General features: G+C 40.2%; 1 protein-coding gene across 1 annotated transcript; it reads right to left on the bottom strand.

The window, feature by feature from the left end:
- Positions 1-56157: 56157 nt before the first annotated feature.
- On the bottom strand, positions 56158-121532 carry UBE2U (ubiquitin conjugating enzyme E2 U). Its single transcript, XM_028096029.2, has 10 exons — positions 121439-121532; positions 119708-119789; positions 118605-118697; positions 113724-113821; positions 107821-107941; positions 86606-86654; positions 77236-77324; positions 70751-70832; positions 61312-61406; positions 56158-56333 (listed from the first exon to the last, which is right to left on the bottom strand). The coding sequence occupies exons 1-10, from the start codon at positions 121502-121504 to the stop codon at positions 56158-56160; spliced, it is 951 nt and encodes a 316-aa protein (XP_027951830.2). The 5' UTR covers positions 121505-121532.
- Between the last annotated feature and the right edge of the window lie 364 nt (positions 121533-121896).

The following is a 121896-nucleotide window of genomic DNA, read 5'->3' on the forward strand; positions in this document are numbered from 1 at the left end:
GTCAAACAGGGGAGCACCTGATCAGATTTCCATTTTGAAGAGGTCACTGTGGCTGCAGTATGGAGAGTGGACTGGTGGGAGACAGGAGTGAGAGCAAGGAGGATATAGCAGCCCTCCAGTCAAGATATGGCACTGACTTAGGCTGGGATGATGGTAATGGGGATGGAGAAAAGTGGAATGGTAAGAAATGCATTTTGCAGGTAAAGAAAATCTCCTTAGCTTTTAAAAAGCTACTTCTTGCTAATTGATTGAGCCACATAAAATGGCCATCTTATGAGTAAAGATGACCAAATATTGGCAATTTCATATGATTCAGGATCATACATTCTCTAAAGTTCTATAACAGTTAGGTTGCTGCAAAGGAAGGGCCACTAAGATAGTTACTGTGACTTTCCTTAATGGCCAGAATTGGGAGCCAGAATGGGTTTGCCACTGACATAAATGCCTGCAAAGAAATACTCAACCCAAAAGGCCCTCAGTAGCAAGTAAGAAGAAATCTAACTCAAGTTAACATTAAATCATACCTATAGGCACATGAAACTGAAATACCGGTGGTATGGAGACTAGGTTTGTTCAGGAATTTAGTTTCATTCTTCAACTCTGGTCTCCTCTGTGAGGCAGCTTCATCCTCAAGCTGACTTCCCTCGTGGTATGAAAATGGCTGCCATCATCTTAAAAATGAAGGGCCTCAGGGCATCTGGCTGGCTCCGTCTGATAAGCGGGCGACTCTTGATCTTGCGATCATGAGTTCAAGCCCCCATGTTGGGTGTAGAGATTAGTAAAAATAAATAAATAAATAAACTTTTTAAAAAAATGAAGGGCCTCACTGAAGTCTAAAAGTTTCTTAGAGTCATCACATAGTCTAAAGGATTTCTTAGGGCCGACATTAGCCTGGCACTACTGATCATGAGGCACATGCTCTTGGGTCCTGAGACTCTGTCACCCTCAACACTGAGGTGGCAGCAGGGAAGATTCAGCTTGAACTCGTTTCCTGAAATTTGTTCTGGCAAAGAATAAAGAAAAAGAGAGTCATCTTTTCAACTTGGGGTAATAATCCGTCTCATATAATTACATTAAGATGGTTCCTCAATGGCTGTCTTCCCACCATCTCTTTGAAACGCAGTCAGATACGGGCTTAGAGAAAAGCTGAGTATTGTTTGCAAAGAGCTTGTTAAAAGTTTCCGTTCTTATAAATGCAGAGAGGAAATATGCTAGACATTAGCTCTGTGTCACAGTCCAGCTCTTCTAGGAGTGGTGTCCTTGAGAAGAACTCTCATTCATCGCTGACAATTTCACACTTCTGGATCCTCCGAGAATTTACTACTGAACTCAGTAATCCTATCTTAGGTTGATGACTCTCCCTGAAAATGTGGCGGCCCAGGATGCATTCTTGATATTACTAAAGTGACCATAGATCCAAGTTTCCCCAGGGCCAATTGTCCCTGTATTCTGGTTTAGCATTTATCAGGGATAGCAACATCCTGATCTGGGTGACAGACCGTATGGTCGTCTTAGCTGTTAACCACTTGGCTTATGTTGTGAAGCATACTGGGTGATGGAGAAAAGATGGAAACAGAAGGGGCCAACCTTAATCTAGCCCTGCAATTTCTAGTATGTACTATTGTCAGACCCTGCATTAAGTGCTTCATGGGCATTATCTCAATCCTCACAAAGATCCTTCAAGTGCAACAACATCACTATATTTATTTTACAGGTGAGAAAACAGAAATAAAACTAAGCATATTGCCCAAGCAAATTTTCCCAGCTCTTAAGTGGAAGAGAATGGACTCAGTAAGCATAGATACAGTCTAGGGGTCAAATAACAATGCACAACAATGTTGGTATCAGTATCTGTATCGTTGAAGATGCTTTTATCTTTGGGCTGCAGAAAATCCAACTCAAAAGCAACATTAGCTGACACATGAGGAGCCCTGAGGCAGGGAGGCCGGCAGGTTGGATAGCCAAGATGTTCAGTGGCAAGGATCCAGGGTGTGCTCTGAGGTCCCCAGTGTTAGCTTCATGCCAAAGCTGCTTTCCTCCAGCCCCGTGGAATAGTTGGCATTAGCAATCAAGGGTACATGCTTCCTTCTTCTAACCCAGCAGAGAGAGGCTGGCTTCCTGTGATTTTTTTCTCTTCAGACCAAAAAGACTTTTCCCCAAAAACTCCCAGTAAATTTGTCCTCCTGTCTCATTTGCTCAAAATGGCTTAGGCCTTCCCCATCCCTGAACCAGTCACTTGCAAGGGGGATTATTCTTTCACATTTGGGATGGAGTGGAACAGCCTCTGGGCACTCAACCAGTGTTCACATGCTCAACCAAGACAGAAATGGGAATCCAGCGATAACAGCTCCTGGGCAGTATTAACATTTGGAGTCTTGGCTTTGGAGTTAGAGTCACATGTGCTTAACATTCCATTTCGTCACTTACTAGCAAGGGACTTGGAGCAAGTTTCTTAACCTAAGTCTTGATTTCCTCTACTATAAAGAGGGGATTAATAATAGTATCTGCTATACTGGATTGCTTTGAAGATTCCTTTAAACTGTTTAAAATATGTGAGAGCAGACAGCTCAATGCCTGACCCATCATAGACTCCTAAGAAACATAGATCCCATCCCCCTTGATGTCAGACAAGTACAGAAGGAAAAATTTCAAACCCATCCCAATCCAAATTCAATATTGTGTATTTATAGTACAGCTTTTGTGTAATGCTTTTGTATAATGCTGATATTCTGCCTTTTATTTGGACATGGCCTCTTTGTTGAGGCTCTAGAATAAGACCAGCCTCTGTGGGTATATGAGAGGCATAGCCTGTATAATTTTTGGGTACAGACAGAGCATGAGACAGGAAATCAGAACTTAAGAGGTAGGGTTTTAGACAGTCAGGAAGATAACAAATGAGAATAGTTGATTCTCTTTGGTTCTTACTCTCCAGGGTCCAGATGTTGAAGAATTTAGAAGTAGTGAGGGAGAGATGGTTTCTGCTCCGAGGGGCAGGCTGAAAGTCAGGGAGAGATGGCCATAGGGTTTCTCAACTGTAATGAGAGGGTCATGTGTTATAAGCCAGGTTATAAAGCTATGTGCCATTCTCTGTTTTGATTTCTGTCTTATTCTTAACCAGTCTTAAGGAAAAATGTGTTTAAATGTGGCAGGCTTTGCTAGTGAGACCTATGGGATAACTCTTGCTTGGGCCCACATTTGAGCTGAACCATCAAGGAGGCAGCAATACTGACCCAAATACTGTCTGATCTCTCTTCTATGCAGAATTGAAACAAACAAACTCATAGAAAGAGAGATCAGATTTATGGTTATAAGAGGCAGGGGGTAGGGGTGGTACGAGGGAGAGTTGGAGGAAGGTGGTCAAAAGTACGAAATTCCAGGTATAACATAAATGAGCACTAGGGATGTAATGTACAACATGATGACTATGGTTACCACTGCCATATGATATACAGATCTCCCCCGCTATTTTGAAAGCAGGGTGTTCCTATGAAACCTTTCATAAGCCAAAGTGGCTCAGAGTGAAAATATCCTCTGCTTTCTGAAAGTTCATTTTATGCCACTTCACCTTTTGAAAAGACCTATACTAGTACCATATTGGTATTTTTTCACATAAGCAAAAATCCTCTTCAGCTCTCTTTTGATTAGTGAAAACAGGTACTCATGTAGGTCTTTCGTAAAAATGAAGTGGCTTAATGAGAACCTTTGGAAAGTGGGGGACACCCGTACAGGAAAGTTGTTAAAAAAGTAAATCCCAAGAGTTCTCATCACAAAGAGACAAAAAACTTTTTTTTTCCTTTTCACTGTATCTCTATGAGATGAGTGTTAGCTGAAACTATTGTGGTGATCATTTCACAATTTATGTAAATCGAACCATCACGCTGTATGCCTTAAATTTATACAGGATTGAAGTCAGTTATTTCTCAATAAAACTGGAAAAAAAATTACCTAGTAAGAGGAAACAGAGTTTATCTTTGGAATACTCTGTTTAAGAAATTTTCAGTGAGAATTCCAGAGGAGCCATGATGTTAAGCAGATATTTTATGTTCCAGACTCAAAGTAAGAAGACACAACAATCATTGTACATATATAACAGAATACCTTCTCTTGATATTTAGCATTTTCCCAATAAAAAGATAGAGATTTAAAAAATAGTGAGGAGACAGGGAAACACATGAAATAGAAGGACAAGGGCAAAGAGTTTCAGGGCACTGCCTCTTCCCTTGTCAGGGAGAATCGTCCATCAGGGGAAATCATGGTGTTGAAGGGGATACAGAAAGGAATTTCTGACTTCAGAGACTCTCGATTTGTCACTGTTGGTTCAACTCCAGGTGTGGGGAGAGTGGAGTGGACTGAGTTGAGATCCTAGCTCCATCTCGACTATGAATTGACCTTAAGCAAATTACTTAATCTATCCAACCCTTAGTTTTATCTTTTCTAAGATGGGGTTCCTATTATGGTTATTATGAGGGTTATGTAACAAATGAACATGAATAAGTATTCTGTAAGTAGTTTCCTTTCTTTTTCCTTTTATATTCTGTCCCCTAGAATATTCCTCCCTGCCACAATCTCCACCTCAAATACTGGCTATAAGGCCGCATCTAGCTCTATAATTTCAGGGTTTCAAATTCAAGGCTGGCCAACTGGAAGGGACCTTTCTGGTTGCCCTCAGGGGTGTTCAACTATATACATGGGAAGGAGGGGGAGGTGTGATGAAAATCTGAGTCTGCAAAAAACCAGCAGAAGTGGCAGAAAATCAAGCTTAGAACTACTTTGAACTGAAGAAGGAATCATGATGGGGCTGGGGAAGGTCTACCAAAAAGAATTGGTGGATGGACTGAATGAAGGATAGGAAGAACAGGCATCCATTGGATCTCCACCAAATGCTGCCTGCACTCTTGCCCTCCATACTCTCTCTCCAGGTTTCTGCATCCTGAATCATGACCTTTCCCTACAGATCAGCTTCTAGAGATCCTGGCTACAAACAGTTCTTAAATTTCACAGCTTGTGGCTTCTTCCCACAATCAGAAAAAGACTGAACCACCCTCTCTCATTGGTGTCAAGAATAAAAATGGGGGACTTGGCTTGAGGGAATTGCTTACCCTTGGTCCAATCAACTGTGACTTGGAAGGGGGTTTACAAGAACATGGTGACACCTACTCAAAATAAATGAATAGAGTTGAAATAGGACGATTTCCCACACATCAAAAAGGGAATTCTGTTCCTAGGATGAAAAGGAGGGGTGCCAGATAGGTAAAGCAATAGATGTCTTCTACAGAAAGTATAAATCCCACAACATTATGCTAGATTGGTCCCATTCAAGCTGGAATTTCTCAAACCAGGAAATGGCTACACTTTATATGTGAGATGTCCTATCTGAATATTCACGGACTGTCCTATAGATAAATCCAACTTCTGGGAGGGCAAGATTCTAGGGGTGTATGTTATTTCTATGGAGACTGTTAGTCTAATCTAAGTGACGACTTACCAGATTTATCTGAGGCAGCCTGCCCTGTGAGCCACGTTGCCTTTTCTCACCATGGCTGAATGGACCAGGGCCGTCGAGTCTTGTCAGTGGTCTGTGAATTCATTCATGCAGGGCTCCCTCAATTCAACAAATACTCAACAAGGGATAGGCACTGTTCTAGGCACCAGGCATATAGCGTTCCTGCCTTTATGAACCTCACATTCAAAAGGGAAGACAGATAAGAAATAGATGTTAAGTATCATGCAGAGTATAAAACAAGGCACGAGACTAGAGAGTGCCCCGTTCGCCTGACGCAGGTAATAGTTGTACCTCTCTGTCACAGAGAGAGAGCTCAAGCAGGGAGAGCCACAGAGGGAGAAGGAGAAGCAGGCTCCCCACTGAGCAGGGAGCCAACCTGGGGCTCAACCCCAGGACCCTGGGATCATGACCCGAGCCGAAGGCAGATGCTTAATGACTGAGCCACATGGGCACCCCTCATTTAATCCTATAACAGCCCTTGTGAGGTACAACTATTACCCTCATTTTATAGATGAGAAACTGAGGCACAGAAAGGTCAAATGAGTTCCTGAAGGCCATACAACTAGCAAATGGCAGGACAGACATGAATAAATAGAGTGAATGGTACCTTGCAGGCAATCAGTGGGGGTGCCACGGGGAGCTCACTACTCGACTATGTGGCTTCCCTCCCCAGGTGGACACACACAGCACAGTATAAGGCTGATGAGGGACAAGTAAACTGGCCAGACCTCAAGGTAAAACAGTGAAGGAGGGGCATCACAGGACAGTATGTGGTTCCAGGTCTGTGTGTATGCAGGATTCCAGCTGGGTTTCAGCCTGGCTGTCGGCACCCTCACTGATGAGCTGCACCTTGGGCTGTGGGGTTTCGAAGGGGTCTGGATCCCCCTGCACCCCCGGAGCCCAGCCATGCAGAACAGGCCCTTGCCAGTCATTGTGGAGCTGTTTTTATTTGGATACAGCTGCAACTGCCAGAGGCATTTCCTGAGGCTGGCCCAAGGCTTGGCAAGGGTTTGAATGTGGCCAGACTTGAAAGCTGAGCAAACCTCAAAAACCTGGTCGTGGGTCGCCCCCCGGAACCGGCAGCTGCCAAGGACCTGGCAGCCAGAGAGCCATTAGCCTGGGTCCGGTGCAGGGCTCCAGCCCAGCCCGAGTCAGGAACGGAAGCTCTCACTTTTATAACGCAGTGAGCTCTCTCTCAGCAACCTGAGCTGCCACAGTCCTGACAAGTGGCCTCAGAGCTGTCTTGTTTTCCTAGCTCAGTGAGAAGGCAGTCTGAGCCCAGCCAGGCCTCTGTCGGTCCCCAGAGGTGGGTGGACAGAATGGGATTGTTCTGAGCCAATGCAAGGGCTGGGGCATCCCTCAGACCTGGGTTCAAATCTTGCTAGCTGTTGGGTTCCGGAGCCAGAACTTAACCTTCCAGGCCTCAGTTCCCTCCCCTGCAAAATGGGAAGAGTCCCTCCTGGCTCACAGAGTGATGGTAAAAATGCATGAATAAGACTCGAGTCACAGCCACACAGGTGTGATTATCAGAACAGATCAAGTTCCATCGCAGATGAAGGCACAGATACAAATTTAGGAAATCATAGGCTCCTGGAAAGTTAGTGTGTGGTGACATCTAAGAAATGGTCAGCCCAATGTTCTCATTTTACAGGGAAGGAAACTGAGGCCCAGAAAGATTACACTGCTTATTATTAGGTCAGGACTACAGCTGGAATCCAGCATCCCTGGGCTTTTTAGCTCATCCCAGCATCATTCTCCATTGGTGGTAAGGCCATCACCAGGGCCGAACATTTGCCGGCTTCTGAGAAGGTGCCGGTTCTGTAGTGGGAAGGAAGTCTAGTGACCAGGACTTCTCCAAAGATGAAGCTCCACATTCCTGGGGTAGAGCAGGGGCTCACTAAATGTTGGCTAAATTGAATCAGTGACTTTGGATGTCCTTAAGAAGATGCCAGGGTTTCAGCTCTAAACACGGCAATACTTTCAACTCAGCCTACTCTCTTTTTCTGGGCATGCCTCATATCCCAGGAATATTTGCTCACATGGCCCCTGAGGATGCAGAAGCCCTCCAGCCGAGTCAGCATGGAGAAGTAGAAATGGCACTGGACTGGCCCCAGAGGACCTAAGTCTAAATAGCAGCTCTGCCGTGGTCTTGCTGCTTGAAATGAACCAAGCCATTTGCTTTCGCTGAAGATCAGTTTTCTAATCAGCAAAATGAACCACAATCCCTGCCCTGCCTACTTAACAGGGAAGGTGTGAAGAGTAAATGAAATTCCTTCATTCTCTCTTACATAACCGGCACGATTGGCAGTCTGTGTGGGAGAGACGGACTCTGGAGCCAGACTGTGGGGGTTCACGTGGAGCTCAAATGCTTACCTACTAGCTGTGTGACCTTGGGCATGACTTAGTCTCTCTGGCCTCACTTTCCTCATCTGTAAAATGGGGATGATATTATTACCTCATGAGATTACGACTGAAGACTTAAACAATTGATCCATGTGGTATGTTTAGAACAGTGCCTAACACTACATACTCAATTAAATGCCAGTTCTTATGATTATTAGCTTAGAGGGTAAGTTTTTTCCAACTTAAATTCTCACATGGCTTCATTTGCAGGAGTCTGTTTTCTCCCTCATGGGCCCTTCCTTTTTTTTTTTTTTTTAAGATTTTATTTATTTGAGAGAGAGAGAGAGAGAGAAAGCATGAGCAGGGGAAAGGGGCAGAGAGAGAAGTGGACTCCCTGCTCAGCAGGGAGATCATGACCTGAACCGAAAGCAGACACTCAACTGACTGAACCACCCAGGCACCCCCCTCACTGGCCCTTCCTAACGCAAGCTCTCCCACCTGACTCTCGGTCAAGTTGCCCAACGAGCTCAGAATTTCCTCAGGCCAGCCCGCTTCCAGATGCCCAACACCCAGAACGAACAGAAGAATCTGACTAGGCTTCCCACTCTCACCGGATGTTGCCTGGTCCTGCCCTGACACTCAGATGCTTGTCCACTCCAGTGACTCCCTTGCCAGTGTTCCAGCAGGGCCCCTTGGCTGGGCTCCAAAGCTGCCCTCTCTTAGCTCACACTCACAAAGCTGCTCAAATCAGAACCCCATGCTGGAAGGCAGGGTCCACAGTCTCCCGCCTCAAGTCCAGGTGTGCAGGGGCCGGCCCAGCCCCAAGAGAACCCGAGCCCTTGTGTTGAACGCAGACACCCCCTGCCCCCCTGGTGGGAGCGCTTGCTATGCTCTCTGCCTGCTGGCCTTGGTCAGAGCTCTAACTTTGACTCTCCAGGATACAGGTTTGGGTTCTCAGCTGTCTTCTTCCCCTCAACCCAGCTGACAAAGTCTGTGAGAGCTGGGTGGAAGGGCAGAAGACAGCTGAGAACCCAAACCTGTATCCTGGAGAGATGGCCAGGAGCATCTGCTCCCCGTGTGCGTATATGTAAGGAGCCCCGGCGGCTCTTGATAGAGCAGGTGCGGTCTACTCTGAAGTTCCGTGGAGTGTGGCCCACCCCACATGTACGTCCACCTGTGATCATATCTGGAAAAAGGGTCTTCGTAGCTGTAATTAATTTGAGGATTTTGAGATAAAATCATCCTGATTACCTGAATGGACCCCAAATCCAATGTCAAGAGAGGAGGACACAGACACACAGGGGAGGTGGCCACGTGGAGACAGAGGTAGAGCTTGAAGTTAGGCCACTGCCAGCTAGAAATACCCAGAGCCACCAGAAGGTGGAAGAGGCAGAGAGGATTCTGTTCCAGAGCCTCAGGAGAGGTGGTGGCCCTGTTGACAGCTTGATTTAGGATGTCTTGTCCCCAGAATTGTGTGAGAAAAATTTCTGTTGTTTTAAGTGGTCCAGTTGGCAGTAATCTGTTACAATAGCCCTAGGAAGCTAATACCTGGTGCACACCACCACAGGGAACAGGCCAGTAGCTTCCTGCATCCTGCTGTGCAGGCATTCACAAAGCACACTCCCCCACTTGCTGGTGCTGGGCTAGGGGATGTCAAGAAAGGATAAAGCGTGTCTTGTTAACCACAAAGTACTCTACATACAAATGCATATCATTAGCTGCTATGATGATGGATTTCTTAAGACTCCGACTCTTAAGGTTGGGCTGTGATTTGAGAAGTTGTCAGAGTTTAACCTTGAAATTTCCAAGTTCAGGCAGTGATAATACCTAGCTTTAAATTAAGCCTGTTGAGTGAGGTACTGGTCTCTCCGCTTTTCTCATGTTAGTTCACGAACCCTCTTAATGACCAGAAGTACCTGTAACTACAATTGCTGTGTCGGGATGAGAAATTTTGAGTGCAGAGAAGTCAGATAACTTGCCCCAAATTCCACAGTGAGTTAAGTGTGGAAACCAGGTACCTAACAGTGGGCCTTGCTTAGTTGCTTGGTCATTTGACCACAATGCCTGGCCCATCACTTTGCAAGAGCTTAGAAGCCAGGAACTGAGCCAGGTGCTGGGGAGGCAGGGATGAATACAACATAGTCTGTGCCCAGAAGACAGGGGCGAGGGAAAAATGTAAACAAAGTATAATAATGTAAGTGTCTCCAGGGCAGCTGGGTGGCTCAGTTGGTTAAGCAGCTGCCTTTGGTTCAGGTCATGATCCCAGGGTCCTGGGATTGAGTCCCGCATCGGGCTCCCTGCTCAGCGGGGAGTCTGTTCTCTCTCTCCCTCTGTCCCTCCCCGCTGCTCCTATTCTCTCTCTCTCTCTGTCTCAAATAAGTAAATAAACTCTTAAAAAAAAAAAAAAGGACCTCTGTAAAAAAAAAAAATAATAGAGTAAGTATCCAAGTTCTACATGGATTAAAGGTAAGACATGATTCTAGAAATTGACTGCAGACTGGTATGGGCAAAAGCACTTAAGCTAAGCTGAGGACTTTATTCTGTAGGCAGGGGCAGGCACAGGAGGCTTTCACAGAGGGCTCTGCAGAAAGAGCTTGCTAGCAGCCCGAGGCCAGGAGTCCACTTTGAGGAGAGGTGGGGAGGGTGTGCAGATACACGCCACTGGACTTGGCTTATCAGCATGGTTGGGGATATATAGTCCCGACTCTCTCCTCCCTTGGTTGGCTCATGATGGACTTCACTCTGGACCCAGGGAACACACGTGCTTTCTCCCAGGCTCCTCCCAGTTTGCCAGTAAACCTGAAACCGGCCCGCTTGTCGCTTGGCTGGTCCCTGAACACAAGTCTTCTCTGTTTGAGCTGGTCTCTCAAATGGCATTCTCTTCTATAACTCCCGCTACAGTTCCTTCCACCTGGACCAAGTTAGCATTCTTTCCAGGCTCCAATTTCCTATTCTCTTCTTCTCCCTGGTAACCAACTCTCAGCTGCTGTGCAGATGCACTCAAGAATTCATGAACTAATTCATCGATTTTTACTGTCCACCCTTGGTGTGCAGGGCTCTGTGCTAGAGACCGTAGAGGATGAACAGATGTGTCTTTTTCCCCCACCTGACAAGGACCTTATCTTCTCCTTGTGTTAGCACAGTGCCTGACTTTTGGAAGATGCTCAATATTTGTCAAACGAATGACTAAACAAATGAAGAAATAGTTTCTGCCTTTAATGAGCCTGTCAGCTAGTTGGGCAGATAGGTACAGCAAAACATCTTTCTCACCTGACATCACTGGGGAGTAAAACCATTCTGGATATTTTTTAGATAAATGAAACATATTCCTTTGAATATCAAATTGTATTTATCTTGACAATTTAGATGAGAAAATTTAACTTCTTCCTTTCCTTTCTTCTTCTAGTAGTTATTACTCTTTATGCTGCCAGTTGGCAGAATTGAAATTGACTTTGATAATAGAATTTTCTGATCTGAAAACCAGAGTTTCTCACTTTTAGCTGTGGCTTGATCCAGGGTTCAGACAATGTGATCAGGATGTAGATTTTGGGGTTTTTTTGTTTTCCTCTCCCCATTTCTGGCCCCTCTCTCTTATATGTTTGCTTCATTCCCAGATTTTCCCTTTGATGTACAAGAGGGTGCCAGCAGATCCCAGGGCCACACCCTTCCTTTCATCAATCAGGAAGAGAAGAGTATTTTTGGTACCTCTCATAGAGGAAGGAGGCTTGTCTTCCTCTGAAGACCCAGGAAATGTCTCTGATTGGGTTTTACATCATCTCTGATCCAAGCTGTAGTCAGGGAATTGGAATTCTGTGATTTCTTTGCAGTGGGTCAATCAGACCCCAGTACCAAGACGGGGCACTGGGAAGAGTGGTTCCCTCACAGGAAGTCAGAACAGTGGCAAATGGAAGGTGAGAAGCAACCAATCAATGTTCACTACCTCCTTTCTTCTTTCCTTTCTTGTTCTTACCTTCTTTTCTTCTCTCCTCTGTGGCAAATCCTGTGCCAGGGCAGAGGCTAAACACACGAGAACACATTTCCTGCCCTTGAGGGCCTTCAGGGCAGGGCAGGGAGTGATAAATGAGAGCCATAATTATAGCAATGGACAATGCTAGTAATACTGAGATGGGAACACAAGAAGAATGTGGACAGTGCTGTTGACCTGGAGGGACACAGAAAGCTTTCCAGAACTGTTAAGGCATGAGCTGATTTAGTAGACTGAATAAGAGGTCACCAAAGAGTCAAAAGGGACACGGTATTCCTATCAAACGGAAGAGAAAATGTGAACGTAAATAAATGTGAAGTGCTGAGGTGAACCTCAACGGGCTGTGTGTGCCTGGAAGAGAGGTGGAGTGGGGCATGGAAGAGAAAGGAGACTAAGACTGTTTAACTGTCATCCACTCAACTGGGCATCGCACATCCATCACCTTAATTAATCCTAACATTAGCCCTGTACGTGCTATGATGGGATGAACTTACAGCCAGACATCCTTTCTCTTTTTCCACTTAGCATCTCTCCACTCCCTCTTCTCCTCATCTCTGAAGACAAAAGATAAAAATGGCAGAGATGAATTTTCAGGAGAAAAGCAATGAGAACAGAAGAAGTAGAATCCCTGAAGGGCTGTTCTCTGTGCAAAGACATGACATGTCAAGAACATGTTGGGGGGGCACCTGGGTGGCTCAGTCGTTAAGCATCTGCCTTCGGCTCAGGTCATGATCCCAGGGTCCTGGGATCGAGCCCCACATCAGGCTCCCTGCTCCATGGGAAGCCTGCTTCTCTCTCTCCCACTCCCCCTGCTTGTGTTCTCTCTCTTGCTGTGTCTCTCTCTGTCAAATAAATAAAATCTTAAAAAAAAAAAAAAAGAACATGTTGTGGGGGTTGGGGGACTGTGGTGAGGAGAAAGGGGATGTGGGTATAACCTGATGGAACAGGGAAGGCTGGTGAGAAGTTTCCATTAAAGTAGAAAGGGAAGAGAGTCCTAGGAGGTTGGAGCGTTGCAAGAGAGGAGAGGGCAAGAGATTCGAGGCATTTCAGTGAATCTTGAATTGTTGAATCTTGAGTTTTCGGGCTCTGTATTAGTGTTCTAAAGTTGTGTAACTCAATAAACTAACTCAAAACTTAGTGGCCTAAAACAACGATAAATATTGATCTCACACAAATTCAGTGGGTCAGAAATTTGGGAGTGGCTTAGTAAGATGGTTCTGGCTCAGGGTCCATCATGAGGTATCAGTCAAGGTGTCAGCTGAAGGTATGACAAGGCCTAGAAGAACCACTTAGGTGATGGCCCGTCCAAAGGCTGTGGGCAGGAGGTTCCTCACCACACAGAGCTCTCCACTGAGTGTCCTCATGACATGGTAACTGGCTTCCCCCAGGGTGAGTGATCCAAGAGGGAAAGAATGGACTTTGCAGTGTGTCCCACACACAGTCATTTCAGCAGTGTCCCATTAGTTTCACAGGTTAGCCCTATGTGGTGTGGGAAGGGCCTAAACAAGGGCAAGAAAACTGGAAAATCACTGGAGGCCATCTTGGAGTCCCAGCTACCACAGACATCATGTTTTATGTTTGAGGAAGACATGAAGAAAAGATGAAAAATTCCACTCTGGGCCACATTCGTTAAATGTTTTGTGGCTCAGGCAGGAAACTGAACAATTTTGAGTCCTGGCTTTATGTGCTAGTTTTGGTACTTTAAAAACCCATTTTACAGATGGAAAACATTACCCTAAGGTCAATAGCCATCTTGGTCCACCCAAATCCAAAATCCATGTTGCTTCCACAGGGTGAAACTAAAGTTAGGAAGATGTGTTGAGGTTCTGCAGTGGGGCATCTGACTCTTGGTTTCAGCTCAGGTCATGATCTCGCAGTTGTGAGACCAAGCCCCACGCCAGGCTCAAGGCTCAGAGCGGAGTCTGCTTCAGATTTTCTCTCCTTGGGATGCCTGGTGGCTCAGGTGGCTAAGCGTCTGCCTTCGGCTCAGGTCATGATTCCAGAGTCAAGGGATTGAGTCCCACATTGGGCTCCTTGCTCAGTGGGGAGTCTGCTTCTCCCTCTGCCAGCGACTCCCCCTGCTTGTGCTCTCTCTCTCTCTCTCTCTCTCTGACAAATACATGGGTAAAATCTTGAAAAAAAAAAAAAGAAAAGATTTTTCTCTCCTTCTGCTTCCCCCAGTACACCCAGGCTAATGCCCACACACATGCACACACAGGCTCTCTCTCTCTCTCTCTCAAATAAATAAATAAATAAATAAATAAATAAATAAATAAATAAAATCTTTAAAAAAAACTTAAAAAGAGGCTCTGCAGTGATTGTCCTTGGTTGAATAGTAAGGGGATTACAGAGCCCAGGTACATCTTGCCTGCAAATTCAAACTCATTCTATTGTTCTATCTAGTCTATTTTAAATTTCTTTTTATTATTTATATTCATTTTTCAATGAGTATGTACAACATATAATAGCATACACTCTTCAAGGGAAAGGATTATTTCTTATTTACATTGTTATTCCAACATCAAAAACAATGTCTTGAATGTAGTGGGTAATCAGTATATATTAGTTTATCTGTCACTTTAATTTTATTATTGAAGTTTCATTCTTGGAAGGTGTATCAGCCAGGGTTCTGTCAGGAAAACAGAAGCCACTCTAGGTATTTCCAGTTAGAATTAAATGTGATAGTGGGAGATAGAGGCCTACACAACCATTAGGAGGGCTGGGGGCAAGGATGGGGAAGGCGGTTGCTCGCTGTCAAGGAATCTGTATGTATAGGAATCCCAGTGAAGCTGCCATGAGGATCCCCGCTGTTGGCAGCATCAGAGGTCCCTGGCAACTCCACAGCTTCTCCAGAAAACAATGTCTCTCCTTCTCCTCTGTCTTCCAGATCTCTCATTGGCAGAGTCTAGCCAAACTCCCGCTGACCAGGTCTCTAAGAAATGTAATTTCTAAGTTTTTAACTTCTGCGGTACAAAGGGGAGTTGGAAAGGGTGGGACATGTGCTGGGCATCAAAAGCCATTATCTGGTATGGGCATCATTGCTTTCAGATGGTCACAGCCCATCTTCAGGGGCAATGGCATTTGCTTAGTATTATGCAGTGTTCTTTGGAGGGCTAACAACTCAAGAGATAGACAGCTGAAGTCTGAAAAAGAATTATTAGTCTTACCTTCTATGGCATTAACTAGCAGCAATTATTTTTCATAACAGCAATAACAGCAGAATCATTATGGGTATGGGTTTCAGAATTCTAAAACCCTGTGTCGGTATCTGGTCTGTGACCTTGAGGACATCAGTGAACCTCCCAACTTCTCAGTTTCTCATCTGTAGGATGGGGATAACAGAATCTCCGTCATAGGCTTGTTGTAAAGGTTAAATGAAGCTAAATATACAAAATATTCAGCATCAGGCTGGGAACCCAGTAGACACTTACGAAGTGGGAGCTGTTTGTATCTAATATAATATACCACTATTTTCAAAATACCTCAACACGTGTGACCTCATATGACAAACCCAGTTAAAAAGGGACATAGGGTGAGGAAGGGAAGGAAGAGTGGGAGACATTAATTCAGGAGAGGGTCCAGAAGGCAATGGGAAAGTCCAGATGCAGGAGACCAGGGTCAGGAGGGAAGGGGGATGTGACTGGATGGCTCTGGTCAGGGGGGAATGCTGGGCTCAGAGTTGGCATACCCCACCATCTTGTCAACATTCTTTTTCCAATGGTTCTGTTATAACCAGAGGATAAGAAATACAAACAAGTGCTAAGAGTCTATAAAGCCTATAAAAGATGACCATGGATCGAGATACTTTTTTCCTGCCAAATATTAAAACAGAAAATGTAAATGCTGAGGCCTTTCTTCTGCCCTAGCTCTAGCCCCTGAGGGTTCTGTGGCTCCATTTATAACAAACAGATGAAAGCAGAGACTGTGGGCTTTGCTGTACCCATTAACTTAGTCTAATTATTTTGGGATTTTATATTTTTACCCAGAAATTAATCACAGATGAACTATTCAACTGATTTTATAATTTTTCCATTACTGATTCTGCAGGAGGCATGCTCAGACCTTCATAGACTTCTCTGTTCCTATCCTCTCTGGGGACAGCACAGCTCAGGCAGGGTTGGAGAGGTGTGGTGCTGCCCTGAGGAGAGCGGGAATTCATGGCCACACTCCTGAGAGGGATGTTCCTTGGTCATCAGCACCACTTCGGGGCCCTTTGTTTTTTATATGGACATCTGATCTTTTCTCAATCTGTAAAAATGAGTCAAAGCATTCGTAGAATTTTTTTTTTTGCTATTTTTATTCATATGTAACACATTCTAACTTAAAGTATTGTTCTGCAAAATTTGACTTAGATCGAGTTTGCAAGCCCCCCTGCACAACCAGGCTGTTAACTCCTCATCCTGGATAGAAATTAACTACAGCTCTGCCTCTTGTTAACCATGCACTTGAGTTATCTTTGTCACTTCTGCCAACTTCAGTTTCCTCTGTAAACGCAGAATAACCACCCTATTCCTGGCATTGTCGTCAATATTAAGTAGGTACCATAAAGCACACAGGGCAGTACTGGGCACAAAATGAAGGCTCAGTAAATAATTATCATCGTCATTAACTAGCATTAGTCCCGAGGTCATGCTATTAATAAAAGGCAGAGTCAAGATTTGACGCCAGATAAACCTCCACTGTCCTCTGCCCTTTCCACTCTAGAACTCTGCTTCCCAGCTGAGTAGAAGCTCCAGACTTGGTGGTTTCCTAATGGGCAGGTCAGGGAAAGGAGTGAAACATAAAAGAAGTATGTGCTAAGTGGCCAAATCAGAAGAAAAGAAAGGACATACTGGAATAGCACAGAGATAAGGGGGGGCTTCCATTAGGCTTAAATTGAGACTTGATAAGCTGATAGGAGAAGGGGGGCTTCTTGTTTGCATTTATCCTCAGGGTTGACTATCAGATCTTTCTCTGGAATTAGGAGTTCAGACTTAGAGTGAAGTCCTGGCTCTGCTCGTAGCAGCTGTGTCAGCCTGAGGACATCCTTTCACCTCAATCTGGAGTTTGGTCTCCAGTTCTATGAAACAAGGGAATTAGACTCCATAAAGCTAGCTCCTCTCGAGAGGATCCACTAGTCCTGGAAGAATGCAGTGCTCTGTTCTCGTGCCCAGGACATTTTGTAGTTATCTTGTTTTACTTTGGATTGTAGATTTGAAGAGAAACCCAATCAACATCCATTCCAGAGAGGAATATAAGGCTCTAGGAATGTTTCATTTGACCCAAGAGTATGAAGGTATTTAGGCCTCATGACAGTAAAGACCAAAGGGGGATTCTCTCTCTCCCCCTCTCTCTCTGACACGTTTGTCTTTTTTCTTGCTACATATCTGCTCCCTTCTCTTATTTCTCTTGGCAAGCAAGTTCTCTGCTTGCATTTCAGCATACAAAACCCCAAAATGTTCAGCCCCCACCCAAATGCCTGCCTTGACTTCCAAGTTTCCCGGGAAGGCACAGCCCCCACAGTCTAGTAACCCAATTTGTGCCTAATTCCAAAATCTTGGGAAGGAAATCTGACTGGTCCAGCTGTGGTCAAGGGATGTTCCTTGGTCTTACCAGCTATGAGTAATGATTCTACAGTGGAGGCCAGTTCCTCTCCTCAGGCAGGGGCATGGTAAGGGCAGATGAGAAAGCCATTCTGGTACTCATCCTTTCCTGGCATTGGATCAAAGGAGTTACATCTCTCCCACACCAGACTGTGAGTTCGTCATCCTTCTTTGCATCCCCTTGACCAACAGAGGGTCTTAAGGATTCACAGTATTTGTGTAACCGAGATGACACATAATAAAACCAACATAGATCTTTACAGCTTACATCACAGTTTTCCCACATGTGATCTCATCTGACCCTCACAACTTTGAGCAGTATTATTATTTGCTCCATCTTACAATTGAAGAAAATGAGGCGAGCCCAAGGTCACATGGCTATTAAGTGGTGGAATCAGGATTCATATTTAATTACTCTGGCTTGAAATATCAGCACCCAACTGGATGGTTGCTAAGGATCTTTCTGGTCCAAATATTAACCAGTCCGAGAATATTAATATCATTGTGTTTTCAAAAACTCCCACATCCCAGTGCTTCTTGCTAATTATTTCCATCTCCTTTCCAATTTTAGCTTTGAATTGTGATATGGCAAATAAGAGGCTGCACTTTTAAAATACCACGACACATAGGATCTCATTTTATCTGTCGAAAATGCATTTCATTTGGAAGCAGGGAGAGTAGAGAGGAAGGAGGAAGTTCACAGTGAAAAGAGGGAGGCTTGTAAAGTGCCTCCTGGCTGTGTCTTTAATGAGAAGCACCCGGCTCTGCTCTGGAGGCCACCTGGGAGAGGGTCTGGGGATCTGGCTGAAGTTTCCCGGAGAACTCCAGTTACTGGCTGCCTCGGGCACCTGCATGAGCAGCCCTCTGTAGTTGAAATGGCAGGAATGCCTTTTATTTCTTTTACTGGCATAGGCCATGCTCTTGGTTGACTTGCTAGTGTTAGTGTTTGTATAAAACCCGACCAAGGCTTTCTGCTTTCATCCCTGGGGGGTCATTCCCTGGAGAAGAGCAATGATAAACACACTATCATTGATTGATTATCCTACAATGGGTGTGGCAGGAAGTAAAAATACATAATACTATTCATTTAATTCTCCCCAAATCCTATGAGATAGGTAATATTTCCTTTTTATAGATAGTACTACTGAGGCTCAGAAAAGTAATGTCCCATAGTTAATAAATGGCAGAACTGGCATATACACTAGATCTGGGTGTCTGCAAAGTGCAAGCTCTTAATCATGGGGCTTGGGGTCTCCTAAGCCTGGGTTGGACACCATGTAGCTGAAGCTGGATATGAACCAGGATTTTGCCTTGTTCCAAAGCCTACACTTCAAAGAGAGCATTCTGCTGTATATATTTGGGTTCTAGGGACCATATTTTTTTTAAGATTTTAATTATTTATTTGAGAGAGAGCATGAGCAGGGGGGAGGGGTAGAGGAAGAGGGAGAAGCAGACTCCCCGCTGAGCAGGGAGCCTGATGCGGAACTCAATCCCAGGACCCTGGGATCATGACCTGAGCCCAAGGCAGGTAGATGCTTAACGGACTGAGCCACCCAGGAGCCCGGGACCATATTATTTTGAAAAAAAATCTCTAATACTAAAGACACAATAAGAATCACAATAACTTTCAAATATGCTGAACTCCATTGTCATTCAGAACTTCCTCCAATTGTCTTTTTCCACCACCCCTCCCCATGTCCCCTTCCTCCTAGGCATTCAGCTAGATCACCTTTCTTAGTCCTCCTTGCACTTCTGTGTGACCACATGACTGAGTTCTGACCAACATGAGGCAGCAGAAGTGAAGGGCATCACATCTAAGCCTGGTCCTTCACTTTTGCCCTGTGGATTCCTGTCTGAACCAGGCCCTGCTTCCAAAAGGGGATTCACATCATAGTATTCCGATGCCTGGTCCATGACTTCAGATACCTGTATGTCAAGACTCGGGACATTTTGCTTGATGTGATCCCAACTCTGTTATCAGAGACATGATTTGTTTTCTATGTACAGCTAACATCTCTCCACTCTTGCTTAGAAAAGACTGTTTTGCCGTGTCCTCCTGCTTTGGGACCACATGCTTTATTCTCCTTTGTGTATGTCTACTTTTCCACCATCAGAGCTCTTGAGTCAGACTGTGGAGAAAAGGACCCCATTTAAAACATTTCTCAGAGAACTTTAAGATTCTCTAGACCAAGTTCCTCATTTTACCAAGGACAAGACCCAGGTACTCAGCCACCTGCCTAGGGACACACCATCAATAGTGGCAAGCGATGATACTAGAACCCAGGGCCAGGACCAATGTGAGGAAGCTGGGGTGCACAACTTAAGGAGACCCTCACTTTCAGAGGCTGACCCTGTGTTTATAACAGAACCCTCTGAGATGTTCTTTTAAGAAATAGCCACATTTTCAGCTGGGTAGCTTTCTCAGCCTGCTTCCTACTCCTAAACACTCAAGAGCAAAGAGACTTCTTTTCATTTTGAATTATCTCAGTCTGTTTTAGCTCATGCTCATCCAACTCCCTTAAAGTCTTTGCATTGTATTATTGTCCATTCCATTAGACAAAAGCTACACCCATCCTTCTTTTCCAGACAGGCCTTTCTTTCCGGACATACTCACAGATTTAGGTTTCTGTGGGACTGCAACCTGCGGATCCAATAAAAGTTCTTTTTGTCTAGCTGGGCGGGTTTACTGGGTTTAAAGAAAACCTCAATCTTTCTCGTGGGTTTCTCCTTTCCTCTCACATGATGACACACTCCAACACTTCTGACCCCAGACTCATGGGGGTTTCCCACAGCAGTTCTGTGACACCATTTGGGTGTCCTACAATTTAAGTCAGTTTCTGACACCATCTACCTGGAGACAACATCAGATCCCACAGGTTAAGGGCTCAGTCCCACAAGACTAAGCCTCCAGCCCCCAACACACGTACTTCAGATGCCAATCACAAGTAGGAGGTCCCCAGGTTACCCACAAGTTCTGACTTGGCTACAAATCGGAGGTTCTCATGACCTCCTCCCCTTGGATTCAAGTACTTGCTCCACCAGCTTACAGAACTCAGGGAAACACCTCCTTATGGTTACCAGTTTATTAAAGTATGTGTTAAAGGACACAGATGAACAGCCAGATGATGCATAGGGCCAGATCTGAGAGGGTCCCGAGTGCAGGAGCTTTTGTCTCCGTGGAATTGGGGTACTTTGACCTCTCAGTACGTGGATGTGCTTACCCCCCTGGAAGCTCTCTGAACCCCATGCTTTGGGAATTTTTATGGAGACTTCATTATGTAGGCATGATGGGACATTAACTTCATCTCTAGCCCCTCTCCCTTCTCTGGGCGATAAGAGGTAGGGCTGACAAATTCTAAGCTTCTAATCCTGGCTTGGTCTTTTTGGTGACCAGCCCACATCCAGGAACCCACCAAGAGTCACCTCGTTAGAACAAAAGACGCTACTGTCACCCAGGAAATTCCAAGGGATTTAGGAACTCTGTGTCAGGAACTGGGGTCAAAGACCAAATATTAGAACAAAAGATGCTTCTAGTGCTCTTATCACTTAGGAAATCTCACAAGGGTTTTAGGAGCTCTGTGCCAGGAATGAGGGGCAGATGCCAATATATGTATGTTTTCTACTATTTCACACCAGTATCACCTTAAACATTTCAAAAGTCTTAACAAAGGGTCTTACAGCCAGATCTTTGATTTGAGCTATTTCTCACTTTTAGATCCTTGGGCCCTCTGAAGAGATCAAAATGTGAAATAGTGTCATTTTCCAATCTAGCAAGCCCCGGGTCCTCTACATTTCTTCTAAATCCTGCCTGCAAACACAACAGTTCTTTCTTCGGCTCATCTCTCTGCAGCAGCTGAGAGCACCCGATGTACTTTTCCAACACATGTTGGGAAATTTTAGCCAGGTCCAGACATTTGCTAGCTGTTTTCCATCTTTCCACTTACTCTAGACAATGCTTGGTCAGTCTTTTTGCTTCTCATAACATGGGCCATCATTCTTCCAGCCTGCCATCTGAGTCTCCACTATGGTTGTCGTTATCATTTACCCAGTCTTTGCTAACAGTTTCCTCACCGCTTTTCCAGCATCTTCTCAGCCAGTCCTATGGCCAATGCCTAACTTCGTTCTTCTAAGTTTTGGTTACAGCTATGCCACTTCTGGTACCAATTTAGGCATCAGTTAACTAATATTGCACAACAAACCACCCAGAAAACTTACTGGCTTAAGAAGAAAAAGCCTTTTTTTTTTTTCTTTTTTTCTTTTTATTCCTTAAGTTGCTGTGGTTTGGCTGAAGGGGTTTTCTGACCAGGCCTAGCTGGACTAGAGCTGGAGCAGCGGGGAGGGCCCAGCCACATATCTGAGGATGAGCTGGAGCAGGACACCTGGGCCCTTTATCTCCAGCAGCCAGCACGCGAGCCCAGGCTTCCTCACATGAAGACTGGGTTCCAAAATCAGTGACAGAGAGCAAGGCCTTTTCTGTTATCCGTTTGCATTTCATTTGTTAATTGCCAAGGGACCAAAGCCCGGTCATGGGGCCAAACCCACACATACTTCAGATGTCATGGGGCCAAACCCAGATTCAACCAGTGGACAAATGAAATTGATGATGGTGATGTGGGAAGCAAAGGCAGAGGGAAATGTAGATAAAATTAAACGTCCTTACAACCTGCAGCCTATTGACAAATACTTGAGGCAGGCCGAGTATAATGTTCTTCCAGGAAGCTCCTGTCTTAATGTTAATGCCTTGAGAGAGGGAAAAGCAACCTTAGTTTGACAATAGCAAGGCCTCCTGTATCCCGTGAGTATTCTTTAGCATATGAAAATACTTTTGGAACCTCCCTTATCTTTATTTCCCCCAACCCCAAAGTATATAATCACTTGTTCCTCATAATCCTGGGGCAGCAGGAGGCTGCAGCAGCTCCTCCTGCCCACGGGTCCTGTCCCCCACACTTTCATAAAACCACCATTTTGCACCTAAGACGTCTCAAGAATTCTTTCTTGGCTGTTGGCTCTGGACCCCACAGAACCTCACATATATTCAAAAACTACATCAATGGGAACTGCAAAATATGTGGCCATTCTGAAAATCTATAATGTAAAGTAAGCATTGTTTTGTGGGATTATTTCATGCATGCTTAGGGGACAGCTTGTTGTCCAGTGTGATGGATAATTTTATGTGTCAACTTGACTGGGCCACAGAATGCCCAGGTATTCTGTCAAATATCACACTGGATGTGTCTGTGACAGTATATCTGATGAGAGTCACATTTAATTTGGTATGATTGGTATACTGAGTAAAGTTGGTTGCCTTCCATATGTGGGTGGGCTTCATCCAAACTACTGAAGACCTATACAGAAAAAAAAAAAATTGGGTAAGAGGGATTCTGTCTGATTGCTTGAGCTCAGACATTGGTCTTCTCCTGCCCTCGGCTCTCTAGTTCTTGGGTCTTCCTTCAGATTGGGACTAGAACTTCACTACCGGTTCCCCTGAGTCTCAAGCATGCCAACTGTAGACTTTGGACTTCTCAGCCTTCATAATTGTGTGAGCCAATTCCTGACAATAAATCTCTTTATAAATATAAATTTAAAAAATATCTATCTATATCTGTATGTCCCCTATTGGTTCTGTTTCTCTGGAGAATACTGACTAGATACAGCCAGTATTCTGGTAGTTGTGGGATGGTATGGGGAATCATCATCATACATCATATGTAACACTGCTCATGTGACTGTTATACTCCAGGTACTGTTCTAAGTGCTTTCCTTTTATTAACTCGTTTAATTATCATAGCAATCTATGGGATAGACATTTTTATTGTACTCATTTATAAAAGATAAATAGGAGATCCAGAGAAGGGAAGTAATGTGCCCAAGGACACACAGCCACCAACGACAAGACTGGGTTTGCGACCAGCCCGTCTGGCTGTAGAACTTGTGACCTAACCACTATACTTTACTAACTTTCTAGAAGAAAAGGAAGTGGTGGAGGAAGGAGTGAGAGATGGAGAGGCCACAAGAGGAAAGGAGCTAAGGGATGATGTAAGAGAGGTCTGCAGGACCCAGATCATAACAAATCTTGTGTGACAAAGTAGGCACGTAACAGGACCCAGATCATAACAAATCTTGTGTGACAAAGTGGGGGGCTATCTGTATATCTGTACAGGTCACATAACCTTTTCAAGTGCTTCTTCCCACCAGACACTGTCAGGAGCTGTGTATGAATGCATTTTACCCCTTGCCCCTGACTCCAGTTGAACTGGATCCAGTCTGGGCCAATAATAATCTTGCCAGAGTTTGTAAATGGGACTGAGAGATGCAGATGGGTCTGGACTTGACTATTGTAACTGGAAGAAGCAAGCTCAGGAGCTTGGGGTGGGGGTGGGGGCAACTTCTGCATCCCATGTGTCCTTGAGAGACCGGGGAAAAGAAATTCTAGATGCAAGCAAGAGCAGAGGAGATGGCTGGCGGGTCCCTGAGATGCCCTTTGTTCTCAGTCCCAGGAGCTCCCTGTACTCCTGCTCTTTTGGTCTGCGAGGCTCCCGCATTGCCACCATTTCCTGCCTCCATTAGAGCCCATCGACCCATGGTACTTAAAACCCGAGGTCTGAGGGACTTCCTACAACCAGGAAAAAAAAGTTTAAACTTACTGGAAGGTGATGGAAACCCTCAGAACAACTTAAAAACAGAGAAGAGGAAGGGGGAGTGGAATTGTTCTGTCTGTACCAAGGTGTGGAGGCTCAAGGGAGACCAGTCGGAGCTCAGAAGAATGAAGAACTTCCCGACATCAGCATGGTCTGAAAACAAGGCAGTGTGAACCCCACAGTGGGGCTGACACTTGGGTGGCACAAGCCCAGAACAACCCACCACATGACAGAGAGAATTCAAACGTCGGGAGGGGCAGGAGTTGGATGGGGTGATGAGGGTCCCTTCCACCCTGCAACTCATGATTCTGTGAGTCTGGATTGGGGTCTAGATGTGTTTCTGTCAGGACCTTGTTTCTGGGAGGAGGCACTTGGGGTTAAGAAGCGAAGTTGTACCAGCCACCTCAGGGAACAGTTGCTTCCGCGGGAGAGCCGCTGTGAGGAGGCAGCAGGCGTCCTAAGGCGCTGCGCTGGGAAGGTTGGGGCAGGAGCCAGGGCCTTTCTTGTCTTGGTAAACAGTGTTTCTTCCCCTCACCTGCCCTAGTGGGCCAGCCCGTTCCTGGGGCACGTTAATGAGCTCTCTCTCTGGCGAAGGCCCCAGGCACAGAGCCCCTGAATGGCAATTAAAACTCAGGCAGTGTCGGAAAGGCTGACGCCGGGCTTCTGTGGCTCCGTACACCCTTGCCATGCCTGCCCGCACAAATGTACGGGCTGTTTTGGGCTCTGAACACCACCGACAATTACTCATTAGTAAGGAAATCCAGAAGGCCTAGAGAAAAGAGGAATTATTCAAAACCCCGTCTCTCAGAGGTCACCAGCAGTCACTTTTTTGAGCATCCATCACCTGTCTGCCATCCACACGCCAGAATATAACGCCCTCCTCCTCCTCCGAGGCGCTCTGTAAACTGCTGTTCACAGCATCACCTCGCCCAGACAGGTTTTCCAGGCGACAAACACGGGCCAACCTTCCGAGGCCCCCTCTTCTCCCTTGCGGGAGCTTTCGCTGCCCCATTTGGATTTCGGCAGTCCTGTCAGCCCCGCCAGCACGGCCGGCTTCCCTCCCCAGACGTCAAGAACCGAACAAAAGCCTTGGCCGACTCAGGGCTGGGCCCCCGCGGCCGCCCCCCGGGCCCAGAGGCCGCCCTGCTCTGCTGAGCCGCCACCTTCCCGCTGAGGCTTTGCGAAGAGCAGCTGCTGGGGAAATCACACTGAAAGACAGCGGCGACAGAACTTTCTCTTGGCTCCTTGACTGGCTAGTCTCATTCCTCCTTTACGGAATTCTTGGTTTGTCTTTAATTATCTAGCGCCCAGAGCCTCTGGCAAGACTGTGGCTGAGAGGGCGCCATGCTTCAAACAATTCGTCAAGGGCGCTTAGGATCTTTGGCACAAAGGGCACTGTAGAAAAGCTGAATGCGCCTGTGGATCCATCAGACTCTTGCCAAATGAGACTTGTGGCTTCGCAGGCAACAGGGACAGTGCCTGATTCAGAGGGAGGGTGTCCAATGGGTGTGCCTGCCACTGGCGTCCCCACTGGAATGTTCATCCTCACGGGAACCTGCCCCACTCCTCGGTGGCTTATCCTAAAACAACAATCAATGCTTCACCTTTAGAGTTTTGTTTTTCCTCTAGTTGGAGGCATTAAATAGAGGACATGTTTTCTCAACTGGGCACTATTGACATTTGGGCTGGATAATACTCTGTCTTAAAGGGCTATCATGTGCATTGTAGATGATTTATTTATTTATTTATTTAAAAGAGAGAGAGCAGACAAGCATGAGTAGGGGGATGGGGAGAGGGAGAGAACCTTCAAGCGGATTCCCTGCTGAGTGGGGAGCCCCACAGGATCCATGAGATCACGACCCGAGCTGACACCAGGAGTCGGGTGCTCAACCCACAGCCACCCAGGCGCCCCTGCATTATAGAATATTTAGAAGCATCCCTAGTCTCTACCCACTAGACGCTGGTAGCATTCCCCCCTCAGTTGTAACAACCAGAAATATCTCTAGATATTGCCAGATATTCCTGGGGACGGAGGCAAAATCACCCCTGAGTGAAAACCACTGGCATGGAGGTTAAAAGGGTAAGCACTGCAGCTAGACCAGTCTGGACCGGATGTGGGAAACAAGGGCAGAAGGAAATGTAGGTAAAATTAGATGTCCTTACAACCCGTAGCCCATTGACAAATACTTGAAGCATGCAGAGTATAAAGTTCCTCCAGGAAACTCCCAAATGTCTTAATGTTAATGCTCCCCTAGAAGGAAAAACGACTTCATTTTTTTATTATTTTTTTAAATTTTATTTATTTATTTGAGAGAGAATATGGGGGGAGGGGCAGAGGGAGAAGGAGAGGTAGAAACAGACTCCCCACTGAGCAGGGAACCCCCCGTGGGGTTAATCAGCTGCCCTTCACGAGGCAGCAGCTCTTTCTGCCCACGGGTCCTGTCCCTGTGCTTTAACAAAACCACCATTTTGCACCAAGGATGTCTCAAGAATTCTTTCTTGGCTGTTGGCTCCAGACCCCAGCCCCAACCCCAACACCATGCCAGACCACACCACTGGCACTGACCCTATTTTACTGTGTCACCTTAGGAAAGTTATTTTTAATAGTTTTGCTCCTCAGTTGTCTCATCTTTACAATGGGAAAATAACAGTACCTACCACAGGCAGGTTAGTGAGAGGATTAAATAACACAAGGGAAATAAATTAAATAGCAAAGGGCTCAGTGAATTATCTGATTTTGTTTTTCACAATAATTCTTTGAGGTAGATAATATCGGGGCGCCTGGGTGGCTCAGTCGGTTGAGTGTCTGAGTCTTGATTTTGGCTCAGGTCATGATCTCAGGGCCGTGGGATCAAACCTGGCATTGGGCTCCCACTCAGCAAGGAGTCTGTCTCCCTCTGTCTCTGTCCCTCCCCCCACGCTCACGCATGTGCACTCTCTAAAAAATAAATGGATATACCTTTTTTAAAAATGAAGTAGATAATACCAATAAACTCATTTTTCTGGACTGAAAATTGTGCTGGAGGGATGTTGGGCTACTTCCTTGATTAGGAAGTGGTTTGTGTCATTAATTCCTAGGGCAAGGGAACTTTCCAACCATTCCCGGAACAGGTTATGGTATGCTGAGGTACCAGCTCCCTCAAACCAGGGGCAGCAAGCAGGAGGTGCCCAAACTCATGGACTTCTTGTCTTGGTTTATAGCCCAGTGTGGTTCATAGATGTCATCACTTTTCTCTATGACCAGGTTGTACAAGAAAGCCTTTTTGTAACTACAAGCCATCATGCAAATGAAAGCCATTATTATTATACAGAACTTATCCCTCAGAGGATGCAAATGCCTAACGGAGAGGTTTATTTACTTTGTAAGAGTTGGACCTCATTAGCCTTTAAAATCCCTTTCCCCTTGGGCACCTGGGTGGCTCAGTCGTTGAGCATCTGCCTTCGGCTCAGGTCATGATCCCAGGGTCTTGGGATGGAGCCCCGCATTGGGCTCCCTGCTCGGCGGGGAGGCTGCTTCTCCCTCTCCCACTCCCCCTGCTTGTGTTCCCTCCCTCGCTGTCTCTCTGTCAAATAAATAAATAAAATCTTAAAAAAAAAATAAAATAAAATCCCTTTCCCTACTTAAGATTTTTGTGGAGCCAACATCTTATGAATGAAGATGCTGAGAACTAGTGCTCATGATGAGAGAAGGAAGACAGACAGTAAGTAGCTCGAGCTGGACACCTGGGGAGGGGATAGGACCCCAAGACAAGCAAGTAATCAGGCAGATTACATCACAAGATGGTCCCCCTAGAGGCTGCTTCATCCCTGAGGATGCCCCTCTTCTGCTCCATCCTGAACTTCCAGAACCAAGGTTCAACCAGGGGTGAATAGAAGGATGAATAGATAGGTAATGAGCAAGTATAGCAACGTGTAGAGGATAGAATCTAGGTGGTGGGTGTGTGGGGGTTCACTGTAACATTATGTCACTTTGCTGTATGGGTTTTTTTTTAAGATTTTTTTTTTTTTTGACAGAGAGAGACACCGTGAGAGCGGGAACACAAGCAGGGGGAGTGGGAGAGGGAGAAGCAGGGTTCCTGCCGAGCAGGGAGCCCGATGCGGGGCTCGATCCCAGGAGCCTGGGACCATGACCCAAGCTGAAGGCAGACGCTCAACGACTGAGCCACTGTTTTGAAATCTTTCATCAGGTAAAATATTTAATCCCTGGAAGAATGAAAGAAAAACTCTCCTCAGGCCAGAGACCCCAGCTGCAGTTGTGGACAGACCTCAAGTCCTCTTCTCACTCTTGAGCATTGGGGCCTCAGCTGGGCTGATGCTGCTGAGCTGTGGCCACCCCCGCCTCAGCAGCGTGTCATGCCCTGGGGAATGGGGGTGGCCTGGAGAGAAGCAAGACTCACTCCGTCACACTCCTGAAGGCTGCAATTTGATTTCTGGGCTATCTAATTTCTCCTTCCCCATCTGTCTTTCATGCTTGCAGAAGTCCTCTGGAAGCAGCAGCTATCGCAAGCATGGTCCCCGGCTTTGGGCCTCTTTCTTCACCTCCTGTTTCAGTGGTGACCTCACTGGGCTCCAGACCCTTTGAGGCCCCACCCTGGCTTCTGATGCTGACAGTTACCTAAATACCTGAATTGTCTATTACAGTTCCTGCATTTACAGTTTTACCAGGAGCCTAGGAGAATATATTTCTTTCCTTCTGAATTTAAAACTTGAAACGATGTTTTAAAAAAATTTTAGGGGCATCTGGGTGACTCAGCCAAATGGTTAAGCATCTGACTCTTGATTTCAGCTCAGGTCATGATCTCAGGGTTGTTGAGATCGAACCCTGTGTTGGGCTCCATGCTGGGTGTAGAGCCTGCTTAAGATTCTCCCCCTCTTGGGGCTCCTGTGTGGCTCAGTCGTTAAGCGTCTGCCTTCCGCTCAGGTCATGATCCCAGGGTCCTGGGATCGAGCCCCACGTTGGTCTCCCTGCTCAGTGGGAAGCCTGCTTCTCCCTCTCCTTCTCCCGCTGCTTCTGTTCCCTCTCTGTGTCTCTCTCTGTCCAATAAATAAAATCTTAAAAAAAGATTCTCTCCCTCTCCCTTTGCCCCTCCCCACCTAAAAATTTCAAAGTCTTTCTTAAGAGCAAAAAATTTCGTACAGATCCTTCACTCTAACCTGTTATTTCCTGTCAGAACTAGTTCTTGTTTGAGATGATAGTTTTTGGACTGGCACAGGTTTGAATCTCAGCTCTGCCGCTTTCTGGCTCCATGAACATCGGCCAATTCCACAACCTTTCCAAGCCTCATTTCTTTACATATAAAGTGACAATTCCTGCTTCATGTTGTTTGGAACTGAGAAAATATGTTTAAAGGTCTTTGTGTGATGCTTGGCATAAAGTATGTTCTCAATTAATGGTAGCTATTAATATCATTATTATATTTCTCTCTTAGCCTTTGTTTACAGATACCTAAATTTTTATGTAGGTGAAGGAATAGTTGACTTACATATAAAATTTTTGACTAAATTTTCGACACAAGAAGGCCCTGAGTGTTCAGCTGCCAAGTACTAGGGTGACATTTTCAGTCTCTTAGGAATTTATTTATATTCATCAAACTCATGGAAGGCTGAAATACAAATCCAAGCATCAGTTTTTTGACTGAGAGGTATATAACTGTCTCAATTGTTAAAAAAAAAAAAAATAGGAGAAGATGTAGCCCAAGAGTCTAAGGTCTCTTCTGATGAACAGGAGGGCTTACCTGATTTATACAAGGATGGGTTCGTTTAACGCAAGACTGGACAGTTGACTTGCAATTTAAGAGAATATATTCTCTTTCCTACAACGAACATGCTAGAGGTTAAATGAACAATAAGATATTTATAAGCTTTAGTGGTCATCCCTTGTTTTACAGTTGGAGGTTACATTCCTGCATGAGATTAAACAGGAAGTTTAATTGTATAGTCCCAGAAGAATTTTTTAAAACCTTGAATATCAAGAGCACAGAGATGTAAATGTTTTCCAGCTTCCCTTTCTTATCTCATGAGGAAAGAAATGACTAGCCTAGTGCTCTGAGTTGTCAAAGAACTTATGTCAACAAGATTATTTCCTCTCAGGCCTTTGGATTAAATATACCCCTGTGCCTTATGGTCTATATTTCCATTAATTTTAATGAAAGCCAAAACAAAGATTGTAAGTTTGTGATTTGTTTCCACACACTGAACAACAGCAACGGCATATCAGTATGGTACTAGCCACTGGAAAGAAAACACTGAGGAGTATGGGTCAGATTGCTCCCATGGGCATGATGAGGTGCTTTCTCTCTGTAGAGACATTTAGGAATTCAAACATAATCTAAATTTCCCCAGTAAGAAACCACAAAGAAATAGTAAATAAATAGGAGTGGAGAAAGATATAAATTTCTTCAGGTAAAAAAACCAAATGAATGCAGTAAAAAGGGAAGAGGCAAACTAGGAAAAGTATTTTTAAAATATGTGGCAGAAAAATGATTAAGATCCTAATTCTATGCAATGAACATCTGCACTCATAATTTTGGTTGTCTGTCAGTTTGAACTTTTTTTTTTTTTTTTTTTACAGTTGGGGAAATCCCTGTTATGAGTTCAGCCTCCACAATTTTGAGTCAAAACCAAAATTCCCAGGTTCCCAGCTAGACAAAAGGAGACTGATTTTGAAAAGAGCAAAGAAAGGAATTAGGCTTTCACAGACTTCCACTTCATTGGCACTAGGTCAAATTCCTAATACAGATGGGACAGTGATGAAGATGTGCTGATTTTATGGTCTAATTCTTAGAGGGAAAGCTTATCTGCTTTTTAAGGGTATGGCTTAGTTAATTCCCAGTACTTCCTATATTATTAACACACATTATTATTTTATTTAAATACATTTTAATGATGGGATGTCATAAACCTTGGTCAGTTGTTGGGGAAACCACTTGAGACAAGATGAGGGTAGCAGACTTCTGAAGATGGCCCTAACAATAGCTCCCATCCCACATGCTATTTTACCAAGTGACCTTGCCATGCCCCCCATCAAGAGGTAGAGGCTAATTTCTCTCACTTTGAATCTGAAGCTGTTCTTGGAGTCACTGATAACCAACGAATGCAGCAGAAGTGCTACTGTGTGATTTCTGAGGCTGAGTTAGAAAATGTGCTGTATCTTCCACCTGGCTTTCTTGGGTCTTTCTAGGGGCAGCCAGCCATCCCAATCACCTCAGGATCTCTATGTTGGGATGCCACATGTGGATATCCAGTTGACAGTCATAGACACACCAAATCTTCCAGCCATCTCCACAAGACACGGATATGTTAATGAAACAGTTTCAGACTCTCCACATTAGCCCATCTGCCAGCTGAGTACCACAGTTGCAGGACAGAACAGTCACCTGACTAAACCCTACTGAAATTCTTTGCCCACAGAATTCACGACATATAACAAAATGGTTAACATTTTCATCCTCTAAGTTTTGAAATAGGTTTTCCACACCAGTAGTAACTTGGACAAGGAGCTTTGGGGAAAGATTACAATTTAACAAAATATTCAACTAGGGTCTTCTATGTGTGAGGCACTGTACAAGGTTCTGGGGATTATAGCAAAGAGTCAAAGAGATCCCTATACTCAAAGAATTGACAGATCACTTAAAAGAAGCTGACTTGCAAATAAATATTAGTACCATCACATGTTTCAGGGGCTGTAATAGATGTATGAAATGATGTTGGGTGGCATAAAGTAGAGATAGAAAATGATTATGTCACTCATGATTCTAGAGATTTTGCTACCTACTTTTTCTTCTAGCCCTGTGTTTCTGACATGGAAATGTTGACTAGAAGTAGGAAGAGCAGACATCCTTGTCTCATGCAAATCTCAGGGTAAAATGTAAATATTGTAGGAGGTGGTTTTGGGGGGTTTTGTTTTTTGGGGGTTCTTTTTGGTAAAAACTGTATGAGATTAAGGAAATTCTTTTATATTTATCAATATATATTTAATCTCGAATGGATGTAGAATTGTCAAATGCTTCTTTCTTTATGAACTTATGATTTTTCTCCTTTATTCTATAAATGTAATTAATTTTATTGATTGATTTTCACTATTAAATCACCTTTACCATCCTGGAATAAATCCAACTTGATAATGATATATTATCCTTTCAGTATATTGCTAGCTTTAATTTTCTAATACTGTAGGATATTTTACATTAAGTTCATGACAGTGATTGGCCTGAACTTTCCTGTCTTACAACCTTCTTGTCAGTTTTTAACCTCAAGACTATGCTACCATCTTTTTAAAAAATATATCCGGGAGAGTTTGTGCAAGAATGGTATAATTCCTTCCTTAAAAGATTGGAAAATTCACCAGTGAAATCATGTGGGCCTGGAGATTTCCTTATGGGAAGGCTTGTAACTAGAAAATTAATTCCTTTAAAAATTTGTTTTTCTATTACGTCAAAACACAATAGGGTGCTTGAGTGGCTCAGTTGGTTGCCTTCAGCTCAGGTCATGATCCCAGGGTCCTGGGTTTGAGCCCCGCATCGGGCTCCTTGCTCAGCGGGAAGCCTGTTTCTCCCTCTCCCTCTATTTGCTACTCTACCTTCTTGTGCTCTCTCTCTGTCAAATAAATAAATAATCTTAAAAAAAAAAACCACAATAGTTGTTTCCTGTTAGAAAATTCTTTTTTTTTTTGTTAGGAATAGGACAACTCAGATTTTTTATTTTCTCTTTTGTCGGTTTGCTAAGTTAGGTTTTTCAAAGATTGACCATTTTATTTAAAGTTTCAAATTTGTTGACATCAATTTACTTACAATATCTTATAATCTTTTTAATGTCTGTTGGATCTGTAATGATCTCCTTTTCATTTCAGATTTTGGTGATTTGTCTGCCTTTCTTGTTTATATTACTAAAGGTTTTCAAAGAGCCAACTCTTGATTTTCTCTATTTTGCATTTGTTTTCTATGTCATTTGTTTATTCTCTTATAACATTGTCTTCTATTTTCCTTAGGTTTATATTGTTGTCTTTTTATATTCTTGAAATTGGCACTCTAGATCATTCTTTCCAGCCTTTATTTCTAAATATGCATTTAAGGCTCTAATAATATCTCAACTACAGCTGCATCCAACAAGTTTTAATAGGTTACATTTTCATTATCACTCAGTTCAAAATATATTCTGATTTTGAGTTTATTATTTGCCTCAGGGCTTACTTAGAAATATATTGCCTAATTTCCCAACATTTGGATAATTCAAAGGTTTCTAGTTCAATTCTATTGTGTTTAGAGTATTTTCTACCTTAATTCTACTGTGGTCAAGAGACATTATAACGAATAAATCATATTCTTTGGAATTCACTGAAATTTATTTTATGGCCCTGCGTATGGTTAATTTTGGTAATGTTTCATGTACATTTGAAAATAATGTATATATTGTCCTTGCTGCAGTGTTTCATATATGTCAATTAGGCCAAGTTGTTTTACTGTGTTATTCAGATTTTCTATGTCTTTATTGATTTTTGTTTTTGTATGCTGTTTTGTCAGTCCCGGAGAGTGGTATTTTAAAACAATACCCCCACACAAATACACACCTACCCACCCTATGATTATAGGTTTGCCTATTTCTTGTAGACCTGCCAATTTTTACTTCTTAAGTTTTAAAAGTATGCTAATAATGCATGCAAATTTAGAATTGCTATATCATCCCGGAAGATTGACTTTATCCTTATGAAATATCTTCCTTTTCTGTGGTAAGTCTTCTTGACTAAAAGTCTCTATGTCTTCTGATATTAGTATGATGAAAGCAGCTTTCTTTCCATTTACATCTGCATGCATTTTTTTTTAATGGAACACATTTTAAAAATGAAATTCTCCATATTGTCATCAGTTTCTTGGATCATAATAATTAGCAATTTAAAACTCTGTGCCTAATAACAATAATGTTTATATTGCCCAAAAGTCTGTTTTCATCCTCTGCTTTTTTTCTTTGTTTTATTTCTTGGTGTGACCATTAATTGTGAATGCTAGAAACTGTATAAGAAAAACTGTGAGGCCCTGGATGATGTTATATTTCTCCAGCGAATATTTGTCCTATCTTCTTTTAGGCATCTAGGCTGGAGGCAAACTGTCTTAACCTAATCAGGGATTGGCCTCACCTGAAGTTGGGGTACAGCCTTTGTAAGGCTTAGTTGCAGAATTTGCATGATTTGCTCTCTGCTTGATTTGCCCCAAGCTCTAAGGTTGAGTCTCAACTAAGAGACTGGAGTACTTACCAGGACCCCTGCCCTTGGCAGATCCTAAATTCTAATTTTAACTCCTCAGCATCATAAAACTTTTCAAATTTAGTCTTGGATTTCCAGCTATATTCTTCTCACTTTTTTAGTCTCTCATGTCATCTGGCCTATGAAACAACACATTCCTTGAAGTAAAACAGGAGTAGGGCATTGTTCTCAGTTCTTTGCATCTCTTTTCTTTTTGGAGTTTGGCCCCTCGATTCATGGCAGCCATAACACATCCAAACCCAACTTTTACCTTCCCAGTCTCATGAGGTTGCTGAAAGCTCTCTTGTCTTCTAACATCAGCTGTCTCCCACCCATCTTCTCAGCATCTCATCTCACTACTTAATATTTGATAAATGCTCCAGAGGAGAAAGTCATGATCCATTTGTCAGACTCAAATCAGTAACATTTCCTTCTCTCTAAAATCTTGATCCCTCACATCCTGGTTGCCTCTGTATCTCTGTGGCTTCCTGCAGATTTTTGTTGCCTGTTTTGTTGTTGTATCTGCTTTTCTGCTTACTTCGTTGTTCTACTGCAAGTTACTCTAGCATAGCCACTGTTAATTATTTACTTTTAAATATAAAATAATCTCATGTACAGAACTCATACATTTTCTCATAAGGTCCTATATTAGTTATGTTTTATAATAAAATCTGTTATACATATAAAACTCATAGGCTCTAAGGTTACTACAATGAACTTGGACATAACCACAGAGGCTCGAAAAACTAGGCTTATAAATAGAAACCACAATGGGAAATCTACCAGTGCTATAGTTCCAAAAATGGCTCTATGGCTTTATTATAAATCTTTTAAAAAGTCCCTAAGAGTTAAATTTTTACCCATGTAAATTAAACTTTCCACTTTACAGAGCAATAAGTAAGTTAGCTCTGTGCCTGAGACATGTGTGCCTGAGACATACGTTATAAATATGAGAATATTTATAAAATAAATAAAAGAAAACGAGTTGAAGTTGACAAGGTTGTAAAGGGGATTCTTTTACTGAAAAAACATAATGCTTGATTTCTACCAAAATAAAACAAGAAATTGATAAAGACTGTGAAGATGATGGTTCTTTTGAGTGAAGAGACAGCTACTTTGATCTTTCATGCAGTGAATAATTTTATAGAAAGATGGTCATAGTACTCTACTCAAGAGGTCACACAACTGAAATATTTTCTCTCTACTTTCATGAGAAAAAAGAAGACCAGGAAGATAGCAACCAGATGGTAAGGAAATCGGGTTTAACAAGTTTCAGGTTAACACTTAAATAACTTAGGATATAGGTTCAGCTGTTCTGACAGACTTAAAATAATATGTTTTTAATTATATAGATCAGGCGTCCTCAAACTATGGCCTTGGGGTCAAATCTGGCCCATTGCCTATTTTTGTAAATAAAGTTTTATTGGAACATCAACATACCCATTCATTTATGAATTGTAGCTGCTTTTGAGCTACAACAGAAGAGTTAGTAGTTGTAGCATGTATCATATGGCCTGCGAAGTCTAAAATATTTACCATCTGATCCTTTTTTTTTTTTAATTAAAAGAATTTTTTTTTAAATTTAAGTCATCTCAAAACCCAGCATGGGGCTGAAACTCAAGACCCAGAGATCAAGAGTCACACACTCTTCCGACTGAGCCAGCCAGGCTCCTCTACAATTTGACCCTTTACAGAAAAAAAAAAACTTGCCAACCCCTGCTATCACAATTTCTCTTTTGTGTAAATATATGAGCAGTTATGATAGCTCTGCTCTGTGAGGTCTTCAGGAGCTCAGGAGCTTTCCGTCTTATCCCTTGACTTTCCCCAGATGTTGTTCCTGTCTGCATACTACAATATGGCTCACCATTAGGTCTGTATTACAGCCACTGGGAAGGAATCATGTAAATTCCAGTCAATCTACATCTATAGCACAATAAGTGAATTATTATGTAATGGTCCTCTATTTCCAAGAAAGAGTTAAGCTATGTTCAGAATATCCTGTTTTTTTTTTTAAGGTAGCAAAACAACATATTTTAGAAACATATTTCCATTTTAAATTCTCTACACCTGAAGTGAAAACTTTACTTATCTTATGTACCTCTGCTCCCAAACATGACAGTTAAATGATGGATATAAAAGCTGTAGTGGAAAAAGGATGTGTTTTAGAGTCAGATCAGATTTAATCTCAACTTTCCCTCAATGACTTGGGCAAATTCTTTAACCCTACTGAGCCTCAGTTTCTTCATCTGTAAAAATGGGTTGCTGAGCAAGTAGTTGTGAAGAGTAAATTAGATGTGTATGCTGTGCTGACAGCTAGTAGGTACTCTGTAGCTGATTTTTCCCTTTTTCTAGGTTTTCCAGTTATGTCAGTAGGAACTTGAAACATGGAAATATTAACCTCACTGTTTCCCTTCCATAGCAATGTACCAGGCCCTACACACATTATTTCTTGTACCAACTTTGTGTAGTTAAGTTCCATTTATGTATCAATCATTTGTGAAGAGCCTAACAAGGAAGCACATCTTTGTGCAGGAAGTCAATGACCATTCTTTGGTAGTGGGGGCATGTGGATCGAAGGGCATCTTTGTCTACTCTGCTTCTGAAACCAATAATTGATGCCTTAAACTACAGTATGTAATTTAGTGCAACAGACTTCTTTTGTGTTAACAAGAAGTTCCTCAATAATTCATTTCCTAGACCTCTCCCTATAAATTGTGATAAACTAATGTGGTTTTAATGAGGCTGTAATATGCTTTTCCAAGGGAATTCTGCTGTAACAATTAGTGTACCATGATTTTAAGGTATAATTGCCTCAAGAATGGACGCAGCTCAATACCAAAGGAGATTACACTTTCAGTGCCAGTGATGGGCAGGTCCCCAAAATACTTTCCACACAGTTGTGGAAGATGGAGATTAAACGATGAGCGCTTAGCACAAAACTCTGAAGAGTCTGGCCTGTGAAATGAAACAGTGTTCTTCCACTCCCTGAAAACTACTGTCCACTAAGGAAGAAATAAAACAAAGAAAAGAGACACATTGAGGCTTCCAGCACTCATTGCCTTAAACACGGTAACTAACCCATTCCAGGTGCTTGATAATACTGCTCCGTGCTTTGAATTCCTTTGTTCATTTTAATGGGATTACTTTTATTTTGATTTTCTTTGTCCTTTAATATTTTGCTTAATCATGGGAGTTGGCTTGTGTGTTTTTTGAAAGGAAGGAGAGAATTACTTCTAAACAGAAAGCCGAACAAACAAATGCATAAGACTTATTTAACTGTTGCATATCCTGCTACTTAAATTTCTCCTTCCATACGCTAGGTGTTTCTCCAATATACACATTACAACATTTATCCACAAGGAAGGTAAGTGACCACCAACATCGATTCAATTCAATAAACATTATTTACGCACCTCCACAGGTGCTTAATACAAACAAAATGCAACATATTATGAGGACATAAAGATGAATAAATGCTCCTAGAATCCCATAGCATAACAGAGAACACAAAGGCAAACACACATAGTGCTGATATATGGGACTGTATGAGAGCTGCTATTATAGAGTACTATGTATTGAGGAAATATAATAACTTTCATTTGAACTATACTTTTGTAACTTACAAAAGGCTTTCATGTACATTATTATTCATTTGGATTCCACAAAAATTCCATTAAGTATATGAAGATTATTATCCCAGTTTTAAAGATGAAGAAATTGAAGTTCAGAGTTGTTGACTAGCCCAAGTTCATATGGCAAATAGGAAAAGGAGTCAGGCTCTAAGTTCTTTGCTTGATTGGCAGTATTATTCTACTTTTCATATATAATATGAGCAGGCAAGACATTAGTGTGTTCTCTTTAAATAACGTTAAGTCCAGTAACTGTCAGGGAAGGTTGATCTGCCCATGTCATATCCAAATCCTTCACTGGCTTCCCAAGCCCTGGATAAAGTCCAAGCTTCGGGGCCTGGTATAGAAAGCCGCTCATCACCGGTGGCTCTTGCTGGAGTCTTTGGCCTCATCTCTTGTCGTTTTTGGCCTTGAACTCCAGCAACACCATGGCATCTGTCATTAGTTCCGCCTGCAGTCAAGTGGTTTCTCATTTCTGCCCAACTGGACCGCTCTACATAGAATAGACGTTCTCCCCTATTTAACCTGACAACCTCCTATCACCTTGAAGACTTGGCTATTCTACTTCCCATTGGAAGTTTTCCAAACTCTATCAAGGTCAGTTAGGTTTTCATTCTCTGTGTCCCCCCAATATCCTTAGTTGCATTTTCCTCACTTTATTATCATTATGTCCATGAGCCTTTCTCCTCTGTTGAAGTGCGAGCCCAGTGAGTATGGGAACTAGGTCTTCTTCCCTGGTGCCTGATACATAGGAAGTGCTCAATAAACGAGGGCTGTGTGAATGACTGAATTTGTTTAATACGTAAGTGCCCCTTCAATGAGGCTCAGCACAAACCATCAAGGGCTACAGTGGCAAGCTACTGGAGGTGCCTTTTCTCACATTCTATAGGATGCCACTGATGGATGAATGGAGAAGCTGATCCCTGGTCAGCACTGGGCTGTCCACAGTGCTTCTTCGTCTAGACTAGAGGTTATACTAAAGGTAAAATACAGTAAAATTTTCCTAGTACAGAGGAGACAACTAAGTAAAGACAGCTTAAAATGTTGAAATAAGTAAATTATACTTTTATTAAAAGAGAGCAGTAATATTATAAAGTTTGACTCAAAGATGCTTTATTCCTAGAAGCAGATCATTCGAGGTAGATGGAACGCAGAGGATTGTCTGGGCCAGCACTGATGTGTAATCATCACACACGTACAAAGCTGAACTTCACTACGAATGCAAATGAGGGTAAGACAGCAATTCCACTCCCATATCTCTCACTCCAGTCACTCTTCCACTCTTCTAGATGGCCAATTAGTGCTTTCTTTTCCTTTTATTGTTTCCTGCTTCATTGAGAAAAGGGGTGTTGTACTAGCACCTGGAACCCTGACCCTCCTGATGGGTCAGGTCCCAGCTAACTCATCTGGGTAACCCAGGTAACCCAAAGAGGTCATCTGGCAGACCATCTGGTCTCTTCACAAACTTACCATGACCAAAACTAAACTCATGACTTCTCCCCCAACCCCAAACCTGCTCCCCCCACAATCACCCCTATTTCAGTAAATAGCAGGGTTTTTTTTTTGTTTTGTTTTGTTTTGTTTTAGTTGTTCAGGCTGACAAATTTGTGAGCATTCTTGACTTCCCTAGTTTTCTCCGACCCTACATCCAAACCATCAGCAAATCCTATAAATTCTATATTCAGAGTTACTGGTCAGTTGGTCCCTCCTTCCCTGTTCTTCCCCCCTCCCCCCACTCTCTGCCACCCCATGCTTCCCTCAGAGCTCTCTACTAGTCTCCCAAACTCATCTCACAGCTACCCCTTTGCCTCACCAGTCTAGTCACCACCTAGCAGCTGGGGGATCCTTTAAAACACCTCCGAGGGTTTTCATTTCATTCCGAGTTAAAACCAAAGACTTCACAGGGGTTCTTACATGACTGGTTCCCCATTACCTCCTGCCACACCCCACCTCACGTGCTCTGCTCCAGCCACATGCGCCTGCTCTCTGTTCTCAAACACACCAAGGTCCTGTCCTATGGCCTTTGGCAGCATTTGCTCTGCTCTGAGCCCGGGAGGCTCTTCCCCCAGACAAATGCTCGGTTCCTTCCCATATTTCAGTCAGGTTTCTGCTCAAGTGCCTCTGATGAGAGAGGCCTTCCCTGTGCACAGTCTACTAAATACTAACCCTCCCAGCACACCTGGGTGGCAAGAGTTGGTTAAGCATCTGCCTTTGGCTCGGGTCGTGGTCCCAGGGTCCTGGGATCCAGCCCCGCATCGGGCTCCCTGCTCAGCAGGAGCCTGCTTCTCCCTCTGCCTGCAGCTCCCTCTGCTTGTGCTCTCTCTCTGACAAATAAATAAAACCTTAAAAAAAAAAAAGATTTAAATTCTAACCCCCTCTCCTACACTCTCTATCATCCTTACCCAGCTGTATTTTTTCCACACTTATTACCACCTGACTTATTGTATACACAATATATGTTCGTCCATTTACTACCTCTTTCACCTCTAAAACAAAGTTGATTGTTGTGTGGACAGAGACTTTATGTCTTACACTGAAGTATCTCCAGGAACTAGAATGACACCTGGCACATGTAGGCTCTTAGTACGTTATGTGTTGATCAAATGAATGAACGGATGAATGAATCACATTGGGAAAATTGAAAGGATTAGTAATATTTAGTGGTGGGGGGGATATGGAACAATAGCATCATATTCTGTTTGTGGGGCGGAGCAGGGGAGATAAATTGAGACAATCATTTTCAAATGCCTATTTGAAACAAAATAAAAAAAATAGATATTCCTTTTGCTCCAGCAATTCAATTTCTAGGAATTTCTCTCCTAACAGTACTAGTTCACAAAGATACATGGCTTAAGAAGTATTTTTTTAATAAAATAACTTAAAACAACCTTAATGACCATCGATAGGGAATTTGTTAAACAGGTTTTGGTGCCTTGGAAAACAGCTTTGAAAGCAAACAAGACAGACCCAAATGGGAGGGACTGTTGAGGGGGCAGGGGAGGGGGGGGGTAGGTAACAGGATTTTATGAATAGAATGCACCAGCTTACTTCTTCAAAGAGGCACGGTATAGGTTTACATGTACACAAGCTTCGGTGCATAAGTGGGTCCCCGGCAGGGTGTCATCAAATAGGAGCTGTGATTATCTCTGAGGGGGAGTGGGGAGGGGACTTTGCTTATTTACGTAGTTCTGCGCTATTTTCTTTAAAAAATTATTTTTAAATGCCACATTTCTCAGAAAGCCTAAAAGGGCAATGAAGATAGATATGGCGACTTGTTTGAATTTTGGCTCTGCAATTTACTCACTATGTGAACTTCAGCAATCAATTTAATCTTTTCAGAAATCAAATCCCTTACTGGACAAAGAAGCAGGCAGCATAGGACTTCCACCTGGCTGTAGGATGGGGGACCTTCTCAGACATGGGACCACACTAAGGAGGGAGCAGTAGATAACGGAATAGCTGGGGTTTGGGGAAGAGCTTAGCATAACACTGTTTCATGTCATTTAATACTGACATTAATAGGCTCCATAAAGTTTTTTCCCCTTTTTACCCAGGATGTGAACCAGACATCTTTAAGATTGCGGCCGTTAATTTTATCCATCCAGGCTTCCCAATCAATGCTTTTACTTGGAAGATATTTATGTTTAGGATGCTGAAAAGCTTTCCTCGCAGTCAGGTCCGTAGGGCATTCTAATACACTTTCTAGAGTTAAGTGCTGAGACCTTGAACTCCTGATGTGAGAAACAATAAATAATAATGACTGCAGCTTTTGGCAAATCTAACGCTCTGTGCAAAGTCGTAGAAAGAATGCTCAAGCACGCGGAATGAACAAGTGAAATAGAATGTAATGCTCCCAGCTTTTGATCCTAGCAATTAGAAGTGAAAACAGCGGCTACAATTTTGAATGTTGGACTGTCCCCTTCCAAGCATTTTCTCTGTCAATTGTCACTGCCTGTTAGGGTGCGTTTCCTTTTCTTCTCAGTTTCTGGGCCCCTGTTCCTCCTTCCCGCACCCCTCTCGCTGAGCTGAGGCTCTGTTGATCCACCATACCTTAGTTTTGGCTTTCTTCCTGCCCTCACTGGCGTCCATTTTCCATCTCAACCAGAACATTCAGCTTTCCATAGCACTCTTTCTGACATGTCCATCCTCTGCTTAAATGCTTCCTAATATGTGCTGAATCAAGCCTTTCTGAAATTGGTACTCAAGGACTCCTCGGTAATCGGATCCCCTCCTTCCACCCTAAGAGCAAGAGTAGATCCTGCGATATTAAGAGACTTGGGTTTGAGGTCAAGCTGATTAGCTTGTTTGCATTTCTAGACCTCTGTTAGCTTCAATTTTCTCATTTGTAAACTGGGATTAATAATAATACATAGCTCTCAAAATTGTTGTGGGGATCAAATGAATGAGTGCTGGTGAAAACACTCTTGAAGCAATAAACTCTGTACCACGGCAGAACAGCGCAGACATTGAGTGAACATGTGCGTGAAACACCAGGTCGTATTCTTACTCGGATCTCACAGTACCTAGAAAGCCTACTGCAGGTTCCACCTTAGCAATAACATAACTGAGCACACGTGGGCTAAACAGTGCATCCTAGTCACACCGAAGCCCATGGCAGAGCTGGGAGTCTAACACAGCCCGTAAGGCCCTGGATCTCGCGCCTTCCCCACCATGCAGTCCTGCAGTCACACAGGGTGACGGTCTGATCCTGACAAAGGGGCATCCATTTGGGCTGCCAGGCTCACTCTCCCTTCTCCGTGTTTCAGAGCACACCACGCCTATCCCTACCTCCTGCCCATACGAACCCTCCTTTCTTCCCTTCCATGGAGCCACATCCTTCACTGCCCAGTTCAACTCCCACACCTTTCAGCAAATCTCCCTTGCCTGCAGAACCCATTTCTCGTCAGCAAATCTCGCCCAGCCCTTGGTTGCACCTACCATGTATTCGCGTCCTCCGTGGGCTTCCGCAGGCCAGAAGGATCTAATTGCTGTGTTTTTCAGCATTCAGTGTGATAGAAGTTGCTCGGTGAATACTTCTTGAATAAATACATATTATCTAATTTACTATTCTTCAAACTATTCTTCAAACCCATTTGAATGAATCACTTGGAGCAATTGTTAAAAATACATTTCTGTGCCCTATGCTGGACCTGCTAAATCGGCAGCTCTGGTGGTGGGTGGAGCCAGGAAATATATAGTTTAACAAGCTCCTCAGGTGATTGTTGTGGTCAGGTAAGGCTGGGAAGTACTGGTCTCATTCAATGATTGGTAAGCAGGGTATACACCTGAATCTCCTAGGAAGCTTTCAAAGCAAGCAAGGCCATTTTCACCTCCATTTGTCTCAGAGATTCTGATTCATGAAATCTAGGATATTTTTAGAAAAGCTTCTTAGGTGATTCTTATGTTTCCCTTTGCCATCCCTGCCTCAGTTAAGAACCCATTTCTATTGCTTCGTGTATGAGCACTGTGATCGGCAACCCCCCACTTCCCATCCCCCACATCCCACCCACAAAAGAGACGAAAATATTGGTGGTAAACGTGGTGTCCTATAACTTTGAATCCAACACAATGCCAAGGGCATAATGGTCTTCAATGGGAAATTATTCAGTTGATTTAAAAGTTCTATTCCATTCCCTATTGCTACCCCATCTCCCATCTAACTAGACTTTGATTCTACCATGTATCCAAACCTACTTTTGGTTGAATTTACTGTGTCTTCATTTGCCCACTTAGGTGTCTTCTTATACTGGAATCCATGTTAAGTTACTTCAGAACCTATCCTCATTAGAATCAGTGCATTCTGATTTATTCAGGCCATTGACGTAAGCCCTACATCACATTTGAAGCACACCCTGGCTGCCAATGAACCTCTGCCCTTGCCCTTGGTAATGATATATGTCCGCAAGACCAATTCTACTGCAAATGAATCATGGGTATCCCTGCGATGTGACTGATTGGACCAACGAAGACTGCTCACTCAGAAAACTCCCCATCAGACCTGCCCAGGTGCTTAGAATTTCTAATAAGACAACTATACAGTCTCTGACCATCAGAACAATGCAAACATAACAAGAAGGCATATTAACACCCATAAACAATCACTAGTTTGTCCAGTTAGCTCAGAAGAAGACCATGAGAGTAGAACATGGGTTGAGTCAGCTCTGGTAGATGGGAGAGGGGAAGGGCTGATCTGCCTAGCACTTGAGGGCTAAGGGACTCTACTAAGGCTCTGTGAGATCCATGTATTTGTGACAAAGACAGGTGCTGACAAGGGCAAAGATGCTTGATGAAGCTGGGAACCCATCGTGTGATGCTTTGAGAACACAGGAATGAAATAGGACTCTCTGATCACTCGATTCAATTTCTAACCTCACATCCTCCCTCAACACAGTATTAATAGGCTGATACTCATTACTCGTTCGGTGTTCTCATCCTCTTATTTGCCCTCTCATTCTTATTTCTCTTCCTGTCTCTAAGATCATTTAAACATGCTACTTTCCTTCAGGCCTTGATTTTCACTCTTCCAATTCTCCTCAAATGTGAGATGAGTTGGTAAAGAAGAGGAAAACAGGGAGCACCTGGATGCCTCAGTCACTGAAGCACCGACTCTTGACTTCAGCTCAGGTCACGATCTCAGGGTCATGGGATCAGGCTCTGCACGGGGCATGGAGTCTGCTTGAGATTCTCTCTCACCCTCTGCCCCTTCCCTGATCTCTCGTGTGCACAAGCTCCCTCTCTTAAAAAAAAAATTAGGCTTTTTTTTTTTTAAAGAAGGGGAATAAAGACTTCAATGAAGAATGCATTTGGCTGTTTTGTAGTTGATGTGTGTGTGCGTGTGTGTGTGAGAGAGAGAAAGACTGACTCATTAATCTCTATTTTCCTTAAAGAGAATTGGGATTTCACTGTATTATGTAATTATATATGAGGTTTGGATTTCTTTCTTTTCTTTCTTGTCTATCCCTCCCTTTTCCTTAAGTTGCTTTGGGTTGCAATAAAGGCCAAACAATCTGCCATTGTGTATAATTTGCACACAAGCTGCCAAGCTGGCTGCCAGGTTTAGTCCTGATGTGATCAAGAATGGTTGAGTTACAAAGCCACTGAGAAAACTGGTTTTCTACAGGAAATAGAAATTTATTAAAATCAGACCTCCACAAATGCCCTGACTGTTAGGCTGGCAGCCGGCCAAATCAGCTGGGCCGGGAGGGAAGGAGACCTGTGACGTGCTCTTCCGGCCCTGACTCAGGCCAGGCGGGGGGCACCATAGGGGCCTGGAGACACATCTGCCGGGCATACAAAAGAGCCTCCGTGTGATTCCACCTAGGACACCAGAATTTTGGTCTTCTCCTTGCTTTAATTTCCAGGTTGTCTAGGGGGCGCCATTTGTGGCATCTGGACTTTCATGGGCTCCAAACTACATTCCAACTGAAATCTGATCTACTTGTAGCTTTTCCCCAGCAGGATAAAATGTTAAGACCTTTATGGAATCTTGGGTTCTTATCACAACAGAGTTCCTTAACTTCTGAGCCTTAGTGACCTCATCCCTACAATGCGAACAATACTCACCTCGTGAACTGTGAACTTAAATGAAACAATGCCCAGTGACTGATAAGGACTGCTATTGTTACCTCCTCCCACCCCAGCACTGGGTGCAGAGGATGACTGGCCCTCTCTAATTACCCACTGTGTTTGGACACTGCTTCAGTGCAGGGCCCATGGGCCTGAGGTGGCACCGGCCTGACTCCCCAGCTTCTCCTCTAACCCTCCAATGCACTAACAATGGCTAACATTTACTGAAGGCTTACTTGGACCAACAATCAGTCCACCCACTTAAAAAAGAATTTTTTTTTTTAAAGATTTTATTTATTTGCAGGAGGGAAGGGCAGAGGGAGAAAGGAGAAGCAGATGCCTTTCTGAGCAGGGAGCCCAACACAGGGTTCCATCCCAGGACCCTGGGATCATGACCTGAGCCAAAGGCAGATGTTTAACCCACTAAGCCACCTACGTGACCCTGAGACACAGAGTTTTAAGGTAGTTTGTTACACAGCAAAAGCTAACTGATACAGTATTTGAGCCCTTCCTTTTTTGAGCAACTACCACACCCTTATAGATGTTAGGATAGACACAGTAGGGACACTACCTCTGTGCAAAAACAGATAACCCTAGTACATAGAAAGATCGTACCTGTGACTTTAGAACAAACTGGACTGACGGATTTTGGTAAAATCATGAGCTGGTGTTTTAAAGTGCAGAGATTCATATTTTTCTTAAAGTTCACATATCTCTTTTTAAATTGGAAGACAAACTGAATTTGGAAGATTGTATCTATTTGGATCTGAACTTCCGAAGCTTCTTGATGAAATTTAGAATTTTTTTTCCATTTCCAAAAATTTTAGTTTAGTAGTAATTGTGTGTTTATTGTTTTTGGCAAAGTGAGATAGGATATCTGTTAGCTGCTCTGACCAAAACAAGATGGCATGTTCTGGAGGTTTACTTCTTTGTAACGTAAGTAAATGTTCACTTTCATGTAGTTATCTCATGAGTCTGAACATTCTTTAGATATTCTTTGAAAAGGTTCTTTTAACTTTTTCTGGCAAAATTAAGATCATTAAAGGTATAAAAGAATTCTTGAGATTTTCTGGTTCTCTGTACAAATCAGATTTCTTAATATGGGACGATGGCTCTGGACTTCTTTTATCCCTAACGCAATCAACTGAGGGCCCACGTCTGGGAGACTTAGACATAAGTCTCAAAATGTTCTTATTTATAGAGTGAAAGCAGTTCTGCAACTCAGAGCTTTTCTGACATGTCAGTCTTGAATGCTGAGTCCTCCCCACCAACTCCCCAGGGACACTGCACTTTACCACTCTTAGGTAATGATCTGAGTTGCTCTTGATCATGGAGTACCTTGTTCTCCCATCAAGGTCTCTTGGATCTAGACCTGCAGTTCATGCTGGATGCTGACATTAAGCCGTCACTTTCTGGGGCCACCCTGTGCCTGACCAGCCCTGACTGCTGCTGTGTTCTAGAGCACTGTGGTCTAAGCACACCTTAGTTTATGGCATGTCAACAGACGGCCTACATCATTGAAGTCTACAAATTCTGAAATACAGAATGGGTCTAATCATCCCATTATTGATTCATTCTAAGCTATCTTATGATTGAAAAGAAATTCCTTCAAGGAGGGCTCTGTATCATGACTTTTTATATCTACTGGTTTCATGGGAAATGTTAAAAGCCTGTGTCTAGGCCAGGCAGGATATTTGGTAATGCAACCAAGATAGAAATGCCTAGAATTCCTATAGTCTCAATTCACTGTCTCCCATCTGTCAAGGTGACCTGGACATTTTTGCAAGTACAAAAATATAAAAATGTAAAATACAAATGGATATATATATATATATATAATTATCCATTTTCTCCCCTATCGATTATTAAATGCATTTTAAAATGTGGCAAAAGATATCGAAAACCACCCATTGAATCAGCAATGAATTAAAATAATGAATGTATGGATAAATTATTAACAGGACTGACTCTAAATTTGCTAGCAGTTTTGGTTTCTAACACTGAAGACATTGACTCTTTTTGAGGTAGGTGTTTGCTCTGAAACAGAGGAATAGCATCCAGCATCACTCCCCTTTCCTGTTCTCTCCAACACAGTGGTAAAGTCTGGAGCTTTAGCAGCTATGTTGTAACCATGAAGCAAAAGGTCTGAAGACAAAAGCCAAAGCTCCAAAAATGTCAGAGTGGAAATACAGAAAAAGCTTGATCTTTGATGGCATCGTTGCATAACTAGCTGGACCACTGCCAGTAACTTCCCACCTCAGGGCTCCTTGTTTTATGAGAAAAATAAGTCTCTATTTCTTTAATCCTCTAGTAGGTCTTCTGTGAGTCATAGCTGAATGTGGAAAAAAGTTTACTTCTAGTGATCACATGGTATGAGAACTCAGAGTTATAACCTGAACATTTTTGAACATTACAGTAATATCTTATTAATAGCCTTTATTGGTGACATAGATTGAAGTTTATTTTAGACTTACTATAAATTAATTATTACATATACGCTTAGCCAGAACAGCATCTTAATTATGTAGTTTGACTTCGAAATGGATAGCAGCTTGTGGACACATCTGCTATATATGACTTTTTCTCTGGAGAAAACATTTGTCTCTATCAGTAGAGCATCGTTAACATGAGCTAGTTGTTGAGACACATAAGAAGCCTCAGGAGATCAGACTGGATATCGCAATTGTATTGTTGAAACAGAATTCAACTTGTAAGTATAATTGTCCTTGGTCATTCGAGTGATCACTTTTCATTTCAATTCTAGTCTGGTCTCTAGAACTTAAAAGTGAGATGAGACAGAAAGAGGGTTTGGACATTCAGGCCATGACAAAAAGCAAAAAAGGCTGGAGTTGGTTAGTACAGATAGTAGGAGAGTATGGAACACTTAAAACTAGCCTTCAGATCTATTAAGGGGTACTGTTCAGAAAATGAAAACCAGCTGTTCTCCATCTTTTATGATGAAAACCTCAAATCAAGTAGGCTTATGCTTTTGTATCTGGGAATCAGATTAGCCAAAAAGAACTCCCTCTTGAAAGGTGAATATTGAATATTCCTCCTGGGATTGAATATTTGGGTAAGATTTAGATCTCACTTTCTGGAGACAGTGGCTTAAATTTAATTCTGGGACTCCCAAAACAAAACAAAACAAAAAGATAATTAAATTCTCGTTCTCTTTATACCCTTTGTTAATAGACAAATAAGCAGAGATGCCTCGGACAGGGTCTCCTGCAATCCCCCACCCCACTCAACAATGCTTGGCATTTACTCTTTAGGGACAACCACGGCCTGTAGGTGAGAAGCCAGAAGGCAAAGGGCTCTCTAGGTGGGGGACTGGTCCCGGAGCCTTCTGGCTTTCTGCCAGCCCCCAGAGAAATTCCTCTTTCCCTCAGGTAGGACGCAAAGCAGCTCTCAGTGGATGCATGATGTCTGGAAGTCATTAAACAAAGACCTGAGCTTTACTGTTCTCTCTTTGTACTCATTCTCATCTATGAGAGGGTGGTGTCTGTGTGGTCCTGCCTGAAGGCAGTGGTGAGGACTGACAGATTTCTTCAGGAGGTTGGTTCTACGATTTTATCAATGTGCATAATGTGTAAGCTCTGGGTCATTTTCCTCTTAGTAAACCTTTCCCAGCACTGAGTAAACAACTTCCTGGGAAGGGAAAGCAAAATATTCCTGCTTTTATAAAATGTTCATGTGCCATGCAAGCCTTTAAAAGCATAATAAGATATCTGGTTCCTGGCTTCTAGGGAAGTCCGGGCACCTCGACTAGAGTACAGAAAATAGCAGCTAACTGGCGCCATCTGGAGGGAAAGAGGAGTCTAAACCAAAAGGCGAAATTTAAAAACTTAAACTCTGGGGTTCTAATGACAAAATCCAAACATTATAGGAAATTTTCAAAAAATGGAATTTCCTGCTCCTTTTATCCTGTCTTCTCTGAAAGTACCTGGGCTTATCACAAGGAGGCTGGGACTCATGTTCACACAGGACCTCAAATTTAGACTTGACAACTCTCTCCAAATTAGGCTGTGTACTCAGTCATGGGGCTTCATTATAAAATGACACTCCCAACCCCCAGTGGCACCACTTGCACCATGTTAATCATATTAGAAATAAATCTTGGAATTATATTGTGTCACAAAGTGTCAACCACTGATAATTTCATCAAAATCACCGGGGTATTTCATAAAACTGCAGATCTATTAGGTTTTCTGAATATGAATTTCTTTCACACTTCATTAGAACAATTACTGGGAGGAAGTAAAATGTGTTTTTTATTTTTCAAACATATATATGGCACTTACTATGGGTTAGGCACTGTTTGTTTTTTTTTTAAGATTTTATTTATTTATTTGACAGAGCGAGAGAGCACAAGCAGGGGGAGCAGTAGAAGGAGAGGGAGAAGCAGGCTCCCCACCAAGCAGGGAGCCTGATGTGGGGCTCGATCCCAGGACCCTGGGATCATGACCTGAGCCGAAGGCAGACGCTTTACCCATTGAGCCACCCAGGCACCCCTGGGTTAGGCACTGCTCTAAGCACTTTACAAATATTAATGTACTGATGTATTAGGTCTTCTCAACAACTATAGGAACCTAGGTGTCATTATTATCCATCCTTGACTGATTAGGAAACCAAGATGCAGGAAGGTTAAGTAATTTGCCCAAGGTTACAAGGCTAGGTAAGCATATGACGGAGTCAGGCTTTTTTTTTCTTTGTTTAAGGAAAACACTTCTATTTTGGCTTTCATGTATTTTTAGCATATTTTTTCTGTTTACATCCCAAAGTAGAAAATATGAATATAACTATAGTTGGGTAATGAATGCAGTCTGATATGTTAGGAAATGTTCTCATTGCCTTGAATAAAGAGAAATAGCAAATAGTCACAGTAATTAACAGATAGTAAATATTCACTATGTCCTATGCTCTCTTATAAGTAATACATCTTATTTAATTCTTTTGAAAACTCTAGAGATAGGTAAAACTGTAACGAATAGGTTAAAAGCAAAAGAATAGGGGCACCTGGGTGGCTCAACTGGTTAAGCCTTCAGCTCAGGTCATGATCCTGGGATCCTGGGATTGAGCCCCATGTGGGGCTCCCTGCCTCGCGGGAGCCTGCTTCTCCCTCTCCCTCTGCAGCTCCCCCTGCTTGTGCTTTCTCCCTCTGTCAAATAAATAAATATTTTTTTTTAAAAAAGCAAAAGAATAGAAAAAATATACCATGTTAATATTAATCAGAAGAAAACTGGACTGGCTATATGATTATCAGACAAAGTAGATTTCAAAGCAAAGAAAATCATTTCATAATGATAAATGGGCCCATTCATCAAGAAGACACAATAACCTTAAATGTTTTCAAACCTAACAACAAAGATTCAAAATACACAAAGCAAAAACTGATAGAACTGATGGGAGAAATAGGTTAACCTACAGTTTCAGAGAGCTCAAAACATCTCTCTCAATAACTGATAGAACAAGCAGAGAGAAAATCAGTGAAGATGCAGAAAACTTGAACAACACAATCAACCAGCTTGACTTGACATTTTTAAAAAAAGATTTTATTTATTTATTTGAAAGAGAAAGACAGAGATAGAGAGCAGGAGCGGGGAGGAGCAGGAGGAGCCGGTGCCCCACTGAGCAGGGAGCTCGATGTGGGGCTACATCCCAGGACCCTGGGATCATGACCTGAGCAGAAGGCAGACGCTTAACCAACTGAGCCACTCAGGCGCCCTTGGATAACTGATTTTTGACAAAGGTACTGAGATAATTCACTGGAGGAAGGATAGTCCCAACAAATGTTGCTGGGACAACTGAATGTCCATATGGGAAGACATGAATGCAGGAAGGGAGGGAGGGAGGAAAAAGGGAGGGAGCAAGAAAGGGAGGAATGGATGGAGGAAAAAGAAAGGAGGATGGAGGGAGGAAAGAAAAGAGACAGGAAAGAAGGAAGGAAGGGAGGAGAGAGAGAAACACGTACAAACTTTGATCCATTCCTTTTACCACATACAAACATTAACTCAAAATGGATCATAGACCTAAATAGATAGTATAAAATTATAAAATTTCTACAAGAAAGAATAAAGGAAAATCTTTGTAATCTTGGATTAGGCAAGAATTTCTTAGATACAACATCAAAAACACAATCTATACAAGAAAAAAATCGGTAAGTTGGATTTTATCAAAATTAAAAACTTCTATTCTTTGAAAGAACTGTTAAGACAATGAAAAGACAAGTGGCAGACTAGTCACTAGTTTGCAAATTTTCTCTCTGTAAATCATTTATCTGATAAAGGATTTGTATCCAGAATACAGAAAGAACTCTCAAAACTTAGTAATACAAAAACAACCAACCCAGTAACAAATGGACAAAAGCTTTCAATAGATATTTCATCAGAAAAGATAGAAGGATGACAAATAGGTACATGATAAGATGCTCATCATCACAGGCTTTAGGGAAATGCAAGTTAAAATGGGATGCCACTTTACATCCTTTAGAATGACTAACACTTAAAAGACTGATCACACCAAGTATTGGCCAAAATGTGAAGGAACTGGAATTCTTATGCATTGCTGGTGGGAATGTAAAATTGTAAAATTCCTTTGGAAAATAGTTTGGCAATCTTTTAAAACTTATGCACCGTGTGATCCAGCCATTTACACGAATGTTCGTATCATCTAGCTTAATCTTCTATTGTTGCATAATAAATTCCCACAAATTTAACAGCTTAAAAACAACACACATTTGTTATTTCGTAGTCCAGGCATGGCCTAGCTGGGTGCTCAGAATCTCACAAAGCTGAAATCAAGGTGTTAGCCATGCTGCATTCCTTCCTGGGGGTCAGGTCTTTTCCAAACTCACACAGTTATTGAAAGATTCAATTTCTTGCAGTTGGGAGGGCCAAGGTCCCTATTTTTTTGCTGGCTGCCACCCAGGAGCTACTCTCAGCTCCTAGAGGTTGCAGGCAGTCCCTGGCCATGCAGCCCTTTTTTATAATATGACAGCTTATGTCCTCAAAGCCAGCAGAAGAAACTCTGTCTGCTAAGATGAGTCTTAGGTAATGTAACATAATGGCAGCAATGACTATCCAATCACCTTTGTCATATGCTATTGGCTAGAAATAAGTCATAGGTTTTATTCACACTCATGGGGAGGGGATCATACAAGGGCATGACTCACTGTTGGTAATCTGCAGGTAGATCTACCATACCAGCTTTTATATTTATAATAGTCTCAAGTTGGAAACAACTCAAATGCCCATCAACAGGGGAAAGGATAAATTGTGGCATATCTATAATCTATACAGTGGAATACTACCTGACAATAAAAATAAAAGAATGATATATACAAAGCATGAATCAGTCTCAAAATAATGCTGAGTGAAAGAAGCTAGGCAAAAACAAGTATTTACAGTATGATTCTATTTACATAAAAATGTAGAAAATTCACAATAATCTATAATGACAGAAAGCATATCAGTGATTGCCTGGAAATGAGAGACGAAGGCAGGAAGTGCCCGGGCAGGAGAGAGGTATTACAAAGAGGTATGAGGAAACTTTGGGGGGGTGACAGATGGGTTCACAATCTTAATAGTAGTGATGATTACATGAGTGTCAGAATTTATCAAATTGGACACTTTAAATAGTTTAATTTATTGTATGTCAATCATACCTTACTAAAGCTGTTATAAAAAATCTAGCATTTTTCCAGAATCAACTCTTTCAAGATATTCCTGCTTATTAATAAAAGCTTCCCTTTTTGTCACTTTCAAATTCACCAATTTGCTAAATTTTCCAAGTTTATTTTTTAACAGCAGATTCTATGACAGTGAAACAGGAGCTTTTGTATGAGGTAGAGAATTTGTGGCAACTGTTGGTATGTGGGTCCTACATTATGAAATACCTCTGAGTCTGATTGGATTACACAAACAAAATTTCAATATAACATAGCTGCACACATACATACACATATGCAGACAGAGGAATAGAGAGAGACAGACCGAGACTTAGCCCAGCCTAGGGTGGGTCTGAGGCATGCAGAGAAGATTTTATGTAAATGCTGAATTACGCTTTAGGAGATGAATAGGAGTTAGTCAAGTGAAGAAGGGAAAAGGCATTCCAGATAGAGAAAGTGGCATAAGCAAAGACAGGAGAGAGCATGTTACATGTGGAGAGGCATACGGACTTTGGTAACATTAGGCACAATGTGGGAAGTTGTGGTGGATGAGGTTGGAGAGGGTGGGTGATCTGGACATTCTCTAATAAGAGGAGATTCTCTGAAGAATTTTAGGAAAGTGAATGATGTCCTTAAAGAAAAGTATAATCCCACCTATTTATTAAAAAGGGCTTCATAATATAAAGTAATGGTAAGAACAGGAATGAGAAGATGGATTTGAGACATCTAAAAGATAATATTGCAAGTCTTGGTGATCGATTGGCCATAAGTGAAAAAGAGAAGTCTATAGTGACCCCCAAGTTTTTATCTTGTGATTGTTCCATTAACTGAAAAAGAAACACGAGAGGCAGAAGGTGGAGGAAGAGAAATGAGTTTAAACCAGGCATGTTGAGTTTCAGATGCATGGGGGACGTTGAAGTGAAGATGCCTTTTAAGGCAGGTGGAAAAAATGTCAGGGAATGACAATATGTGTGGGAGGTAAAACTCTGACAGTGGCAACATCTTTCAAGAAAAATGTGTAGAGAAGATCATTGGGCTGGAACTCAAAAGAATCTTTCACCAAGGGCCAGAGGTGGAAGGGAAACTCCTATTGGAGACCCAGAACGAATGGCCAGAGTTATAGTGAAGGTAATTAAATAAACTATCCTGTTCTACCGATTAATGTCTCTATTCCAAAAATGTGTTCCCTACCCGTCCTTCCCCCATCACCCACTTTTACCCCCAGGTCTTCTGGTTGCAAGAAATAAAGCAACAAACGTAACTTCTTTGAAGAAAGAGATTAAATGAAAAGAATAAAGTACAATATATGACAGCTGATATCAAGGACATATTTTTGGTTGACTGTCATGGTCCTTTTGGATTTAATTTCTTGGTGACTGCTGTATATCTGTTGACAATCTACATGTTTGTCCTCCTAGAAAACCACAAGAGAAGAGTCAGAGGCCCAGCCTCCAACAGTGTGACCATCAGTAAAATGCCTCTTTTGACCACATCCTATAATTTCATTGAGGTATTGGATGGGCCATTCACAATGGTACTTTTTATTGGTATAAAAATAACTCTGATTGTTATCAAGTTGGGCGGGATCATGAAGTTGGCTCTTCGCTGTATTTTGGCATTGACAAAAGGAGGGAAAATCTGGGAGAGCTGCTAGAATTTTGTGGTTCTGGTTGTGGAGGGTAATAAAAGTGTTAGGCACTACAATCACTTGGGGCCTTATTGTCTGAACTACCACAGGCAGACTTGAAAACATCTAGCTAGCCAGGGAAATGTCCAGACACTAGAGTACATATAACAACTTTTTCTTTTTTCATAGGAAGTAAAATCAGGTTCTTTAGAAATGAGGGAGAGACCTATTTAACAACTAGATCCAAGGTCAGGCATCTATCTATGTCTCTCTATAGCTAACATATTTATAAGTATACATATTTATGGTGTTTGCGGGAAGAGATGTGTGTATAGGTAGGTGGCCTCAAAACAAGCCTCTTTAAAGGTGAGGCAATAAACATTAAAAATGAGAGATAGAAGTGATCAGTAATATCGAATATAGCCTTACTGTGGCCAGTAAGATAAGGTAGCTATTGTATTTTGGCAATATGGAAGTCTTTGGTGATCCTAGTGAATTTTAATCAAGTAATATAAGCAGAAGACAGATTTTATTGTGCAGTGGAATGCAAATGGGAAGTGAACCTAAGAAATAAAGATGGCAAATGATAGACTGTTATCAATAAACATAACTGAGAAAATATGAATAATATAGTGTTTGCTTTTGTTTTTTAAAGATTTTATTTTTAATCTCTACACCCAGCATGGGGCTCAAACTTACAACCCTGAGATCAAGAGTCCCATGCTCCACCAACTGAGCCAGCCAGGTGCCCCTGAATAATATAGTGCTGAGGGAAGTAGAAATATAGGGTCAAAGGTGGAGACATATTTTAAAATAGGAGAGACCCGAGTACATTTTCAGGTTGAGACAATGCAGCAAAAAGAGAGAAAGAAAATAAAGATATGAGAATATGAGGGGATAAGGTCCAAGAGGAAACAGAACATGTTTTCTGAGAGAAAACAGAAGAGGAACATTGGTGGATGGATGACATCTCATCCCCTGAATATGGAGGAAACATGACACTAAACCAGGCAGATGTAGACCTCTGTAAAGATCCCTCTCTTTGGTTAATGTCCAGGCTTTGAAGCTCCCAAGCGCTCCCCTCCTATCCCAGCCTCTACCTGACTCCTATCCTGCCCCTGCCTGCAAAAACTTGCATCCCATAGCCTAACAACTGTAATACCATTGATTGAAATGCCACAATGAATATCCCTAATTTGGTTAACTTAGCTTCAAACAATGAAGTAGAGGCTCAAAAAATTCAAAGAAACATACTCACTGATTTGTACTTATATTTCTAATGTGTACTTGACATGAGAGCATGAGGCCAACTTCAAAAAAAAAATGGAATCCAAGTTCCAAAGTTGCCTCATGAAGCCGAGCTGTGGTTTTAAATCCTGGAGCATCAGGCTGAATCTTCTAAAACGTCTATATCAAGAGTGTTGGTCCAGGCGACCAGGTCTTCTGCTTCTTCTTCCCATGACTCATTCGCATTATCATCATCTGGTAAAGCTACACTCCTCCACCTCTCCTTTTTCTTGACAATATCCATTTCAGTCTGTGAGTCAGCAAAATTTTGAACTATAAGAGGAAATATAAAAAAAATTAATAGAGGGTGCTTGGGTGGCTCAGATGGTTAAGCGTCTGCCTTCGGCTTAGGTCATGATCCCAGGGTCCTGGGATCAAGTCCCACATCGGGCTCCCTGCTCCTTGGGAGCCTGCTTCTCCCTCTGCTTCTCTCTCTCTCTCCCTCTCTCTCTCTCTGTCTCTCATGAATAAATAAAATCTTTAAAAAAAAATTAATAGACATGGCAGGGAACACAATAAAAAGAGATGTGTTCCTGCATTTCTCGGATAGAGCCTAAGATCGGGTAGTGAATGCAAACAACCTTTTAAAACTCTCTAAATTTTACATTTTGCAATTACTTTGTCATATATCATTCCTTCCATTCTGGTCAGTCTTCTTTATGCTTTGTTAGTTCATTCATCTAACGTGTAATTACTGAGTCCCCACCAAGCACCAGTAGGCATGGAAGGGAAAGTGTCTGAGAGTGCTTCAGCAGCACAAGGGTGGAACTGTTGTGTAAGTGAAAACAGGCTTGGATTTTGACAGAGGAGGAGCAGTTTGCTGAACAGAGAGGGGCAAAGAAGGAAGGTATGAGCACTCTAGACTGAGAACACAGCACATACCAAGGCACAAAGGTATAAGAGGACTTGACAGGTTTGGAGGTAATCAGAGTTGACACATCAGCATTTATGCTGAGCCAACTGCTGTGCTAAGCAGTCTACGTGGGTAATATTATTTAACTTAGATACGACCCTTGTGACAGGTAGGATTACTATCCTTATTTTACAGATGAGGAAATTGAGACTGGGTGACCTACAGTAACTTGTCCAAGGACACCCAGGTAATAAGAATTGATTCCAGGTCCATCAGATCCCAAATCCCTGGGTTACAGTGGAGAGTTGGGTGGGGCTGGCTAGTTAGGCTGAGGCCAGATTAGGAAAGCCTCCTATATCATGCAAAAAAGATTCATCTTTTTCTATAGGTCTTGTAAATAGGGAAATAAACTAATTACATTTAAAGGAAGAATATAGATATAGTATCTATATTGCTCAATATTTCTACCCAGCATGGGGAACTTGTTTTTTAGGAATGTGTAACCCTAGTCATGCTATCTATGTTTTGCTGCAGTTGCCACCTAATTCATTGCCTAGTAAGGGATCCAGGACAAATTCTGTTGTCTCATATGTTCATTTCCCCAATCACATATCCAATAAATCTTGTAATATTCATTGCCTTCTAGTTGTGCTATGGACAAGGGTTATGAGTAAATTGTTTTCTTGGTCTCTTTGTTTTATAGAAAGACTTGTAGAGAGCTATGAGTTTAGACAGCTGTCCTTACCCTAGGAGAATCTTGAGGTCTCCAATGATTGAGTTTTTAGTTTTGTATTTTAATATTTACCTCTAGCTTTCATTAGTTTAACTGTAAATTCTGTCTTTCCCTCGAGAAAACCTACTTTATTTTCTATGAACACATCATTGATAGACTAACTCAGGTCCTTTTTAAACAGGTTTAGACTGTTCTGAATTTACATGTTTTGGGATTCACAGCCCAATTCAAACCTGTTTAAACAATAGGCAAATGTCTTAATCTCACAGAAGAGGAAAATCAGAGGTAGGGCGGGACTGAATGATCCAGTGACTCAACAATATCATGAGGGACCAGTTCTTTCCACTGATCTGCTTTCCCATCTTTGGTGTTGTTTTCATCTTCAGACTCATAGCAAGAGAGCTGTAGCCATTCCAGTACTCACATCAGACATGGCAACATCCAGAGGGTAGAAAGGGGTCTTTCTCTCCAGAGTCTCATTTTTAAGAGTAGGAAAACCACCCTCTGAAACCCTCAGCATACTTCCTCTCAGGGAGAATTGTGTCACACGCTGCTCCTAAGCAAGTTCCTGGCAAGGAAAATGGGATTACCATGATGGGCTGATACCAGTTGTTGGCCAGGAATGAATGTTGAGAGTCAATCACTTTGACCATTTGCCCTCTAGCTTCTGCTCTGTTAAAAACAAGAACTAACAAACAAAAACCAAAAAAAAAAAAAAAACAAAACAAAAAAAACCCTAAACCATAAAAACCTCCTCAGAAGCATAAAAAGAAATTCTGGCTAGAGTAGCTGAGCATAATGTAAAGCAAATACAAAAATATTTCCTTACGACACAGAAAAAATATGATTTTGAACTGCCTTCCTCCAGAAAATCTTAAGTATTATAAATCCCTCCAAGAAACCTTGGATTTACTAGTTGGAATCAATACTAAAGGTGGGAACTCTGTTATTATGTTAACAAAATAACTTCTGAAAGCACAAACACTAATTGCCGTAGAGTTTGTATGCCTTTCTGGGGATGGATTCTGGAAACTCATATATATATATATATATATATATATATATATATATATTTTTTTTTTTTTTTTAATCTGAAAATAATTTAATTGGTGAAGGTATTAAAATTTCTTCTGACTGGTGAGCTCTGATTATTGCCAAATGGTTTATATTCATTCAGTTCTGTGTGAGTCTGGGTTCAGTTAGGAAAACAGAGGCACTATAGCTAATACAAGAATGAGGAGTTTAATATAGAAAATAGGGATTACACAGGTGTGGGAGATGTAGGGGAGTGAAAGTCTGGAAGGCTACAGCTGGAGAACTGGAAAAGCAGTCACTACCTACTTTAGCCTGATGTGGAAAAACCAGGAGTTCATGGGGCAGTACAAGGAGCTGTACACACCTAACCACCCAAAGTGGGACAAAAATTGGGAGTTCATGGAGATATTTGTGAATCCATCGTATCTGTAAAGTGGGAGTTTGTGAAGAGTTGCGTGAAATTGCAGTCTGAGGAAACTGCCAATTTCTCAGGAATTAATGGCCTCTTCCTCCCTCCTACCTCCTACCTCCTAAATCTCTGATGTATTTTTCTCATTAGCAAACTATGATATGCTAACCCCCGCTACAAAAGAGGAGCACAGAGTTCATTCCTTTTTCAACCGAGTCACGCTTCCCTTTCATATGCTGTATAAGCTCACTATTTCGACATAATAAGCAACCACAACATCTCAGTGGTGAGCATTTGTCCAGATCACGTGTCTGCAGGTCCACCAGAGATTGGCTTATCTGGGCTGGGGGTGGCTGGGGAGCTGATCTGGGGAAGCCCGGCTCTGTGGCTCTCATCTTCCTCTGTGACCAGAAGGCTAGTCCAGGCATGCTCTTGTGATGATGGCAGAAGTGAAAAAGAGCAAGCCAAACTGCACAAGCCGTTCCCAAACTCCAGGCATACCACACCCACCAATAGTCCACTGATCAAAACAAGTCACATGGCAAAATTCAAAGTCAAGGGTCAAGGGAGTATATTTTGCCTTTTTGCCTATGGAGGTGGAACAGGATAGCCAATATTTCTTTTTTTTTTTTAAGATTTATTTATTTATTTTGGGGGGGAGAGAGAGAGAGAGAGAGTGAGTGTGTTGTTTAGGGTATGAGTGGGAGAGTGGGAAGAGATGTTATTGAAAAGGCAGATAGACATTAGAGCATTAAGGACTTTGCCATGTCAAAGAGTATAAATTTTATCCTGAACAAAATGGAGAACAAAGGATTTTAGACTCAGAAAAACATAAGCAGATGTGAGCTGTAGAAAGAAGTCTGACAAAGCATGAACAGGAATTATTGTAATCATCAACTCAACCAAAAGATCTCTTCCCCTCGTACAGATGTGAGGGTGTGGGGAGGACAGAGTTTGCAGAGAGCAGAGAGTTCATGGAGGAAGCAGAGTCTGGCTGGAAAAGGCAACGTTTCTCACCAAGGCTTTCAGGCACCCTGAAATGTAGAAGGTGGCAGAGTGGAATAGAAAAGATTGAGGCTGGTCACTCTGATGAGGGAGTCTAAGTGGTACACCAAACCAGGAAGGAGGAAGAAAAGTAGAATCTGAGCTGGGGAAATGCAAGTCAGAGATAATGGAAACAGGGCTCTTGGAAAACCACTGAATGAAGGCTGCTGCCTCTGCCTGGCATGTTTATGCTCTTGTGTTTGAAGGACAGGGGTCAGCGAAATGTGATAACTAGGACTTTCCTGTTCACAAAGAATGTTTACATACATGGAGTCACTTAGTCACAAGAATCCTGTGTGTTAGGGCAGAATATTAGGTACAAGTATTTACTGAACATCTTCTATGTACTCAGTACTGGCTGAAGATGCAGAAACTGAAACTCAGAGGTTAAATGCCTTTCTCATAACTGCACAGACCTGGTATCTAAACCCAAGTTCTCTGACCCCAAATGTCTTGCTTTCCCCTCTATACTAGCTGATTTCTATTATAAGTTACCAACTTTCTTCCTGCTCAAGACCCTCCCTCAACTTATCCCAAGTATTTCTTTTTTTTTTTAAGATTATATTTATTTATTGAGAGTGAGAGTGAGAGGAAGGGAACACAAGCAGGGGGAATGGCAGAGGGAGAGGGAGAAGCAGGCTCCCCCTGATGTGGGGCTCGATCCCAGGACCCCAGGATCACGACCTGAGCCAAACGCAGACACTTAAGCGACTGAGCCACCCAAGCGTCCCCCAAATATTTCTTTAAAAAACATTAATTTTAAAAAAGATCACCAAAAACAATTCAACCAACATTATTCCTTTCTTCTCAGCCATATTGCATATATCTCTGAATCTACAGTGATCTTAAGGGATCAGTTTATTTGGTATTTTTCTTGTTTTGAATGCTTTTATATGCCTTGAAACCTAGCCTTAGATTTTCAAATTGTACATTAACCTGTTAGAGGTGGTGAGCTTCAAAGGGTAATTCAATTTTTTTCCAAGCTCCAATTCCTATGTAAATAATTTACTGAATTTATTTGGTTAGTCAGAAAGTTAAAGCAACCTTAAAAGGAGAACACAAGATTAGGTCTCACAGATTTATATTTATCTGAACTGAAAAAAATTTACATTTATTATTATGACTAATATTTTAGTTCTAAAAACAAAGCAAAACAAATAGGCTGAACTCAATGTACTTGGAGTTGGGCAGCGATGAAATCTTTCCGTTGGATAATTGACTTTGGAAGGCCTTCTACTTTCTCTAGCCAGCCGAGCCATGGTAGCAGCGTACCTAGAATGAGAAAAAGAAATCATCTAAATTTCCAAGTGAATTCTGGGAAGTGTACATTACTTTTGAGAAAGATAAGGCAAACATATTAAATCAGGCAGACAAGCAGAGCAGCAGGGTTTGATTGTGGTGCTACTCTGAGTGTTCACTAGTGCAATGGTCAACGGAAATTATTCCAGTATGTTTCCTAGCAGAACAGTCATTAGAAAAACAAGTATGGTGTAAGATAAATACTGTAAAAGTAATGAAAGCATCAACTGGTAAGGCAAGGTGCATTTGTTTCCTAGGGCTTCCATAACAAGTTTATTCTCTCACAGTTCTGGAGGCTGATTTTTTTTTTTTTTAATTAGGAACCGGATGTTGAAATTTTCTTCACTTATTGAGATGATCATATGATTCTTCTTATTCTATTTTATACTGTTTGAATTTTTCAAATATTAAGCCAAGGTTACATTCCTGACATAAACCCCACTTGGTCATGTACAATCATCACATTTATTAATTATATAATTATATATTTATGTTATTTATGATAATTATACAATAGGATTCAATTAGCTAAAATATTTGCATCAGTGTACATGAGGTGTATTTATCTGTAATGGGGTTTTTATTTTCTTTCTGGTACTGCCTTTGGTTTTGTTGAGGTAATGCTGACTTTATTTTGTTTGTTTCTTTTTATTTTATGTTTTTAAATTCAGGTATAATTAATATACAGTGTTATATTAGTATCAGGTGTACAATATAGTGATTCAACAATTCTATACATTACTTAGTGTTCCTCGTGATTAGTGTACTCTTAATCCCCTTCATCTGCTTCACCATCCCCCGAATCCTCCACCGCCCACCTCCCCTCTGGGAACCACCATTTGTTCTCTATAGTTAAGAGTCTGTTTCTTTTGTCTCTCTTTATTTTTCTTTGTTCATTTGTTTTGTTTCTTAAATTCCACATGACTGAAATCATATGGGATTTGTCTTTCTCTGACTGACTTCTTTCACTTACCCCTGTACTCTCTAGATCCATCCATGTTGTTTCAAATGGCAAGGTTTCATTCTTTTTTATGGCTGAGTAATATACCACTGTGTATATGTGTGTGTGTATGTATACCACCTCTTCCTTTTCCATTCATAAGTGGATGGCCACTTGGGCTGCTTCCACAGTTTAGTTATTGTAAATAATGCTACAGTAAACATATTGATGCATATCTTTTTGAATTACTGTTTTTATATTCTTTGGGTAAATACCCAGTAGTGGATATTTACTGGATCATAGGGTAATTATATTTTTAATTTTTTTAAGAACTTCCATACTCTATTCCACAGTGGCTGCACCACTTTACATTTCCACCAATAGTGAATGAGGGGCTCTTTTTCTCCCCATCCTCATCAACACTTGTTTCTTGTGTTTTTGATTACATTTTATAATCCTTGAGTACATTTTATAAGATGAATAATAGCTGCTTTAAAATCATATCTACTAATTCCATCATCTCTATTATTTGAGGATCTATTTATAAATATTGATAGATTTTTATTTTGGTTATGGATTATATTTTCCTGCTTATTTGTATGGCTGGGATTCTGGACGTTGTAAATTTTACTTTGCTGGGGAATTTTATATATTCTTTTAAATATGGTTGTTCATTGTTCCAGCATGCAGTTCAGTATCTTACAAGTCAGTTTGATATATTCAAGGATTGTATTTAAACTTTCTTATGGGTCTAGAACAGCTTTTACTGGGGGCTAATATAGCCCTAAGGCATGACCCTTCTGAAGTCTTTCTTCAATGTCCCCTTGAATTAAGAGGTCTAGCACTCTAGCAAGAACACACACTATTTCTAGCCCTCTGCAACCATTGTGTGAGTACCAAAATAAACAAACACAAAAAACAAAAACAACAAAAAATTGGAATATTATTTTCCTCAGGACAAATATGATTTTGGAAAATAACATAACTGGGTTGCCTGGGTGGCTCAGTCAGTTAAGTGTCCGACTCCTGATTTTGGCCCAGGTCATGATCTCAGGGTTGTGAGACTGAGCCCTGCATTGGGCTTCATGCTCGGCATGGAGCCTGATTAAAAGATCCTCTCTCGGGGCGCCTGGGTGGCTCAGTTGGTTAAGCAACTGCTTTCGGCTCAGGTCATGATCCTGGAGTCCTGGGATCGAGTCCCACATCGGGCTCCCTGCTCAGCGAGGAGCCTGCTTCTCCCTCTAACCCTCCCCCGTCTCACTCTCTTTCTCATTCTCACTCTCTCAAAATAAATAAATAAATCTTTAAAAGATTCTCTCTCTCCCTCTCCGTCTAGTCCTCCCATCCCCCCCCAAAAAAACAAACTTGATTTATACATTTTATCCCTTATTGATAAATCGTCTTCAAAAAACTATACAAGTATTAATATTTTCTTTTTTTTATTCAACCATTTGACTTTATATAATTGAAAACATAAATGATAAAAAAGTTTAGTGTAGGGCACCTGGGTGGCTCAGTCGTTGAGCATCTGCCTTCGGCTCAGGTCATGATCCCAGGGTCCTGGGATCGAGCCCCGCATCAGGCTCCCTGCTCTGTGGGAAGCCTGCTTCTCCCTCTCCCACTCCCCCTGCTTGTGTTCCTGCTCTCGCTATCTCTTTCTCTGTCAAATAAATAAATAAAATCTTTAAAAAAAAAAGTTTAGTGTCACTAAATACAAATTAAATGACTATAAAGGAAGATGTCATAATTATTAAGTTAAAAAATAAAACTAGAAACCCAAATACTTGTTCATCTTAAATTCTTAATAATTTTGTTAGCACTGTAAGTTGCTACCTGTTCTTGGAAAGTAGCTTTATGTACATAACGAGGGTCATAAAACTTACTGTATCCCTTCCATCTAGTGATCTGACTTTTTGTAACACGTTCTAAGGGAACTTCTTGGCTTCCTTCCTGTTTCTCCCTTCAGGTGGAACACAATCTAATAGGCCTCTAGGAAACCACAGCCCTCCTCAATTTCACCCCTGCTCAGACCAAGGCCCAAGCTAATCTAAGTATCATATTTCTGTGGCCACAGTTGGGCGTGGGGTGGGATAGGGTAGGGTGCTGAGGGGGAGAGGAAGGTAGGGAGGGAAAGGGAGACAGAGACCCCTCACAAGAGTGTTCTATGTGGGTACAGAACCAAAGGAACAATTCTCTTTAAAAAAAAAAAAAAAAGCCCAATATGTGTTTTTGACACCTATCAAAATCCCTCTTTTTGGGAGGTGAAGGGGAAAACAGCTTTAAGTCACGGTGTTTATAATATAGAATGCCCCATCAGATTCTGTGCTACAACCAGAAATCCATGGTAAAGTTTTGGGGGTACATGCTGAGAGAAAAGTTGATTAAATGAATTAAACCCATAAAAGGTGAACAATAAAAAAATGTGGAATTCATTAAAAAAGAAAACAGTTGAAAGAACTGGGTGTGTTTATTCTGAAAAAAGAGAAAACTTAAGGGGAAATAGGAAAAAGACACAATAGCTATTTTCTGAGAGTTAAAGGATAATTACACAAAAAAAGAAGAGTCTTATTTGTGTTGCTTCCAAGGACAAGTGGAGACACTTTCTTTTCTGCCACAGTATCACCGCTTGAACCATGCCTACTACCCATATCCAAAGCCATCCCCGGGTCCTCAGTGTCTGAGCTGGTGCTGGACCTAATAGATAAAAGCATGGGTTGTAGCATCTGGCAGGCCTGGATTTGAATTTCAGCTCGGTCACTTTTGGACTGTGCAATCTTAGGGAATTTTTAACTTTTTCTGTACATCTTCTTTATAAAATGGAGATAATTTCTCATTTTCTGGATGGTTTTGCAGACAAATGTATAGAAAACATAGTAAGTCCTCAATAAAAATCTTAAGTGAATGAAAGAAATCTAGAATTGTTGAGTATCATAAGGTATTAGATTTGAGCTAGAAATACAGGAGATTCCAGCTATTTGAATGGTCCTTGAAGTACTGAGCTCCCTGTCTCTAAAATCATTCAAGCAGAGACTAAGTAGTTGCTTGACAGAAATTATTTTTTTAAAGGGATTTTTTTCCTTTGTCTATATATTTTTTCCATGTCTATTTTTAAAGGGGACATTTCCAATGCCCATTCTAATGCTAATTCTCTCTTTAACCACAAGATGGCATTCACAGTTCAATCTTTGGGGAATAAAATAAAGCCAGCATTCCTCCTTAAAAAGGCATTAAATATATAATTATGTAAATCTATAAAAATAATGTTTAACTTCAAAAGCCCTGAAAGGACAGCACAAACATACATTAAATTAATGTAGTCAGCATAAATGTTTTCTATATAACTGGAGAAAAGGGAATCAAACATAGTAATCCCGTATTTTTGTGAGTTAAAACACAAAATCAGATACAGGAACTTAGGAATAATATATATTAACCCCTTAATTTAAAATACAGTACAGCTATGTCCATAGTATATTTTATAAATATAGGAGTGTTTTTATGAAGGAGAAAGGAACTAACATTGTTTAATAATAGAATTTGAGATTGACCAAAAAAACCTTTTCCACAAAAGGTAGACTTGATCTGTGCTTGCAGTTGGGTAGACCATATTTTCACATTACCTGAAAAATTTAAGCTTTTAATAAGCATATATTAATAGGAAAGTAGGAAATAATTTAGTTTTAGTTTTCAAATACAAAATGTGTTTATCAGTAACTTTGGGCAAGTTGGTTAATCTCATGTTTCTCTCATTAGTAAACTGTAGATACTATCTACATCGACTTTTCCAGACTTTCTGTGGAGAAACTAGGGGTGACAACCCAGATGAAGAGGGAGGTTAGGGATTTAGTCTTGAAGCTGTGTCTGTGTTTAAAAAGGATGTGGTTTGACTCAGCCTGCGAGTTGACTTGCTACGGCTTTGCAGGAGGCTGATGGGTACTACTGTGGGGTTACACTTAGAGTGTAGGCGTCAACTCCACAGCATGGTCGGTATTCCATTAGGAAATGAAAGAATACCTGGTTCCTGTTCCTTCTGCACCTCCAATGTATGGACAAGAGCAATACTCTCCTCTGAAGCCGCAGAGAATGTAAAACTCCAGAACCGATAACTTTTATTTAGATAACTTGCTGTCTGACAAAGCTTAGGCTACTGGCACAGGTATTTCCATTACCACATAAGCATTCATTAGCCACAGAGTATGACATAAACAGTTTCACATGTGCATAAGAAAGAATATTTAAGGAACAGCTTGCACTGCCTTCTGGTTTTGAATCTTTCATTCTTTCTCCAGAGGAAATAAATACAAACTACTGATTAGTCTCTAGATTCATATTCTTTCCCATGTCTTAGTAGAAATAAAGCATTTGCATGAATACTCAAGAGACAAGCAAGACAACAGGGGAGGAAAAAAGGCCTTAGAAATGATCAAATGAGCAAACCAAATGATCGATTCATGAATATTTATGAGCTGCTTATAATGACAATGGGATCCTATTAATACTAACTAAAACGTGTACAATTTAAGAATTTGCATAAAATATTCATAAGTCATTTATATTTCCAGTTTTCAATCACTCTTCTACAACTACACCCTTGGAATTCCCCAAATAGAACCATTATCTTTCCATTAGAACTGGTCTTAATACAAGTCAGTGTCTACATTTTATTTTTCTAAAAGTTAACTGCCTTCGCATTTAATTCACCTATTAAGTGGGGCAACAGGGTAAGTATGTACCATTCAACAAACACGACTGAGTGCGTGCTAGGTGCTGGGTACCGTGCTAACTGCTGAGAATAGAAAGCCACAATAATGGCCTTGCCCTGGTCACACTCTCCATAAACTGATGAATTTCTCCACCACAGGTGCTGAAAGAGACAGGGACAGAGTGCTATGGAAGGAGAGCATGGGGGGACGTGGAAGCCTGACTCAGGGTTCCTTTCACAAAGAGATGTTGGGCTGGATTTTCCCGTCATCCTTGTGATGCGCTTTGCCAGGCAGGAGAGATAGCACAGCAGCGGAAAAGGGAAAAGAACCACGTGTATGCTGGAATTAAAATAAATTTTGGTCATGATAGGTGGCCATGCCTGTGTTCTAACTGGAGAAAATGTTACAATTTTAACCTGTTTCTGACAGAGAATATATTTATTCTCTGAAAAGTTGGGGGGGGTGTGGGGTTTTGTCTCCTCCTCTCCTCAGGAACTATTTATTGAATGTCTGTAAGTCAACACTATATGACTATATATCTATGATCTCAAGAGAGCAAATGCAAAACAACTTTGCAAGGTAAGTCATGTTATCTCTATTTAACAGATAAGGAAACAAGCTGAAAGTGGGTAAGAATTTCTCTAAGATCCGTCTGGCCCTAAGGCCCATGCTTTTTCCCCCATGCTACCTCCAAAGAAAGGTGTTCTGTCTGAAAATGGAACTAGGGCCACGGTTGGAAAAGCATGAATAATAGTGAACAAAAACAGACACTGTTTGAAGAAGTTTACATGTATTAATTTATTAATCCTCCCAATCTCCTTGAGGGGTGGGTACAGTTATCACTGCCACTTAACAGATATGGAAACTGAGGCACAAAGAAATCTGATAACTTGCCCTTGCCCTATCAAGGTGTTGGTAACTGGCAGAGCCAGGACTGAAATTCAGATAGTCTGGCTCCCGTGTCCCTGTGCTTAAGGACTCCACATTCCACCTTTTCATTCAGACCAAAGCCTAACTCTAGACCACCAGCAAAGACCCTGCTGGGAAAGATATCCCAGGCGGAAGGCACAAAATGGTGAAGAGATCTTATGTCCCGAAATAATAGTGAGAAAAAAGAACTTTAGTGTGGCTTAAGAATCGAGTCTTGATTGATGAGGAGATGGGAGGACAGTAGGAGGAGGGATATGAAGCAGGAAAGATAGGTCTTTTTCCTTAAAGCTATGCAGATGAAAGGCTGTTAATTTGCATTTTCTGGCTTTTTTTTTTAAACAGGAAATTTCAGTGCAAAAAAAGCATTTTCAATATTAAAACAGAGAAATGCATAATGGTATTATATTGCATGCATATATAGACCAATCACTCACTTGCAAAGATGCCCAAACATTCTCTACTTGAGTCTCTAGGAATTGACCACTTTATTATATTGTATTTTGACAGAACATGAGACTTCTAATAATTATTTGAAAAAGCAGATTCATCACACTTTAGATTTTTGCAACATATTGTTGCATATTTATGCCACAATAAAATTATTCAGCTAAATGTAATATCTTTCAAAAACTTTAGTGTTTTTAAAATAATCAACTCCAAAATTTAAAAAAACTATCATTTGATCTAAATATATTCTCATCAACCACCAGATGGCATAAGGTGTGAGAGTTTTATTCTGACAAGTCAACCATGCCCATGATAATTTGACCTGTAACTTCAAAATAACGTATTTGGAAAAGTGTTCTCGCACTCAAACAGCTCACAATTATTTCAGCCATATGTAGAAGTGTATGGATAAGTTGAAAATGACATGGCCCTACTATTTCTAAACTTGGGGTTCTGTGGGATGCTGGCATTACATAATGAATATATGTATTGATGATGTAATCATGAATTGATGATCAAATAAATAAAACAAAGCAGTTCTGTTAAGGGAAATAAAAAAGGAAGTCATGTCAAAGCAAAATTAACCTTATATTCTAAGTAGCTTTCTTTAACTCTAAACGAAACTTGAAACATGGCTTCAAGAAAAAAACATGCTTGTACTCCTTCAAATTCTGCTTTAAAAAACCTTTCTATTGCCTATAATTTATTCTGAAAGCAGAAAAGTATCAAATGCAAAAGCTTTTCTCCACTTTGGCTTGAAGGGAAGTTGTCACAGACGTCAACTGAAAAAAGAATATCCAACCGAAAAACCCAATCTGAATTATGATGTTAAAGGACAGGAAAGTATTTTTTAAGAACTTCAATTTCTACACAAATTCAAAATACAGCACATTATTTTTATTAATCCTGTATTTCCATTTATTAGCAAGCTAAAGAGCTAAAAACTAAGGTAAATGAGGTAAATGCCAAAAAAAGAGGAGGGATCTTTAATTCCCCTTGTGTTGTATAGAATATTTACCGAGTACTTTGAAATAAGTGTACTAGAATAAGTAAGTACTATAGCCTAGACAACATCACAGGGCTTTGCTCTAGTATGATGAAAAAGAAAAACTGCCTTTAAGACTCAAGTGACCAAAGATGAGATTAAGATCCCTTCAACGTAGTCTAATAGTCAATGATTTCTGGAGATACTGTAATAGTTTAATTTCATATTTTACTATATACTTCCTCGTTAGATGAAATAATTTGGTTCCTGGATGAAAAATCTGTGGAAGAGGAAAAGATATCTGGAACTATGAGAAGGATGAAAAGCTAACTGGTGATATATAAACAGGGTTCTGTTTTGTTTTTTTCCAATTTTTTAAAAGAGTTTATTTAAGAGAGAGAGAAAGAGAGTGCACATGCACACAAGTGGGGGAAGGGGAGCACCGGGAGAGAGAGAATCTCAGGCAAACTCCCCACTGAGCCCGGAGCCCCAAGTGGGGCTCCAACCCACAACCCTGAGATCATGACCGGAACCGAAATCAAGAGTCGACAGCTTAACCGACTGAATCACCAAGGTGCCACTTTCCTAGTTCTAAGTCATATGTTGATAAGGATAATAGGAATGGGCATAAGAGAATTAATGCAGAGGGTATTGTGAGAGTCCTTCACTGTGCCTCATGTCCATCTTTATTTTTGGCAGTCAATAGGTGAAAATTAATAAAGGGAACCCTCACTAAAATGGAGTTGGGGGGGCAGAAGGTAGAGCCCTACTACCCAACATCAATTACAAGAACTGTCCATTACAGAGGAATCATCAACAGAAAAGAATCCTCAAAACCCTCAGGTACAAATACCAACAGGGAAAGATGTACATTGCATTTCCTGTAAGAAACTGACTACTCCAGCAACTCAGCCAATGACAAACGGGCATCATTCTGAACACTTGCTTTTCTCCCATGGACTTCCTTTCAAAACAACTCTTCCTAACTTCTTCTATAAAGTGACATTCCTCTTCCTAATTTCTTGGACTTGCCCTGTGGTTTTGACCTAGCTTGCAAATCCCAAATTGCTATTCCCTGCTATTCCTGAATAAACCCATTTTTGTTGGTCAAATAATTTACATTTCTAAGGTTAATAGTAGCAAATATGTTTCCCACCTGGGTTCATAGGAAAAGAAAAAAATGATACGACTAATTCTTGTTCTTATGTTTAGAAAAAAGCATCCATTGTTATTTCCAAAGATTTCTTCTGATGACTCAGTTGGACAGTAGAAAGTAAAATGATAGCTATTTAAGTTAATACAAAGTACTTACTTTAAATTCCATTCTTTAGGATGCTGTAATTCAGCTTTCTTCCATTTATAATACTCTACAACAAAATTTGGATCTTCAAGCACTGAAATTAGAGTTTTGAAAAGGGAGCTGTGTATGCATTCTTTAATAATAGTTCAAAGTTTAAAATAATTTACTTTTCATCAAGTCGATATATGGCAATGATGTACACTATATAGTTCAAGTCATACTACAATGCTCACTTTACGAATTTCTTCCTTTTACTTGAACTTTGAAACAAGTAGATTTATCTTCAAAGTTTTCATTATAATAACATTTGTTTATATATCATTTATAGTAATGAAGAAGGTGTTAAAATAACTCATATAGAAACTACAGACACCACAGTTTAACACCACACTCAACTACAAGTGAAAAAATAAAATCTTAGAGTTGGAAGTGACATTATAGGTCTTGATCTTCCACAAAGCAAGAATTTTCAACAGATGATCACCCAATCCAGCCTCTGAATGAATCCCTTGCCAATGACAGAAAACTCCCCTCTCTGTTCTTGGGAAAATGCCTGTTCCATTGCCAGACAGTAAGGTCACAATGTCTTTCTTAATCTGAATGCTGCGTTTCCACTGGTTCTAGTTCTGACCTCTGGAGCAATACTAACTAGATTCATCCTTTCCCCATGGGAGAGAGCCCTTCTAATATTTGAAGATAGCTCTCAGAACAGCCTCAGTTCCCTCAACTTCATCTTAAGACATGGCTTCTAGAGACCTAACCATCCTCACCATCCTGGTGGTAAACTTTGTTAATGTTCCTATTAAAGTTCACATCCAGAACTGGCTCAGGATCTTGATTTCTTTTGAATAGCAAAGGGGTAAGTGGGTTACTACCTCCCTTGACCTGTGTGGTACACTTCTATTAATTCATCTCAGATCTGTAGTAGGATTTTCTGGAAATCACATTATACCACTGGCACATATGTCTGTGGTTAATTATAAGCCTTATGCCTTCAATCAAATTAACATAAAATTTATTGAAAGCCAGATCACTCACACACACCTTATCTATCTATCTATCTATCTATCTATCTATCTATCTATCTATCTATCTATCTATCATTTCCCTGTTTCTTGTAATTGTCCTGGGTTTATAGCCTTGAACAATTTAACCAACTAGATGCTCTCCACCAGACTTACCTTTATCTGGAGCTTCCCTCTAAACAATGATTGATTAACCTCTGCTAGCCTGATGAAATATGTCATTAATAGAAACATTTAAACTGAATAGTTTTCATTTTCTTAATATTACATAATTTTCACCAGCAATGTTCCTTTGATTTTTTTCTTCCTTCAAATACAAATACACATACATACACTCTTTTCTTTTTAAGATTTTATTTATTTTATTTGAGAGAGCACAAGTGAGGGGAGGAGCAGAGGGAGAGAGAAAAGCAAACTCCCCACTGAGCAGGGAGCCCTGGATGGAGCTCAATCCTAGGACCCTGGGATCATGACCTGAGCTGAAGGCAGACACTTAACCAACTGGGCTACCCAGGCACCTCTACATACATATTCTTATAGCCTTTATTAATATTCTTTTTGTTAGTATTTAGACTTATGCTCCTCCATTCCTTATTAAGGAAGGAAATCTGAGCTCCCTAGGGTTCTTAGGTCTCATTATTTCATTTAGATGATTATAGTAACTAATAATAGAGTTCTTCCTACACATTGGACACCTGTAAAGTAGGTAAGCAGTGGTTACCATTACAATATACACTTTACAGATGAACACACAGAAAATTGAGTAATGTCTTCTCATTGGGACTATTCATTACCACTTAGATGAAATTTAAATTTGAGGTTTCAAGGATAATTCATATATTTCCTTAATTTTGAAATCACCTTTCCTACATTTTCTATTTGAATATGTACATTAGTTTCTTCCTTATATGTTATGAAACCCCAAATGGCATGGTCATCCTTCCTGAATATTTCCATTAATTTTATATCATTGACTCATCTTCTTCATTGCTTTCTCTACTGAGAGATGAAAAATGCCACAGTATTTGTACAAACTTTTATTTTAATGCTTCCTATTTTATCCCTATAATTTTTTCATTCAGCATTCTACCATCTGACCATAAACTTCTTAAAAAGCTTAGCATAATATGTATGTTGTCTCTAACACACAGCCCATTGTCTACACATGGAAGATGCTCAATGAGGGATGGTGATAAGAGGGGAATAATGCAGGGGGAGGGGGCACGTAAGAGCAAGTAGGAGGAAAGGACCAGTGAAATTTTGTCAGAAGTTTTTGAAGCTGAAATTTCCCATCATGACCATATCTCATCTTTGTGGCAGTTTTGTAGTCTATGGTAAAAAATCATCTTCTGTTGGCTCCATAATACACTTATTTCTTCCCTTCCTTCTAAGGATTACTGTACATTACTTTTACTTTGTTTTTTCCCATGGCACATCTCTTGTCCAACATCTGTATAAGTTGATCTAAATTTTTCTTCCACTGCTGGGACTGTCACATCCCAAGAAACATAATAGCATCAACTTGCCTTAGGATGTTTTATTTTCACGCATATTATCTCATACTAACCATAGAGCAACTTAAAATAGAGTGGAATGCTTCTGTCAATGAAAAGAAATGAAAAATGAGGCACAAAGAGTTAAATGACTAACCTAAATTCACCTAACTGTATGTGGCAGAAGCAGTACAGAGCTATGGAGTCTTTAACTTCCAACCTCATGCTCTTCCCATTGCAGCCTTTCCAACCTTGGTTGCACATTGTAATCACCTGGGGACCTTTAAAAACTTGACTACCACCAGCCCCTGCCCCAAAGATCCTGATGTCAGTCTGGGGGTGTGCCTTTTACACAGGAAGTTTTACAAGTTCCTCTGCTGGTTCTAAAGAGCAGTCAAGACTGAGAACCATTGCATTAGAATGAGGTGATGCTGCCTCTTGCATCTAAATGCATTCTGGAGACACTTGCCCTTATTTCCAGCTCAAAGACTCAAAGAAGGGAAGTCTTTTAGGGTGAAAGCAAGCATCCCCATGATGTTTCAGGGTGTCTGGTCTGTCTGATGACAGCAAACCAACACCAGGAAGCCTCCACTCAGTATTACAGGTTACACTGGTCTGAAGGAATTCTTTTCCCTTTAACATAAATATTTCCTTATGGGGATCATATTCTGTCATTAAGGTGCTCTTGCCCACAACCATATGTATTGGTTTGTTCTCTCCCAGACTTTTATTTGCCATTCTATACTGATGGACAGAGAACAGTGGATCATCAGTACATTTCCCCATATGATTGCCTATGATTATAAACTAATAATTATAATTATTGAAAAATATACTGCATACACTTCAGAGTTTGAATTTAAATCTCAGGCTACATAGAGATAGCATTTTTATACCACACTATGGAGGCAGTATAGCATGATAAAAAGAGCAACAGATGTGGAGTCAGAGGAACTGGGTCAAGTCCTAGAGCGACAGCCTACTTGTACTAATTAATAACAGCCACCTTCATTGAGTACTCACTATGTGCTAGGCACTATTTTAAGTGCTTCAGTGCTATGAGATATGTGCTGTAATTATTCTCATTTTACAGACAGGGAACTGACACAGAGAGGTTAAGAAACTCACCCAAGGTCATATAGCTAGTAAGTAGCAGAGCCAGAATTAAATCTCAGCAATCTGGCTCTAGAATTTATACTCTTTACCAATATATAATATCCCCTCCTACCTGTGTGACTTTAGGTAAATTATTTAGCTTCTCTTGGTCTTCTCATCTCTAAGACAGAGAAATAATAATAATAATGCCTGGTTCATAGGCTTGATATACTACTATGCATGACATAGATTAGGCATTCAGTAAACACTGGTTGACAAATGAATAAAAGAATAAGATGAGGATGATTAAAAAACAATACAGAGTATACTTTGTAAACTGTATTGTACATGAATAAACTTACTATTACTATGGCACACATGACTATGGATAGATTTGTAGCACAAAGATATGGAAAAGAGTTAATACCCCAAATCAAAATATAACCACTCATCAGTATGAATAAAAAAGCTTTTAAAAATAGGCACAAGAGTTTCATAATCTTTGCAGTGATAAGAATGTAACTGTAGAGGGGCACCTGGGTGGCTCAGTTGGTTAAGCATCCTACTCTTGATTTCAGCTAAGATCATGATCTCAGGGCTGTGACATTGAGCCCCGTGTTGGACTCTGAGCTGGGAGTGGAGACTGCTTAAGATTCTCTCTCCCCACTGCCCCTACGTCTCTCTAAAAAAATAAAATAAATTTTTAAAAAAGAATGTAACTGTAGAAACTGAAGTTATTAGAAGTTTCCCTTTTATTGCTCAGTAGCTGAAGAAGCATTCTATAATCTCAAAACTTCATCTTTATTATTGCCAGGAAATTAGGCTGTTAAAAAAGAGTATTGGATCTCATCCAGCTGAATTATCCAAAGACAAAATGGCCAGCAGCACATGTAAGGTTTAAATTTAATTTTTAAAAATTAAGTGCTGGTTATTATTAAAGGAAAGCTCCTGAAACATTCTTATAACAAATCCCTAGGGGAAGAACAGGCAGGGTGATTGTGAAATCTTGCACCAAGGACTAGAATCAGTCTCAGAAACTCTTCTGGGCTAGAGGCAGCCACTAAAGCTATTGCCTTTGCAAAAGGGGATAAATTACATACTAAGTAGTGATAACCATGGAAATGAGAACCAAATTAAACATTTTAGTGTCAACTCTTTTGAAGAAGAAACTGCAGTCAGTGGTACTTCATTATTTCCTTCCATTTTTAATTGTTTTTTTATTGCAAGACAATCATTTTCAAATTCCCTGAAGTTCTGGCATGTGCTTCTATTTGTTTTTCTTAGCAGTTTGAAGTTTCCAAATGCTTCTATATATTTACATGTTATTCCATAAGACACCATTTTCTTGGTTTGTTTTGTGGTTGAAGGAGTTGGATGCTGAATCTTTCCCTAGATTGTGCCAACTGCCTCTGGACGCCTTGTTTGTTAAGGGTTCCTGCCTCCTGGAGCCCATCTGAGTTCCTCAGTGTTTCCACATAGGAGGTACTCAAGATGTGTTTGCCGAGTTGACTAGGCAGTACCCAGCCAAAAATCTATGAAATGAATACTCATGTACTCTGGCATCAAAAGTAATAAAATTCTTTATATTGATAGTGTTGCCAAAGATTGTGTTTCTTTAAGCACCTTAATAATTTTTCATAACCACTAATCTATGATTAGTGAGGAAGGTAATGCGTGATCAAAAAATAATACCCAACATCCTGAAAGAACAAGTAATTTCTTGGAAGTTACTGATCTAATTTATTTTTAAATATTTGTTAAGCTTGGCATTACTTTTTGCTCTAATTTGTGCCTTAAAACTACAAACTTTTTTGGTGATATTTTGTTCTATTGAAACCAAATATAAGACGATCACTATAATGAGATGAAATTCAGTGAGACCACAGATTAAGGCAGTGGTCATCAGGGTGGAGTGGAGAAGGAAACACTCCTAATGTTGTAGGAGATAAAGTAAACAAGGCTTCATTTGGCAGGTAAAGAGCTCTAAGAAGCGTCTATGATTTTGGTTTAGACAAGTAAATGCAGTAACAGTGATCTAGCACTAGCCAAGGGAGGTAATAATGGTGGGAGGATAGGTTTTGGGGCAAGATCATGAATTAACTTTGGGACATCTTAAGTAGGAGATGCCTGAAACCCATGTAGGTGAATGTCCAATGGACAGTTGTAAATATGCATGCAGAATTCAGAAGAGGGCCTGACCAGAGATGAGGCTTTGGGAATTACTGGCAGGTAGGCATAGCAAAAAAGAGTACAAGTAAGATAAAGGCTAAAAGTTATCATTGAACCTGGGAGTTAGGAGGTCATGGGTCACTTCTGAATGCTCCATTTCAGCAGGATAGCAGGGCAGCAGACTGGATAACCTACTTGGATCTAAATCATGAAATAGCACACTAAAGATTCAATTAGATGGGACAGAAAGTTGTCCTGCTCTCCCCTTTCGTCTTTTGAGCTCCTAATATATGTAATTTTTTCCTTAGACATATAATTGAAAGCTCTAGGTTCATGTTTTCTTGCTATCTTTCTACTTAATACTTTCTCTGGCTTTGAGGACAATTGTGTTTAGAATCAAAAAGGCTCCTCTTGCTATGAAGGTTCCATGTGGAGTGGAGTAAAGTAAGTCTCATAAGATTGAGAACGTCATATTTTATTCCTCCAATTGTCCATCTTTCTTTCTGACTTTGAATGAGACTTCAGTCCAGGACTCTATACAAAAGAGGAACCAAATTAATAGTTGTTGAATGTTTCGTATATAGAGGTAACAGAGAAGTTTATCACCTTCTGATTATAAATATATGTCAATTAGTCTTTGAAAGCAAGACAAGTTGAGAATAATTAGGAGATTAATATATACAAAAGGACATAAGATAAGGCTAGACCACCTTACATGGACTTCTGTAGTATTCTGTGGCTTTTGATGTTGCTATTCCGGACCATGTCTTGTAGTAATCATTAAATGAGATTGCTTTAGTTGATCTGAAAATATACATTGAAATCAGATAATGAGTATTGGCAAGTTTCCTTTTTAAAATAATTTTATCAGAGTAGATTGTTTCAGATAACATTATCCTGCTATAAGACATTAAACTGATTTGCCATTTCTAACAAATGATCTCTCAATTTCTCCACTAACACATACAAATCACAAAAAAGAAAAACTCTCCAAAACATATTTCAAAATAAATGTAAAAAATGTACACCCATGTGTATATTATAAAAAGAAAAATACAATTTTAAGATATCTGTCTGCCTTTCATGACTAACATTAAAAAAGGATTTTAATAAAAGCATCATATTTGTACTTCTTTTCTTTCTACAATAAACAGTTTTCTTAAATATCTTTGCCAAATTTCAGTAAAATCACTTTTATTTCTTTTTTATTATGAGGAGAAGTAAAACACCAGAATTGAGACCAGTTTAATTTTCACACAGAATCTGGCCATTTTCATAGAGGGAAAAAAACCAACTCTTCTAACAATCCTGCCTACACTTATCCTTCTTTGTGCTAATATTACTCTATCCTAATGGGAGAGCAAAGATTGTAATAAAATATTGAACAGGATCTGCGAAACAGTCACTTAAATAACTGCATTTCTAATTTATTTCCTACAAACAATTTAATTGCAGAGATTCTCAATGCTCTACAAACAAAATATTTCATTGGGCTGTTTTTCAGACATGTGAAATCACCAATTAGCTAGCTTAAGTAGATGCTGAAACATCAGACATAAAAGACCTTATGTCTGGTTTCCATTTGAAGTTCCTAGCTCTTTGGAGGAAGCGGCAACTTTTCAGTTAGAATGAGTACACCAGCATTAATTTTTATAGGTGAATTGTAGGTACCTTAAATATTGAACTCAATTTGGAAACGAATGGGACAATATCTAAATTCTTGAATGCGTCATTTATTTAAATGATAATTACAGATGCCTAATTTTAAGAGCAACATTTTTTCAAATGTGTTATTGTTTTTGCAATCACACTTAAGTAGAAATCTGAAACTGGATGAAGATAAATTAATCACTACTATTATTGCTTCCAGAGCTACATGCGGTGCTTTACACCACTAAATGACATATTAAACTAACATTAATTTTGCCAACGAAATGTTTCGGCATTTGGCAACAGAGGTAACAAAATGAAAGGCTGCATTATATCTCCTGCATGAAAAAGCTTGTGATCAATTTGCTGTCACAGATCATTTAGCAGACAACAATGACCCAAGAGGAAGGAAACTGTCAACACACTGTCTCGTGAAAAAAAATACACCATCTTTAGGCACAATCGTCTCCATTGTTTTTTTGTCTGTTTGACGACGACCCATGACCCTCTCCCTTCCCAGCGGTGTCCTGTTCAATTTCAAACTGTTAGCCTTCAGGGGCTTTCTTTTCTTCCCCAGAATAATTAAAAATATTACCCTAAAAGGTATGACTTTAGTATAGTTTGAATATACAAAGCAGAATGTCTTAAACATTTGAGAACACTGCATTTTCAATTCTGTAAAAGAAACACTCCTTAAAATAAGAGAACAGTAACAGTTTTTATGATTATTCAGATAAGCTACTAAGTTTAGAGGGAAGTATAAAAAATACATGTGTTTATAATTTGAAACATTAACAGGAATTTACTGAATATTATCATTAGCATTATGAATAAGGAAAAGTAGAAGATAATTTAAAACTGAACATCAGAGCTTATTATCCCATTGGGAAAATAAGATATATACCCAAATTAGCAAATAGAATAGCTTCACACCTTAACATATAAAGTGTTACATCATTTAACACAGACATTTGGAGGTGACAACGACAGATACTACTTTGGCAGTGGCAGTAAGCTAAAAAAGTTGGAAGAGAGAGATGTAACTTTGTCTTGGAGTCTTTAGGGAAGGAGTCACTTGGGATATGGACCTGGAACAGATGGAGGAGGCATTTTAAGAGAGGAGAACAGTATTAGCAATAGCTCAGATGGGAAGGAGCATGGTGCGTGCGCAACAGAGCATGTTGGGGGAAGAGACAATAGAAACGAGATAACTGACTAGGGTGGAGAGTTCCAATTTCAGAGGAATTGGAATTTGATAAAATAAATGAAACTGGGCAATGCAGGTCTTCAGATTTAGGCAGAGAATGGGTTAGAGTTGATTCAGGAATCTGATTTATTAGGTGATAGAGAACAAGCAGAAGTTCTTGAATAAGGCAAGTAAATTATGAACCGCGTGTCTGAGTAAGAGTTTTTTCTGGCGTTAGTATGCAGGGTGGAGTATATGAGAGATTAAATGCAGGGAGACAAGTTAGGAAACAGATGTAGTAATTCAGGCAAGAAATGCAGAGCTAACGGAGGGTGGGAGCAGAGACTATGGAGGTGAGGAGATGAATCTCTGACATGCTAATGAAATGACTGGACTGGTTTTCTGATAGGGTGTGAAAGGTGAAGGAATTTGAGGGTCAGATATTCTTCTAAAGCCCGGAAGACCATTTAGTTTTGCTATTAGCAGAAAGCATCTAGAGACTCTGAAGTAAAATATGAGTTTAAATTTAAACATGGGTTTTAGGTGATGACCTTTAAGAGTGTGATTGAGAAATTGAGACTGGAAATAAGAGATTTGGGTCAAATCAACATAAAGGTTGATAGATGATGCCATTAGGGAAAACAAACACAGAAAGAGTAAGTAAGTGTTTAGAAAAGAAAGATCGGAAACCAATTCAGAGTTAAGGGGAGCCAGTGAAAGAAACAAAAAGGATCATTAAGGGAAGAAGAGAGTCGGGGTAGTGCTAGTTCATGGAAGCAACATCCCAGCCATAACCCAAGCCTACTAATTACTATTAGTAGTAATTAGTATAACCCAACCCCCACAAATCTCTGGATATTTAGTCATGTAATATCATGATTAAGAGTACAGGCTCTGGAATCATCTGGCCTGTGTTAAAACACTCAGGTACCACTACTTTTTAGCTGTGTGATTCTGCGCAGATAACTATTTCACTCCTGTTTCCTCATCTATAAAATTAAGAGATAGAAATTTGTCCAGCAGTTGTGGTGAGCATTCTAATGAAATTATCCACAGGAAGAGCCAGGCAGGAGTTTAGCATCCCTTAGTACTCAATGTCAGCCTTGGGCAAGTACCTCATCATATCTCTTCTGCAAACTCTACCTCAGTTTCTCTCTCTCTATTCCAGGACATCATGCCTCTGCTTAAAAACCACTTTTGGTTATGTAATTCTATAGCATGGAGTCTAAACACTTTCAAACATAACTTGGGGTTCATTAGTATCTGGCTATTTCCAACCATTTCTTCCCCCATTCATCTGCACATGCAGAGGCTCCATCATATGGAACTTCTCGATGATGTGGAGTACACCACAATATTACATTTCTGTGTGTGTGCAAGCAGGTCTGTCTGGAGACTTTTGTGTCTCCTGTGCTTGTCAAACTCTTACTTATCAAGGTTTCAGTCCAGTAAAAATAGTATGTATATGAAGGCTGTCACAGTGGACATTGTGGTTGCCTCTCCAATAACTATTCCACTCTTCCCCCTTATGTACATGACATTCAATCTGATGGGACTGACCTCCACCCTGACTCTAAGTCAGAGCCTGATGGGGTTAAGGCTGTCTGGCAATGATAACTATTTAGGGACAGGAACATGAGCCTAGAAAGATCTAATCAGAGTGAAATTTATTCTAACTTTCCAGTACACCTTGATATCTGAGAATGTCAATCCTCTTTGTTCAAGATTATCTTATCCTAAATCCTTTGCATTTGTAGATATATTTTTTTTACTTATGTATTTATTTTTTTAGAGGGAGAGAAAAGGAGGGGGAGGGGCAAAAGGAGAGGGAGCAGGGGAAGGAAACAGGGAGAGGGAGAGAGCGAATCTTAAGCAGGCTCCATGCCCAGCTTGGAGTTCGACACAGGGCTCTATCTCACAACCCTGAGATCCTGACCTGAGGTGAAATCAAGAGTCGGATACTTAATTGACTGAGCCACCCAGGTACCCCTGTAAATGTATTTTAAAACCACCTTGTAAATTTCCAGGAAAAAAATGTTGAGATTTTGACTACGATTGAGTTGAATCTATAGATTAATTTGGGAAGAAATGACATTGCAATAATATTGAGTCTCTCTCAAGTCACAAACATTGTATATCTATTTCTTTAGGTCTTTTGAAATTTTTTCCAGATATATCTTGTTGTCTTCAGCGTAGATGTCTTATTCCTCTCTTGTTACATTTTGATGCTATTACAATGGTATTTTTTTTTCCTTAAGATTTTTATTTATTTGAGAGAGAGAGAGGGAGCACAAGTGGGGGGAGGAGCAGAGGGAGAGGAAGAAGTAGACTCCCCCGCTGAGCAGGGACTCCATCATGGGGCTTATTCCCAGGACCCTGGGATCATGACCTGGGCCGAAGGTAGACGCTTACCCCACTGAGCCACCCAGGCACCCCTGTAATGGTATTTCTAACATTTCCATTTCTGTGTATTGATTGCTACTGTATAAAAATATAGTTGCTTTTTAAAATGTTCATCTTATATGCAGGGACCTTGCTAAATTCACTTACTAATTTTCAAGTTTATATATTCATTTGGATTTTAATATTATAAAATCCTGTTATCTGTGAATAAAGATGGTTTACTTCATCCTTCCCAAACTTTATAACTTTTTTTCCTGGCTTCACTGCACTGACTAGGACTTCCCATACAATGCTGAATAGAAGTGGTGATAATGGACATACATGCCTTGTTGCTAAACTCAGGACAAAAGCATTCAACATTTCGCATTTAAGTATGAGGTTTGCTGTTGGATTTTTGTAGATTCTCTTCACTGGAATAAAGAATTTCTTCTCCATTCCTAGTTTGGTGAGAATTTTTATCATGAATGGGTGAGAAATTTTAGCAAGTACTTTTTTCTGATTCATTGAGATCATTTTATGGTTTTTTCCTTTATTTGGTTACCTTAGTTACACTGATTTTTACTGCATGGAGCCCTGGGTGTTACACGAAAACAATGAATCATGGATCACTACACCAATAACTAATGATGTATTGTATGGTGACTAACATAACATAATAAAATTAAATTAAATTAAAAAAATAAATTTTTAAATATTCTTTATTTTATTTTATTTTTTATTATGTTAGTCACCATACAGTACTTCATTAGTTTCTGATGTAGTGTTTCATGATTCACTGTTTGCATACAACACCCAGTGCTCCTTATAATATGTGCCCCAACCTGGCTTTCCTGAAATAAAGCCCTCTTAGTCATGATGTATTATCCCTCTTTATGTATCAGTGGATTCAATTTGCTAATATTTTGATTAGGCTTTATGCTTCTGTGTTTATGAGAGATATTGGCCTATGATTTTTCTTTCTTGTAATAATCTTACCAGATTTTCAAATCAGAGTTTGGAAGTTTGGAAGTATACCCATTAGCTCTATTCAGTGAAAAAGTTTGAATACTTTTCTTCAAAAACTTCTTTTATTTTGAAATACATGCATACCTTGTTTTGTTGTGCTTTGCAGACCTTGCGTTTTTACAAACTGCAGGTTTGTGTTAACCCTGTGTCAAGCCAATCTATGGGTACCAGGTTTCCAATAGCTTTGGCTTACTTCATGTCTCTGTGTCACATGTTGGTAATTTTGGCAAATATTTTAAGCTTTTTCATTATGATATTGATTATGATGATCTGTGATCAGTGCTCTTCGATGTTACCATTGTAATTATTTTGGGGTGCCATGAACAATACCTATATACTATATAGTATGGCAAACGTACTTGACAGATGGGTTCTGAATACTCTACCCACCAGTTATTCCCCTTTCTCCCCCTCCTCCATCCTCCCTATTCTGTGACACAACAATCTTGAAATAAGGACAATTAATAACCCTACAATGGTCTCCAAGTGTTCAAGTGAGAGGAAGAATAGCACATCTCTCATTTTAAATCAGAAGCTAGACATGATTAAACTTAATAAGGAAGCATTATGAAAAGCAGAGATAGGCCAAAAACGAGGCCTCATGAACCAGTTAGCCAAGTCGTGAAGGCAAAGGAAAAGCTCTCAGAAGAAATTAAAAGTGCTACTCCAGTGAACACACAAATGACAGAAAGCAAAACAGCCTTATTGCAGATATGAAGATAGTCTGAGTGTCTGGAGAGAAGATCAAACCAGCCACAACATTCCCTTAAGACAAAGCCGAATCCAGAGGGCCCAAGCTCTCTCGATTCTATGAAGGCTGAGAGAGGTGAGGAAGCTGCAGGAGGAAAGTCTGGAGCTAGCAGAGCCTGGCTCATGAGGTTTAAGGAAAGAAGCCGTCTCCATGACATCAAAGTGCAAGGGGAAGCAGCAAGTGCTGATGGAGAAGCTGTGCAAGTGATCCAGGAGATCGAGCTCAGATAACATATGTAATATTTCATAACCCATCCTTCACCTCCGTTTAACGTTAGTAAGTAAACGTCTGCAGACCATGTCCAAAAGACACTTCTATTCTCTTGATATCTGGCAACCAATCCCCTTCTCCCCTCCCCCCTTTGGTTTTGTACCTCAGCTCCTGAGATAGGCAACCCCTTTGGTTGCCTCAGGCATCTAGATTCACTTTTTATTCTGGATGTCAACTTACTTTCCATTAGGTCAGGCTGTGGGAAATATGCTCGCTCATATCTCCATGCTTTTGAGTTATTCTCTCTGCCTGAATGTCCTTCTTCTCTTGTCTGCAGGTGAATTCCTATTCTACCTTTAGAAATCACCTCAGGCATCACCTTCTCCTGGAAGCTGGCCTTTATATGTCCCTTCCCCCACTCCAGGACTTTAAGCTTTAGGAAGATATTTCTCCCTCCAAGCTCCTCCAGCATCTAGATCTTATCTGTATAATACCACTTATTATAAGTATTCATGTAATAAAACAATAGGTATGGCCCAAAGAAATGCTGGATTGCATTTGACAGAGGTAATACCAGTGATAGATGACTTAGTGAAAAAGTGAAAGCCTCTAAGGGGGGTGGGGGGAAGAAAAGCTACAGGGGAAGAAGTTTCTACTCAATATGACTCATTTTAAATATGCTTGCATTTGACCTTAGCATTCCCCCCGGCCATGATCCTGGTATTTGCTCTGTGGTCTTCCAACTACATCTTCTGGTAGAAGTTGCTCCTAGATGGTCCTGTAGGACTGAAAGTCAGGCATACTCCCTGCACAAACTCCTCTTCAGAGGAGAGCTTCCAATCCTAGATTATAAATCACGTGAGATCAAAGATCACATATTATTCAGATGTGTGTCCCCAGGATGGGAGTACGGTGCCTGACAGAGAGCAAATGCTCAGTGAATACATTTTAAATAAATGAGTAAGTAACTGTTCTCCCAGAGGCTGCTCTATATCTTGTTAAGTGGTATCCTGCAGCCCATGTGCAAACATCCCAGATGACAAGCACAAGCTTAAATCACTTTCAATTACTGGACATCAAATGGATTCCCCTGACTATATTCTAGTCAGTTGACTAGACTTTGCTTATGTTTTGTTATATCTTTTGGAAACAGGGTTTAACTGTCTGGCTAGGCCTCTGGAATCCATTTCTATAATCAGGTTAATTCTTTCAGCTCATGAAGTAAAGTTCTAGCAAATGGTGTTAGACTGACAAGGCTAAGAGCAGCATCTCTCTTGGAATAATTTCTTCAGGACCTCATTGTAAAATTGTACATAAAAACTAAAAGCTAGACTTAACTGAACTTTATCCCATAACAAATGTACCAGGCTAAACATTTGGATTCACAGATACATAATAAATTGCAATCTTCTATATACTAGGAATGTAGAGTATCTTTGAAATCTAGATTGTATTGCTTTGATTGAATCCTAGAGATTTCTCTAGAGATTTCAAGCTAGCACTAGGTGAAAACCACAAATAAGACCTGATCCTGGCATCATTTATTCTTGATTTCATTCAGGTGCCTGCCAAAGCTGGGACCACAGAACTTCTTACGGCCTCCTCTTCCTGCCTTATCAGTAACTGCTGGCACTGTACCTTTATGCACTGCAAATAACCATACCACAAGTAGAAAGAACTTTGTAATATTCCAGGGACATTCATGTGTTGTAGGTGATAAAACAGTGTTTATGCATTCAACAACTATTTACCACAGGTCTATTCTGTGCCAAGAAGGTCAGTTGCTTCTCTCCACATTGACAAGTTTAAGGGACAGCAATATCCTTTACTGAATGCCAGCCTGGTGCACTACCCACTAAATTAGGCTTGCCTTTCTGAAATTTTCCAATACTTTCATAAATCAGAGCCACTTGAGTTACCTAATTTGTTCATCTTTTATACAGGGCCAGTCAAGGAGACCTAAGCTGAAGCAACTTATTTCAACACTAGTTAACTGGCTGTTTTCTACATCTGACTATCAAATTAAGGCTGATGGAAATGCTCAAGAAACTAAATGCTGCAGAACCATAATGAGAATATTGATCTATATCTTGTTCAGGTGTTCATGGCTAAATTGATGACACATTTTCACGTTGTCTCCTAAAAGATACAATGGGTTCATCCCTAGCTCACCATTTTCCTCTAGAACTTTATCTTTTCCTAAACTGCTTGGCTTTTTGTGATCTATAATGGTTCGTACTCATTATGTTGACAACATGTTTTTTTCCTTTTCAACAATAAAAAATAAAAATTAAAAGAATAGGCAAGTTCAGATAATCACATTCAATTTTAATTCAACAGTCTAAAAAGAATTCAATAACTTCCCACATTCTTCCTGAAAACAACATTTTTAAAAAAGCCTTGTAAGAGGGGGCGCCTGAGTGACTCAGTCATTAAGCATCTGCCTTCAGCTCAGATCATGATCCCAGGGTCCTGGGATCGAGCCCTGCATCAGGCTCCCTGCTCAGTGGGAAGCCTGCTTCTCCCTCTCCCACTCCCCTTGCTTGTGTTCCCTCTCTTGCTGTCTCTCTCTGTCAAATAAATAAGTAAAATCTTTACAAAAAAGTTTTTTAAAAAAGCATTGTAAGAGGAAAAGAGATCTACTTCCTTTTCTAAGTTAAAAAAGTGAAAATTCAATTATGATTAAAAAAATGTAAACAGTTTAAATCAATAGTCCTTTTAACAAATAAATTGAGGGGCTCCTGGCTGGCTCAGTTGGTAGAGCATGCAACTCTTGATCTGGCTTGTAAATTTGAGCCCCATGTTGGGTGTAGAGATGAAAGAGAGCGAGAGAGAGAGAAAGAAAGAAATTGACATGGGACTGTATAAAGAAAAACTTACCTGATAAGTTTATCTTGATCTTTAGGAAACTCAGGGCTGTTATTTTTCACTGTAAAGAAAAACATGAAAGGATTCTGGTTGACTTGGAAGAATGAATATATGGCTTTATGTAAACTCTTTCCAAAACTTCAATAAAATGGTAATAGAAGAATAAAAATAAAGTATAAAACCTCAAGAAGAGGAAAAGAAAAATGGTAATAAAAATTTTCAAGATGAGGGGTGCCTAGGGGCATCTGGGTGGCTCAGTTGGTTGGGCATCTGGCCTTCGGCTCAGGTCATGATCCCAGGGTCCTGGGATCAAGCCCCACATCCTGCTCCCTGCTCAGTGGGGAGCCTGCTTCTTCCTCTCCCTCTGTGCCCTGGCTTGTGCTCTCTCTATTCCAAATAAATAAATACAATCTTAAAAAAAAAATGAGGGGTGCCCGGATGGCTCAGTCAATTAAGCATCTGCCTTGTGATTTTGGCTCAGGTCCTGAGATTGAGCCCAGCGATGACCCCTGCATCTAGCCCTGTGTGGAGTCCTGCACTGGGCTCCATGCTCATCAGGGAGTCTGCTTCTCTCCCTCTCCCTCTCCCTCTGCCCCTCCCTCTGTTTGCACATCCTCTCTCTCTCTCTCTGAAATAAAAAAATAAATCTTTAGATTTTTTTTTTCAAGATGAAAGATGTCAAGAGGTAACTGTCTTAGCCAGGAATTTGAAACCTAATGACTGAGGAGGGGACACTAATAAAAAGCATGCAGATTTACACTTCAGAGGAACAGTTCAGGAATTGGAGATGTCAGATGCTTCTGAAATGTAGGAGGTATAGCACAGACATCAAACACTTATATCTTCACCCTGTACAAGCAGCTGATCATCACTACCAAGGCAGGATGGAAGATACTACTTCCTGGAGAAACTGAATCAGAGACTCAGAACTGAAGGATGTTAGGTACAAAGCAGGATAAGAGTATGGTGAGGGACTGGAAGCAGAGAATAAATCATTAAATCTTATTGGATAGATAGGACTCCTTATTCTTTCCCACTGTCCAACTCCCAGAGCTTAAGCACCTAGTGTCTCTCTCTCCAGGCACAAGACTGGAGGATTGATTTCAGGAGAAATAGTTAAGTCTGACTAATGACATGGCTAGGTCATCACTGAATAACCCAATAAAGAAATAAAACTGTCAACAAATCTAGTCTGTATTCAAATATTTCCAATATTTTTAATGATTGATTTGCATTCTTCATATGTCCATCAATGGATAAAGATCACTACACATTTGTGTAAAGTCAATATTGTGAAAGATAACAACCAAAACAAATAAACAGGGAGAAAAGTAGGAAATAGAAACATACTTTGCTGGAAACCTTCCAGAATATAGAACAAAAAACAAGGAGATGGATAATAGAAAATAGATGTTTCAAAATTAGAGGAGCAGCTCAGTAGATTCTGCATCCAAATATGTAGATATTTAAAAGAGAGAATAGTGAAAATGGAGGGGGGAAATGATAAAAGAAATAACATAAATTTTTTAGAACTAAAGGATTAGAATTTGAGATTTAAACAGCCTAGCAAATGCCCTATATAATGAGCGAGGAAGGAAAAAAACTACATCAAAAAACATCAAAAAATTTCAGGGGCTCAGCTGGTTAAGTGTCTGCCTTTGGCTCAGGTCATGATCCCAGGGTCCTGGGATTGAACCCCGCATCGGGCTCCCTGCTCTGCAGGAAGCCTGCTTCTCCCTCTCCTTCTGCCTGCAGCTCCCCCTGCTTATGCTCTCTGTAGAAATTTCAGATCCCTGGGAATAAAGAGGAAATTTTAAGTTTTAGAAGGAAAATACATCGCATGTGAAAAATTGTACATAGTGAAATCAGACTGCTCAAGAACAACACTAGAAACTACAAGGTAATGGGATCTTTACAATTCTGAAGGAAATTTGCAAACTAAAATTTAACTAAATTGTGAACATAAGACAGTGGAATAAATACATTTGTAGGCATATAAACTAATAAAAGATTTAGCTCTCATGTACTAGAAACCTCCTAGAAGAAGTGCTCCAATGAAATGAAGAAGCAAACCAAGCAAAAGAAAAGCAAGGGATCAAGCAGGAGCTCCAATTCAAGAAACAGGCAAAGCATCATCCCAGGACACCTACCAGAGAACTGCCAGCTTGGAACTGAAGGAGGATGGAATGCCAGAGGAAAGAGGTCTCCAAGGGAGTAAAATGCAATTGATGGACTACCTGGGAGTTGTTTTACAGCTTTGTCACAAAGTTTAGGGATAGATAGTAGATATATTAAAAAACAAAAAGCAAGAGAATGAAAAATTGGGCCATTTATACAAGGAAAGAAAAAGAATCATTCACAGTTCTTTTGTGACAAATAATTACTAAGTCATAGTAAGTATTAATGTAACCAAACTATATTAGGAAGAGGGGAAGAGAAAGATGGATGGAAATAGTATAAGTCTAAATCTTTATATTCAGAAGAAGCCTATATGTAATATCTAAAACTGAACAACCCAGAAATATTAATATTACAAAAAAAAACTTAGAAATATAGTGGTAAGTTCCAGAAGAAATATGTGTTGAAAGCTGTTGGTAGTTTGTGGGGGTGGGGGCAGCACTCAGCAATGGAAGGTGTGGGGTTCCAGGGTCTGCTATGTTTCATTAAAAACCGATTTGTACGCTTCCAGGGAAGATGGTAGAGTAGGATCCTAAGCTCACCTCATTCCATGGATACAATTAGGTAACACCCACACCAGTGTAAATAAGCCAGAAAACAACCCAAAGACTGGCAGAACACATTCTTCACAGCTGAAGGTAGAGAAGAGGCCACATCAAAGAGGGTAGGAAGGACAGAGTTGGTCAGGAGCCAAACAGACCTGTGGACTGTCTGCAGGAGGGAGGGACACTATGGTTGCAGAGACAGGAAAGAAACAGACCCTCACACCAGGTACCCCAGGGATATGGATGAGGAAGATGAATCCCCACGATATTTGGCTTTGAAAACCAGAGACGCCTAACAATCAGTGGGGCTTAACACCTGGAACTTTAAAAAAATCAGCAGGCACTGCTCTGGGAGAGCCAAGAGGGTGACAGGAAACTGCCCTTAAGGAGACAACACAACAAACAGCCCTGCTGAGATACAGCACAGAAGCAGCAGTTTGAAAAATACCTGGAGTATACGGGGAAGGAGATTTATTTACTAATCTCAGAGCATGTGCTGGATGGGCAAGGAACTTTGGGAGACTTCTCCAAGAAGAAAAGAGCTATTGCATGCCATTTGCCTCCTCTGCCACTTAGCCTAAATACATGGACACCTGCAGGAACCAGTGCAGCACAAACGCTCTGCACCTAGCTGAATAATAGCTTTCCCTGTCCCCACGTTCTTCTGTGGACATGCCCTTCCATCCAAGCCTGGGCAGTCTTCCTAGGCAGTTGCAGATTCCCTCCCACACCAGGCCCGCACAAACCTTGCTAAAACCACGATTCCTGACTTGCTTTCTCCTGCTGACCTGTCCCCTCAAATACGCCCTTGGTGGGAGCCCATTCAAAGTGGTACAATAAGCCTGGCAGTGTGCAAGCAGCCCCAATAGGGGTCAGCACCACCCCAAAGTGACTCCTGAGCTGAGGAGAGGGGAAGATAACCACACACACCAGCCCAACTATGGCCCCAGCAGTGGGCCACAAAAGCTTCTCAGGAAACAACACATGGAATATGCCCTGCCATTTGATTCTATTGCATCTCTGGCAAATACCTGGTCTGACTCAGCTCAAGTCCAAGGTGGTCCCAGACTGACCCACTAACATCAAAGGAACAAAAGCCTGCTCACAACAGGAAAAGAGAGCCATTGCAAATGAGTGGACTGAAGCAAAAGTGGCTCATCCACAATAGCAGAGCACATGCAACACACATAGGAGACAACTCTGAATCACCAGGTTCTGGTGAACAGGGGACATTGGACTGCAGGGCACTACAGGACATCTTCATGAGGTCACTACTTTCAATAGCAGGAGACATCACCGACCTTCCTAACACAAAGACACAGACACAGAGAGTTAGACAAAATGAGGAGACAGAGGACTAGGCCTCAAATGAAAGAACAGGACAAAATCATAGAAAGAGAGCTAAACAAAATGGAGATAAGTAATATGCTTGATAGAGAATTTAAAGTAATGGTCAAAAAGATACTCACTGGACTTGAGAAAAGAGTGAAGGACCTCAGGGAGACCCTCAACAAAGACATGGAAAACAGAAAAAAGAACCAATCAGAAATTAAGGACTCAATAACTAAAATTAACTAAAATTAAAAATATATTAAATGGAATAAATAACAGACTAGAGAAAGCAGAAGAATGGATCAGTACCCTGGAGGACAGAGTAACAGAAATCAAGCTGAATAGGAGAAAGAAAAAAATAATAAAAAATGAAAATAGACTAAAGGAACTCAGCGACACCATCAAGTGTAATAACATTTGCATCATAGGGATCCCAGAAGAAGAGGGAGAGGAGGTAGAAAATTTGTTTGAAGAAATAATAACTGAAAACTTCCCGAATCTGGGGAAGGAAGCAGGAATCCAGATCCAGGAGGCACAGAGAGCCCCCAAGAAAATCAACCCCAGAGGTCTACACAAAGATACACAGTAATTAAAATGGCAAAAAATACTGAAAAATAATTAATAAAGCAACAAAAGAAAACAATTATATACAAGGGAAACCTCATAAGGCTATCAGATGATTTTTCAGCAGAAACTTTCCAGGTGAGAGGGAGTGGCATGATACACTAAAAATGCTGAAAGAAAAAAAATCTGCACCCAAGAATACTCTATCCAGCAAGGCTATCATTCAGAAAAGAAGGAGAGATAAAGACTTTCCCAGACAAACAAAAGTTACAGGAATTCATCACCACTAAACTAGCGCAACAAGAAGGGCTAAAGATGTATCTTTGTGGAATGGAAAGATCATAAGCAGGAATAAGAAAAGTAAGAAGCACAAAGGCAGTACAATTAAGTATATCTATAAAAACCAGTCAAGGGATTCACAAATTAAAAGAATGTAAAGGATGACACCATATACCTAAGACAGGTGAGAGACAGGGTTCAAACCTAAGTGACCATCAACTTAATATAAACTGCTATATGCATAAGATGTTATATATAAACCTAACGGTAACCACAAATCAAAAACCAGTAATAGATATGCAAAAACACAGAGAGAAAGAAATCCAAGTATATTACTAAAGAAAGCCACCAAATTATAAGAGAAGACAGCCAAGAGAAGAAAGCAACAGAGAAGAACTGCAAAAACAATCATAAACAAATAACAAAATGGCAATAAGTACATACCTATCAATAATTAATTTGAATGTAAATATACTAAACACTCCAATCAAAAGACATAGGATGATGGAATGGATAAAAGAGCAAGACCCATCTCTATGCTGCCTAAAAAAGACTCATTTCAGACCTAAAGACACATGCATATTGAGAGTGAAGGGATGGGAAAGTATTTATCATGCAAATGGAAGTAAAAAGAAAGCTGAAGTAGCAATACCGATACTGGGCAAAATAGACTTTTCAACAAAGATTGTAACAAGAGACAAAGAAGGACACTATATAATCATAAAGGGAACAATCCAACAAGAAGATATAACAATTGTATATATTTTTGCACCCAGCATAGGAGCACCCAAATACATAAAGCAGCTAATAACAAGCATAAAGGAAGAAACTGATAGAAATACAATAATAGCAGGGGACTTTAACACCCCACTCACATCAATGGATAGATGATCCAAACAGAAAATGAATAAGGAAACAGTGGCTTTGAAGGGCACATTGGGATCAGATGGAGCGAACAGATATATTCAAAACATTCCATCCCAAAACAGCAGAATACACATTCTTTTCAGGTGCACATGGAATATTCTTCAGAATAGATTACATTAGGCCACAAAACAAGTCTCAACCAATTCAGAAAGACTAAAGTCACACTCCACGTCTTTCCCAACCACAACACTATGAAACTACAAGTCAACTGCAAGAAAAACTCTGGAAAGAACACAAATACATGGAGGTTAAGTAATATGTTACTAAACAATGAATGGGTCAACCAGGAAATCAAAGAGAATATCAAAAAATACACGGAAAAAAATGAAAATGGGGGCACCTGGGTGGCTCAGGTATTAAGCATCTGCCTTCAGCTCAGGTCATGATCCCAGGGTCCTGGGATTGAGCCCCGCATTGGGCTCCCTGCTCCACAGGAAGCCTGCTTCTCCCTCTCTCACTCCCCCTGCTTGTGTTCCCTCTCTCGCTGTGTCTCTGTCAAATAAATAAATTTTCTAAAAAATATTTTAAAAAACAAATGAAAATGAACACAATGGTCCAAAATTTGGGGGATGCAGCAAAAGCTGTTCTATGAAGGAAGTTTATAACAATACAGGCCTACCTCAAGAAGCAAGAAGAATCTCAAACAACTTAACTTTACACCTAAAGGAGCTAGAAAAAGAAGAACAAACAAAACCTAAAGTCAGTAGAAGGAAGGAAATAATAAAGATTAGAGCAGAAATAAACAAAATAAGAAATTAAAAAAATAGAACAGATCAATGAAATCAGGAGCTGGTTCTTTTAAAATATCAACAAAATTAATAAACCTTTAGCTAGACTCGGAAGGAAGGAAGGAAGGAAGGAAGGAAGGAAGGAAGGAAGGAAGGAAGGAAGGAAAGAAAGAAAGAAAGAAAGAAAGAAAGAAAGAAAGAAAGAAAGAAAGAAAGAAGAAAGAAAGAAAGAAAGAAAGAAAGAAAGAAAGAAAGAAAAGAAAAGAAAAGAAAAGAAAAGAAAAGAAAGAAAGAAAAAGAAAGAAAGAAAGAAAGAAAAAGAAAAGAAAGAAAGAAAGAAAGAAAAGAAAAGAAAAGAAGAAAAGGAAGGAAGAGGGGATTTCAAAATCAGAAATGAAAGAGGAGAATAACAACTGACACCACAGAAATACAAAGGATTATAAGAGAATATTATGAAAAATTATATGCAAACAAATTGGACAACCTAGAGGAAATGGATAAATTCCTTGAAACATACAACCTCCCAAAACTGAAGCAGGAAGGAATAGAAAATTTGAGCAGACTGATTACCAGCAATGAAATTGAAATCAGGAATTAAAAAAACCTCCCAACAAACAGAAGTCCAGGACCAGATGGTTCACAGGTGAATGCAACCAAATATTTAAAGAAGAGTTAACACCTATTCTTCTCAAACTATTCCAAAAAATAGAAGAGGAAGGAAAGCTTTCAAATTCATTCTGTGAGGCCACTGTTACCATGATACTAGAAACAGAGAAAGCCACTACAAAAAAGAAAAGAGAAAGAGAGAGAACTACAGGGCAGTATCTCTGATAAACATACATGCAAAAATCCTCAACAAAATATTAGCAAACTGAATCTAACAATACATTGAAAAAAAATCATTCACCACAGTCAAGTGAGATTTGTTCCTGGGACGCATGGGTGGTTCAATATTTGCAAATCAATCGACATGATACATCACTTTAACAAGAGAAAGGATAAAAACCATATGATCATTTCAATAGATTCAGAAAAAGCATTTGATAAAGTACAACATCCATTCATGATAAAAACCTTCAACAAAGTAGGTTTAGAGGGGACAAAACTCAACATAATAAAGGCCATATATGAAAAACACAAAACTAACATCATAGTCAATGGTGAAAAACTGAGAGCTTTTCCTCTAAGATGGGAACAAGACATGGATGTCCACTCTCACCACTTTTATTCAAATTGTACTGGAAGTCCTGGTCACAGCAATCTGACAAGAGAAAGAAATAAAAGGCATTCAAACTTGTAAGGAACAAGTAAAACTTTCACTATTCACTATGACATGATACTATATATAGAAAACCCTAAAGACTCCACCAAAAAACTATTAGAACTGATCAATTCAGTAAAGTCGCAGGATACAAAATCAATATACAGAAATTCACTGAATTGCAAGTAGCAAAAGGATAACTTAAGAAAACAATCCCATTTGCAAATGCACCAAAAATTATAAAATACCTAGGAGTAAATTTAACCAGGGAGATAAGAGACCTATATTCTGAAAACTATAAAACATTCATGAAAGAAACTGAAGACCACACACACAAAAAAATATTCCATGCTCATGGATTGGAAGAACAAATATTGTTAAAGTGTCCATCTACCCAAACCAATCTACAGATTTTTTTTAAAAAGATTCTATTTATTTATTTCACAGAGACATAGCGAGAGAGGGAACACAAGCAGGGGGAGCAGGAGAGGGAGAAGCAGGCTTCCTGCAGAGCAGGGAGCCCAATGTGGGGCTCAATCCCAGGACCCTGGGACCATGACCTGAGCTGAAGGCAGACGCTGAACAACTGAGCCACCTAGGCGCCCCCAATCTACAGATTTAATGCAATCTCTATCAAAATACCGCAGCATTTTTCACAGAACTAGAACAAATAATCCTAAAATTTGCATGGAACCACAAATTACCCCAAATAGCCAAAGCAATCTTGAAAAAGAAGAACATAACTGGAGGTATCACAATACCAGATTTCAGGATATACTACAGAGCCATAGTAATCAAAACAGTGTGGTATTAGCATAAAAAGAGACACATAGATCAATAGAACAGAATAGAGAGTCCAGAAATAAACCCACAAGTACACGGTCAATTATTCTAGGACAAAAGAGGAAAAATATGCAATAGGAAGAAGTCTCTCCAACAAATGATTTTGGGAAAACTGGACAGCTACATACAAAAGAATGAAACTGGACCACTTTCTTGCACCATACACAAAAATACACTCAAAATGGATGAAGGACCTAAATGTGAGACCTGAAACCATAAATATCCTATAAAAGAGCACAGGCAATAATTTCTCTGATATTGGCCATAGCAACACTTTACTAGATATGTCTTCTGAGACAAGGGAAACAAAAGCAAAAATAAACTATTGGGACTACATCAAAATAAAAAGCTTCTGCATAGCAAAGGAAATAATCAACAAAACTAAAAGGAAACCTACTGAATGGGAAAAGATACTTACAAATGACTTATGTGATAAAAGGTTAATATCCAAAATATATTAAAAAAACTTATACAATTCAATGCCAAAAAACCCAAATAATCCAATTAAAAATGGGCTGAAAACATGAACAGATATTTCTCCAAAGAAGACATCCAGATGGCCAAAAGACATATGAAGAGATGTTTAACATCACTCATCATCAGGGAAATGCAAATCAAAACCACAATGAGGGGCGCCTGGTGGCTCAGTCAGTTAAGCATCTGCCTTCAGCTCAGGTCATGATCCCAGGGTCCTGGGATCAAGCCCTGCGTCAGGCTCCCTACTCAACGGGGAGTCTGCTTCTCCCTCTGTCCCTCCCCCTGCTTGTGCTCTCTCTCGCTCTCAAGTAAATAAAATCTTTAAAAAAAAACAACACCACCACAATGAGATATCACCTTATGCCTATCAGAATGGCTAAAATAACAAACACAAGAAACAACAAGTGCTGGCAAGGATATGGAGAAAAATGAATCCTTGTGCACTATTGGTGGGAATGCAAAGCAGTGCAGCCACTGTGGAAAACAGTATGCAGATTCCTCAAAAAATTAAAAATAGAATTACCACAAGATCCAGTAATTCCACTACTGGGTGTTTACCCAAAGAACAGGAAAACAGTAATTCAAAAAGATATATGCACTCTTATGTTTATTGCAGCATTATTTACAAAAGCCAAAATATGGAAGCCACCCAAGCGTCCAATGATAGATGAATGAATAAAGAAGAGGTGTGATACACACACACACACACACACACACACACACACACACACACACACACAGAATATTACTCAGCCATAAGAAAGAATGAAATCTTGCCATTTATAACAGCATGGATGGATCTAGAAGGTATTATGCTAGGTGAAATAAGTCAGACAGAGAAAGGCAAATACCACATGATTTCACTCATATGTGGAATTTAAGAAACAAACAAAATAAAAAAGGGACAAACCCCAAAATAGACTCTTAACTATAGAGAACAAACTGGTGGTTACCAGTGGGGAGGTGGGTAAGGAGATAAGTGAAACAGCTGAAGGGGATTAGAGTACACTTATTGTGATGAGCACTGACTAATGTATAGAATTGTTGAATTACTATACTATATACCTAAAATTAATATAACACTGTATGTTAACTATCCTGGAATTAAAAAAATACATGAATTTAAAGAAACAATTCATATCATTTGTTCTTTGAAGCTATGAACATATATTTCTTTAATAGAAAATAAATAATATTTTTAATTAAAACTAGCAACTAGATACTTTGCTGAAAGTTACTGGACTATCTGGTACAATAAAATACAAACAGGAAAAAAAGAGGTTTGTAACTCCACCAAGTAGATCCACATGCACCATCCTGTTGAACTTTGTCTCCACATCTCCTGACATCTGTGGATAACAGGCTATCTATAACAACACTGCAATCATCAACAACCAAACTGGGTCTGAATGATGGCACTAAAGCTCATGTTCTTTCATGAGTAAGGTGGGCTACTGGACTAAATTTCTTTTCCTTTGACATCCAGAAAGTGTATTTTCCAGGGGAAGAGGTATTCCTACACCTAACAACAAAAAGCAGTCCCTTTATTTTATTATTTTTTAAAGATTTTATTTATTTATTTGACAGAGAGAGACACAGCAAGAGAGGGAACACATGCAGGGGGAGTGGGAGAGGGAGAAGCAGGCTTCCTGCAGAGCAGGGAGCCCACTGCAGGGCTCAATCCCAGGACCTTGGGATCATGACCTGAGCCGAAGGCAGATGGTTAATGACTGAGCCACCCACGCACCCCAAAGCAGTCCTTTTAAAGAGAAAAACAAAACAAAACAAAACCAGAAACCCTATGAGTCATCACCTAGCTTTAAGCATAGAAGCAATTTTCTTTAAAATTGTTCTACTGTTAGGAGATGAAACAAACAAAAATGAACTAATTGGAAGCTTGAACTGAAGAAGGAGCAAATGCCTATCACAACATCTTCCTAACCACAAGAATGGGATTTATTTGCACAATGATCAGGTTTTAAAGCTATATAGTGTAAATTAGTATTATAATCTCCCTGATATTTCTATAATTCCTCTCTATTCTTATTATCACTCTGTCATAATATCTGTTAGTTATTATATTACAGTTTATTCAGATAAGTATCTGAAACTTATTAGCATGACTCTCCTTTATTTAACAAAAGCTATAGGAATATGCCTAGCTAAAAGAAAAATTATTATGTTAGGCATGGCCACTATTACTGAGTTTTACTCTTTTTATACTCTTCTATTTTCTTTCAACCAAAGATTTTTTTATGATTATACAAACCTTGCTTGAGAAAAAGATGGCAGAGGAGTAGGGGACCCTATTTCAACCGGTCCCGGAATTGAGCTGGATTTCTACCAGACAACTCTAAACACCCATGAAATCAGTAAGAAAATAGATCTGGATCTCTACACAAAGAATATCGCAGGCGGTTGGTTCTGAGATACGAAGCAGAGAGCCCATAATTCCGTGGGCACAAATCCAGAGATAAATGGAAGGGGGAGGGAGACGTTGGGATCTTATACTGCCAGTGAGCGATAGCCTCCCACGCTGGGGACGGGGCACAGACTCGCAGACTGGTAGCAATGGAGAAAGGACTTGAGGGCAGCTCCCTGGACAGAAACCCGGAGTGGCAGGGCTGCGCCTGCAAACTGGGGGTGGCTGGTGGTTTTAGAAGCACAAAGGGCAGAGACGAGCCCCGACCTGGAGGCGAGGACTGGGAGCACTGCTGAGGGGTGCACAACCCAGAATGCTGCAGTTTATAGCAGCACAGACAGAAACCGAGATAGTGTGGCCTGGAGAGCTCACTGAAGAACAGACTGCAGTCTATCTGCTCTGAGGCAGAAGGTTGGAAACAGTCTCTTCTGCTCTGACTCTTGGAAGAGACGTGGAAAGCTGCCAGAGAAAGCCACCAGAGAACAAAAGCCCCAAAAAACCGGTTTTCACTGACCCCATCCCCGCCACAGGGGGCAGGACAACTCTGCTCAAACAGGGTTGCTTGAGTAACAGCGTCGCAGGCCCCTCCCCCAGAAGACAGGCTGGGAAAACAAGAGGCCAGCAGCTCTAAGGTCCCTATAAAACAGGTGCATCTTGCCTGGGTTGTGGTCAATAATTTGGACTCTATATATTCCCTCAACCACCCCTCAACAGAATGACTAGGAAGAGGAACCCCCAAAATAGGAAAGACTCAGAGATTATCACTTATGCCACAGATTTACAAATGGATTCAGATATAACCAAGATGTTGGAGATGGAATTCAGGCTAGCAATTGTGAAGACAATACCTAGAATGGAGAAATCAATTAATGGCAACATAGAGTCTCTAAGGGCAGAAATGAAAGCTGAATTGGCCGAACTTAAAAATGCTATCAATGAGATCCAATCTAATCTAGATAATCTAACAGCTAGGGTAAGTGAGGCAGAAGAACGAATTAGTGACCTAGAAGACCAATTAATAGACAAAAAGGGAAAAGAAGGGGCCAGGGAAAAACTACTCAGAATCCATGAAAATAGAATCAGAGAAATAACTGACATCATGAAACGTTCCAATGTCAGAATTATTGGAATCCCTGAGGGGGTGGAGAAAGAGAGAGGACTAGAAGATATATTTGAGCAGATCGTAGCAGAGAACTTCCCTAATCTGGGGAATGAAACAGACATTCGTGTCCTAGAGGCAGAGAGGACCCCTCCCAAGATCAAGGAAAACAAGCCAACGGGCCGGCATGTAATAGTAAAACTCGCAAATCTTAGAACCAAGGAAACCATCTTAAGGGCAGTTAGGGGGAAGAGATTCCTTACGTACAGAGGGAGGAGCATCAGAATAATGTCATACCTATCCACAGAGACCTGACAAGCCAGAATGGCCTGGCAAGACATATTCAGGGTACTAAATGAGAAGAACATGCAGCCAAGAATACTTTATCCAGCAAGGCTGTCATTTAGAATGGATGGAGAGATGCAGAGCTTCCAAGAACGGCAGAAACTGAAAGAATATGTGACCACTAAGCCAGTCCTGCAAGAAATATTAAGGGAGGGTCTATAAAAGGAGAAAGACCCCAAGAGTGATAGAAAAGAAATTTACAGGGACAATCTATAAAAACAAGGTCTTCACAGACAACATGATGACAATAAATTCATATCTTTCAATAATCTCTCTCAACGTGAACGGCCTAAATGCTCCCATAAAATGGCACAGGGTTGCAGACTGGATAAAAAGACAGGACCCATCCATATGCTGTCTACAAGAGACTCATTTTGAACCTAAAGATACATCCAGACTGAAAGTGAAGGGATGGTGAGCCATCTTCCATGCCAACAGACCTCAAAAGAAAGCTAAGGTAGCAATTCTTATATCAGACAACTTAGATTTTAAACTAAAGACTGTAGTTAGAGACACAGAAGGACACTATATCATTCTTAAAGGATCTATCCAACAAGAAGATCTAACAATTGTAAATATCTACACCCCCAACATGGGAGCAGCCATCTACATAAGTCAACTATTAACCAAAATAAAGAGTCATATTGATAATAATGCATTAATTGTAGGAGACCTCAGTACTCCACTCTCAGCAATAGACAGATCATCTATGCAGAAAATCAACAAAGAAACAAGAGCTTTGAATGACACACTGGACCAGATGGACCTCGTAGATATATACAGATCATTCCACCCTAAAACAACAGAATACTCATTCTTCTTGAGCTCACATGGAACTTTCTCCAGAATAGACCACATACTGGCCACAAATCAGGTCTCAACTGATACCAAAAGACTGAAATTATTCCCTGAATATTCTCAGACCATAATGCTTTAAAACTGGAACTCAATCACAAGAAAAACTTTGGAAGAAATTCAAACATTTGGAAACTAAAGACCACTCTGCTCAAGAATGTTTGGGTCAACCAGGAAATCAAAGAAGAACTTAAACAATTCATGGACATCAATGAGAATGAAAACACATCGGTCCAAAACCTATGGGATACTGCAGAGGTAGTCCTAAGGCGGAAATACATAACCATGCAAGCCTCACTCAAAAAACCAGAAAGATCCTGAATTCATCAACTAACTCTACACCTTAAAGAACTAGAGAAAATCAACAAACAATGCCTAAGCCACGCATTAGAAGAGAAATAATTAAGATTAGAGCAGAGATCAATGAATTAGAAACCAGAAACAGAGTAGATCAGATCAATGAAACTAGAAGCTGGTTCTTTGAAAGAATTAATAAGATCAATAAACCACTGGCCAGATTTATCCAAAAGAAAAGAGAAAGGACCCAAATTAATAAAATTATGAATGAAAGGGGAGAGATTATGACTAACACCAAGGAAATAGAAACAATTATTAGAAATTATTAACAACAACTATATGCCAATAAACTGAGCAACCTGGATGAAATGGATGCCTTCCTGGAAACCTATAAACTCCCAAGACTGAAACAGGAAGAAACTGACATGAATAGGCCAATAACCAGTAACGGGATAGAAGCAGTGATCAAAAACCCCCCAAAAAACAAGAGTCCAGGGCCTGATGGATTCGCTGGGGAATTCTACCAAACATTCAAGGAAAAATAATACCTATTCTCCTGAAGCTACTTCAAAAAATAGAATCAGAAGGAAAGCTTCCAGACTCATTCTATGAGGCCAACATTACCTTAATCCCCAAACCAAGCAAAGACCCCATCAAAAAGGAGAATTTCAGACCAATATCCCTGATGAATATTGATTCCAAAATCCTCAACAAAATCCTAGCTAATAGGATCCAAGAGTACATTAAAAGGATCCTCCACCATCACCAAGTGGGATTTATCCCCAGGATGCAAGGGTGGTTCAACATTCGCAAATCAATCAGTGTGATAGAACACATTAATAAGAGGAGAGAGAACAACCATATGGTCCTCTCAATTGATGCAGAAAAAACATTTGACAAAATACAGCATCCTTTCCTGATTAAAACTTTTCAGAGTATAGGGATCCTCAAGTTCATAAAATCCATCTATGAAAAACCCACAGCAAATATCATCCTCAGTGGGGAAAAGCTGAGAGCCTTTCCCTTAAGATCAGGAACACATCAAGGATGCCTACTCTCACCACTGTTGTTCAACATAGTACTAGAAGTCCTAGCAACAGCAATCAGACAACAAAAAGAAATAAAAGGTATTCAAATTGGCAAAGAAGAAATCAAAATCTCTTTTTGCAGATGACATATTTTATGTGGAAAACCCGAAAGATTCCACCCCCAAATTACTAGAACTCATACAGCAATTCAGTAATGTGGCAGGATACAAAATCAATGCACAGAAATCAGTTGCTTTCTTATACAATAACAATGCAACTGTAGAAAGAGAAATTAGAGAAATGATTACATTTACAATAGCACCAAAAACCATAAGATACCTCGGAATAAACCTAACCAAAGAGGTAAAGATCTATACTCTAGGAACTACAGAGCACTCATGAAAGAAACTGAAGAAGACACAAAAAGATGAAAAAATATTCCACGCTCATGGATCAGAAGAATAAACATTGCTAAAATGTCTATGCTACCCAGAACAATCTATACTTTCAATGCCATCCTGATCAAAATTCCAATGACATTTTTCAAAGTGCTGGAACAAACAATCCTAAGATTTGTATGGAATCAGAAAAGACCCCGAAGCTCCAAGGAAATGTTGAAAAAGAAAAACAAAGCTGGGGCCATCACGTTGTCTGATTTCAAGCTATATTACAAAGCAGTGATAACCAAGACAGCATGGTACTGGCACAAAAACAGACATATAGACCAATGGAACAGAATAGAGAGCCCAGATATGGACCCTCAGCTCTTTGGTCAAATAATCTCCAACAAACAGGAAAAAATATGCAATGGAAAAGACTGTCTTTTCAATAAATGGTGCTGGTAAAATTGGATAGCCACATGCAGAAGAATGAAACTCGACCATTCTCTAACACCACACACAAAGATAAACTCAAAATGGATGAAAGACCTCGATGTGAGACAGGAATCCATCAAAATCCTAGAGGAGAACATAGGCAGTAACCTCTTTGACATCCGCCACAGCAACTTCTTTCAAGACACATCTCCAAAGCCTAGTGAAACAAAAGCAAAAATGAACTTTTGGGACTTCATCAAGATAAAAAGTTTCTGCACAGCAAAGGAAACAGTCAACAAACCAAAGAGGCAACCCAAAGAATGGGAGAAGATATTTGCAAATGACACTACAGATAAAGGGCTGGTATCCAAGATCTATAAAGAACTTCTCAAACTCAACATCCAAAAAACAAATAATCAAGTCAAAAAATGGGTAGAAGACATGAACAGACACTTCTCCAAAGAAGAAATACAAATGGCTAACAGACACATGAGAAAATGTTCATCGTTAGCCATCAGGGAAATTCAAATCAAAACCACATTGAGATACCACCTTACACAAGTTAGAATGGCAAAAATTGACAAGGCAAGAAACAACAAATGTTGGGGAGGTTGAGGAGAAAGGGGAACCCTCTTACACTGTTGCTGGGAATGCAAGTTGGTACAGCCACTTTGGAAAACAGTGTGGAGGTGCCTCAAAAAATTAAAAATAGAGCTACCCTATGACCCAGCAATTGCACTACTGGATATTTACCCCAAAGACACAGATGTAGTGAAAAGAAGGGCCATATGCACCCCAACGTTCATAGCAGCAATGTCCACAATAGCCAAACTGTGGAAAGAGCCGAGATGCCCTTCAACAGATGAATGGATAAAGAAGATGTGGTCCATATATACAATGGAATATTAGCCATCAGAAAGGATGAATACCCAACTTTTATATCAACATGGATGGGACTGGAGGAGATTATGCTAAGTGAAAGAAGTCAAGCAGAGAAAGTCAATTATCACATGGTTTCACTTATTTGTGGAACATAAGAAATAGCATGGAGAACATTAGGAGAAAGAAGGGAAAAATGAAGGGGGGGAACTGGAGGGGGAGACAAACCATGAGAGACTATGGACTCTGAGAAACAAACTGAGGGTTTTAGAGGGGAGAGGGGTGGGTGGATGGGTTAGCCTGGTGATGGGTATTAAGGAGGGCACGTACTGCATGGAGCACTGGATGTTATACGAAAACAGTGAATCATGGATCACTACACCAAAAACTAATGATGTATTGCATGGTGACTAACATAACATATAAAATAAAATTAAAAAAAAAAAGATTGTACAAACCTTATGCTTGAAAAAAACATGATGAACAGAATAAATATTATTTGATGATATAACCACATAGAAATAAAAATTCACTCAGACTGGGGTAAAAAAGGACATACAGGCTTATATAAAATCCCTTGGGACACATTAGAAAATAAGTAGCAAAACTCAGAAGCTGGGATGCAAGACAGTTGTTATGCATTATCTCCTTCCAGATTTTTTCTCCTCCTTCTTCCAAGTGTTCATACACAAGTTGAAGCCTAAGTTGGAAGGCACTTGAAAAATCCCCTAGCCCAGTCCTGACACTGAGCAAGAAGCTCTCTCACAACATCTGTGAAAAAGAGCTCTTAAACCTGACTAACTGATCACAGTTCTCAAAGCAGGCTTTTAGTGATACTACCAGCCAAGGTAGCCTTCTCCATTCTTTTTATTTTTTTATTTTAATTTATTCATTTATTTGACAGAGAGAGCAAGCACAAGCAGGGGGAGTGGTAGGCAGAGGGAGAGGGAGAAGCAGGCTCCCTGCAGAGCAGGGAGACTGACGAGGGGCTCGATCCCAGAACCTTGGGATCATGACCCGAGCCGAAGGCAGACGCTTAACCAACTGAGCCACCCAGGCGCCCAAACAATAGCCTTCTCCATTCTTAAGCAACTTGGGTTTTTAGAAAATTCTTCCCCCTATTTGGCCAGCTGGGACCTGGATGGGCGGGCGTTACCACCAGGGATGGTTAACCACGGTGGCATTTGCTTGTAGGACAGATCAGTCAGGCACCCAACTGACTTTGTAATTTGGTGTGCAAACTGGAGCACAGAGTCAAAGGGGGTGCTAGAAATCATTATACCAGGACTGTCCCAGGCAGTATGGTATATGTGAGCACCTGTAGGGAGACAGGGTCCAGGCCCAAAGGAGAATGGCAGGATTTGGGAAGGTCATTAGGACCTCCACCAGCTGGGTTTGAGCTCAGAGCTTGGCGTATCCTTGTCAAAACAGCAAGGCCGTGACCTAGCTGCTCAGGCTAGGCAAACAACACGTTATGGAAAGTTTGGGGAATGAGAGGCATTTGCATGTCTGCATACCAAATACCAGACTCAGGCTTAGGATAACAAAATTAATTCCAGACCACTGATGATGAGGGAAAAGACCCCCATATAGTCAAGGTATGTTCCAGCACAAGGCAGGGCCAAGCCTGCAGATTCTGGACTATAGTGGCTACAACCTAGTAGGCCTAGAGAAGGTAGAGCTGATTGTAGCTACTTCAGTTTTTTGAAACAACAGAGAAGAAATTGCCCTTTTCTATATGAAAGTCCTTCAAATATTTGAAAACAGCTTTTACAACTGCCTTTTGTTATTTCTCCCACTAGCTAAACATACACAGTTTCTTCAGCTCAGGAAATGTGATGCTCCAAATTGAGCATGCTGGTATTCCAGATGAGGGCCCACCACATCAGAGTAGGGCAGAATTATCATGCAACCCATGCTTAGTGCAAGGGCACTTTTCATTAGTGGTTCACATTAACTTTGTGATCAAATAGCTCCGCAAGAACTTTTTCATAGAGTTCTGGTATCAAATCAGGCCTCTTCCATTCTTTACTTGGAAATTTTAATCCTTTGATCCCAAATGAATGACTTTATGCTCATCCCATTAAATTTGGAGGCACAGGGGAGGGGAATGCCTATGTTGATGCTCTGGCTCTGCAGCTTGCTCTCTGTGGCTTTGAGCCAACCACTTACCACTGATCCTCGGCTTCCTACTGAGGGAGAGGCTGAGGATCAGATGAATAAATGTATGTGAAAGCATTGTGTAAACTATGAAGTAAAATCAGGATCTAAGCTCACATGTATTTTTTCATTTGTTCATTCTACAAATTTTTATTCAATACCTACAACCAGATACTACACTGGCTACTGAGGATATAGTTCTGGCCTATAATCAATGCTTACAGAGATGATATAGTTCTCTGCCTCTTGAGTTTCTCATTTATACAATTAACTATCTGTTCCAGTTTTGTGTTACCTAAAAATGTGGTAATTCCCTTTATGCTTTTTCTAGATCTCTTTATTAACATTTTAAGTTATATGAAAGATGATTCTTGCAGCATTCTAGTGAGATCTTTTTTCAAGTTGTTACAAGTAATTAATTCTCACTGGATGCAGTTTTTCACAGAAATCCACATAGTTGTAGACTACCATCTAATTGAGAGTGCACAAGTTTTCTGCAACTTCTCCCCCACCCCCTTAGCAGCTGTGTCTGCTGTATCATGGACACTCTTTCCCTTGGAAGCTGCAGGAAGTCACTCTCTTCATGGCACCGGAGACTACCACTCCTGGTCTGGCTGAGATAGAAAGCAGGCTGGTAACTATTTACTGTCTTGGATTTCCACGTACTTCACCAATGTAACTAAAGAACATAGTGAACAAAAGAACATATTTGGCAACTGGGACAGCTTTTCTGTCTGACTTGATAGTACAGCTGGAGAACTGAAAAGAGTGAAGGATGGCATCTACTAGGCAGGGGGACAAAAGGAAGGGTTGACTTCTCTTCAGTTTCTTTCTCATCCTTCCTTTTGGCAGGCTAAACCCAAAATCTATTGCACAGAATCATTTACTGTAGACAATACTTTAAAACCAGTTTTTAAATTTCCATTTACCAGACTATGGATATAGCTTTGTTATAGAATATTTCTTTATAATGATAGTACTGCAGGGCTCAGTGAAGAGTTAAGTGATATAAATTGTACATTCATTCATTCTACAAATAGTAACTGAGCACAGAGGGCACAGTAGTGGATGCTACAATATTCTGGGAGATCAGAAATGTGGTCAGAATGAAGCAATAGGACTCCTCTGTGCACAAACCAGCTTTAAAACTGTCAGGGAATGTTTGAGGGACTCCACAACAATCATGACATGTTTGAAGACACCGAAAAGGATGCCTGATCAACACTGCTTGATTTGCACCAGACCCAAAGCCCGTGGAGGAGCACTTGAACTTGGTCACAATTGTACACACCTAGCTAATGGACTGGCAGGCCCTGGAAGGGGACTGGAAAAAGAAACAGGGGACATCTGAAAGAAAAAGCACATGAGAGATCAGTTTGGCAGAACGAGTCTGAACAGCAAGGCTTGCTGTTAGGGAAGTAATGACAGCACTCACTCCGGCTGGCTGCTGTGCACGGCTAGAAAAAAGAGGGGCAGGATAGAGAGGAAAGAACTATGCGCACTTAGGGCCCCAACCCCCACTTGTGATGAACCCCTCTGGGCATAAGGAGCCAATTGCATTATTCTGCTAATTGCAGAGAGAACACAGGAGCAGTAGAGAGACTGGGCTAAGTCATGAAGAGGTCCCCAGCAGGATAAAAGAGAGCAAAACAAGGGTATCAAAAGAAAAAAAAAAAACAAAAACCACTGGTCAATAGAGCAGAAAGATGGAAGAGCCTCAGATGTCATTTCCACATGGACTCTTAGAAGGAGTATCTTGGGGGTGAACTCTTCAGAACAAAAAGCTGAACATTTTGCTAATCAAGAGGAAAGGAATCCCAGTGCAGTAAGATCTGGGGTACTGCAGGTCAAATCTGGGAAATATCCATTATAGATCAAAGAGTTAAAATCAGATGTCCTATCTTTATGATGGGTAAATAAGCTTCAGTCAGTACCACCATCCATATGACCATAACATCTAAAAATACTAAACTAATGATCACTGATAATCTTTAAAGAAGAACCACTTTTTGACTGACTTTTTGATAACTGACTGGCTTGACAAAGAGGTACAATAGGAGAAATCTTAGTATGATTTCATTCCTGAGAATGGATACAGAAAATATTTGCTTATATAACACTTATTCACTGGATCATTTATTTGCTCTAAATGCATAATTAATAATTGGCAAAAAAAAAATAGGCACTTCTTACATTGTGTTGGTTGGTTGAAAAGTCTTAGAACTTCTTGTTTGTACAGAGATTCATCTTTAATCAGCATTTGGGCTGCTTCCAAATTCACTGGATTTTCTAGCACTGGATTAGAAAGCATAACCTATAGGAAAAAAATATAAAAATTAAAGTTTTTAAAGTAAATTTTTTGCTAGAGCAAAAAGACAAGCCAACACATACAACAGTAACAAGCATTTATTACATGGCGACTATGTATCCATCTGGAGACAGATACAAAGACAAATGAGACATAGTCCATCTCAAGAAACTCTTGGTCTAGGGGTGCCTGGGTGGCTCAGTTGGTTAAGCAACTGCCTTCAGCTCAGGTCATGATCCTGGAGTCCTGGGATCGAGTCCCACATCGGGCTCCCTGCTCGGCGGGGAGTCTGCTTCTCCCTCTGACCCTCTTCCCTCTCTCTCATTCTCTCTCAAATAAATAAATAAAATAAAAAAAAAAAAAGAAACTCTTGGTCTATCTTGATGTTATCCTGTATGGTCATGAGCCAAACATTAGGATCAAAACAAGTTACAAGTTCCTTCCTCTAGCCTATTCCTTTCTATCACATGAATTTAAATTCAATTTACATATAAAGGAAACTAAACATTAGGAAACACTGAAACATTTCCATTAAAAAGTAAGTTTAATTTTTAACGTTAAGATCACATTTAGATCATGGATAAACAAACGTATGTAATAAGGCTGTGTATACTGTGTATACTTCAACATCCCTCCAGATCATTGAATGAATTTGGTGTCTATAGTTTTCTATTGCTGCTGTGACAAATTAGCACAAATTTAGCAGCTTAAAACAATACAGACTTGGGGCACCTGGGTGGCTCAGTCATTAAGCATCTGCCTTCGGCTCAGGTCATGATCCCAGGGTCCTGGGATAGAGCCCAGCATCGGGCTCCCTGCTCAGCAAAAAGCCTGCTTCTCCTTCTCCCACTCCCCCTGCTTGTGTTCCCTCTCTTGCTGTGTCTCTCTCTGTCAAATAAATAAATAAAATCTTTAATGGAGCACTAGGTGTTATATGCAAACAATGAATCATGGAACACTACATCAAAAATTAATGATGTAATGTACGGTGATTAACATAATAAAATTTTAAAAATCTTTAAAAAAATACAAATTTATTATCTCACATTTCTGTAGGTGGCTAGTCTTAGGTGGTCATTTTGGTTTCTTTTCCACATTTAGTAAGACTAAAATCAGTGTCGGCTGGTTGGGCTCTTATCAGAAGTTCTGAAAGAATGTTTCCAACCTCATTCAGGTTGTTAGTTGAATTCAGTCCCTTGCATTTGTAGGACTGAGGTCACTGTTTCTTTGCTGGCTGTTAGCTTGGGGCCATCCTTAGCTCCAAGAGATCTCTTGCAAATTACATCTGGACCCCTACATCTCAGAGCAATTAAAGTATGAAGAATCCTTCTTATGCTTGGAATCTCTCTGATGTTCCTTCCTGCCACATCCATTCTCCTTCCACTCTATTTCTCTGAGCAACACTTGTGCCTTCCTCTTCTATTGTTAAGGGGTTATAATAATGACTTTGTACACCTGTATAATTCAGGATAACTTTCCCATTTTAAGGTAAGCTGATTAGTAACTATAATTCCATTTGCAAAGCCCTTTTACAGCAGTATGTAGATTAGATTAAATAACCAGAGGATGGGAGCCCTGGAGGGATATCTTTAAAATTCTGCCTGCCACCTGGGTGGCTCAGTCTGTTAAGCATCTGTCTTTGGCTCGGATCATGACCCTGGGGTCCTGGGATGGAGCCCTGCATCGGTCTCCCTGCTCAGCAGGGAATCTGCTTCTGCCCCTCCCATTCCTCATGCATGCCCACGCGCATGCGCGCACGCTTTCTCTCTCTCTCTCTAATAAATATTAAAAATAAAATAAAATTCTGCCTGCTATAGTATATGTGCATCTGGACAAAATAGGGGACCAGCAGTAACCAAAACTTAATAGTTCTGCTAGACCATGATCTTGTTTATCTTGTACCTCAAAATTATTTTCCCAAATTGCAAATATTTATTCAATAATTTCAGTATTTTGAATAGTATAAGATGCAAATTAGATAATAAAATATAACCAAAAAAATAACTACCAGAATACTAAGTGTAGATGTAGTTCAAAGTGGCTAACTGACTAAAGTGTCTTAGAAATGTCAGTCATCACTAACGGAAGCAATAATCTGACATCTGATATTTCAAAGGCAATAAGAATTTACTGCTGTTTGGGCGCCTGGGTGGCTCAGTTGGTTAAGCGACTGCCTTCGGCTCAGGTCATGATCCTGGAGTCCCGGGATCGAGTCCCGCGTCGGGCTCCCTGCTCAGCGGGGAGTCTGCTTCTCCCTCTGACCCTCTTCCCTCTCGTGCTATCTCTCATTCTCTCTTCCTCAAATAAATAAATAAAATCTTTAAAAAAAAAAAAAAAGAATTTACTGCTGTTATTTGAGTTTCTCTGTTTGGAAAACACATTTGAACATATCTCCAAGGATATTCTAAGTTTCTCAAATAAGGATTCAGTGTGGATGGCATTATACCTTTCAAAGTGGGTAGGAAGCAGATGAAACTTATCTTCAAGAGTAAGCTTTTGGTCTTTGGCTGGAGTGATAATCCTACTCAGAGAGGCACATCTGGTGAAGTTTATTCAATAGTCTTTGCATTGACACTATGCCTAAGACCTTTTCATATTATGTGTACACAAGCTACTAAGTATACTTAATGATTTTTAAGAACTAGAATATATTGAAATGTATGAATCAGACACCCTGCTAAAATAGTGAAAAGAAAAGGTCCAACTTTTATTTTTTTATAGATTTTGTCAGAGAGAGAGTGTGCACGCACGTGCGCGCAGGAGCGGAGGGAGGAGCAGAGGGAGAAGCAGGCTCCACACTGAGCAAAGAGCCCAATGTGGGCCTTGATCCCAGGACTCTGGGATCATGACCTGAGCTGAAGGTAGAAGCTTAACGACTGAGCCCCCCCAGGCGTCCCAAGGTCCAACTTTTAAATTAGCCATGTGATAGTGTGGAACAACATAAGCAGCTTTCCAGAGGATAAGTACAAAAAACTGGAGCATCAGTAAAAAACTACAACAGTAGGTAGAATTTATAATTTCCAATTAGTTAAAGCCCATGAATTTGGAATTCCTTCTATGGATGGGTGTTGCTATTTACCTTTGCATTATATATTGAAGTACAAGTGTTCTTATAATCTTTTGTAAGATTATAAAAATTTTAGATGATTAGTATATTTAGACTTTAAAATATTTTAAACACCATTTCAAATGGCACTCCCTTGAATAACAATGTGATAACTATACATATGTCTCATCTATTGTTCAAAGGGAAATATTCAGAAATTATGGTCTATCCGTGTACTGTCCATTACAATAGGCACCAGCCATATGTGGCTATTTAAACTGAAATTAAAATACATTAAAAACCCAGTTCTCCTCAGTTACACTAGCCACATTTCAAATGCACAGTAGCCACATGGCTAGTGCCTACTGTATTGGACAGCGCAGATATTGGACATTTTCATCAGTGCAGAAAGTTCTACCAGGCAGCACTGATCTTGAAAGAACTACTAAATAGCCATTAAAATATTAACTGCAGCAATACGAAAATTACTTGAGATAAAATGGTAAGTGAAAAACAGGTCAAATAAGTTGTACATATAAACCATATTTGGAACGATGTAAAAAATTCAGGATCATTCTTTCATTTGTGTTACTTAGCATCTCCTGTCAGCATTGTCCTAGGTGGGTACTGGGGAATCAGAGATGAACTGGACCTGTTCCCTGACCTCGAGGAGCCTGTAGTCCAACAGGGGAAGACATATAAGAAAACAGTATGTGCATTACAGTATTACAGTCCTCTGATAGAAATCTGCCTGGAGTACCACTCAGTGGGTGGGAGACAAAAGAAACCCCTCAAACACCAAAGCTGTCAATTCTACCTCTGAAAGAAAGTCAGGAAAGGCATCCCAGTGGAGGACTCATTGGCCCTGACTCTTCCAATGTATGCAGCTTCTTCCCAGACTGAGCAAGAGAGAAGCAAGAGAGAAGGAGAAAATGGGTTGCCAGTCAGAAACTAGACTGAGCACTTTTTAAGGTTCAAGACTTGCTTGGGTTTGTAACTTTAGAATTGAGAACTCTATAAATGTTTTTTTTAACATGAATTGAACCAAGCACTGTGAGGGAGAAAAGCATGAAAATATAATAGGAGTGGGGCTGCATGGTGCTGTTAGGGAGAGTCTGAAGCCCAGGTGTGAGGACAAGGAGATCGGTTGTCAGGCAAGAGAACTGAGGCTACCCTGCAGTGAATAGGGCAACTGAAAGGTTTTAAACAAAAACACGGGAGAAAACAGAGGGAAATGCTAATCACAGTAGGGTTAATGTTTTTCTTTATGACTATCATTGATTTTCTTTTTCTTTCTACTCTCTTTTTTTTAATTTGAGAGAGAGAGAGCGTGCTCTGGATAACTTGTATTAACTGGGGTGGGGGGGAAGGGGCAGCAGGAGAAGGAGAGAGAAAATTCCAAGCAGAATCCCCACTGAGCCTCACAACATTCAGTTTTATTATTCTTTTTTATTTAAAGATTTATTTATTTGAGAAAGAGAGCACATGCTTGTACAGGGGTGGGGGGGAGAGGGAGAGGGGAGAGAGAATCTCAAGGAAACTCCCTGCTGAGCACAGAGCCTGATGTGGGGCTCCATCTCACCACACTGAGATCATGATCTAAGCCAAAATCAAGAGTCAGATGCTTACTGACTGAGCCACCCAGGCGCCCCTCAGTTTTACTATTCTTAAGGCAGATCCTAATTCAGGTAGAAGAGACAAGGACTATGACTCAGTTTGAAGGAATCAAAAAGATCAACCCCAGATATTTGCAGATCATGCTCACTTAGTTCTTTATAGTTTTTGTTCGAATGTCTCTCCCCAAACATGGCTTAGCACAGGTAGGTGCTCAATACATTTTTGTAGAATGAATGAATGGATAAGTTTGGACATTTAACCTCTAAGAAAGATTGCTTTTCTCAGTATACTAAGATGACTAGACAGAAAATTTTTTTCAAAAATAAGAAATGGGATTTGTATTATAATTCTATGTGATTGAGAGAATTCAATTAAGCCAGAATACTACATTTCTGTAAGTATTCCAAATAATCAAAATTTAATAGTTTATCTTCAGATACTATTAATGATGAGTAGGTCCATGGGAAAGTCACTAAGTCAGATTACAGGTGGTCAAACCAAGTGCCATTGAAATAATTTATTTTAGCACCACATGAGAAAAGAGGTTTTTTGAGAGTCAGAAATAACAGAACACTGAGGCATGCTCCTAAGGACCATGAACCCAGGGGGCAAAGGGGCATTCCAGAAACAGGCAACAATCTGAAGGGAGGAAAAAAATCCCTGCTTTAATTGTTCACTGGATTTGATATGAAAGTTTATAAAAGAGCAAGTAGTTAGCACTGTCAGAAACAAAGGATAAAGCTGAACATTTTAAGTTGTAGTCATTTGGTTCACCTTTCTAAGGAAGACAGATTCATGAATGAGGAAAGATCATATCCAATATTATGAAGTAAAGTTAGAAGCCAAAAGAAAACTTGAGACTATATTTCTAGAATTGAAACCATCCAGTTCTTTTTTAAATAAAACATATATTCTTTCATTGTAAAGGGCAGTAACTATCAGTTTCACTTTAAAATAATATTTATAAGTTCCACTTTATAGACTTGGTGTAAAAATGCTATTGATTTAAATAAGGTTATTCAAATCCTTCAAACATTTAAATATTCATTGTACATCTTCCATATATTTTGAGTAACTGGGACAGTTGAAAGTATTAAAGAGAGCATTATATTAACCTGTTCTTACCTGGAGGGTAAGTAAGATGCTGCTCAAGGTATAGCTTGTATTCCACTTATCGGGGTCATCCAAAATATCTATACAAGCCCGACCAGTATTTTGGTCTACTGTATTAAAATAATACATGAATATTCACACATAGAATACAATTATTATTTAAAATATCATAGGCAAAATCAGAAAGCAAAAGACAAAGCAGGAAGGCATTTTCAATGAATGTGACTGACAGCTGATGTAGTATAGCTGTTAAAAGCATGGGCTTTAGTGTCAGACACACGTAGATCTGAATGTTGACTCCCCCACCTGTTGAGCAATTTAACTTTATCACTCTAGGTCTCACTTTCCTAATACGTGAAATGGGGATATCATGAAAGTACCTTCCTTCACTGAAAAGAATTAAAAAATAAAGTACTTAATAGAGTACCTGACATGTGGCAAATCCCCCCCAAATGATAGACATCATTATTAACAATAGTCTTATTAATATATAAAAAAATTTTTGTAAATGACTAAGAGAAACATTTCTACTCTAACAGAAAAATCTTGCAATAAAAAGTTAAGAACTGAAAAGAAAATTTTGAAAAGGTGAAAAGAGGGGTGTTGGATTTGACATTGTACTGTAAAACCACAATAATTAGAACTGCAGAGTGGGACATGAGATTAAACCATGTGATAAGAGCCTTTAGAAACAAAACCTAGTATGTATTAAAACTGTTGTATGTTAAAAGTGCAATTATGATTCAGCAGCAAAAGAGGATTATCAACAAATGGCATTGATAAGTGCTGTGCAAATTACTGATTGTCCTTTGGTATTTGCACTTCCTTTCTTCCATCTCTTCTGGAATAAGGAGCACTATGCCTGCCCCCCATCTCCATCCCTCTGTGTGGTTTTTGATAAATACATGGTTGCCCACATTTTCCCCAGCCTTTCCTCCAGCAAGACGTGGCCATGTAACTAAGTTGTAATTGTGGGATATCAGCAGAAGGAAAGTGCGCAACTTCTAGATCATACTTCTGATGGGAGCTGTTTTGCCCTCTTTTTCTTTTCCCCTTCCCACTGGCTGGAAATGGTCAGAGTAAAAGTCTTACATCCAGAAATGATAACCGCAGGTTGAGATGGCAAAACCTCCCTGTCAGCTTTGTTTTGTCATACACAGATTGGAAAGATATAGAGAAGCTTGGCCTATGCCCTAACAAATTAATTAAATCAGTATTAAAAAAAAAAGAATGGAGTCAAATATGAAAAATAAGACTACGGAATAACTAAAAGAATATTAAAATGATGATTTGATTGTATTTGGGGAAGAGATCATCTAAGTTTAAAGGTAATTGCAAAAATCTCAAAGGATGAGACTAATAGATTTGACTACATAAAAATTTTTAAACCCCAGATATAAAAAAACCAGCATAAGCAAAATTTTAAATTAGTGACAAAGGGAAATATTTGCAATATCTAAGACAATGTAATAACACCATTAAGTCTGATGGTTCACAAAATAAGAAATACAATCAACAGACATGAAAAAATGTTTAACTCACAAGTATTCAAAGAAGTGCTTATTAAAATAACAGTGGCAGGGCGCCTGGGTGGCTCAGATGGTTAAGCGTCTGCCTTCGGCTCAGGTCATGATCCCAGGGTCCTGGGATCGAGTCCCGCATCGGGCTCCCTGCTCCTTGGGAGCCTGCTTCTCCCTCTGCCTCTCTCTCTCTCTCTCTCTCTGGCTCTCATGAATAAATAAATAAAATAAAATAACAGTGACATTCTTATTAAATTGGCAAAAAATGTCTCTGAAGTGTCAACGCCCAGATATGGAAAGTGCTAAAATGACTTTATACACAGTTATGGGTGGAAGTGTAAATAACATCCCAAAAGGCAACTTGGCTTTATGTATCTGAACACTTAGGACCCTATAGAGCCATCCCTTGGAGTTTGGAGGCTAATAAATACTACTCCCTTCCTCCCAAGCTCATATATAATGAAATAGACCTAAGTGTTGAAAGATGGAAGTTAAAAAATCAACTTTATTGTAGGTAAGACTGAAATGGAGAATGCGTGTGATCAATGGCTTTACTCGAGCTCCACAAAAGCCCCCCTGATTTGAACTTAACACCCAAACTGAAGGCCTGCCTGTTTCCTGCCTGGAGAAAGCCATAGGGAACCCATTCTAAGGGAAGACTGTCTGGAAAGAAAGTGTTGGGCCACACATGTTCAATTTTTTTCTCCTATTTCCTCAATAGGTAAGTCACTCAAGGAGTGAGGGAGGGAAAGAAGAGCAATCACAAGTTTTCTGTACTTTCCCTCCTAGAGACAGAGGTTCTCTGTACTCTGTGGAAATGGAAGGTGTGAGGCCTAGGGGATAGCACTGACCCCCACTACATTTAACCAGTAATTCCACTCCTGTTTATGTTAAGCAAATAATAGCAACTGTACACAATGAACTGTGTACCATAGATTTAATTTTATACCTTAAAAATAGGTTTAATTACAAAGTAATAATATACTTGGAAAAAATTACATAAAAGTACATGGTGATTGCATGGAGCACTGTGTGTTATATGCAAACAATACATCATGGAACACTACATCAAAAACTAATGATGAAATACATGGTAATTAACATAACATAAAAAAAGTACATAATGATTAACATAATAAAAATAACAAAATAAATCATATTTTACAAATAAAAGTATGTAAAATAAAATATGAAAGCTCCCTTGACTACTAATACCACCTCTTCAGAGTTACTACCAGTTGGTCTAGGGACACCTGGATGGCTCAGTCAGTTAAGCATCTGACTCTTGGTTTAGGCTCAGGTCACGATTTCAGGGTCTTGAGATCAAGCCCTATGCCAGGCTCCGTGATCAGAGTGGAGTCTGCTTGAGAGGTTCTTTACCTCTCCCTCTGCCCCTTCCTGTTTATGTGTACGTGCATGCATGTGCTCTCTCTCTCCAAAATAAATAAATAAATAAATAAATAAATAAATAAATAAATAAATCTTCAAAAAAATAAATCTACCAGTTGGTCTATACATATACACACACACGTGTGTGACTGTGTGTATCGTTTAAATGGAATTATATCTTAAGTGTTATTCTTTGAAGGTTTTTTCTTTTTTTAACAGTAAATCATCAACATATTTTTGGACATATTTATGAAAAAATATTTGAGCACCAGTTATGTGCCAGGTAGGGAATATTCTAGGAATAGCAGTGACCAAAAAGTCTAGGTGTATATATCTTCCTTGTTATGTATAGAGCTGTAAGATATTTTACTTAAAAATTCCTATATTAACGGACACTGGGATTATTTCCCTTTTCCCTATTTCCAACGTTGTTACTGGGAACAAACATATTTAAATATTATACATACTCTTCCACACTTGTGCTAGTATTTCTATGGAATAATTTATAAATACGGTATTACAGGGATTTAGGGCTATTTGCATTTTATACCTGATTAGAAACTGTCAACTGCTTCCTAAAAAGGTCACACTGAGGTCATCATTATATCAGAGAAGGCACCCACCCACGTTTGCCCACCCCTACTGAAATATATGTATAAATTTTTAACATTTTGTAAACATAAATAATGAATCATAAATTTCTGTTTTAATATGCATTTATTTTCTTACTAGTGAAGCTGAACATCTTTTTATGTTTATTTTTGTTATGTGTCTTCTATCAAGTGTTTGTTTATAACCTTTGCCTGTTTTTCTATTGCTTTATTTTTTTCTTATTGATTCTTAAGTGTTCTATATATGTTGTAGATATTCTGTTTTACACATTGCAAATATTATAGCTTGGTTTGCAAAAGTCAATGTATTTTGTCTGTTTATAATATTGTTGGCCGTAGAGAAGTTTTAAAAAGTTTATGTAGTTTAATGTGTCAAGCTTTTTTCACAGTTATTAGGTTTTATCATATTTAGAAAAGCCTTCCTCACCAAGCCGATTAAAAATTCTATTTGAGGGGCGCCTGGGTGGCTCAGATGGTTGAGCGTCTGCCTTCAGCTCAGGTCATGATCCCGGGGTCCTGGGATCGAGTACCGCATTGGGCTCCTGGCTAGGCAGAAGGCCTGCTTCTCCCTCTGCCTCTGCCCCTCTCTCTCTCTCTCTGACTTTCATGAATAAATAAATAAAAAACAAAAAACAAAAAACAACAACAAAAAAATTCTATTTGATTTTCTTTTTTTTTTAAGATTTTACTTATTTATTTGACAGACAGAGAGAGAGAGCGAAAGAGGGAACACAAGCAGGGGGAGTGGGAGAGGGAGAAGCAGGCTTCCCTCCGAGGAGGGAGCCTGATGCAGGGCTCGATCCCAGGACCCTGGGATTATGACCTGAGCAGAAGGCAGAGGCTTAACGACTGAGCCACCCAGGCGCCCCTGATTTTCTTTTTAGGATTTAAAACTTTTAGACTTTTTGATACATCAGGAATTCATTTTGTATGTAACTTGACTAGCAATCCAACTCATTTCTTTCTAAAATGTTAATTTGTCAGTCCATTATTTTTTATGAAGATAAAATCAGATCAAATGAGGATATTGAATACAAGAATAGTGAAGTTTATCAGTCATTAAAAATGACCTTTTGAAGAATGTTTAATAATCCAGAAATAAACGTCATTTTATAAACTTCATATGTAATACTTCAACTATGTAGAATACATACATAGTAAAAAGAAAATAAATTTGTTTAAATATTGAGAGGAATAGCTCTCTGAATTAGGATTCAAAGTGATAATTTTTTTCTGCCTTTTTGTATTTTCCCCAATAAGCATGCTTACTAAATATAACCATAACAAAGTTTTTAGAAACATTATCAAACACTTACAAGGAACAAGGATAATAGGGACAGAGCCCAGTGATAAAAATCTCATTTGGTGCTTACCATTTGGATGAAAAGGAATTGTCAGGAATTTCACAACTGGAGGGACTAAATTGTATTGTGATATAAAGTTTATTTTCAGTTGGAAGAATAATCCTGTGATAAAGAAACAAACATTTTTACTTAAGTGTCATGTTGTGTTGATGAAATGAAACCTGAAGTTTCTCTTTAGCTTAGCCTCCTCGAGGTCCCTAGAGTTTTATAAATAAATTGGATCATACGGTACAGAGAGTCCTCTAGATAGTCTAATAGACTCCTCACAATCTAATTCCACTGTGTTTTCAGCCTGTTTCTCACCGCGTGAGTCCTTTCCATCCACTAACTCCATCCCCTAACACCTGCCCCTTACACTGTATTGCTCATATTTACTGAACTCACTGTTTTAGAACTGTCTCTTGTTTATAAGCTTTTGCCATGCTGTTTACTCAGACTGAATTTCCTTCCCCTCCTTCCAAACCTAACAAACTCTTACCCATTCCTCAGGATTCAACTCAAATGTCACTTCCTTGAGAAGCCAGCCATTCCTGACCTTCTAAGACAAAAGTAACTAATCATTGTCTTCTCAGCATTCCATTCAAGATCCATTAATAGCACATATTAGATTTTATTATAATTAACCACTTACGTTTTTCTCCCTTACTTCCCTCAACAACTCTATTTTGTTAATCCATAAAGAGTGCATGGTCATTAAAGATTATAGTGGCCCAGTCTTCTCAAGAATTTGATTTATAAAAATTTGGGGAAAAATCACGAAGGAAAAAAATGAGAGATAATTGTGGGATTTTTATGCAAGTAGGAATTTTGATAGTTATTCTCTGATTTAATGGAAGACTTACATGATATTCCCAATTGATACGCTTTATTGTGTCTGCTTCTTAAAAGTGTAATAACATTAAAATTTGGCATAAGGAAAAATTCAAATCCAAAATTTCCATCTACATTAACAAATGGCAAGAAATTAAGCCACATGATGAAAAAAATAACATGTGAATACCTTTAGAATTCTAGAAAATTTATATACTGTAACCTTATTATACATGTAAAGAAGATAGGCTAATAATGGTATAAAGACTTTTAAAAAGTAAATTGGTTTTGAAAACACAAACCATGCCAAAATGTATTTTGTAGACCTTCAATATCGGCTCCCCATTCCATTAGATCTTCACTTACAGGAAAGGCAGTAATACCCTTTAATTAAAAAAAAATCAAAGCAGAAGAAAAGATTTAATATCACAGCTTTGAAAATCAAATGTCAAGTTACAGTGAATTCCAAAAACTCCACATTTTCTTTTCCTGATAAATTTATTTATTTGTTGATTTGGGGAGATGTTATATATTATATACTGTCTTATTACACAGAAGTTAAGGTAGATTCCAAGAAACACACACAATAGTAAATTTAAAATAAATCATAAGCATGGAAATCACAAGTGGGACTACAAAGTCAAGCTTGAGATGTGGCTTATATAAATCAATAGGTCAATTTAAGATTCCAAATAGAAAAGATGGAAATAGTTGGAAAGATGCATTTCTTCCAAGCTTTAAAAAAACTATATGGATGCTATATGGAGGGCATGGAGTAGAAAATTTTCATTAAGAAAAACACAACTCCAACATAATGCTTGTATATAAAAATGAAGTTTTCCTACGCTTGAGGTACTGTCCCAACGGAGGGACAAGAAATGTATTTCATGGAAAAGTTTATCCTTTACGCTGAGGGATACACTTAAATATAGTGAACAAATATTTCTGAGCAACCACAGAGTTATTAAGTATGTAAAATGCTAGTCTGGATAAACATTATATCTCTATTATCTACATTATTTGTAGTTACATATCACTTCTTTCTTCATCAAATTCTCTTTTACCAGAGAACCACAAAGTTCAGGTAGAACAGAAACAAACAACATCAGATGTTAGGTTGGTATGTCTGGGATTGTTGTTGGACTCAATAATTGTTCCTAACATCTCCAGTGAAGACAATACTTCTATAGCACGGTGTGGAGGCAGGGAAGGGGGGGGCAGAACAATGCCATTGAACTACACCTGAGGCAACTATTGGTAGCCCTTTGAGCCCTCCAAGGCAGCTTTCTTTCTATTCTTTGTCTTAAGTACTCCCTTCCCCTCCCTTCCATTTTTTATTCTTTATAGAATAAGTGATAAATCAGCCTGTGGCACCTATGGACCTCACTGTAATATATATAATAGCATTTGGCAAAAAGTGTACTAGACAGTGAGGAGTAGAACTTAAGACTTAAGAGCTCACCAGGGGTTTGGAATCAGAAAACCCTGGGATGGAAGCCTGGGGCCAAATATTTACTGAACCTTTCTGGGGCTTCGGTTTCTGGTAGGTAAAACAAAACACTACTTATTTAATAATGTTGTAATTAAGGAGCACAACCCTGCACCTACTCATCACCCTCTGATAGGGCTTAAGCACACATAAATTAGGACAATATGCTCCATGTTTTTATTATTATTATGATATAATAATTCGTATTATCATAAAATGATTGTTATGGTGCAATCCATTCTTTAAATAACAACACTGTAGTGGCAAATTAGGTTTAACTAAATTATGCCTTATAGAATAAACACGGATTGAAATGCTTTTAAAAGCGTCTGCCTTCGGCTCAGGTCATGATCCCAGGGTCCTAGGATCGAGCCCCGCATGGGGCTCCCTCCTCAGCGGGGGGCCTGCTTCTCCCCCTCCCTCTGCTTCTCACCCTGCTCATGTTCTCGCTCTCTCTCTCTATCTCTGTGTCTCGAATGAAAAAAAAAATCTTTAAAAATTCGTACCCCAACGAAACACATCCCTCCAGGTTCCCAGGACTCACCTTAAAATTGTTCTCCTTCAACTCCTGGAAGTCTCTTTCCAGCAAGAAGTAAGCTCTGCTGTGCATGATAAGGCAGCAAAGGGTCTGGCACTTGTCCCCACACCCCTAGCGTTTACTCTGAGAAAGGTGTCTGAGATTATGGGTCACTCTCCCACACCTAGTAAACTCACGTAAACTACTTGTTTTCTAGAGCCCCAGAACGCTCTGTCCTCCCAAGGTAAGTGCCTCTAAGTTGGATTTACAACAGACTTTTCTTTCTCCTCTGACTCCTCCCAACCGAGACTTCCAGAAAGAAAACGGGCACGTTCTCAACTGCGGCGTGTCCCTGCGGTGCCAGCTCACAGCCCAGGCTCAAGGCAAACTTGGAGGAGCACCTGGGACAGCTCGCGTTGTTCGTGCGTGAAGCGGGCGCGAGAGGGGGAAGCAGAGGTAGCGGAGGGCGGTCGTTAGTCGGGGTA

This window comes from Eumetopias jubatus, unplaced genomic scaffold, assembly GCF_037043125.1.
Source record: "Eumetopias jubatus isolate StellerSeaLion01/CBP00866 unplaced genomic scaffold, mEumJub1_p1.0 scaffold_4, whole genome shotgun sequence".
Classification (NCBI taxonomy): Eukaryota; Metazoa; Chordata; class Mammalia; order Carnivora; family Otariidae; genus Eumetopias; species Eumetopias jubatus.

Bases quoted from the DNA above. Each gene is read 5' to 3' on its own strand.
- UBE2U (XM_028096029.2), bottom strand. From the start codon at position 121,504: ATGCACAGCAGAGCTTACTTCTTGCTGGAAAGAGACTTCCAGGAGTTG. The intron at 86,655-107,820 runs GTAAGAAGTGCC...TTTTCTTTACAG, and splicing joins TTTCAACCAACCAACACAAT to TGAAAAATAACAGCCCTGAG. The intron at 77,325-86,605 runs GTAAGTTTTTCT...GTATATTTTCAG, and splicing joins GATCAAGATAAACTTATCAG to ATCAACTAAAGCAATCTCAT.